At 40.0% G+C, this 144,179-nt stretch overlaps 2 protein-coding genes across 2 annotated transcripts in view; one reads left to right on the top strand and one right to left on the bottom strand.

Moving 5' to 3' along the window:
- The window catches only part of LOC308140255 (putative flavin-containing monoamine oxidase A), a gene marked incomplete at both ends in the record, with an annotated part of 87,522 nt that extends 79,313 nt beyond the window's left edge, over nucleotides 1-8,209 (top strand). The window contains one exon of the mRNA XM_080509940.1: nucleotides 8,070-8,209. Coding sequence (XP_080366066.1) covers nucleotides 8,070-8,209 — 140 coding nt within the window. The remainder of the gene's footprint in view (nucleotides 1-8,069) is intronic.
- Nucleotides 8,210-17,562: 9,353 nt separating this feature from the next.
- On the bottom strand, nucleotides 17,563-97,471 carry lrrtm4l1 (leucine rich repeat transmembrane neuronal 4 like 1; the record flags this gene model as incomplete). The annotated part of the gene is made up of 3 exons (XM_080509941.1): nucleotides 17,563-17,628; nucleotides 63,270-64,900; nucleotides 97,399-97,471. The coding sequence occupies 3 exons, from the start codon at nucleotides 97,469-97,471 to the stop codon at nucleotides 17,563-17,565; spliced, it is 1,770 nt and encodes a 589-aa protein (XP_080366067.1).
- Nucleotides 97,472-144,179: the final 46,708 nt, after the last annotated feature.

Genomic DNA, 144,179 nt, shown 5'->3' on the forward strand with positions numbered 1-144,179 from the left:
AGATTTCGTATGAGGTTCAAGAACAATAACCACTAAAACCTACAATAAAGTCCATTAAGATGGAATAAAACAAGATTGCAAAAATTTCAATGTATATACAATTTCAATGGATAGACTGGATGAAACTGGGATGAAAAATAATAAAGGCGACAGCAAATACAAGAAATGTAATGTTTGAGTGGAGCTTCTTTTAAATCCTATGACAGAAGATGGGAGCAATCAGTATTGTGAAAAGAACAGTTGAACATAGGAAAGTAATACTATATTGGCAATGACTGAGCACACAATATCACACAATTATCCTTCAAATGCCTGAACGAACATGATCACTACTGAGAAGTGAGTCACTGTGTACAATCAGCACCGATCGCATAGTGTGCCTCTGAAAGGTTGTCATGAATGTAAGGCCAATCATAATCTAACCAGGCATGTATGGTGTTGTCGTTGTTAGTATTTATATCCTCAAAAAAGAATTTTCTTGGTTAAGCCCTGCTGGCTGTGTCGGTTAACTGGTGGCACCATGATGGCAGACTAGATGTGCGCTCCATAAATGTATGTTCCTGCAGTTACATCATACGTGACCATTATTTAGATTAGATTAGATTAGATTAGAAGCTTTATTGTCATTGTACATGGTACAACGAAATTGCGGCGTAGCTACAATAGACACTCAGTATACAGTGAAACACAGGCAGCCATTCTCACATTCAGCATCGCATTCATCTCAGCATATATACAGAATAACCTAAACATTCACACGCACATTCAGCTCTCATACAGACCCGCTCACACACACCCAGATGAGTGAGAAGTGAGGACATTAGTGCAGTAAGGTAAAAAAAAGTAAAACAAACACAACACACAAAACACGGAGCTACGAGCCGCTACGTCTGCAATTTATTAACCTCATTATTATAGCTCAACCCTCGTGGAACTAAACAGACTTGGAACAAGTCAAGAACAACAACAAAAACATCCTTCAAAGCTTCAGTGACCAGGATTTATTTTATTATGACAAAAGATCACTGTCAACACTCCGACTCAACACGCCTTCATTCTCTGCTCTGGAGCAATTTAGACATTCACAGTAAAAGGGTGATTTATCCCGGTAAGAAGTTAATTTGCTTCATAGTACGGAAATCCCAGAGTTAATCCTGAAGTTACTTTGAAAAGAGAAAATCCTGACTCGTAATATAGGCCTGAGGCTGATTTGTAGCACGATATTTGTTTACATCTACATGCTGTGTTTTACACTGAAGTCACGTTTGTCTACACATGATTTGGAATATTGGGCGTAAAGAACCTGATACCCTGCTGAAGGATCGGTTTGTGACCACTGTTGCTCACCACACACTATCAGATCAGAAGAGGAAGATATTGTGTGATTTGTCTTTTGTGATCATCAAGTGTGTCGTCTCTTGATCGGTGGAGCTTTGAAAAACCCTGTAGTTTGTGCCAGGCTTAAAGCGACTTGATTACCTGTCTCATGTGTTGAGAGCTATACTTTCCAACGTGCAATGAGTCAGGTGTCAGAAACCTGCAGCCCTGACCACAAGCAGAGAAAGAGAGTGAATGGATTTATTTAATTTCATTTATTTCACTTTAATTAATTAGTGCATGAATGACAGAAAAACTGAAAGTCCATAAATCTCTTTCACTAACTAAAAAAAGAAGGACAAAAAACCACAATAAAATATCCTGAAGTACTATTTGCAATTGCCAAATTACTCAATTATTTCAATATGCCTCTCCAGTATGCCATGTCTGACCTTTTATGACCACAGATTCTTTGAATTGCTGAAAGAGTGTTCTGATAATTAGTAGATGACAACATTTTCTGAGGGAACATTGACAATCGATTCTTTTTAATATGGTCATTTGGATCATGGTTGGACTTTTGAAAAGGTGGTAAAGAGTGATGAAGAGTGGGAATGAAGTGGTCTTTAGGTTTAAAAAAAAGAAAAAAAGAAAAAGTGCATCATGAGCACAACCAAAAAGTTAAACCATCTTCAGTTTTGCTCACATTCCAACTGGAACTCACCAGGAACATGTTGACTCAGAGTGACGCAGAGAAACTAATCCATGCATTTGCTACTTCCAGAGTAGACTCTTGTCATTTCTTATTATCTGGATGCTTAAGAAGTATTTAACTTATTCAAAATGCTGCAGCAAGAATACTGGCAGGAACCAATATTAGCTTCTCTTCCTTGGCTTCCTGTTAAAAGAACATTTTGACTTCTATTCTAATTTCAATTTATAATGCTTTTAGCTACCAGGCTCCTTTATATCTTAAAGAGATAGATTTGTTTTTCTTTCCACCATCACTTATGCTTGCTCACGTGGAATTGTGATTTTTCTTTTTTTTCTTTACAGTTTTCTTTACAGCTGTTATGCTTTACTGGGAAAAACATACCATTCCCTATCCTCATGGGGTTTCCCATGTGGCAAAATAGTGGTAGCTTTCAGGTCTGTTAACTTTGTCAATTGCATTATAGTCCAGCTGATGCTATCGGGTCATAAAGGTCATTTGGGCTTCTTTCATATTGTGCCTAATGGCTGGATTCCAGTGTATTATAGAAAAATTATTTTCTGTTTAACAGCCCCTTGCTATATACAGGAAATCCTTAACATTCAGTGAATTCCTGGTTTTCTATTCAGACCAGTCACTTGCACCAAACTCCATTCTCTCAGGAGCTCAGTCATTGTTTCATATGTATTCAGTAATATCATTACTACCTGGACAATGCCCTGCTCTCTTAAACCCTTGAAAAAAGAGCAGATATGAACTCAAGCAATCCCATGGATACCATAAAACTCCAATGCTCGAAACTCCCTTCAAAGTAAATCCCATAAAACATGGGGGGGATGACTTTCAACACTGAAAATATAAGCATTTTAGTGCTGTAGTACAGTGATCTCCAACTTTGATCCTGGAGAGCTCCTCTCCTGCCTGTTTTAGGATTATCTTCAGGTGCAACATCTGAGTGCAATGAGAGGCTCATTACCGGGCTTTGTTAAGAGCTTGGTGATGATGGGCATCAGTGGTCATCAGTTTTAGGGTAGTTGTTGATATTGTTGATGTGTTTGAGTTTGTCTTTCATAGTTACCATAGGTTTTGTTTTTGGCTGTTTATGATGGTTTAACGGTTTACAATGTCTGTATGAGGTTGGGTTGGCTTCCAGTATTTCACAAAGTTATTGAGGTGGCTCAACATTTGTAAGATCATTAAAGTTAATTAAATAAAAATGGTGGACGTCACTGCGCTGATGCGTAGGGTGGTTTTCTCAAATACATTTGTCAAAAAGGCAATGTATGACTTTTGTCGCCGTATCAGAGTATGTTGTGATATCAAATTCACAAATTGGAGGTTTTGTTTTTTTTTCAATATAACAATACCTCCATAAAAATGGAATACAACTACTGAAGGTCTCAATAGTGAGTCCCGCCATTAAAAATAACATTTAATGATGAATTAGTTGGTTAGTTTAATATGTGTGTTTTTGAAGTGAAATACTTTTCTTTTAGAAATCCCTGAGTGTGTGTAGAGATGACATGAACCCATTACCTGTCCCTCATTCCCATCAATGTCATCTAGTTCAATAAAGGATTCAAGTAAGGTTTCAGCAGCTTTGTTTAGTGGCTTAAAATGGGCGAGATGGTGTTGACCTTGGAGGTCATCTGATTGAAGAGTCTTAGTGATTCCACAGAGAGCTCCAGCTATTGAGGTTGCAATACCCGGAATTTGTCGAAACCCTCAAACCGGTCAAAAAGTAATAAAGACTTTTTGTTATGCGAGCTGGCACAGCTCTTGCTGAATAAACGTTTGCTTTTTTTTTGTATCAACTGAATCTAATTCAGTTTTCAAAAAATATTGACTTCCTTTTGTTGTTTCCTCCATTGATTTATTGATAAATACAAAAAAAAGGTTCTTTTATTATTTACTTTGTGGAGTAAATAATATGCAATGTTTTGGCCATATACTTTTTCATGCATATTTTAATATTTCTTGCCTAATTTCAAACTTCTCAGCCCCCCTGAAGAAACTCAGCCCTGATGTGAATTGAGGTAGCACTTAAAGCACTTTGTTATCGAGAAATGCTCCAGACAGTCATTGCTCTGGAGAGCTGCAAGAATGTCACAGCAGGACACACACACACACACACACACACACACACACACACACACACACACACACACACACGCACACACACACACACACACACACACACACACACACACACACACACACACACACACACACACCCCCTTCCAAAGTAAACTAATGGTACAGCATTGCACTGACATTACAGTAGCATGCTGCAGCTCCTAATTGCACCGACAACAGCCTCATCGTTTAGCATGACAACAGCTGGGTGGGTGAGGGTCCGTCCCACTTTGTCTTCTGGCAATTTGCAGTACACGACTGCATCCACGATGACAAGTGTGCCCTATAAATACCTGGATGGGGTGCTCTTTGCGGTCAGAGCGTTAAGTCTGAAATGCTGCTCACGCATTAACTTCAATTATTACCACCTTGCCTAGCAAAATAAATGGACCATAAATTGTGGGCAAAACAAAGCAAATAGATATTTCAGTTGGTATTGAGGTCATATGTTGCAGTCATTATTTCCGGTTAGTGTACAACAACAGCGTGTGATCTGACGTCGCCCGCGGATGCACATTAATGATAGTAAGCTTACTTATATTTAATGCACTCCATGACAATACACATATATAAGTCAGTTTGGAAAATAACACCATTTAGTGCATGTTGACTTTAAATTCTAAAACAGAAGAAAACAGCAGCATCCAACTGGGATTTTGCTGGCCTGGTGGCATTTTTTATCCATGGGTGTCAAAGTCATTTTAGCTGATGAGCCTCATTTATTGATCTTGAATGGACCAGACCAGTGAAAGAATAGCAAATAACAACAATAACTCCAAATGAAAATAGGTTTAATTTCAATATTATGCTATATTCAATTATATTTCTTTGTGACAAGTGCCCCCAAAATGTGTTTTTCATTTGCAGTTCTTAATTTGTGATTGATTTTTCACATCAAAAGATTTCAGAAAAATCACTTGACTTGATTTCACACTGGCTTTTAGAGCTGCCTCCTCTGCTGTGGTAGACCAACGACAACAGGCATTATCCAGGTGGCAGAAGGTCATCAACTTCTTTTGATACTTTAAATGGGATTGATTCTCTTCATGGGCTCACTGATTGTTAAATGTGTGTCTTCTCGCACACGTTAAGTACATTTCCACTGAGGAATGACTGCCAACATGTTTACACACTGCTTCTGCTGATAAAGGTTACTGTGATTTAATTTTACATAAGTTCCGGATCAACAGCGTGAGCACACTGTGCGCCTCTAAAGTGGGGCAGTATTCATGCAACTGCAACAACAGTAGCCTTGTCATTACTTACTTATAAGTTGCCTCAGACAAGAGGACACTCTCAGTAAAAGCAAATGCAAATGTATTTATAGAGCACAATTCTAACACAAGGTGATTCACAGTGCTTTACAAAGAAATACATGAAATACATTAAAGCAAGCAATTAATAATCTTATTCTCAAGCAATTGGGAGTATAAAATACTTCAAAACCTTGTATCTGTTCTATCGAGTCGACTTTACCCTGTATTTTTGGTATTTGGTGATTAAATCACCCATAAACATTACATCCTCTCATCAGAGAACCTCACACATTTCACTGTTCTGGGCACGTTCACAAACAACGGACTCACTCTACGCATCCAACTTAGAAATGTGTAATTTCTACTTGAGTGGAGGAAACGTTTCACTGAATCACTTCAAAAATGAATCCTCGATTAAATGAGGAGAAACAGTTGCAATTGTGTTTATTTCCTCCGTTCAGACATCTCGGATGTCACACATGCATAAGCAGGCCTGTTTTCCTGTGAAAAAGCTGTGTTTCCTACTGCCTTACGAGTCTGCTGTGTGCATATGCACTGAGATGCCAGCAGACATGGCTCTGAAACGGAATGGGAAATAGTTGTTTCATTGATTCATTATGCACAACATGCTCATGAATAAATAAAAGGCAAGTGTTCTACCCCTTTGAACCATTTACTGTGTTTTGCACTCAGGTTATCAGAGAAGGGGTTTTGTACATGTGGCTAAATGCTCTTGTGCCATGAGATTTAGACCATGAGCTCCAGATGTGTTCAACTGAAATGCATTGAGGGACCGGGGTTGCCAGATCTGACAGTTTCAAACCCAAACACGAGATAAAACTCTCTCAACTCAGTGAAAAGCAACTCAAATCACAACCTCTGTCGGACATTATGTTTAAATTATGACGATATTACATGCGTGATGAAAAAACACACGGCTTCAGCACATAGTATTACATTAATGAAAATAGACTTATCTATCCACAACATACATGATGTCTCTTGAATACAGTAATGTTGAATATAATCACAGTACAGTGAGTCAAAGCTAGATCAGCAAGCAGATACAGGCAAAATAAAAAAAGGGCCTTAGCCCCAGTTTAGCTTGTTGAATGCCTACAACTAATGCTATAGTGTAGTATTATAATATAATAGCACAATATTGTATTTATATATATATATATATATATATATATATATATATATATATATATATATATATATATATATATATATATATATATATATAGCCATACAAGGACTGTTATTTTGTTTTGTATGTAATGTTTTCTGAACCCGTCCAATGGTGGGAAGAGTGGCCAACCTTTCTATCACTTCCTCAATTCCGATTTTTTTCCAACCAAATAATGTTCAAAACAAGTTTGAATGAAGAGAATTGAACCCAATCTGGCAACACTGTGCAGCACTCTTCTCAGATTTTGCTCACATTGACTGTCAAACAACTAACTAAGTAGATTTTGGTGTCCAGGTGTGAAAGTTAGAGTCACTAAGGTGTGACATTTATGATTTTATGGTGACTTCTTGGACCCATATTAATGTTAGTTGCAACTTTGTAGGGGAACACAACAGCAAGAGGCCATTTTAGATTCAGTTACATATCTAACTATGTCAAACTGCTTTTTCTATACGGTGTGTAGTTATTTTAATGCATTATAGATGTGTATTGATGTTGCTGGCTGCAGTGGGTCTGTATGTTGACAGAACGTAAGCCTAATATAATTATTCCCCCGTATGAGTGGCTTTAAGTCAATAAAATATATGGCATGTATGAATTGATGGAGTCAGCTGCTTTCAGATAATCTATTATCACTTCCAGCTCAAAACATTACTCAACATTTTAAGCTTTTTTCCTTGATATCTTGAATTCATCTCAACTTCAGTTCACCACTTTTACTTTACTGCTCCAAAGTAAAAGTAATAAACTGTAAAAAAAAACACACACACACAAAAAAAAACTGTAATAATGCCAAACCCTTAAGCTCGTTCCTTGGTACCGATGGCCATCTGGCATCAGTCAATGCGTTGCGACTTTTCATAAAAAGAGACTTTTTGCTCCGAGGCCTGAATTGCAGGTTTTAATATCCGTAAGATGATAATTATCGGGGTGCTGGCGTGTCTTAGTGTGCTGCTGCGTATCAGGTGGATTATCCGGTATAGATTTATCTGTTCCACTTCAAGATGCTATAGATAGTGTTTTTCCCAGCAGTGGGTGGAGATGTTTTGTTCTGGAGGAGGCTACTTGGATTCAGTGACGGTGCTTGTCGTCCAAGGACTCTACTGTATATCCTAGGTTTATAAGGCTCAAAGCCACCAAATGCCAGACCCTGAACATAGCCACCATTCATCTGAATACATCCATTTAATACGCTCATTGAGACACTTCATTCCATTTTCTAATTTCCTGCCAGCTGCTGATATGTTAATTGTGGACTTGCTTTAAGAATACAACGTCGAAGGAGGCGTTGATTTATGTCATGGTGGCTCGCGAAGCCACCAGCAGTTGAGCTCTGGAAGAGGGTGCAGATGTTGCAAACGGATGCTGGCAGGCCTCGCAGGCTGCATTCCCGCATGAGCAGAGAGGAAACATATCCTTAGCATCTAAAACACACTATGCTTAACCTCTCTAGAGATTAAAAAGATGAAAAGGAAAAAAAGAAGAAGAAAGGAACGACCAGCAGTCGGCGATGATGGCATCCGAGATGATCTCAACGAGAACCCTACCGTCCCCTCAGCGAAGAGCAGATGGCTGAAGCAGATGATCTGTTGAGCGCCACTCCTGGTGTGGGTTTGTGAGAGCAGCAGTGTGACTGTTTTGAAATAACTAGTGCTTACATAAAAGACTCACCATTCTTTGGCAGACGGATTTCAGCAGTTCTGCTTCGAAATCACACCCACCGAGCAGCCGCTAACTGCTCCAGCAGCGGCAACAAAGCCACCCTGGGAGTTGCACTCCCCAGACGGAGATTATGTGATGTTTGGAGCAACAAGGAGTCGTTCCTCGAGCGATTCTGAATAAAAGTTAAGACTGCAATGTCAAGTCAAATTAACATGCCTTATATAAAGAAGAGTCCTTTGTGAGTCAGCGGCTGTGAGGCTTGGCCAAGTTATTAGTGGCACACTTGTTTGAGGTGAAGACTGGCAGGAGAAACCTGAGAATCAAAAGAGTTATTTTGCTGTTACCTTCAACACATTCGCTAGTGAGAAGAAGAAAAAAAATCACTCGATGCATGAAATGATGCACATACGTACATCAAGGTTCAACAGGGTTGCTGATTGTTTTCTTGATGCAGATGGTGTATGTGGATCTTCTCTGGGAGTTGCTCATTTATGTTCTGCTGCAGTTTTGTGGTTTCATATCTTGTGATCTTTGCTGTAATACTTCAGAAGTTCTGACCATCTCTTATCCTAATCGGTAAGCCTCAGTCTGATTTGTAGCCTTTCTAAACCTTCCATATTATCTGACTTGGCATGTCTGTACGTCGTGGTCTTTCAGGAGCTTTTACACACTTTAAACCGCCCTACACTGCGCAATGACAGATCAAGATGATGTTTAAATGTTCTGTTGTTTAGGCTGAAATGGGAGTGACTTGATGAAGCTTACATCAATGTAGTCTGCTTATAGTTTAACATCTCCTTCCTGGGGCCTTTCTGTGCGAGTGTCAGACTGCCAACTGTTTGGACTCAGGTCAACGGGGAGCCTGAGAGCCATGAATTATGCATGGTGTCTGCTCTCAGGCATACAGCCCTTTCTGTGCTGCCACCACAAATGCAGCATCGGAGAGGGAGACGGAGTAATGGAGATCATAGAGAGCAGTGACGGATAGGACAGATACGCAGGCAAGGAAAAGGAGCAAGGCTTCGAAACGCAGTACCACAAGATGTCCAACACCAATGACAGAGAGGGAGAGAAAAAAATACAAGATGAGACATATAAAGGCAAGGTTCCCACAAATGATAAAAGCTGTTTTTTTACGCAACACTATATAGGCCTCATCATATGACTTCTTTCATTATCACTTCATCCATCAAGAGCTAGCCTTAAACTTAAAGTTTGAAACTTGACTTACCTCCTATATTTATACAAAGGTTGAGTCCTACCATACCACGTTGTTGAAGACTGAGAATATTCACAATTGTTTAACACGACGAGTGATTATTTGTAATGATGAAGACAATCTATATCCATCTCACTGTCCACTCATGTCCCAATAGCTACATAATCATCCTGATATGATTGTTTGTGGTGAGCGAAATACAGGTCTTGAATTAGTTTTCATTTATCTGGGTATAACGAGTATATAAGTAAACATATTTTAGCTGTATTATTCTATGTTGTGGGGTTTTTTTTTTTTTTTATCTTGGTGTTATCTTGCTTAAATGTCACTGCATCATAGACAGCATAGTGAAAGGCGTTGTCATTTCTCGCTCAGTCGGTGGAGTGGGAGGTTAGCGGTTGGATCTTCATCTCACACTGTCCATATGTTGAATTGTCCTTGGGCAAGACACTGAATCCCAAATTACTCCCAATGGATGTTGAACACATTGCATGGCAGCCTTCACCATTAGTGTTTGAGTGTGTGTGGTCATGAATGGGAGAATGTAGAAAATGTGTAAAACACTTTGAGATTGAAAAGTGAAAAATTAAATTGCATAAGTGAAGTCCAATGACATGAAGATATTATACCTATGATAGCCACTTCCTTTCTCTCACTACTTGAGTATGACTGTTTGTTTCCTATGCTGGGAATTGGCCTTATATCTGGTTCACTTGGTCTTGATGCTCCTGAAGGCAATATAATCTCAACTTCCGATATATTTGGAGGTGATTTAATGTCTCCAAATCCTTCAAAGTGTCGACTTCTTGGTTATCTTTGGTGTGTTCTGTGCATCTCAAAATCACATACACCATTCTCACACGAATACAAACAATCATACTCCATTCCTTTGAATTTTATTTAACATGAATATTTTGGTCTTGATATGTTTTGTCCACTCAGCTTTTGTAACAGTCCTGAACCAGGTGATGTGAAGCCAAGGACTGCTTCCTCTCTAAATGCTTTATTTCTAACTTTTAATCATGAACAGATCTTAAGGAGCCTCCTTTTTGGTTAGTATAATGGTCTTAAATAGGGATTCTCTGATGCCATTTAAAAAAAAATACTCATACAAGAACAAAGACTAGCCTTTGGCTACTTTCCGATACTGAATACTAATACAAGTGCTTTCTGTATGCAACAAGGCATAATTAACACTCCATATGCAAACAATGTGTGAAGGCTCCACATTGCTATAAACTACCTCCACACAGCCCTTGCTTCAATGATATGTGCACCTCCAACAGCCTTACAGCCCATGTTAAGAAAGTCCTCTTTATTTTGTCATTCCTTGCCTTCAAACTTGTATTGCAATGGCCTGGTGGCAGCAAGAAGAGAAAGCAAGTAATTGGGATTGCTCGGCTGTTGCAGGATCTCAACCCTCAACTTGCATCGGCGCAAGTAACAGTGAGAAAAGGTGCGAAGAGCACTGGGTGAGCAGGTCTTGAAGGCACAGGTGTAAAAGTTTAAGAAGTCTGAAGCCTCTCAGCCATTGGAGATAGTGAAGATGCATAGTAGTCTTCAATATGATACTGACCTGATTGACTAGGAGCGCTGCTGTGAGAGCGACCCCAAGGTAATAAAACTATCAGCTCTCTCCACCTGCTGTCTCCTGCATAAGTCCACAGTGAGTCATTGAATCATGCTGTTCTCCCGGCACCATGTCTCCGAGTGAGCAACCTCTGAACTGGAGGCCTTTTCGTTGCCGTGGGAGATCAGCTCGATAACTGTCGTGTCAATATAATAACAGGTGTTGATTGACTCAACACAAAGCCTCGGGAGTACCCATTGTTTACGGAGTGTGGAAGGATGCTTTGCTTCCTGTGTGAACAACTTGTTCTATGCCAGACATGAAGTAGTGGATCCACCTGAGCTCAATGATTTATAGATTAGAGTCGCTCAGCTTAGTGATCAGCTCAGAGAGCACTGTGTTGGTCATTTGCAAACAGGGTCTTCACGTAATTTCCCTCCAGGTGGGAGACATTCTGCTGGAGAAGGACTGCGATGGAGTCCTTGGAGGCTATTCCTGTGCAGTGTACAAAGTGCTGTAATTCGAAGGTGGCAGGTAGAGATGATATGGTGTTAGTGGAGAAATCAATCCCGCTGCACCCGCCACTCCTGTGGCTTTTTGAGCAAGGATCATTAACATGATTCACTGTGGTGTTCCCAGAAAGGAACAACTGGAAAAAAAAACATCTGTTCCCTACCACAGTGGTTCCCAACCTCTTTCTTGAGGGACCAACATTGTTACCAATTTAAACTTAATTACAGTTGAATTCACTTTCTCTTTAGTCCAACATGCTGCCCTTTTTCTTCCGTTGCTTACTATGCTAACTTATCTTTGTGTTAACTGCAGATACGATGTTCTCATACAATGCGCCCAAATGCTCACAAGGCTTTAAAAGACTTAGATTTTATATAATAATTCACTTTTAATGTAAACTTTGTAGTTTTGTGATATAAATGAGAACACATACAAAAAAGTCACACCCCTTACAATAAAGAGAGCTTGTCAAATCAGTGTTCTACTATATTAGTGGTGAACATACGGGTGTAAAATGCCAATTGTTTTCCAACTGAAGCTTTACAAATTTGACAGCCTTAACATTGATTTTTCAAAATATTCCAAATTGTGCGACATAAAGTGTACAACTTGAAACATGCTTCAAGCATGTGTAATTTGACACCAGATCCATTGCCTTGAGGTCCACTGACTATGGCTGGAGCAAACAGTCCCCCTGGTAGTCCAAATCAACAATAAGGTTTAAAAGTATAAAATATATTTCAAATTGATCAGATAGAAAAAAGAAAAACTTCATCATATTTCACCTTTTTGCCTGTTTGAATGTCGGTAAATGTACCATCTCCATGTCGTAGCATTGGTAAAACAAAACAATAGAGCACTTTTCTTCTAACTAGAGCACTCATCGATTGAACTCGAGCATAATTGGAAAACTAATCAATGGCTAAATTTACTTGTTAGCTGCTAATCGATTCTCCATCTCGCCCGTCTCCGCAGGTTCCCTGTCGGTCTCTACAGCCTGCTGTCAATACAGCAAAGATGATTGATTAGACATTCATTCCAGTGCAGACCCCGTGCAGCGTCGGGCTCCACAGACATTTATTAATATTTTCACTTCCCAAACAAAAATTAGACTTTGAGAAAAAGTCAACTTTGCGGGATGGAAAACAATAGTGTCCCTGTACTCCAACTCTGGTCCATGCTTTTACCGATTTTGGACACACAAGAAACTGCTGACACGGATGATGGCATCACAAATTAAAGACAAACTGTAGAAATAAAAGGTGGGACACATTATAAAGATGTCACACATTTGTATCTGTGTTCTATCACAATAACTCTTTAGTAAGTAAGTGTTCATATCAGCAGCAGTGCTTGTGCCACTCAGCCTTGATGACAGATTACTTTTACTTGATGAATAGATACATCTAAAATGAAATTGATCAGTATTTGAGAAATTGCAAACAACGCTTTCCCATGATATAAATTATGAATTTAATGCAGATGTGTCAAACACAAAGTCCGTGGACCAAAAACAACAACAGAGACTCGAGCTGACATATTGATGAAGCTGCCATGGAAGTTGACTATACAATGTTGCTTTCAAACCACAGCCTCTGTTGAGATTGTAGTAATTTTGTATAGTAATTGCTTAGTGAAGACATTTTCATCACCTATACTCTGTGGAATTACGCAGGGCGGAAAACAAGCCAGGTCTGCCACTGATGTGAAGCATGGGTTTATAAATCTCATATTACCTTGACATTTGTCATTCTCAGGCTTTGTGTGTGCACAAACCTTGAAGTCACATCCGAAGCACAACTTGGCACAATGAAATGAGACTTCAGGTTTGACATGATTCACACCATTTTAAGGGGATTTTCATTCTGAGACAAGAAAACCTTGTTTCAGGTATTGTGAACAGTGCATGAACTCTTTTGCGAGCATTGTTACCAGCACATACACGTTTTCCCAGCATATTTTCAAACCACTTGGTCGTGGTTTTATTCCATTTTTTTTTCAGTCTGTCCAAAACTCTCAACCTTGACATATTCCATGTGCTGCTGGCTTTATTAACTCCACTTAGCTCAAAGTTGTGCTGCAAACTTCCAATAAAAAAAAACATTTTCACCAGGGGCTCAAGGTGGAGTTTTGGTTGAATCTGTTGTGTTCACTATTTTCTTCAGCCAATTTTATTGGTAACTGGGTATAATGGGCAATGATCTGCATGGCTATATACAGTACAATCAGGAGAAGAGGCAAGCTTGCTCAACGATCGTAACGAATCGGCCCTTTAAAACACATGGGCGGGGAGGAGGAGCGAGAGTGAGATAAAGGAGCAGAAGACTGGCTAAAAATGTCAGAATATGTGGAAGAAACTCAGTGTTGAGTGAAATGTGGGCACCCAACCGAGAGGAAGGAGAGATAGGTAGGAGGATGTGAAAATACCACAGGGAGCGCTGGACAGATTGGCCATCTGGACCTTTGAGGTGACAGCTTGACATGTTTCATGTGCGGCACACTTGAAAAAAGTTCACGAGGAAGCCCCCCCCCCCTTGAGATATGCAACATATTGCACAGGAAGCGCAATTAGAAGCTGGCTGGTGGTGGGAGTGTCGCCGTGAACGGTTGAACAGAGATCAATGTTCTGCTCTCTAGTTTAATGAGGCTAATGTTGATGTGACAGCCTTCTCACAGGAAATCTACAGAGAATAGGCTGGAATCCAGCAGGTGCGAACAGCCACATGGAATTCTTTGTGCTTTACAAGGGTTCACACTTAGTGATGTGGCAACTTGTAGTGTTTTCAGATGACATTTGTTCATTTCCAAAGATTTGGGTTTCAAATGTACTTGATTAGTTTTAGAAAGACATCTCATTCATGGGTATAGTCACTCACCTCAGGGAGAAAGTGTAGTCTTGAATAAAACCACACAACTTCAGAATAGTTAGCTATCAACTCTACAACCCTTCCAATGGCCTAACCATATGTTTTAGGTCCAATAAAGCAGATAGTAATTCTGTGGGCTTAAATGTTTTTACCATTTCACAACCTTAAATAAAACACTGTTCAAGATAAAATAAGTAAAATAAGTAGCCACGAAAACTACACGATTAGTTTGGAGGTCAGTATAATCTTTTACCATTTTCTGTCAAGTTTATCTCAGGAAAAAGTTTTTACTGGCTTTTTTATTCTTCTTTAAATCAAAATATCTCAGCATGAACATCACCCTGGTAGCTTTAGGAAACAGAAATGGTTTGAGTTGAAATTGCAAAGTATCAAATAAATCCAACCAAGATATGGACTGATATATTTGGGAGGCCAGCACTGTATACTTTTAAGGTTAGACTTAAGACTTTTTTTTTATTTCACAAAGCTTACAGTTAGAGCTGATTCTAGACACCATGTACAATTTTTCTAGTGAAGCTGCAATAGGTTTAGTCTGCTGGGAAAACTACACTGAGCTTCTTTTAGTCTGTGCTCTCCCTCTCTCTCTCGCTCTCTCTCTCTCTCTCTCTCTCACACACACACACACACTCTCTCACACACACTTACTCTGTCTGCTCTCTGTACCTTCCTGCAGGGTCTCCGCCAGTAGAACTGGAAGTTCATGATCTGAGCTTCCTAAGCAAGCGTTTTAATGCCTCAAGCCACTCGGGTAGCTTGAGGCATTAAATTGCTTGCTTAGGTTTAGGTAAATATATTTTTTCCATCAAACAATATGGTTGAATTTAACCAGCAAAATTGAAATGCTTTAGTCACCAGACCTACCTGCTTGGGCTTTGGAATAGAGATGGTAAAAATGATCAAACCTGGACGTACTTGACATCTACTGGGATCCATAAAATGTTCTTCGCAATGTTGTTCCCGTGACAACATTTCAAGTGAAAATGCATTGGGGTTATTTTTTGTTTCAGAAAAGTTTTGCATTTACACAGCAACGTTTTGAAAACAATTGCCATGTACACAGAAAGGTCAGAAACCCTGAGTGAGCAAGTTGCTGCTGATTATTGTTCTCAAAAAGTTCCTCCTTGGAAGCCATTTTCAAAAAGTCCCATTTTCAGTAGCTCCAAGCACCACTGTCCTGTAAACGGACACTCAAAATGCAATGAAAGTTTTGCCTTTTCACATGAAAACGTTGTCAACTTAATCGGTTGCTTCTTCCACAAACACACAATAGTTCACATGCACAAACTGCAAGAACACAATGTGATTAATGAATATTTTAATTTGACCAATTCATATTGCTCACCAATAAAGTCATTATTTTCATTATAAAACATACTGTTGAAAGTGAACAAAGAATACAGCTGCATACTAAATATCAACAAATTCAAGGGAGGAATGGGTGGATGGGGTGGGGACGGGGTGGTGTTGGTGGGGGGAGGGGGGGTCAGGGAGTAGGGGGAAGCAGAAATGCACAATAGAAAATTATCTTCGTTCCAGTGTAGAAAGATCATGTCTGAAGGTCCAAACAAACAATTCACGACGAACTCGGAGGGGTGTCTTGGATTTAATTCTAGGAACTTAAAATGAATGGACCACAAGCACACGCAGAACCACACACAGCAACATCTGCCCGGAGGCCAGATAGTTTTCAGGAAAGTGAAGCATGTATGTCACGAAATTCATACCATATAAATGCAGTGCTCAGAGTCATCTTCCAGACAAAGTCTTCCTGATGAAGGCTGCCGCCGCCAGGTCGTTTGTTCACAAAGACGTACACATCACGCACATGAAGAAAACAAAACGGTGGAGAGTCGACTCGGTATCGGAGCACTGCGGCGACGTGAGGGGAGTTGAGGCTTCTTTTTGATTTTACGTGGGCTTCACCCGTAGGAGCAAACCCCAGCTCTGTTATAAGCCATGTTTAGGAGAGCCAAAAAACAAAAGAACGATCCATTGATTTTTGGCTCTTTGGTATTTGGTGTTGAAAAATGGCATAAACACATATTTATAAAGTACAACATTAACATCATAATCGTCAGAAAAATTACATTTTATCCATCTTTTTTTCCCCCTCTTTTGCTTCTGATTGCCCCTTTTTGCCCTCCAAATCAAACTGCATCTTCCAGTTTTGATTGCAATTAAAAAGAACTTAGAAAAACAAACCAAAAAAACCAAAAACATAAAAATAAACCTCAAACAAACAAATCACCAGACGCCACTGGCTGGGGTGTAGCTTGATTTCTTCCATTATTCTTTCATATTATTTTTTTTCCACAAGCTTCAAACAGTACAACAGCTGCTGACCTGATGAATCTTCTTGCCCGACTGGTGCACTGAAACTCAGTGACATAATTTGTCTCTGCTCCAGTGAGGCACATCGACACCACAGTAGCCTTTAGTCTTTCTGTTAAAAAAGATGGCAGAAAGATGCTTCATATAGAATCAAATTAGGCAAAACCACATTTATTTCACATGGCTGTGTCAGCAGAGCAGTCCCAGCTACGTGTTCAGTGAACTCTCAATGTCTCAATGCTCAGTTTACACTTTTTTTTTTTTTTTTTAAGCTTCTTGATTTTGTACAATGCCTGGTAGTCCTCATGGAGACCATAAGCTGTTTACAGTCTGTACAGTGAGCTCCCTCGTCGCCGAGAACCATCCATGAGGTTATCACGAGTCTTCCGCCACAAAAGGCTTTGCTGCTAACGTACGCAAAGACCACATGTCCATCAACAGGCAGTGTCAATGTTTGTGATGAAGCGTGATGGTATGCAGCAAAGCTAATGACCAAGGACCAAGAAAATAAAGACCAGAAGGAAAAATACATTATAAAATGTTTTGAATAAAAAGAAGGGGGGGGGGGGGGGGGGGGGGGGAAGCCAGGATTATATCTTCCTCCTCATCTTGGTCCGCGGTTGCCTTTGTTAGCATAGAGTATCAATGCGATGTATCCTTGAATTATGAAAGTGGGATCCTGATGGGTTCTCTGCATATCGGTCTCTCGCTCCTTGCGCCATTGCGTTGCGCTGCAGCGTCCAAAGCATTTCCTTGTTGAGGGTTAATGGATGGTAGGCACATCTCCGAGCCAGGCACCAGGCAGGGGGCGTGGACACGTGTAGTCACTCTGCAAGCGAAAAGAAGAGGAGAAAAAGAAATACACCATAAAGTTAAAGCCATTTAACAGCTGGTCGGCAGCAGTTACAGAGGTGGTGGTTACAATGTGAAGTTAATTACAGTGCCCAGTGATTTGATAAGAGTACAATGGGGCTGTGACAGTGCCAGCAAAGCAAATTACGGTAAGCAATTAAGCAGATGATGAAATCCCTTGTGCTCAGATAGCTAAGAAGGCCGAAGTGGAGTGACTCCCCCAATGTCTTGCCGCGATGAAAAGAAAAGAGCAGCGCGCAGAAGTATTGAATGTAAAAATGTTAATTAAAGCAGGAATAATCAAATAAAGACATTCAATTAACCTGCCTGTCATAAACTGCCCATGTATTGTTTGCCGCAATTGAAAATTCAATTGGCCTGGAGTATAGCACTTATGAGTGTACAAACAATGGTGGGAATGCAAATTGTAAACACTTCAGTGTTTCCATTTACATACATTTTGTGCAATGGTCTCCAATCCTTCACCCCGCCAACCAAGAATGCAATTACGGAAAGCTATGTGGCCTTTCAAACGTCTCTGACTCCCTCAAAGATTACAGTGAAGCCAAACTCAAGTAGCAATATACAATCTTCCTGGAAATGGAAAAAGCAGGACTCATCTAAAAAGCAAAGATCAGGTTTTCAGATCTTGGTTCTGATGTTTTGTAATTTGGATACATAGAAAGCACAATGGAAATGGCAGAAACATGGAAAACAATACATCTTTCATGTTGGGTTACGAGTGGGGGCTGTTGGTAGTTTTTGTCATGAAAAGTTTCACCTTTCAGCTGTTGTCAAAAAGTTGCATTTTCTGTCGGCTCCTCGAAAAGCAATAAAGGTTTCCCGTTTTCGTTTGAAAACATTGTGTAAAATAGGGATGAGGCCGATTTGATCCAGTATTGGTATCAGGTTCCAATACTAACATAATTCATGGACCTATTCATGGCCCTAAATAATTCAGTCTCGGTCTTGTTTGAACAATGTACCAATCTTTTAGGGAACTTATTTAAAGATTTCTTTAAGAATTGAAGAATTCAGATGTCGTTATGAGTATGAATCTGTCTTACAAAGTCCAGGTGATTGAAGAGTTCTGTGCCTATAAAGAATCGTTCAAAGAGATTGAACATTTTGTCATCTATGCACTATCACACAGTATATTTGATTCCCAAGTGAAAACAAATTAGGGATCATTGCAAGACCTTTAAATGCCATCTATTTCCCACAGGTCAAGTCGCACTTGTCAAGGTGGTTTGTTCAAATTAGTGAGGGATTTTGACATTTCGCTCCCATTCATGAGCCACATGCTCTGAAGTCATCTGCACACTGAAAGAGGCTGAGGCCCACTCAGCGCTCTCATCCAACTTTGCCTCGGAGCATTTGTGCTCTGAAACCCTCTACTTTGTGACTTAACCTTTCTAAAAGAGCCAATTTGCAACTCGGCTACAGGTAAATCCACATTGCCTTAATAACACAAATGCTTGAGAGTTTCTGCCAGCCTAAGCAATTTCTAAAGCTTTCTTGAATCTGCTGCAAATTATCCCAGCTCAACTTTTCTGCTGCTCCAGCCGAGATTGTTGTCAGTGTGAAGCAGATCTCTGTGACGCGGGGCTCAGAAGAGTGTGCCCTGAGCAGAACTTTGATTTAAACGTAATCAAACAGGATGACAAGTCTTCACATAACTCTTTATCTCGCTCTCAGGTGGATGTGAGTGACGCAGAGACGATTTCACAAATTGTCATCCCTGAGACAATGTCGACAGAGCTCACAAACAGAAAAGACTCACGGCAAAGTCACCAGCTGTTCACCGAACACCTGCAACAGGCATAACGACGCTCAACTGCACAAGCTTCTGCATGGACAGACAGAAGAAAATAAGAAAAAGAACATGTAGAGAAAACGGTAATCTCTACTTAGATAATCTTGAAACCCAGTGGTGTAGTCCAGGGTATCTACGACGCATATCGACTTATTTTTCAGAAAGCATCACGTAAATCCACTTTCAAATCCCCCTGCATGCACCACTCAGCTACGGCCAGATTACCTGTTTTTTTTCTTCTCTAGGATGAAAAAGCCATGACCTGCCCTACTCTGCCTCTAATTGGCTAGTACTCGCTGTATTCACTGATTTGATTGGTTAATGCCGATGTTCACCATACAGCATGAGGGCTGACGAGCCAATCAGAGGCAGAGTAAGGCGTGTCATTACAAGCTAAAATACTGCTAAGCAATAAATTATTTCAAAATTATGTGACAATGAACGGACACATTTTTAGTACATAGAATAGTCTTACATACCACTGTTTTACATAAGAAAAAGTGTTTAATGAGTTGCTTTTACACTAACAATAGATGCAATCGTAACAATAAGCTTTAAATGAAATCAATATCAAAATTGCAACCCTCCTAACTTATTGAATCAAGATTTATTTTAAAAGATAAGAAGGCATCTACCTGAAACTTAAATGTAAAACAACGAGGGCTCGTTGGTGATGGGATTTGCCCGTTGAGGTATGGGTTGAAATCTGGGCTATATGAAGTTTATGTGTACGTTCTCCATATGTGTGTGTATTTTCTCCAGGTGCTACAGCGCCTGTCAACAAACATGTTTGTTATGTTACTTGCTGTGTGAACACATGGTACAAAAACATATGTACCATATTTAGATGTGCTCTCAACTGGTTGTGTAATTGTTCTAAATGGCTGTGGAGTTGAGTTCATTGAGGTGATTTACTGTACGTATTTATTCTTTCTGGTTCCCTCTTTGTTTGCTCAAGCCACTGTTCCACTGAGAGGAGCGACATAACACCGTGCCGACGTTTCAATAAAACCAGTTAACAAATCAACCATTGTGCGTAAAGCGATGCATGGAAACAACAATGGAGGGTTTACAGCTGATGAAATAATTAAATATTGTGGGCAAGTAGAGAGTTCCTCCTGCCCCACGACGCTCCGTGACAGAAAGTGCCGTGGATCCGCGCCTTAAGTAGGACAGTGTGCTGCCGTTGAGGTTAAAACTTTCCTTTACAGGCAAAGAGATGATCTCTCTGTGTTTACCTCGTGATAGACTGGTAGCCTTTCTTGAGTGTTCTTAGTCTTTTGTCCAATGTTCATTGATTCACTGAGCTTTTGTGACTAAAACTGGATAAATGGGAGGTTCGATTAGATAGATGAATAATAGCTAACCTGATGTGAAGAAGGCAAAAACTAAATGTGATTTAAAGACTGGATGGGGTTATAGGGTGAAGGTGGTAATGGAAGAATGATGCAAATGTTTGGCTTCTTAAAAAAGTGGAGCCAAAACATCAACCAGGATCTCTAACCTTCGTTGTCGTCCCAATCAGAGTAAGCGTTTGGTTTGAATGTGAAAGCCTTACAAGTAATCTGATCTCCAGTGTTATTCAATCACTCTACAGCATTCAGAATAGGAATACTGTATATAAAAACAAACGAATAGGAATATAGGGTGAACCGAGGTGGGATTGTTGAAAACAAATCAAATCAAATGGGCAGTTTGATGGCAAAATACATACTGCATGGTGCAATATTTTGAAGGAAAAAGAATCCCTTATGCTGACAGCACTTTTTATCCAAATACTTGCAAATGAACAACTAATGATGCAGTTTAGAAAAGAAACCGGATCTGTTGCTCTATATTTTAAAATAGATTGTTTTCTTTTTGTCCACAATGAGCTCAGACATGTTTGAAGCAAAGCAGGGTGCAGAGTTTTATTAAAAGAACACCTCTCCTACTGTTCAGCACGGGGGTGGATCGATCATACTTTGCAGGAAGCTGCACGGGGAACTTCTTGGCAGTATAGAAAAGAATACACCCAATTAAATATCAGCAACTTTTGGAAGCAACATTCCAAAGTACTGATAAAATACACAGTGTTGCAGAACTAAGGAAACAACATTGCAGCCCTTTAAAAGGTTCTAAATTTTAAACCCTCTTTGCACGACAAAATGTCCGTCTTCACGCCACGACCGAAGTAAATAGTTCTTCTGCACATTTATTACAAAAACAACCAACTCTTGGCCCTACTTGAAAACTAAATTATTTTCAAGATTTCTGCCATTCCGGTGTAAATGTATATCATTTCCAAAACAATATCCATGTCAATACAAAACTAGGATTTAGTGAGTCAGGTTATAGATAGATAGATAGATAGATAGATAGATAGATAGATAGATAGATAGATAGATAGATAGATAGATAGATAGATAGATAGATAGATAGATAGATAGATAGATAGATAGATAGATAGATAGATAGATAGATAGATAGATAGATAGATAGATAGATAGATAGATAGATAGATAGATAGATAGATAGATAGATAGATAGATCGATCGATCGATCGATCGATCGATCGATCGATCGATAGATAGATAGATAGATAGATAGATAGATAGATAGATAGATAGATAGATAGATAGATAGATGACTAGGAACACCCTAATATGTCATGCGACTGTATAAACCATATTGTCTTTTCTACTTGCTTTTATTCAGCTTATTTCTTTTCTTTCTTCTAGTGGTTTGTAAAATCAGACTTGTTCCAGCACGTGGTCAAAAAGCAGCCACAAGACCACTTTTTGAAAATCATTCTGGTCACATCTCTTACATCTATATTCAAGAGCGGCTACTCACACGTCCTGCTGAGAGATGGCAGGAGTGCTTTGCTTGTAAGACGGTGGCCACAGGACCTGTGTGGCTGATTATATCATATGTCATGTGAAAGGAAAAAAAAAAGCCTGCAATTGTATATGATAACAGAAATTTTAACCAATTGGCCTGCTTCATTTCTCTCTTTTTTCTTAGTCTTGTAATTGTAGTAATGTAAGATGCAGGTTTTCCAGTACTGATTTGCTTTTTGGTTTTGTTTTGGTTTCAATGACACCGACAACTTGTAGAACTCATTATGCTTCTTCAGCACAATTTTCTCGAACTGTTGGGATGACTGAAGAGAATTGTAATACACACACTTCCGTTCACACCTCTCCTAGCACTTGCACTGTGAACAGTCATTAAGCTGTTTGATGGCACTCGGCCACAAGTTGGAGATAATACGGTGTACATTTTCATGCACTGAATGACTAAGCTTGTTATTGTTCCGAGACTCCAGAAGTCCCAGTTACTTTGACTGCAGGAAGGAGGAGCAACTGACCATTCAAAATCTGCTCTAAAATCATTGGCGTTAAACAAAAAGACCTAGAGTCCCTATGGAAGGAGAGGGCTCTAAAGAAGGCTAAATGTATCTTGGGTCAGCCCCTCCATCCTCTGTCCTCAGAGTTTTCACTCATGCCTTCTGGACGCCGTTTTTATGTACCCTTTCGGAAAACAAATTGTTTTTCCAACTCTTTTGTCCCCTCTGTCACTGTACTGTTAAATTCTGAAGGGAGTGTGTTTAATTAACATAGACCGTATTGTAACGGGTCCTCTTAAATTCAATTATTGTCCGTTCTGTTGGAAGTGACACACAGTGAGTGTTTGTGATGTGTTAGTGCAATGTTCTGCTTTAAGATTGGCTACAAATGAATTGCCCTTTGGGACCAATACAGTTTTCTGAATCTGAATCTGAATCTGAATTAGCTGCTTTGATTTTGACGAGAAAGATGCGCTTACACTGTGATGAATAACTTATGTCGCAGGCTTCACTTCTGCAGGCGCTTGTTCAGAAGGGGAACTTTACTGCTGTTTTTTGGAGCTGTTTTCCAGAAGAACTGGACTTCACAACATGGAAATGTTTTTTACCGATCTGAGTGATTATCTTCCTTCACCTGCCTCTTAACTACTGCTGCTCGTTCTTCCTGTTTAAAGCTACCTCAGCTTTAAGCCAAACATGTGCGCGACGACAAGCTGGCGACTGCCCAGAATAAACTTGTCAAACTTTGCGGTCAGAGGTCTTTCCCACGCACCAGTGCAGACTATTTCACTGCAAGTGTAGCTGTTAGTTATTCACTGTCGAAGATCAGCAAATGGGCCTTAAGGAATCACCTTTGCCATGAAACACAACTTCTTGGACACATTCAAACTGACTGCCAGTGTTCATGTCTACGGACGAGGCAAATGTCGAGAAGGTTTTGTTTCCTCCAACTTCACAATTTACATTTCCTGCCAACCCTGCTATCTGCTGATGGTTGTTTGAGAGAAGAGCTCGTTTCGCCACTCTGAGAGGACTTGGCTGATGCAACAGCGCCGTCATCATGCGTTCACGGGGGACGGCCGTGACGTGAGCTGTGTCTGAGTGGAGACTTCCTCTAAGGGAGTGAAAACCTGATGGGAACTGGCCTGTCCACTGAAATTATCTACATTTCTGTTTGCAATGTTAACAGTGCAACATCAATGACTTTATTTTTTATTTTTTTGGTTCCATGCCAAATTACCCAGAAGTTGGTGAAGCACATACCAACTGAACAACATTTGAATCGCTGAAGATGACATGGTTACAAAATATTCTTCCTATACCTTTTCTATATTTCGTGATATTTGATGAAAATTACAACTCATCCATCGTGAACAGTTGTGGAAAATGCTAATGTCAAAATCACATACAATAAGTAAATTACAATTGAAATTGTAATTGTTTTCTCTTCTATAAATACTTGTTGTGATTATAATTGCAGAACAAAGGCCCTTTATTATCGAAATCCTTTATGTAATCACTGATAAATTGAATGCTCACATAGATTGTGATTTATTTTTGAAAAATTAAACCATGAGAGACCAATAAAGGCGTGTTTGCTCAGTTTCTCCGTGGACTGAGTGAATAGAGCATCGTGTCCTTACAAGTACATGATGAAATGTGATACTATGGACTTTGAGTTGTTGGAAGAAGTTATCAAATATACTGGAAATGCAAATGCAAATAGACTTGCCAAGTTTTGGTGAGCACCCTTGGAAGCCGATTTCCACCTTTTTTTTTTCCAAACGTGTCACAACCAAGCAAAGTTACAAGCATCTTACGTAACCCATCATGTTGTAAATAAAGGCTCCCTTACATGACAAACATTCAAGTGAAAACCCATGGTTTTTGCATTTTAACTTCAGAAAGGTTGACACAATTAGCTTTCACGTGTTTGCACCTGATTTTAAACCAGTGAATGTCTAAACATGTGCAAACCTTTTGCAGCCGAACTAACGTATTGTATATGACTATTTTCTAGTCAATGTGAACCGAATAAAGCACATCTTTATTCTAGATTTGCCATTCAAATAAGAAAGTGTTGTTTATTTCACTTAGTAACCTAGGATTCATGTTCAAAGTGTGAAATTTAGAGTAATAAAAACATATTAATACAAATGTTTTAAAATTACATATTCTATTTGAGAACTAGGTTGCACGCATCACATGCGTAAACTTGTGTAGAAGTAATTAACAGTAATTTTAATTACAGTGGATGCAAAAAACAACTTCTCGCATAAATGTTGGAACAGAAGTTATCATGTCAATTGTTAATATGAACATACATATCAATTTCCTTGGTGAAATCAGCACATTTGTCCAGAAATAAGAATTTATATCATGTGATAAAAGCATACATGTGAGTGTTAGTTTTTCCATGTTTGAAACAAACAGAACTTTATTTATGAATGTATGCAATGGATGCATTACTGTCAAAACAGGTTCAAAAAGTAAATTATATGTGAGTTGCCTGACATGTTAAAGTTCTAATTAGTTAGTGCTCATGTTAAACCATGTGTGATCCACCTCATGACACAATAATCTATTATCTGAGGTGCTTCAATTTGACACCTTTTAAGCTTCTTGCTCAGAAAACCCACACAGAAGTAACTTCAAGAGAGGACGTGAGGAGGTCATGATGTGCAAAGATAGAACCTTGACTACTGTTGTCATTAAAATGATGAGGATCTGTGAGAAAATCTCTCAGAAATCAATGATCCTCTCTTTACAAAAGAAGTGACATTTTCATCTCTTCTGCTCGGGTGATTTTCAACAGCAACCTGGACTGAAAGCTGCATAATTATTAGTGCTTGTCTGTTCCAGGTTAATTTTTGATCTGTTCAAGAACATGGGTCGCATGTCGAGAAGTGTTCGAACTTTCATCCACCCGCTCCAACGTCTTAATGCACTTTTTAATTAGGATCCTGATTGGCATGGTGCAAACATGATGTAATTAGATTGCCCTCAGTCAAGACAGCTGGAAGTAAGGCAGACGTATGTCTGACATTCTCATAGGCTTCCCTTTTACTTCACTCAGTGCTCCAATTACCCCGTTCTATTTCCCCACCCTGGCCGTGTGAAGCTAAACCCCTTCTCACGTTCCCCCCAAAGACTTAATAAAAAAAAGAAGGAAAAAAGAAAAGGCGAGGCAATACGAAATGAAGCGGTCGTGTCAATTCTTTGTGGAGACTAAAGTTAATGTGTGTGGGAAACACCAAATGAAGTGAAATTATTAACATAACAAGGTGCGTGTGTGAATCAGCTGCTCTTTTGTGTTGGTGTGCAGAGGTCCTATAATCAATGCACGCAATACCAACAAAGGACGGACAAATTAACGTGCCACAAATGGCCTTTTTTTGCACAAAAGAAGAAGAAAAAACGATTACACAAGGAACAGTCTTTGTGGAGAATTAATGCTTTTTTAAGCTTTTGATCTCTACCGCGTAGATAGCTACTTTTAACATACTTTTCAGCTCAAGCACAATCTTATTCTTAAATACCAGGGACATTTATTTTTCTGTTTTTTCTTTTTTCTTTGCTATTAATATGTCTTAGTGACTTAGTTCTGTTTGAATATGGTTGTTGGAAAGTTGTTAAAAGCATGGCATAGGCTCGATGGAAGCATCTCTCAGTGCTGGTCCGGACTAATTGGGATCCTGCCTTTGATAGCAAGACGGAGTTCAGTAGAAATAAAAGGTAAAACGATTTACTCTCTGCTAATGACTTGACAAAATCCATCAATTAAAGGCTTTTAATTTTGTCTTCAGTGAGGTCACACCAGACAGGCCCAGATATTAGCGTAACGTATTAATGATGCACAACATGTATCATGGGAAAAGAGTATTAACCTAATTGTCTTTGTAATGCGACTTGAGGCTCTCTGAGCTTTTCTCACAAACATCTGGCAGGATTAGCAAATGACACAGCAGCATTCAGTTTCTTGGATTCTTCCTTTCCATTTAATTTTTTACACACACCCGCACGCACGCACACACGCACGTATGCACACACACACGCACACACACACACCCTAGGGTTTACCTGAAAAGCCATGCTGCTATGGTGGGTTTGTAAAAAGGTGCATAATGCAACAGTTGTGTTTATGTTTTTTTTGACATTTCGTTGTATTTTGTATTTGAAGTCTTCATTAAAATTGTCTTTATGTTGAGGTAATAGTCATTTTTCAGCGTAAATGCTTAATTTTCATCTTGTACACTCTGCGTCCCAACTTAATATAATGTAAGGCTCTATGTGGCCCCTGATATGAAGCCAAAAGGTGTTGCCCCTCACTCTGCTCTATGGATTGCGTTAAAATGTTACAGCGACAGCATCTTTTCCAGTGGCAATCAGTGAATGACAGACCAAACAAAGATGCATCATTACATCACCTGTAGGTACAATGTGCATGTAACTGCCAGATGTGCAAGCTGAATCATTTAAATAAGCTGCAGCCTTTTTTGCTCACACCCACCAATTTTCTTTAAAAGCCATGGGAAGCTCCATTGCAATAATGCTTACCGTATGTGGGGTGCCGTTTAACTAAACCTAAGTGGGTTTACCCTTTCCTCCCTCCCTCCCTGCTTCGCACAAAACAAACCTTTCAGTTTCATAGTCGCGGGGATATAAACTGACCTACATCTAAGTGTGCCAGCAGGAGCGAGCTGCTCTCACATTATTCCAAGTCGAGAAGAGAGTGATTTTTCTGCATGTGTGCATTAAGCGAGACATGCAAACCGAGGTCTAAAGGTAAGAGCTCAAAGATCTCCCCCGAGGAAATCTGATTCCTGTGAATTCTGGCTGGGAGCAAGCTGAGCACATCCCCGATGAAATGCTGCAGCGTATGCGCACGTGTCCGTAAGTGCATGCACATGCATGTTTATCTGCGCCTGAGCGTTATGATTTATGAAAGCTATGATTCATGGAGGTGATGGATGACCATATTAAAGGCAGCACTTCTTTTTTTTTTTTTTGCCTCTCCTCCAACTCTCTCTGCATATATCATGTGATAAACTATAAATTCAGTTTCACATGTCTGGAACAAAAAAAAAAAAAGGGGGGAGAGCAATAATTTGTTATTCTTGTTAGGATGCATGTAGCATCTGCAGAATAATGACCACACAGAGATGTTTTGCAAGCGTAATGGACAATGCGACCACATCGTCATCCATTACCTATAATATCCATTACTAATGATTCCCTTTGCCAACTAACTGCCATGTCATTTAATTGAAATGTCTACAAGTACAACAGGACATTTGTCTTTTGCAAATATGTTAAAAATAGTCTTAATTGAATAGATTGGGTGTCATGAAATATCCATCCATCAAGATTCATGCCAGTTAGCACAAGAGCAAATCCCAGTGGATGCTGAGTTAAAGAATATACCCTCCACAGGTTGTCAGTCCTCCGCAGAACTAGGAAACACAGAAGTTCTTCCACAGGTTTGCAGAGATGAGCTTGCCAGAGAAACGCAGCTTAGAAGTTAACATGACCCCACTTAGTATTACGTGGGAGTGCCAAACAGTTTACCAAATATAGTTAACCCACACAGAAGTCTAAGCAGAAATGCCTCCCTGAGATAACAACCCATCTATGCTCTCTTTGCACACGTAAAGTGGTACGTGCGTTTCAAACCTTGTCATGCGTCACTGTTTGCTACACATCCACGAGCTCTCCGGACATGAATCATATTACTCAAGTAATGAACAGAATGCAGACAGAAGGCGTCATCTTTATCCCTCTACATGTTTAGCGAGTATAAATGGGTCTGATTATGAGTCGTCTCATTGTGAGGTTGCAGTGCCAACAGCTGTCTAACAGGGGCGTCCCTGTGCAAACATCCACACACTGTCTGTTGTCTTTATTCGATCAGGGGTTTAAGGGATCCAGAGTCTGTCCTGACCAACAAGTGTCGAGTTTATCACAGGGCCAATAAACAGAGACATACAACCACACAAAGTAACACACCTATCTCTGCTATGAGGTGAGAGGTCTCCACTGCTACACTAAGTCAGATTTATGCTAAACTTGTTTTGAGATTATCCAAAGGCCTAAAACATACTTTCAACAAAGCTTTTGGGAAAGTTCGTATTGCAGTTTGAAACCTCACGTGGTTTCTGTCTTAATTTTTTATTTTTTTTTATTACATATTAGGTTAGAGTTTATGTGATTACCTGGACTCTAGCATTGGAGCACGTGCAGTATGTGGTTTAGTCTACCAGTCGACAAAATGGCCTTCCCTGAAAGAAATGCTGTCTGCCTGGAAGCATATGTGGCTCCAACATCCGTAAATATTATTTGGCATTCTCAGAGCACTCACAGATATGCAAATCACTCAGGCCCGGTGTACTAATGAAACCCCATACCGTCCGAGATGGTGGATTCAAACTTTTTTCATTCACAACGCACGTAATGTAACACCTTGGGCCAAAATACGGTTGCATCTTTCATGATATTTGTTTTCACTGGATGCAATGAAGAACTACAGTGCACCAGGAGCGTTTCAGAAAAGTTGTGTTTTCCCTCATTTTCAAGGAGGGGGAGCCGAAGCGTTTTCAGTGACTCTGAGCACTGCTATCATGCAAACAGACACAAAAACTCTACAAAACTTCTCAGCTTTCTCTTGAAAATGTTGGTGTGTAAACGGGGCTTAAAAATGGCCACAATGTTTTAAGTTTGGGTCATTCTCTATCTCTGTGTTTGACCTGTTCAGGTTGTGTCTTTTACTTTTATTCATAGTCATCTGGCATTGGCTCCAGAAGCAAAGAAAGAAAGAAAGAAAGAAAGAAAGAAAGAAAGAAAGAAAGAAAGAAAGAAAGAAAGAAAGAAAGAAAGAAAGAAAGAAAGAAAGAAAGAAAGAAAGAAAGAAAGAAAGAAAGAAAGAAAGAAAGAAAGAAAGTCAGGGTATGGATATTTGCAACTGAAATTTGGAATGTAAAAAATATTTTATAGAGCAGGAAAATATAAATCCAAAACTATTCCCATATTTTCTGGACGATTAAACCACTACTTTTTTCACATGATTCAAACCCTGCAGCTTCTACAATGACGCAGCTAATTTTTATGGGTTAATGGGCTTCACGTTGCCAGATTCTATGTAGATTCATGCTGTTTTGAGCCTCTGCTTTTCTAAAACTTGCCCTAATATAAATGCCTAGAAAAATGGAACATAATAATTGCCTATAATATAAATATTTCTGCTCTTTGTGACCTTGACTTCTGCTGCTTTCCATGGTCCTGACCTGCATTCAGGCGCATTGCGTCAAGCCGTCCTGCTGGACTCTGTGGCTGAGAAATATTCCTCCTCAGAATCACAATCAGCAAACAATCGCTAAAATACTTTGTTAATAATAATTTGTTGATAAAGATAAAACCCTTGGTGATTGTGTATTTCTCTCTCTTGACGCGCAGATTTTTAGGAATTGATGAAAATATGAGCAATTCCCGTATTCCTCTATCCCTGCAGTGACTTTCCTGCCCTGTCACATTGTGGACACATGTGGCTTATAGTCAAGTGTGGCCTATATATTTACTTTTTCTTTCTTTTTAAATTTTGCCGGTGCAGCTTATATTCAGGTGCACTCGATAGTCCGGAAAATATGGGACTCAAAATTGCATTTATTGCTTCATTATTGTCCTATTTAATATAGTTTTTATCTGGCCATTCAGGTTTTTCTTCCCAAACCATTTTTCATTTTAATACATTCTTTCTGTCAGTCTCTATTGTATTTTTGTTTACTTGTTTCACTATTGACATTTTTATTTAAAACACTAAGAAAAAAACCTGTCATCCATCATTTGCTTGCATTTTATTTAAATGTCTCTGCCTCACTCACTTCCAAACAAAACGATAAATAGACCAACTGACTCTTTTCCATTAAAGTCAGAGAGGTGAGAAGCTGGATGTGAGTTGGGGAAACCTCCAGAGTTTCTAAGGAGTGTGGAAGAGGAACTTGTGGAGCTAGGAGAACGCCAAAAATAACTAAATACATTTAGGAAACAAGCTCAAAAAGCAGCATCCTGCAACTGCCAACATTCACTCATAACTCAGTAAAAAACAAGTCCAAATCCCAATTCCAAATGACTTTGTTTTCAGTTTTATCATTCAGTGTGTTGCCTAAGGTCCATTGCCAGTTCAAAATGTGACTATAATTATCGTTCTTATGCCTTAATTGTTTTCTGGGATACTGGCCTGCAGCTTCAACTCTTAAGACCATTGTGGCTCAGCTGAACATCAAAGGGCTGATGGTAGCTAGACGGTGTGATGGGGCCAAGATTACAAGTTCTGACCAGTTCTGAAATACTTTGAAAAGGTTTCATCACAGAGAAATTCAGCGATTATCTACTCTGAAATCGAGAATGCACCCAAGAGTGTGGGAATAAAGTAAAGCATTGCATCATAAACAACAGGATATTGGGAGGTTCTATCCACCTGAGATATGCATCACCTCACAGTGCCTTGCTTGACATGCATGGCCTCACCTCGCTCTGCCTCCACAACTCGCTTCTGTTATCACCAACTGAGTAAGGCTCACTTGGGCACTCTGTCTTTCTTTCACACTCTTGAACTTGTGGGCTTTTGCTGTTTCGTTCGGATATGTGCAGGCGAAGACGTGTCAGCCTCAGCAAAATTGGTCACACCTTCCACTGCGTTTTTCTCTACAGCTGTCATTCAGGCCTGTAGGACACGCATGCAAATATCACTGCTGTCAGATTAGCAACGTGTTCATAAAAATCCAGCTTCGTATCAATCAATACATTGAATACAATCTTTGCGTCAAACGAATGAGGTATTAAAAAAAAAAAAAAATCTCAAAAGTTTTCTGTTCTCATACCCAAGATGAGCCTGCTCATTTCTGTCTGAGCAGCTGACGTGTGGTGGAGCACAGCTTGAGGTCGATCATCGTGTTTGCCGATGATGACGTACATACAGATCAGGGTCACTAGGAGGAAGGAGTCTCTGGGCAAGGCAAGGGAGAGTGGTGTGAATCCGACAACCTCCCACTGAACCTCGGCAAATCCAAACGGATGAACTCATCATTGGTGCGGAAACTGCTCTGCTCAGAACAATAGTGACCCAGCGGAGAGCAGTGAGATCTGTTCTCCCCACTCAGTGGTGCAAAGAGGATCAGAACACGCTCCAAGCTAGCGGGATTCTGAGGAAACCTCCACCTGCCGTGCACATTTGAATGTGCGCTCGTGCCTCAGCATACTTTCATTGTTTAGTTAGTTTTAAAGGTTGGATCACGCAGCGTTTGTATTTTTGCATGTGTTATTATTCTTTTCAAGTTTCATTTGCTCGCGTGTCACATTATGTGTCCCTGTTCAGAGAACAAAGAAATAGTACATTAATGGCTATTAGTATTTTTCACAAATAACCATTCTATACAGTCAGATGTCTCAGATTTAAACATTTTATGCAGTATGTTTGTGATTTGTGTCCATCAGAAAACAAAGATTAATGATTTCAAAGATGAACATTTCTAGTTTTGTAAAATTTTTTACAAGATGCGATCTTTGTTCAACAAAACAGCCATGCCTCATAACCCATAATGACATAGTCAGAAATATATATTTTCAAATGTGAAATAATTTTTAATTAAGCATCGACATCTCCACTCTACAAAATTAGAATTAGAAAAAGCTGTTTAGAACTACAAACCTGAAAACATTTGCTAAAAAAGTACATTTGATTAGAACTGTGTAAAACCAAAGTGATCCAATGTTCTCTATGATGGAATCAAAAAATTACAAATGTTTCAAGGGATGCTATCACAGAAGAGTCTCAAAGTTTTCCTCCAAATACAAGGAAAATTATGATAATGAACACAAAAATGCCTCAAATGTCACATAAATCGTGTTGCTTCCAGCCGCACCTATAATGGTTATTTTATTCTCTTTGCTAAAGTGATCTCAATACTAGATTTGGGGCAGGCATAGTAGAACAGTATGGAAGCTGAATTAAAGATAGATTCAGAGAAACGTGGATTTTTTCCCCCCTCTCTTGGCATGTCATATATGTTCTTGACAGATTTGACTGTGTTATTAATCAGTCACATAAGATTGCCAAAAGGGATCCCCCGCCGCAGAGAAAGATGCCCCCTTTTTTATTTTTCTCCACCCTTATTTTAAGCATAAGAATGTGATCCATTTTTCTTCCACATCCATCAGTTTGCTCCTTTATCAGCTGTCACCGATTCCCACACTGAAACTCTAAAAACCTATCAAACACAAAGCCTGACGAACATTCATTAAACTGCCGTGAACACACAGCGTCAGTGTGAGCTGTCTCGTCTTACAAACGCATTATTTATGCAGTTTCAATGCAGGGACGATCCAGGGCTGTCACTCAAATCGATGGAGGCAGTCAGATCAGTGGAGCTACAAGTTAATTTTGCACTCTGAGCTGAGAAGAAGGTGCACTCCTTTGAGACAATTGACATTTTTCCACTCATAATCTTTGTATTATCTATGCACAAAAATAACTTTCACATGGTTGTCTCATAAACCACAGACACTTCTTTGAAGAAAAAAAAATAATGATGTCACATTTTTTATTCATGACTTAACGTCATACAAACTGTGGAAAACAAAACAATCAAGTCAAAATCTGGTGGAAACATGGTTTTCGTGTAAAACAGCCTTATTTCTGGCAAGACTACTTGCTCAGTTTTTGAAGGTACTCCAAGGTGCAGGTAGGTCAATCCAAGCATCTGGGAGAACTCGTCACAGCTCTTCTGTGGATTTAGGCACTCGCAGTGAATCCTCTCTCCGCATGCCACTCGAAACCATGATGTCTAGATCAGGCCCCTATGGAGGCTATGCCATCTGTTCCAGAACATATTGTTACGCTTGTCTCTCAGGAGAGCTCTTGGTTTGCAAATCCCAAAATGCACAAATAGCCCTGTAATGCAGAAATACTATATGGTGCCTCCCTTGTATTAGATAATGGATGAGAGGCAGCTATACATCAATCAGGACAGAGGATCCCGCATGACACCTCAAGTGCTGATGTACTTTGTACCAATAGGATTCAGATACCACTGGACACATCCAGAGGTTTGTGCAGTCAAACACAGTACTGTGAATATAGATCAATCACCCCCTTACTACTTGACAACACAGGACTTCTGAAGGTGTCCAGAGATATCTGGCACCGAGACATAGAAAGCACATCCATCAGGTTGGAAAAACTGCCATCTGTTCTTTTCACACAAGTCAGAGTTTCTTGGTCGGACTGAAATCTAGACAATTTGCATGATTTTTCAACACCTTTGTCATGGTGCGGAAACCATTCCTAAACCAACTCACGTTTGCCAGTCTGACTTATCTTCGTCTTCTAGACTGCTGTTGTGATTCACTGTATATGGATTGCAGCAATTTTTAAATAAGGAGTAAATGGCAAAGTAATGCCAGCGTTCATGCCAAGACTTAAGGTTTACCCTTTAGAGCACTACTCCAACCATCACATTGCTTCTGCCAACACATTCTTCTTAAAGTGCATCCTGCTGCCAAATATGATGATCAAATAGATGACAAAAGTGTCCAACTACCCCTAACAAACACACTCACCTGCCAACAGCAAGTGCAAGAATGATTAATGGGAACAAACCACATTTTCCAGGGATCCATAATGCTCACATTCATTGCAAATTACTTTTGGTTAATGTCTACGATGCTTCATGCTTTATGCCCATGAATGCCGTGCCATGTAGTGCAGCAACGAATGATCGCCACGGTTGTCTGTTCCGGGCCAAGAAGTCCATCGCACCGAGTAGTGTTGATGTTTTTGTAACAATTGTGTTTTAAGGAGGTTTATTGTTAATTCTGTGTCCAAACCCCAACCTGGAGGGCTTGTTGATCCCATTTCGTCAGGGTCCTACCCTTTGACCTCTCAGGCATGGGTTATCTTAGCAGGAGGAAAACCTCCCACCAGCGCAGCTCTAGTTGTCACTGATGTCACTGGTGTTGAAGAGGGCTTCAGCACCAGTGAATAACCAACCACTGCAGATCAGTAAAATCTTCCAAGGCCTGCCTGTTCAGAGATGACCTTACCAAATCCCTTGACATTTCTTCCCTTCGCTTCCCTTCACCTGTGAGAGTCTAATGTTGTGGTTAATTGGAATGTTATAACTCTCTGCACTTAGGCAAAGCCCACCATCGATGGTTGGATGCAGCAACCATCAATCCACATCCATAATGAGATGGACTTGCTCTGAGTAAACCTTGAGCTGAAGAAAACATTCTTGCCCATCATAGTAAATATTATTATATTATGCAGGCCCTTCGTGCACCACACCACCACAAAGACAAGCATCTATGTTTAAATCAAAATCTCCCTGTTTTCCCACACATCTTCCAACCCAGCAGCACAGAGGTTCTACTTTGGTCATGATGGCTCCCTGCAGATCCTCATCTCAGCTCAGGACCAACTCTCCGCTCTGCAGCCGACACAGCTTCTGCAACTTGTTTTTTTTAACGTTTATTTCATGTGTATGCACTTCTATTTCATAAATCAGAAAAACCCTGGGCTTCTTGCCTATACGTGGGGAAAGCAATGCTGAGTAACATCAATGTGTGTTTTTTATTATTATTACCTAAATTTCTTACTTTTTCCATTTTTTAAGTTTGACTGATTTAATATTTGGTAATGGCCTGCTGCATGATATATAGTTATAAAATGGAAGAAGGAGTAATCGAGGTGAGAAAAATTCAACCTAAATTACAGTTGTGCTTTATTTCTGTGGTCAGAGATGCTTCAATTAATCAACTTCATTATAATTATTTTCCAAACATGAATAAGTCATTAAGGAAGTGCAGCTGGGGACTCAAGAGGCTGGGCTACAATTTCTGTGATGTAGTACAGAAATGTGCAGCAGCAAATCCTTTTGGCCGGTGATCCAAAATATTTCCAAAAAACGTCTATATTTGAATTTACATGCATATTTTGGACACTGACTTATTAATAACCTCCGCATGGAACCTGAATTTGCTCTCATCAACTTAATGAAATTCCACTCAGGCCCGATTTGATACAATCCAAAGCATTTTAATAAGATTTATTGTGAAAGAGACATTGTAAATATTTTTACTATTCAATTATGTAATGCGGACAGTATTTTGGCCAATGATTAGAGAAGCATGGTTTGGCATTGGAAAGACAGAAGATGCAAATAAAACTCATTTCCTAAAAACCTAGTGGTGATATAAAACTCATTTTGGGTGATACATTCATTTTAATTTGATTTGGATAGATATCTATGGTAGCCCTGAAGTGCAAGTGAAGTGTTGTGGTAACACGTGTTGTGTTAAGTGATTTTTTGATGTGTCTTTTAACTTGCAGTTGTGTTTTCTTTAACTTGCAGTTGTGTTTTTCCAATTTGTTAATGTGTATTTTGATTTGCAGTTGTGTTTTTCAACTTGAGGTTGTGTTTTTTAATTTGTTGTTGTGGTTTGCACTTCAAGGCCACCATAGATATCTGTGGGCTTTTTATCTTATTGAGGATACAAGAGAAATAAGTTAAATTAAATAAAGCTCTCTGAACCGACTGCTGTTCATCGATGAGGCCACACTGCGGTGGGTTATACACCACAGATGCAACAGATTCGGTAATTGACTTTGACCAGGCTTGGAGCGTGTGGTGCGCCGTTTGGCCAGAGCTACAATCGAGTCTAAATAATGTGGTGTTCTCCAGGCTCTGCGCTTCAGTTTGAAAGGGAATGAGAAATGATATAAAAAAGAAACAATTGGATGCTGTGACTATATCGTCATTTCTGGATTTATTCCATTCAATTGACTGTTATCGGTGCATCACTACTCTCTCTCTCTCTCTCTCTCTATATATATATATATATATATATATATATATATATATATATATATATATACATACTGTATATAGATTTTATGCTGTTATGAACTAGCGTTAGCGAATAATACAGTCTATCCCCTGAATGATAAAAAAAATAACCCAACAAATTGTGGAATAGAAAGTCCTGTGGTCACAGTGCAACAGCTCTAAAGTACCAATATGATGATCAGTAACAAATAATGAGAAGTAGGGGTGCCACAAATATGACCTGTGGCCAAAACCTGCCCTCTGGTTTGTTTGCTAGTATTTATTTGCTATTTCAGTATGAGGAGCAGTCATAGAAATAATTTTTTTTAAAATTATGTTTGCGGTAGGAAAATAGCAGACAGTGAGGGTGACTTTGGAAAAACATACATCCTGAAGGCTGCAGAAACTGTGTCCAAGTGGCCGAATCCACTGAAAACGCAGCTTTTTGAAAATGCTCCAACTCCAGTTCCATGTAAACGGAGGAAAAACTGCTCCATGCTTGTAGTGAATAAATCTTCTGCTTATGTGCGAATAGATGGACAGTAACAACAATGGCGGCCTCGAGAGTGTCATGACTCCCAGCCCATATGGGACTCAGTAGTTTTGTAGTTGAGGAATCCAACTTGTCCGTCCATCCACATGAATGCCCGTGTACTCGTCATTGTTAATACTGTATATATGTAGCGTATTGTTCTCGGTGTGCATGTGCTTGTGGCTTCATTTCAAAAACATAAACAGCACCCACTACTGGCCCTAAATGAAAACGATATTTTCTAACCCTAACCCAAACCCTTTAAACAGACATCAAAACTTTTCTCAAACAAAAACGATGTGGTTTCAGTTGGAACATTGGTGTGCTTTCGACAGAATGGTTTTCAAATCTTTTGGCAGATGTGGACTCATTAGTTCCATTTTAAGTTACTAAAACGTTTCAAGAGAAAATATGCAATAAATTCTGAAATAGCTTTGGAATATTTCACTGTAGACTTTTTATTTACTTTCTTTGTAAATTTCAATATGTTCGAGTTTCCATTTCTGGTTGTTTCTTCATTATGGTGCTGACATTTTCCTGGTCAGGATCATAATGAGCTGTATGTCACTATGAAATAAGGCAAGTCTCATTGAAATAAATCTTATAGGCACAATCTTCGGATCCACAGCAAGTCCCTTGGTCGTTGTAAGAAAATACTAGTTGACACTCATCCGGGCAAAAGAGAAAACAGGTAATAAGCAGATGCAGGGATTCTGCTGCCCTCGCTGGGCCCGAGCTCATTAAAGGCAGATAAATGTGAAGAGGAAAACGACGCTGAAGCACGATGTGAATCCCTATTTGCAATTCTTTTTTGGGCTGAGGAGGAGAGGGACCATCCAGGTCGTCATTAGCACACAGTTCACAAGCGAAGGGATGCATGGAGGCGACTGATTACTTTGGCCTCAAGCTCATTGTACATAAACGAATAGAGACTGGTGAAAGGTCCTGGGTGACTTGCAGAATTACAGGTTTGGGGTTTTGGTGTGATATATATTTCTGTCCAAGCAGCTTTTGCTTAATTTCATCAAGACAACGCCTGGCTGCATGTTTTGCAACAACATAGCTTCATAATTTGTTTGTATTCTCTGAAGTATTGTTCATTAAATACAGCCTTGTGTGTTTCTTGGGATTTCAGAAAATGCTTAAACTTGATTAAAATTGCTTTTGAAAATGAAGTCAAACAAATGCTTTTTTTTTCAGTATTCAGGAAAAATACTCCTTTGCCATCCTTGACTACAACGGACAGTTTGTGTTATTCTCAGTAATGCACCACCAGGCTTTCACTACAGCACGTCGTCACTACAGCTTGTCTTTAGTCTGGTTTTCAGCGAGTGGAATGAAGCTCGATCAGAGTAGAATTGGGTGACTGACCTGACGAGTCCAGAATTTGTACGTTTTTTTTGTCCTTGAAATCCTTTTTTAGAGGCCTGTTCAGAGCAATTGGTCAACTGAATGATGAAATGCAGTCCTACAAATGTTCAGGCACTTGGGTGGATGTGTGTGCGCACGCACACACACACACACACACACACACACACACACACACACACACACACACACACACACACACACACACACACACACACACACACACGCACACACACACACTGAGTGAAATTCTCAACAAATGCCAGTATGCCACTTCCATTAACTGCCACATATAGTCCAAGTCATGACAGAGCCACCACTTTATTTGACAGACGAGGTGGCACAGTGTGCAGTGGGCAATGCGATTTAGTATTTTTCCTCAACACTTTTTTGGCTGGACTTCAGCAGATGGTCTAAATTTTCCACAGGACTCTGGGTGATTGGATGAATGATGTTGTGTTGTAACGTTTGGATGCTCAACTCAGCAACTGTCTAATCCCATCTATGGGGAAACTGTACTCACAAAATGTTGCTTTTACAAGAGATGAGTACAAAGTGAATCAAAGCTACTTTCAAAAGATGAAATCGTTGAATATGATTCACAAAAAACTGTGCTTCTTTTTAGGGAATGATGGCCCTCGTGGAAATTATATGTGGTTTGTAAAAAAAAAAGAGAGAAAAGAATGAAACTGAAAGACATTAAACAGCTTTTTGTGTGGACTGTCCTTAACATCTATATTTGAATACGATATGTGCTGTCTGTTTTTATCTATATCTAAGCCACCAAAGTTAATCCAGTATACGAGGGGAAAATATAAGTGAAGTCTACTATGAATTCCAGAAAAGCTTAAAATGAAAGAGATCAATGAAGGTGGGATTGATGTAAAGGAATACTATTCAATGGTCTACAAGTAATAACTTGTCATATAAAGAGTTGTTTCATGGAATACTAATGTTTTAACTGATGCGATAATTGGTATACATGGACCATAAATATAAAGCTATAGTACTATTAAATAGAGCTCAATTGATTGTCCTCGAGAAAAATGTCCAGTCAGTCTCAACAATGTAAAAACAGCTAAACTGAGATATTACTGTGGAAAATGGAATTTAGCTGAGTCTTATTCTTGCTCTTTATCCTAACAATAATATATACATTTTAGCTGCTTCATATATATATTTGTAAGTTCTTATAGAGCAGGGCTGTCAAACACATGTCATTTCAGGGGCCACATGCAGGCCAATTTCAATTTGAGTGGACTGGACCGGTAAAATAATCATAGTCATCCAGGTTCGGTCCTTGTATTCCCGGAGCAGGAGTCTGGTTCGCATTGCCGGCAGTAAGTCGGACCTGTTCCCTGTGCACGTTGGCCTCCGGCAGGGGTGTCCTTTATCACTGGTTCTGTTCATCATATATATGGACAGAATTTCTAGGCACAGCCGGGGGCCGGAGGGGGTCCGGTTTGGGGACCACAGAATCTCATCTCTGCTATTTGCGGATGATGTGGTTCTGTTGGCCCCATCAAGCCTGGATCTCCAGCGTGCACTGACACGGTTCGCAGCCGAGTGTGAAGCAGCTGGGATGAAGATCAGCACCTCTAAATCCGAGGCCATGGTTCTCGACCGGAAAAAGGTGGCTTGCCCCCTCCAGGTCGGTGGAGTGCCCTTGTCCCAAGTGGAGGAGTTTAAGTATCTTGGGGTCTTGTTCACGAGTGGGGGAAAGATGGAGCGTGAGATCGACAGGCGGATCGGTGCAGCGTCTGCAGTTATGCGGACGTTGTATCGGTCCGTCGTGGTGAAGAAGGAGCTGAGCCAAAAAGCGAAGCTCTCGATTTACCGGTCGATCTTCGTTTCTACCCTCACCTATGGTCATGAACTATGGGTCATGACCGAAAGAACGAGATCCCGGATACAAGCGGCTGAAATGAGCTTCCTCCGTAGGGTGGCTGGGCGTACCCTTAGAGATAGGGTGAGGAGCTCAGTCACCAGGGAGGAGCTCGGAGTAGAGCCGCTGCTCCTCCACATCGAGAGGAGCCAGCTGAGGTGGCTCGGGCATCTATTTCGGATGCCCCCCGGACGCCTCCCCAGGGAGGTGTTCCGGGCATGTCCCTCCGGTAGGAGGCCTCGGGGCAGACCCAGGACACGCTGGAGGGACTATGTCTCTCGGCTGGCCTGGGAACGCCTTGGGGTGCCACCGGAGGAGCTGGAGGAAGTGTCTGGGGCGAGGGAAGTCTGGGCAACTCTGCTCAGACTGCTGCCTCCGCGACCCGGCCCCGGATAAAGCGGTAGCCAATGGATGGATGGATGGATCCAGGTTTTTCTTTGTTGCGTATACCTGATGTAAATATCTATAGGTTTTCACAAAGCCAAACACTTACTACCGTAAATGGCATCGATCTAAACATACAGCCAATGTTAATTAAATATTCCGATGCAAAATCTAGTCAAATGTCCAAAAACCTTCTCCTGTTACATTATGGATGTTTTTACAAACTAACCATCACGACAAGGTTTTGAGGCGAATTTGATAGAAATGAGGTAGCTGACTTTCATATCAGCATCACCAATATCTCAGCTCGGGACTCAGTGTTGTTTGTGTCCAAATATCTTGAAAATGTAAAAACACAAACAAAAAGCAACATGTTTTCTTGAAAATGTGCAAACATTTGTTTTAGCCGGATTAAAGCCTCTTGCAGGCTGATTGTGGCCCACAGGCCATATGTTTGATAGTATACATTAAAAACTTTTATGCTTCGTTGGCTTCAATCTTAAAAATATCAGAATAAATGCAAGTGAACTCCTGATTGGAGTTTATTTACATTTTTAAACACAATCTCCTCAAGGTGTTAGTCATTGATCCCATTTAGTATTCAGTCACTTCATGTTTGTTTGTTCCATGAGATGCTGCAGTTGTGGCAGACACATGCATGCTGCTGGGTGAAGTATAAAGAAACCCATCTTTGCTTCATTGCCCACACAACACAATTGAAATAACTCTTCTATTGGGCCCGAAATGTCACGTTTCTACCCATTCACATCACTTTTCTGTCAACAGGCTGCTTCTACTTATCTCATTTATGTAATCCACTCTGGAGAGAGAGAGAGAAAGAAAGAGAGAGAGAGAGAGAGAAATCTATTTTCTCACAAATTGTGTTTAAGGCATTTGCATATGAAAACAATGGCACAGATTATATAAAATTACAGGAGACCAGGTTCAGATGCCTGGTGCATCGTTCAGTTGTATTCTGGTACTTGTTGGAAAAAAATGTCAGTGTCACTCGCACACTTTCCCTCCTCCAAGCCTAAAGCAACCCTGAATCTGTGATCAAAAGCCAGCGTGTCTAAATATTTCTACAGTCCAAGAAACTGAAAGAGTTCATACCTGCTAACAATATCTTCCCCTTTCAAACAGGTTTCACGAAATAAACATGACAACTATAGTGGCTGTAAGGTTCAGTCAATCAGCGACGCCATGGAGATTTATGCAGCTCTTTTGATTCTCTGGATTATGCATTATTGAAGCAAAGACATATGAGTGAAGACGTGTAAGAACAAACACTTTGCTCGTCTGAAAACTAACAAATATGAGGGGGTACCCCAGGGATCAGTCTTAGAACCACTTATTTTTACAAACTTTTACATGACTGTGATACACTCCTGCATTTACGAACAACCGAAATCCTTGGTGGCTACAACTTGTACGACTCGCCTTTAATGCACTGTGTTTTGAACGTAACAAAATCAATGGTGTATTTTCAAAAACAAATCTGCTCCAACTCCTATCTCTCACAGCATTCTCAAAGCACAGCAACCAAGTGTGTATTTCCGCAAAGGTACATTCAGATATCATGGACTGTATCTAATAACTCTCTCACTTTGCTTTCAGTAGCTGCTGAAATTAGGTTTTTATTCAAGACACAAGTGTTGCTTCCCACTTGAGGCAAAAGAGACTTTTTGCCCACACCTTTAGTTTGACGGCGGACAACAGCGATGTTATACATACTCAAGTCTTCGCAACATGTACACTTTACTTGATACTGTCCACAGAGTAGCACTAAGGTTTATTAGGAATTTTAAAACTGTGGCTTGACATTGCTTTTTGGATGTCTATAAAGTTAGCCACCAACAGATTCACGTTTACAGGCCTATTCTTGGACCTCTTTCATCGTCAAACATGAGGCCCGTGGGCCTAAACCGGCCTGCAAGGGGCTCCAATCTGGCCAAACTACCAAGCAAATTGTAAACATTTCAAACCATTGATTTTAAAAAAAAAAACAGAACTCTTAAAAGGGTAGCAAACACGACAAAACACTGAGACCCGAGCTGAGATCTTGGTGATGCTGCCATGAAAGATGGCTACTTCGTTGCTATCAAACTGTCCTCAAAGCTATGCTGTCAGAATGAGTTTATAAAAACATGCATAATGCAACAGATATAGGAGAATTTTTTGGGGACATTTCACTGTATTTTGCAACCTAAAGTAGCATTAAAATTTGCCTTATGTTGATAAGAAAGATAAGAAGGATTTCTGTAAATATAGACATTTTCTTCACAGTAAAAATGTACATCAAAAGGCTATTATGGCACGATTTTATTGGTCCGGTGTACTGAAGATGAAATTGGGCCGTGAACTCCCTCAAAATGCAAACTTAAAAAAAGATTTGTTGTAATCTTGGTAAATTACTTGAATCTTCAAGAGTTGGCCTGGCTTGCTGCATTTGAACTAATTCTATATTAGGCACTCACATTATGTTGCTTTGACTCTGAGTCCTGATGAGAGTATTTGGATTAAGATGAACTGATATCCAGTCTGTCAAACAGCATTAACTTATTTCCAGGACATGACCAAGTCCAGTTGAGCTGTTTCAGTTTCTTTGAGACGCTTTCGACATGGACAAATGTAACAATGCATAGACATAACTGAAACACTATACGTCATGGTCATCTTCAAACAGTTCTTTTTCTATTGTATACATAAATAAATGCAGGTTTAGCCGGTTGCTGACTTTTCTGAGCAAATGAATTAATCTTTACTTTGAATGTACAAATATAAAAAGAAAGAATGAAAAAGAAACATTTAGATGAATAAAACAAAACAAGAAAAAGGAGTAGGAAGCTTTAATCTTAGCTTTGAGAATAAAAAGTTTTGCGTAACTGTGACGACCAAACAACATGATCTCTAATTAGTTTCTTGGCTTGAAGAAGAGGATGTGACATCATAGAATTAGCATAATACAAAAGAGTCTGCCTCTTCCTGAGTAGGCCTGCCATGAAAAGCTGCATATTTACATGCAAATACAACAGGGCTCTGGCTCTACACTCCCATTAATCCCACAAAATACAAATTTGTATTTTGACTACTTGGCCTTTAGTTTCTAGCTGTGCACGGGGAATTCAAAATTAAATTCACGTCGTTTGCTCGGCGTGATTCATCTATTAGCTTAATCTCTGACATTATTCTGTCAGGTGGGAGCACCTGAAAAGCCATTTTCTATGTTTAATGTCTTTAGACACAATTGAGCACCACAAGGCATGTCATTGTTGTCTTTCAGTCCTTGAAATCTTTATGCAAATGCTGTCCCAATTCATCGACGCCTCTCTGACATGATAGGACTTGATACCAAAGAACTGCCAAAGAGCTGCCGGAGATATCTTTTTCATCTCCCTGCCTTTTCTGCTGGAGTAGCTGTTGACACTTGCCAGAGGGTGCAATGGTGCAATTAGAGCTCCAACTGCTGGCGACACTGTCGCGTTCAGCATTTAATAAATGGCAGGCGTAATGTGACATTTATAGGGAAATTGTATGCAAATGATGGTGGGATCCAACACGTGCTACCTTGAACTTCTTCAACACACTGTTGTGAAAAATACTAGAAGGGATAGCGAATTCTTCTAAATCAGTTTATGATGATGGTGATGTGCGTAAAGAAAAGATATAAAGTAAGGATGTCAAGCATAAGGCCTATGGGCCAAAACTAGTCCACAAACTTTGAAGTTAGTTTTAAAAGGTTATAATGGCACTATTTCACCAGTCCGACCCACTCAAGATGACATGCCAGTGAACTCAAATGAGTTTGACACCCCTGATGTAAATGCAGGTCTTTCATATGCCACATTTTGTGGGTGCAGAAATACATTGACTCATTGTACTTTGATTTCTTTAATGCAACACAAGGTTAAAGAGGCATTTAGAGTTTATGGGCCGTAAAGTACATGGTGATTAACCTCTGCATGGTTTATCAAGTCATTAGTTTGTACAAGAGCCAACGAGGAAGGAGGGTAATTACAAATATGTGATTGAAGGAAACCAATTTGAACCTGATTGATTTTCTTTTTAGGGGGATTTTGGGGGATTATCTGGCAATTTAAGCTGTGATTTACTTTAGATTTTATGTCTTTGTGTTTAAAATGTATCTGTATATATATGTGTGTGTGTGTGTGTGTGTTATTGTATAACAACGATGATGATGATGATGATAATAGTAATAATAATAATCATAATCTCTATTGTCATCATCATCATTATATCAAGACGTGAACCAGAACTGTAGATTAAACTAATAATTAATTAACCTCTATTCATTCCATACATACAGCATGCGACCCATACTTCTAACCAATATACAACCATATATGTCTTTTTTCATAAATCAATTATAAAAATGTTCATGTCTGTCTTAAAAAGACAATATATTCTGATAATCTGATACCCACTGATACCCATTTTTTTCTCATTAACACAACCAGCTATTTTGCTTTAGTAGTCATTTATTGCTTTTTCATGTTCAAAGTTATCCTGGGAACAGTTAAGATGTTTGAAAATGTTCAAACGCCATAAAAGGTTTGTCATTGTTTTCTCCTTTGTCATCTCAGTTTATTATTTTACGTTGAAGACACCCATACTTGCCAAACTGAATTTGTTCCTCAGCCAGGTTACAAATTGTTTTAGGTCTCGGTCGTTTATATCTACAGTGTCTTGTCTTAATCAAAGCGGCACATCTGCTCACAATCTTAATCATGTTTCCTATACTAGCACTTACTGTGTACTGTAAATTTATCAGCAGTACATGAAACCTGAGTGGCTTGTGACACAATAGAAATATCACACATTTGTGATTGTAAGACCTCCATTTTAAATTTTTCATAACCGGGTTTAAATAGTTCATTGGCACCTTTTCAGCACATAAATGTTGTGACTTGGCACTGTACAAAGATAAAAATGGGATTGATACCAAAATGAAGACAACATGGTTTTAATTAGTCATAACCTGCCTTCCATGTGTGTAAGTGGTTTGTTAATTCTTTATAAGCCAATACATAAATATGTTATGGTGTGATTTTTCATGCACTATAAAACTGGTGAGAGATTTGCTGCCATGCCGTGTAAACGGGGCCTAATTAAGGTTACATTAGGTGCAGTAAAGCTAGATTTCAACGAATGTACAAACAACCTAGTAGTTTTAAAATCAACTTCTCCCCTTATCCTACACTGGATGACACACTTTGCAGCGAGTAGATGTAACACTTTCAGTTGTGCAAATGTTATATACGGTACTGTTCTAATATACTACACTCAAGAGAGAGTGAATAATGGAAAGTGATTGAGTGTCTTTGTAGCTCTGAGTCGTTTGACGGGGTTCAAACGAGTCGCAGGAAAATGTTTGGGCAGAGACTTTCTGTATAGATGCAAATATTTAGCAACCGATGATGAGAAAATGCTTTTTAAAAATATTTTTCAGTAGGATAGTTTTGAATAAACGAACAAAAAATGTGATCATAGACATTTTATCTGATCACACGTATGGATTATAAGTACAAGTGGCAGCTGCGTATTTAGGAATTCCTCATTTTATGTGGCTTAAAAACAAGAATGTATTGTGGTCTAAGACGTAAATGTTTTTGTTGATCATATTTTAGCTGTTATTTGCACAGATGAACTGAATAAAACCCATAATCCACCAGATGGCTGAAATATTCAATATTCTTCCTTCGTTTTCTTCAATGTAATAATGCATTAATGCAGCCGTGATAAATGAGCAGGATAGAGCAGCAACTTTCACGACAGACGCGGGCCTCTATATCTGTGGTTGCAGCCTCGATCTGGCTAATGAAGAATATACCTATGGGGAACCATTAGGAAATAAGTTATATCCACAACCGTCTCTGCTCATCACCACACTTTAATAATTAAAATGTATAAAGAGGAAACAGCCTGTGCCCTGTAAAATTATGATGTATATGGGGAAAAAAAACCTCAACATACTTCAGATATGGGATATTTTTAGTTACAGAAAAAGAAAACACTGACTTTTACTGAATGTCAAGGAAAGAAAAGGGCATACTATATGCATGCTCACTAATAAAACTTCCTGAAAAAGTGTCTGTACAAAGTAGGTCGGTAATGTAACTGGGTTAGCAAAGACTCGTACAATTTTAGAAGTTTTAAGTGCAAATATATTCTCTAAATCTGAACTTGCTTGATACTTGAAAATTAAAAAAAAAAATAATAATAACTGAAAGGGCTCCACCTGATCATCCTTGGACCACTAAATAATAACCTCTGCAGACTTTAACACAAGACCATAATAGTCAAAGTTCTGAAACTACATAAAATCTGACTTCTCAATATCCTTCATCTTCAGAGGGGAAGAATAAAGCGTTTAATGATTTCTATGCGCACCTCTCCATTGTTTCAAGGCCCATGAAGTACAGTACGTCTGGCAGAGACAGCTGCGGCTCAATCTCTCACAATTATAGGAGGCTGCTCTTTGCTGCAAGCCCTTTTTTCAGGAACTGCAGATACCTCGCTCCACATAACGGCTTCCAGTCAGTCTCCACCTGATTGAACATTAGCCACCAACCTCTCACTGGTATAAATAGCGCCTCAAAACGCAATTTGGTTTTCTTGGTCCCTCTTTTTCTCACAGCTGATTTCCTGCGGCATGTACTTCCCCACGTTGCTGAAACTCGGTTGGCTCACAGTTGGCAATAAAACCGCAAACGAGAAGTCAAAGGTGCTACAAGGGAAGTTTTAATATGACAAATGGGTTGATGGGCGTGGACGCTCCCCTCCCCGTAGGAACGGCTCACTATAGGAAGCCAACTAATGACTGTTCTACATCACCCCGAAGGCCACCAACGATGCTTTCAAAGGGTTCATTTGAGTGGGTGCAGGACAATTTGCTGTATTATAATGAAGGAGAATACATGGTTGTGCCATGCAAGTCATTGTAAATTTAGCATTCACAGATCAACTTCTTGGATCTTTTCTTACTCTACAGAAGTCTGATAATAACAGTTCTTGTTTGATGCAGTTATAATGGTGTCTAAGCAGAAAGAAAATGCTGGGCAGATGGCTCTCAAACAAGGATTTATGATCACAGATCCACAGACATTTTTTTTAATGAACTTAATTATGGGTCTATGCCTCTATAAGAGCTATTTCTTGCACAGATATAGATGTATTCAAACACCCACAAGAAGAAAATTATAGTTTGCCAAAAGCTACTCAGCCAGGTCCGCCACTGGCCAGAAGCCATGTTGTAGAGACATCAAACATGTGGAGGAAAGTGCTCTGGTCGGATGAGACTACAATGGTACTTTTTGATGAAATGCAAAATGCTATGTGTGGTGGAAAAGGAGGACTGCACGTCACCCTGAACACAGCACCCCCCACTGTGAAACATGGTGGTGGAAGCATCATGCTGTGAAGATGCTTTTCTTCAGGAGGGACAGGAAGGCTGCTCAGACTTGAAGGGAGATGGCTGGAGCCAAATATAGAGCAGCCATGGAAGAACACTTAAGAGTCTGAAAAAAACTTGAGACTGGAGCAGAGAATCACCTTCTCGAAATATACAGAGCTACACTGGAAATGTTTTGATCAAAGCATGCTCATGTGTCAGAATGGCCCAAAGTAAAAAACGTAATTTGATAAAAAATCTGACATGACTTGAAAATTGCTGTTCACAGACACTCACCATCTCATCTGACTGATCTTGAGATATTTTGCAAAGAATTTCAGTCACAGGGTGTGGGAAAACTGGTAGAGACCTGCCCCAAAAGACTTGCAGCTGTGATTATAGCCAAAGGTGAATCTACAAAGTTTTTCTGTGATTATGATTGTTCTTATTAGTAATTCATTTCAGCCGTGAAAAATATGCGCAGGCACATATGCACACAGATGCGCCTATATCAATATGTACTTTTGCAACTGTATACATGAGTCTAAATGGTTTAACAGCCAGGGGCTTAAGGTGATGACAATTGAGTTTATTCAGTATTAAATCAAGCAAATGAAATCAACAGAAAAGACAACCAGAAACTATTTAAGCTTGGCAATTCGGCCAAACCATGTGCTTCGGTGTTCCACTTTTTAACTCAGCTCCAGAGACAAAGAAAAATGTACCAGAGAATAAGGGCTGCATTAGCCTCACATTCACGTGGAGTAGAAGAGAATACAATAGCTGCGATGTTCCAGTGTGATTCGGCCAATGTGCATCGCACTCTTCAGAGAGCACAGGCTCCTATCATTACAATAGGATCTTATCAAGCAGTTCCACCTCCTACATAGCTGAGTGACCCATTATTAGCAACATATAGAAACATGCAGTTTATGGCCAAGGTGTGATGACGTTAGAGACATACAGTAACCTGTATAACAGCTTGTCATATATTTATAAACACATTATGAATAGATGCCCAAGTTAGTTGAATTCAACACAACAGGACTGAAGACATTCCTCTTGGCTTTTTCCATAAGCAGTGTTCAAGATCTTTTTCAATTTTTGGGGGCAAAATGTTCCTTAGACAACTTGAAGGATTTTCATGACATTTGGACATTTCCATTTTCCTCAGGATAATCGCTGGTTGTTTTCTTTCCCCCCCCTAAATATCTCTAGTTTCATCATAAGATCTACTTGTTTAATGCTTGGTTGGTCACCAAGCCACATGTAGAGAGACCTAAATTCTCAAGTTCCCTTTCATTTTTATGATTGTGTTATTTGAGTGGCATCTAGTGCTTTAAATGGACGTTGTTAGGATCGCAAATGACTGTGGTGTTTGAGTCAATGTATGGCTAAACTTTTTACAATCTGTCTCACAGTTCAACTTTCTCCTTGAAGCTTTAATTCTATTACACTCCTCACTATTTCTTCAAGGAGAAATGCGGAGTGGTTAACGCCTCAGTAATAATTAGCTGCAGTGACCATAAGAGCAGCTAACACAAGCTGGGATGGCTCCTTGTGTAGACTGGTGATTGTCGAATCGAACAAGGACACACGAATCTCATCATTACAGTAATCAGTGTAAACCAGGGGTGAGCAATCTTGGTCCTTGAGGGCCGCAGTCTTGCACGTTTTAGATGTTTCCCTGCTCAAACACACCTGTTATCATGATGAGGCTCTGCAGAAAGCTTGACAAGGAGCCACTAATTGCTGTCAGCTGTATTGATGTGAGGAGACATCTAAAGCATGCAGGGCTGCGCCCTCGAGGACCCCAGGATTGCCCACCCCTGGTGTAAACGGATGTTGGTTTCTAAATGTGTTTTCACTTGAAATGCTGTCAGAGCCTAAGGTGCAGAATTAGAAAAATACAGAGAGTGTGTACCTTATCTGTGGATATTTATCATGTTAAAATTGCTCGAACACTAGTTTTATAATCAAAACAAAATGATAACCTCCTTTCGTACAATGTCATTCTGAGGACATTTGCAAAACGTTTGTTTTTAATCCAAAGTTCTATCATTCAGGATGTCCTGATGGCCTCTGGGTTTAATATGTTGAACATTAACGCACAGAAGAACACAGTAGCAGACTGGCTGAGGACCTTTATTTCACACCATTCATCATGTTTAGCAGCCTCGTCATCACCGATAAATTTCCACTCCAAACTGTCACATTCATGAAGCTTGAAAACTTCCCACAATTTGTTAATTATTCTTCTTGCAGTTCACTAATTGATTCACAACAATGCGTCATGCATCTACCACGTCATATGTGCACTTTGCATGAGAGCATGTGGGCAAATGTGTTGTTCCTTTTAATTACACCGAGTCTTCGATGCTGCTATTTCCATTTTCTGTCTGCACATTTCAGTTTGTGCTACGTATGTGTGCGCCGGCTCTGCAGTTATTAAAGAAAGCAGTTTGATGTTTGTGTGTTTTCGACAAAACAACTGAAGGTGGGCGGGTTGACGCTACTGTTGTATGAAGATGAAGTATACAGCGGCTGCCAAAAGCCCGCAGTAAGAGGAAAAACAGGGGGGCAGGTAGCAAGATTATAAATTCAATTTAGGGCAAAAGAGGGGGTTGATCCTTTATATAATGTGTCACTGAGCTGCGCTACAGAATATAAGACACAGACACATAGATCTATATTCTTCCAGAAATCTGTTGTACAATCTCCTCTCTCTGTGTTTCTGTTGTGATATCCAGTAAAACAGAAGATCCCTATTTGTCTTAGCTGCAGGGGCAAAACTGAGCTCCAGATGCTGCTAATAATACTCCACTCAGTGGGGTTTGGGCTGAGCGTGTATGACTACATTTCTGCATGTGAGATAAGGAGGAGCGCCTGGGGTAAAGCGCCACGTTTACAACATTTCAGTACATGCATCATCATTCAGCACAGCCGCACCGGGAGCTCTTTTGAGGATGACCCGGCAATCGAGGGAAGAGGGCATGAAATTGCCCCTCTGAGATTGTTAAGAGGTTGTTGCAGCGAAGGAGTGGAAATACTTCCCACTGAGGGCTCTGCCGGGCGTTGTCGTCCAAAGTCTGTTTCAACCAATCATGTTTTTTTTTTCTTCCGTTTTTTTAATTTTTAATTTTAGATCCTTCAACCAGGAAAATACTCGGGTCAAAAAAGCGAGAGGCATACATCTCACCCTCATTAGCCTCCACGCACCACCATTAACAGCGCTTCAGTTACCGGATGACAGAAACAGCATGATCCGGCTCCCTCTGCAGTGCGAGACACTGGGAGTTTAAAACTCAACATAAAACAGATACTGAAGGTTTTCTATTGACCAGAACACCCTCTTAATAATTCAATCTTTTAAAACTCTATCCCGTCTGATCACTGAAATGATGAATTGAATAATTTACAACCTGGGAGGATTTCATAATGCAGATATTAAAAGCTGTTTCAGTGCCTGCGAGGGATTTTTTTGGCAGCAAGGAATGAGGGGGGAAAGAGTGAAAGAAACCAGATGACTTCACTGGCTTGTGGAGTGTGAGTGAGGCTTACTGTATATTCATTGAGATCTTTCTCTGTAGTGCATGCCTGCTTGCACTTAAGCTCTTAATGGTTCCTTAAAACTGATGAGGTAAAGGGGAGAGGGAGCGGAAAATGAAAGTGTTCTTCTAAATGGTTTTTGGAGGAACGCCTGTCAAGTGGAACAGGGCTGGAGGGGGAAATTAGCCAGGGGACATGCAAAGTGAGCACTCGGGCTGGCTGTGTGACATCCTTCTCTCCTCAAAGCTGGATGGCGGGGAAGGGTGTGATGGGGGGGAAAGGGCAAAATATCTCCCAAATGCAGGGAGCGCTTGAGGAAAGACCTGAGTGAGACGGTGAATCAAATATCTTTACCTTTTTTTTCCCGAGACTTATGAAAGACAATCAAACCTCACTTACCTAATGCTGATTTCTAGCACTGTTTATGCCAGGCAAGCACTTTATATCCACAAGTTTCACATGCTGTTACTGAATTTTAATCCACTGTATTTTGCTGAATGATGAAAACAGTGGTGGGTGGTTTTTGTCAGGTTAGAATTACACAGTTGTAAATAGTGGAAAACTGTAACGATGTTTAGTGGCACATTATAGCCAGTAGCAGTTACTTTGGGTGAGCTGGGCCTATACTGTGTATTTCTGTCTCACCTTGTCCTCCAATGATGGTGTGGGTGTCAACTGACAAGCCTCCATTGACCCACAACGGCAAGACAAGTCATACCTTTGTGAAAATGTTGCATTGGCATATAAAACACTGACACAATGGATGTATTGATACCAATGCCAGCGTCCGCACTGCTCTATGTGGACTGTAGATGCTGGAGCCTTCCCGGGTCTAGGGGGGGCCGCCCGGGCCTGATGGCCTTGGGTCCCGGGGTGTCGCTGCAGGCTTCTCCACTGCTGCTGTTGTTGCTTGTTGTCTACCATCATTTATCTAACTGTCAAAACCATGTACTTCTGTAGTATCTTCGAGTAGCTAAAGGTTTATACTCTGGTGGTAGCATGACATCCCGAACTGAAATATTAAGACATTCAGGCCAAAAGTTGAGAGCATTGATTCAATGCATATCTGTTAAAATAGTTTCACAGTTTAGTTGCTTGATTGGCTAACAGTCAAACACTTTTCCACTGTGAAGAAACTCCCAATTAGTTTTGAATGCGACAGAAAAATTAATTAGAGTAAACACTTGATTGATGATTCACTGACAGTATCTCTGAACAGGTGACAGTGGTGTCATACGTCTCGGTAACACGCGTTGATGAAACTGTGGGAACTTATGACAGTGTTTTGGTTTGGGATCGGGAGCCTTGTGATATGTGTGACAGCTCAACAGTGTACTTTCATGTCAGCATTTCAGCCTGACAGGAGGAGCTGCTTCATGACGGCAGCGGACTACTAATTGAAAAAAAAAAAAATGAGGAGCTTCACTGTTTAAATGAGGGATTTACAGGGCTGTTAGCCATATACAGTATATATACAGAGGAACTTATCAACTAACAACAATGGGGAGTTTTAAACCACTCAAGCCTTGATTTACTAAGACACTATAAAAAGCATTTTAAATTGCGTCAAACAAATAAGATTGTGCAGTCCCATTTTGTGGGTGTTCAACTAAGAATAACACCAGAAGTGACAAATGCAGTGTTTTGCTTCCATTAGGACGTTTACGCAAGCTCCTGGAAATGGCATCTTTGAAACGTTTTACTGTTTGAGTTCACCATGGAGTGATTGGACAGGATGATGACTCAACATCGGCACAAAATTAATTCTGATGCCATGGATGTGTTGGTGGAGGAAGTTATAAAACATATGAGATCATTACTGCAAATTAATCTGTATTTTCCAAATGACTGCAATGGGAAAGCAAAGAGGCAAAAGAGTTCGAGACCATTTCCACGACAACAGGTGAAACCCTGTCGTTATAGTTTCAGAAATGTTTCATGTTTATATGGCAAAGTTTTGAAAACGATGTTTTGTTTACACAGCAATGGCAGGAATGCTAAAAACAATGTTGGAGCAGCATTTCTGTCATCTATGGAGTCTGAGTGGATTCGAAAAGTTGCATTTTTGATGGCTTTGACTACTCCTGTCATGCAAATAGACTCCCACAATGTAATGAAAGGCTGCAAGACCTGAGACGTGGAACAACACGAACATTTTGTTATAATAAAGCAGAATAAAAGTTGCATAGAGCCAGGTAAAGAAATGCATCTCACTAAAACAGCAGGATTTTGTTAAAAATGAACATAAACAACATAAATCCCATAGAGGCACACTTACTGGTCAATGAAGTTAATGGAGGTAATAAACCATATTGGACCATATTCTTATACAAAACTGACACAAAGCAGTCATGATTGGTTAGGTAGTAGTGAGAATATTGATTTAGAATTTATTTTTCTCCTCTCATTTCTTACAAATACTTTAATATTGATTCTGTTTACTGGTTTTCAGACAGAAGTATTGCATTCTTGCTTTTTAAGATATAAAATGACCTTTACTTGCAAAGGTCATTATATATTACATATTCCACGTGGCATGTAAAATGCTTTGAAATAGATCAGTAACTTTCAAAGTGTTTGTTTTCTTCTAGTCAAAGCTAGAGAACAATATCAGGGCCTAGGAAAGTATTTTATGGCACCATGTTTGTTTTTCCTTCTAACATTTGAGAGGATATTATGAAATAAAGTAAAAGAAGAGAACATTTATGTTCAAACTGAAAAGTATGCTTTATGAGTGTGAGTAAGCTAAAACAATAATCTTCAACAAATATAATGTATGTTAAACGTAGAAAATTAACTTTGAGAACTATGCTTTTACATTTTGTATTGTGTTTTTCCTCAGTCAAATACCAGGGAAACTAAGTATCATCATTAATCTATGTGGGGGAAAGAAACTGAAACGTAGTATTTTCTCCTAATTCATCAAGCGAGAACGACACCAGGGTGGCTAGAAGACACCAGAACTGCGATACATACTGTGTGTGAGGTATTCATGTGTGACTCGATGTGTGGAGCATTGGTGCAGCTCCATCTGGAGGAACATCCCCTGCATTCTTGGCTGAAGAATAAACACTAACACCACCAACGTGAAGGGTATATACTGTATCAAAGAGATTAATCCTCCATTTCAACAATACTGTAACAAGCTGTAGATTAAAAGTTGTCCTCATTGTTTGAAACTTGTCACTTTTTGTTTCTCTCGCCGAAAGGAACATTGGTAATTTCTATGGATAACTGAAAAATGTAGCTCTTACACATTGTTTTCCACATTCACACTGTAATTACTATTTTAATCTAAAAACAATGCATCATTAGTCACACGAGATACAATGTAGGCTTATGCGTGCTGTATAGTCTCCATTTTAATTACTTGGCTGTATTAGCAGTGGATTTTCAACGGTTTGTAGTCATTTTGGGACTTTTTCCCCTCCAAAAGATATTTCAGCTGATATAATATCTCATGACTTTTATTTTCAATGGGTACAGTATGAAATGATTGCGAATGGATATTGCTGATTCCAGCAAAACTCTCTGGATAGCTGTAGCTAGCCTCAACTGAAACAGAAGTCTCCTCATTGTACGATAAAATATGAATTTATAAGGGTGAATTAAACTTTTTCCTGCAAAAAAAAAAAAAAAAAAAACCAACCTTCTGGACCGCAGTGAAACATACAGCAAACCGTCTCCCGTTGGGCTTCAACACCATTGCATGCCAGCATTTACAATACCTCACTGAATTGTAGCCACAGCAGGGTACAGTGCCGCGCTGGCTTTTGTTGCTACACGTTCGGTTCCGTGGGGACTGCTGGTGCTGCACAGAGGCGTAATGAAAGCCAGAGCCAGCTGTGCCGACCAGCGAGATGGCACTTTCATCAAACTAAACCGGGCTGACGCCAGCTTCTCAATTATTAAACACCTGAAATAAGCAACAGAGTAGAACACCCCCCTGCTTCCTAAACAAACTACTGCAGATGCCCGTCAGGGATGTTGAAAGTGTGAGGGGAGGGGGTTGTTTTTGAGATGATGAGAGTTGGGTTACGGTTATGTAGAGGGGGACAACATAATAGCTCTGTTAGCTCCAGAAATGTCAATTTAGCTTTGTAGTAAATTGTATTTAAGCTTTTAACAGGTCACAATCTGAATACAAATCTAATAATTCATTTTAAACTGATGATTGGGGGTGGGGTTCCACAAACACCCCTTCCCTTTTTTATGAGATGGAAGCCATCAGTTACTCTGTTTTATTATTCAAATTATTTGCTTTTCCATTATTGGCAGAGCATTGCTCTTTTTTGCAGTTAACTGAAGAGTGCGAAAAGGTTTCGCTGAAACAAACAAACCGTTTCTATGTATCTTTTATAGCCAATCCCAGCAAACACCTCCAATCCATCAAACACAGGGTATCCACTTTGAAACACTCATATTCACATTCACCAATGGGTGATTTTAAAATCCCTAATTTATCTCAAAATAGGGATTCACCAATTCCGATAATGGTATCGGGTCGGATACGACTCGACATACAACCTGACATGTATTATGTGACGTCATGCATCATCAACAGCAGGTAGAGCAGAGGGGAAAGTCAATTTCCACGCTTTGGAGATTCTTTACAATAAATGAGATTGACAAATATAAGACAGACTGTTAATTATGTCCTGCCAAAATATCAAGATCATTTAGTTTACTACTCTATGGAACCAGGAGGAATTTACTTTGAGTTGTCCTACATGCTACATACTAAAGAGTTTCGGGGCTCACACACCAGTGATGCTACAGTATATGCTACACACGGTAACAGCGTGTGATTAATTAGCTCAGTCCCTCAGTCTATATAGTTCTCAGTATGCAGAGCATCTTGTGCTCACTGTAGACTCAGTGGAAGACTGGAGCCTTCGAGGCTATTGGAGGAGCGCTTAGCGTCAACGCAGAGGGTACATGGAGATGGTTCATGGCAACGCATAGCCTTCATGTATCGTTTGTGTGTAGAGTATAAGTTAGGTTAAAAGGCATTTCATAAGTACTTGTATTGGTACTCTGTATCAGCAAGTAACTAAAATGTTAGTATTCGTACTTGTCCTTTAAAAAGGGGTACCGGTGTACCTCTGTAGCTCAAATGCATGCTTCTTGAGAGCTTTAGAAAAGCTATGAACTGACAGGAAAAACATGCAAGGACTTAAACCATGACATTCTCATTATGAAACATGAGGGCAAACCACTACATCACAACCAGGATGTCAAAGGTTGAATCACTTAACATTTTTCTTGAATTACTATTCAAATAAAATGACATTTGGATGTATATTTTTATGAAAGGAAATACGAGAGAAGAAAACACACATGAAGAGTCACATCAGCGCTGACTTTAGTAATAACAATAAAGCGGATGTTAAATCGGCAACATTAAAAAAAAAAGTCTTGAGAAAGGCTTCCAGTTCTGAACCAGCCAATAAAATATCAGTCCATCGTTGATTTTGTATTCTTCTCATACAGTGATAAGAAAAATAAGACATTTCTAACTTTGTTGTGGCATTACTTCTACCAACAAGAAATTCCTAACGTTTACGGAGCGGTGAAATGCAGCCATGAGGACTCTCCTGAGAGTTGCATTAATTCATGGTATGTGGCTGTGCAAAGCATTGAATTCCTCCGTGGCAATAAAGGGACGTTATCTCACAGATGCCTGAGAAACACCATCTCATGTTTTACAAGTTGGAGCATTGCACGCAATTCGCACAGGGGCCAACGGTGCACAACTCCTCTGAAATGTTGTCACTACTATGGCTGAGAAAAAAAATTATAGTGCCTGTAACTGCCACTGACATGCATGTTGCATGTCATGTTTTTCTACTTTTATGCTCAATCTGGCCTCCCACTGGACATCAGGTCGACTAACAGATGGACCAACCATCAATGCTTTTCATCTTCAACCGCAATATAGAGAATACATTCCTCAGGTACACATTTCTATTAGAATATTATGAGAAATTAAAGCAAAGCGTTCACTCACAAGTAGCCCATCTTTTGTAAAGATGGGCTATCATTATTATGGTGTAATCACATTATGCAACCATAAAATTGACTGAAGTGAGACAAACTGAATGCATTATCTCATTAGACTAAAAAAAAAAACTTTTTTGAGAAACTCTTCATGTGGGGATATTATTAGCAACTAGAAACAATGTGCTAAATTAAAATAAATGACAATACTGTTGTATAATGGCAAGGGCTGCATCTTAATACCATTATAGGGCAGTTGATTTAAAAGATCTCCACTGAGGATGCATCCTAATGTGATTCAAGCTCTGTGAGGGGTGGGTTCATCCTGCTTCATTTTGAAAAACAAATTGATTTCTTTATGATTATAACTGCTAATAGCTGTTAATGTGAAATCAGAAACATCAGCCTCAGTTTTTGTTTTATTTTATTTCAGTTGTTTAATGTGCCTGTCTATATATAGGCACATTACTAGCGTCAGGCTTACTTTTATTGTTTTTATTGCGGGGTTTTTAACCACAGGAATTGTGGTGCGTTTGGAGCTCAATAACATTTCTTAAATATTCGGCAAACTGTTTGGGCAAAAAAATGTCCTATTGATATTTTGAGATGAGAAAACACACAAAAATCATCCCTCTTTGTATAAGACTTCAGTATACTTTAAGTTAAGAGACCTATTTTTAATCGTAAAATGTTTGTACGTTGTTCCACCATTCTGGTGTGAAGCAGCTTTATCCTATCTCCAACCAATTTTAAACTGTGAGCCTTTTATTCTAACCCTTTCAGCCAGTTTGGGAGTTTAAAATGGGTGTATTGGATGAGCTACAATGGAGAAGGCACAATATTCTTGTTTGAATATATTTGGACATGAGCTGGAATGGAACTAAACTTATCTTCTTAAGAAATGTAGCGAGGCATCCAAAATTTGGATTTAAAACAAGGATCCTCATCTCTGACAAGGTCCCGTTTTTTTGCATGCAGCAGCAGCAGCCGCAGTTCTGTTTTGTTTTCATTCACAATGCACACTGCTCAGGCAAAAAGTTTGTTTATGGAAAAAAACTTCCAACTCTGTTTTTGATGTCTGGAGAAGAGCCGTCTATCGGTCAGGAATGAACATGCTCAGACATTCCGGTTCTCTGTTTACGAATACGAAAGTATGATTGTTGTGTTTCCAGTAGCGTCTCGATAACAGCAAATGTCTGAGGCGTCTGCTCAATCAAGCAAGTGGCTCATCTCAAAGCAAAAAAAAAAAAAAAAGAGTGTGAAAATGCAAACATAACAAGCTTTTGAATATTTTTTTTAAAGGGTTGGGGTGGATCAAAACTTTCTGCCACTGAGACATACGTTGCAATTGAAAGTGAATAAGTCCCCTAAGAGAATTGCCTGAACGGAGTCAAAACCTCTTTTGGATGAATAGCATCCTAATTGGCTTTAAAGTGTACATGTGTTTCACCCCGTCTATCACCACTGGACTGTACCTTGAAAGAGCTTCTTCACTCACCTAGAAGACTTGCTTGATTAGTCTCGTAAAAGCCTCTGCATACACAAACACTCACCTATATAAGAATATTCCAGAAAGCCACGACTCAGCACACACCTTCTTTCAGCCCCTAATTAGGTCACACCATGCTTCCTTCAGTCACTACCTTGTAGACTTTTTCCACATCAGTACAATCTGCCACAACTATAATAGCAGCTCCATATATTGGAGCTTTTCATGTAAGTAAACATGTCCCATTCCTCCTGTCAGCCTTTCCCTCTGAATACCGGGCACAGGGAACAATGTAGCAAAGTGCCATTGAAGGAGATAGCAGCCATATAGAGCAATTTAACAGTCGATGTGACAAAAAAAGCCAAAACTGCAAGCGCTCCAGTGTCTATATAAAGCAGAAGTCATGACTTACTGAGAATCAATTGCCTTGTTTGACTTACTTTGTATTCACTTGACCCTTGCTGCTAAATTTCACCACGGAGGGAAATATATGCTCTGCCGTACTTAATCAGTTATCCCAGTAGAGTCATTGCACAGTTTGGTTTACTATTACAAATGAGATGCTCCATACAGAGACCGATCCATTACAAAATAATGACTTACTTGTTTAATGTGTATAATTTGGAACAGTTAGATTCCTTGACTCCATAAAACCGCATAATCAAATTAAATTATTGCAAGGAGCCCTCGCTGTTCGCACAAAACACATCTCCCACTGGTTGGAAGTTGCAACTTTGTTTCTCACTTTCCCTTCATTGATGTTGTGTTACTTAATACAAAATTATAGTGCGGCATAGGGATGTGCCTATACTGGTACCAATATGCAGTATCGGGTCCAATACTGCATAGGGTACTCATATTCGTAAAAGATCGCGGCTACAATGCAGCAAGTATCACGTGTTGCTATCTATTAGCAACATCAAAGGGGACGAGCAATATCAGCACTTGGAGACTCTTAAATATCATGACAATGACAAAAGGGAAGCCTGATTGTAAATTATGTTCTGCCAAAATATCAAGATTTGGACAAAACCAGCAGAGTTAACCCAATGTCGCTTAGAGGATCCAGGAGGATTTTACTTTATATTTTTAATTATTTGTATCAGTACTTGTACTTGTACTCGTCCTTTAAAAAAGTGGTATTGGTGCATCCATATCATTGAACTTAAAACAAAATATTAAAAAGTGCTAAGATCCAGTACAGTTAAGATGATAGTTTTCAAAACTCAAATCATTGTTGAAGCGAGATCATGTTCTTTAATGACTGATTAATTAAATCTTTCATCTCTTTGTGCTTTCAATAATTTTGTTTAAAAAAAAAAAAAAAGTACTTAGGCGTGTTTCAATTATTTTTTTAAACTGGTCTGACTCCATTTTTGAGATTGCAATTAGCCTCGTTTTTAAACATGCCTCTTATCACGGCAGAGTGATCCACATTTGAGCCGCATCACAAGCTTCGGGATTACAGTCCTGCCTCACCTCTGTGAAAATGACCATAAATCTCCCCAAGTGTGAAGCATGCACCAAGACAGACTCGCACAGAAGGGCAGTGGCAAGGCCTCCAAACATACAGTGCAGATCACAGATCTTCAACAGTCACGGTGGAGCCAAAACAACTTCCACATTTGAACACGTGTATGTGATGAATGAACATCTTTCATGATGGTGACCACTATGTCAAAAAGTGAGGAGGGGAACTATGTCTGGCTAGAGTTTGTCTGTAATAAACAGAATAAGTCATGACCTTTTTAAAGTAGTTGGTGACAAAGCCCTTACTTGCAATCACAGGAATCTTGTGGATTTGGCACATTTCCTCGAGGACTACAGCATTCAAAGTCTTTCAGCTTGCGATGCTCTGTTGATATTTGTCCAGTTTTCAGGTCCATCCACCAAACTTAATGGCATCAAGGTCTGATTTTGGCCTAAATGTTTGTTTTTTCAGTTTGCAAGTTGGAAGATTTTTACTGTAGTCCTCTTCTCATGCTGTTTACTTTTACCATTTGCCTGAGAAACACTCCTTATAATCCCGCCTCCATGGTTGGCCTGGGCAGATGGGGTTCTTGGAGTTGGATACTTCTTTGAATGTAAATGGTCATCTCACCACTCAACTGATCAGTGAAAGCTTCCTACTTGGAATAGGTTATGTCAAATGCTAGTCAAGCTTATATATGATGAGGAATCATCCTCAGTGGTGTCCATGGAGACCAGCCGTGTATAGCACGAGTGCGCTGGAGTCTCTGCATCTGTGTGTTTGTACCAGAATTGCTCAGCATCATCAGGGTGGCCTTGGTTGATCCTTGGATGCAATCTGACCCCTCATTCCACCGTCCTTGCTAGGGCAGGCGTAGGGTGATGTTTATTCACAGCACTGAAATCCGTGTTCCTTGTTTGGCAGAAGCCATATGCCATTCCTGAACTTTCCTGAGCAGTCTTCACTACATGTTCACATATATATGAGTCTGTAAAGACGTTGACGCTAAAAGCAACTCTGCTGATTGGCAGAGGCATACAACCATACGGTTGCAATGCCAGTCTTTGGACTGTGGCTCCTGGCACTTGAAAACACATCAATATGGCTTTTTATCCTTCCAATCTTGATAACAGTCACAGTATAGGATTCTAATGTGTAGTTTCTCACTAATTTCTTGAGTTTCTTTAAAGTTGCATTTGACTAGGTACTCGTCGAACTCAAACATCAGCTCGTGGATTCAATTTTGATTATTATTCCTTATCTTACCATGGGGGGGTGTCAACACTGTTTAGTTTTATTCAAATGCCTAATTTGTAGGCTCTGCATAGAGTTTTGGTGGCTTGTTCTTGTCAATAAGGTGTGTTGGTATAGGGACACATTGAAAACTTGCTGTGGCCAGGAGTTTGAAAACACTTCAAGGACCATTTGGTATTACACAAGGATTATATATTTTTTGTTGCCGTTTTGTTTTTTTTTAATCAAAATGTATAAATGATTGGAAGCTGCTAAAAATTATGTTCATAACGCCTTTATAAAAATGGTAAAATAGTATCCTTATCGCTATCTTTTTGGCAAATTTACTCCAGTTAATAAATTCATATTTATAATAATAATAATAATAATAATAATAATAATAATAATAATGACATTTGAGCCAAGCTATGAAAGAATTGCCAATCTATGATGCATTGACATTTTCCCTAACTACCTTTATTTTGTAGTGTGATTGCATTATCAATAGTTAGGGCCAATGCTCTCCATAGACTTCCACTGCTTTGCATAAATCACAAAAAAAAGTATTGTACTAAAAGCCTAATGAAAGACAAAGCCTTGCTTTAATATAAAATATTAACTTCAAGAAAAATAAACAATTTTGGCAACCAATATTACCATAAACATAAAATCCCATAAACACACAAACCACACCAATCCTCAAAACATACAACACACAAAACAAATTTTTTGACAGCACCTGAGCCATGCAATGCTAATGTGGAGCATATGTCTACAAATTGGTCAGATGGTGTCCAATTATTCGTTGTCTCTTGAAATCAACATACCATGAAGAACATTTTCAAAAGTGTGGCTTCAAAAAAGGAAGTTTATATAGCAAATAATATGAAGATAAAAACCAAGTGGAAAAACGTAATCAAAGTCACACTCAATTAATTTTAACATGATGAAGCGCAGAGCTCTTCATCATGTTATTGTGGTATTGCGGCTGTTTGGATTCATGTTTTAGATTATTTCTTTTGGATGACATTAGTTATTATCTATTTTCCACTTCAGGGTTCGATTCTAAAGTAAAAGGGAGAATAATTGGAGACATCTAACGTTTCAAGTCAAGCGTGATGTGAATGAAGAGTCAAGGGTGCTTAACTGTGAGCTAAAGTGTTTCTTTTTGAAGGTTTTCACAGGGTATATTTGATAAAGGATTTACCTCTCTGTTGAGCCTTGTATTTTGATTTTGAGTTTGTATTTTTTGGCTGATGCGATGAATCATACCTCACACTCCCTGGAGCCAGAAATTGTGCAAGTGCAGGAACCAGTGCCATTGCCTAGCACCTCCAATGCTTCTGGTGTTGCAGCAGGGTTGTAACTCATGTAATATTCTTGGAGCTGGGAGCTGAGGTTCTGTTCTGGTTCGGGACTCTTTTTGCGACGCTTCCGTCCCACCATGGATCGCTGCTGCAGCAATCTTGTTGCACCTGGGTAGCGCCGCCACAGCACATAGATAATTGTCAAGATTAGGGACATGGTGAAGAAAAGCGCCACGCTGCCCACCACCACTTTGTGTAGAGTCATGTGCTCCATCTCTGGAGGTGGTATGTGAGTGGGTCGAGGCCGAGTCACTGAGTCTCTAGGATCTTTGCTCACATGCCCCGGAAATGTCGGATTGGGAATGGGTCGAGGCCTGAATGGTGGGAGAGGATCGTAGGTGCTTGTTGGTGGCATAGGTGGAGAGCCGCTCGTAGGGGCAAAGGTTGGTTCAACAGTTGCTTCAGAAATGAGCTCTGACATTGGTGAAGGAGTCTCTGTCAAAACGTAATCAGTTTCCTCGCAAATACCGTGACTTCTTGTGGCTTCCATTATTTTTTCTCCCTGGAGATACTTTGGGCTGCTGCATATCATAGTGGTGTCTTTACTTCCCCGAAAATTCCTCAACCAGGCTACAAGCGGACAAATGCCAGTCCCACAGTCCCACATGTTGCCAGCAAGGCTTATGGAGGTCAGAGAGATCCATGCTGACACTGCCTCCTGAGACACATTGGACAGCCTGTTGGATTCCAGGTTTAGGACTTGTAGGTTGGGCAAGCAGTGAAACACAGCCGGGTCCAGTGTCTGTATTTCATTTCCAGACAGGTCAAGCTTTTGAAGTGTATACCAATTCCAAGGAAGGCCCTGGTTGACCACCCTGATGCGATTCCACTGCAGATAGAGGGATCTCAGATTGGCCAAACGTGGAAATAGAAAAAAGTTGATCCGTGAGAACTGGTTATGCTCCAGGTGCAACTCCATCAACCTCTGTAGCCCGAGAAAGGTGGTGCGGGTAAGAGCCTTGATTCGATTGTAGCCCAAATCCAGAAATTCCAAACTTCGGCATTCCAGAAAAGCTCGGATTGGGATATTGGAGAGACCGTTTGAACGCAGGTGAAGGTTTTGTAATTTTCGTAAGCCATGAAATTGACCTGGCTGCAGAATTTCCAATTTGTTGTAGGACAAGTCCAGGCTACGAAGATTTGGAATTCCATGGAAGGTCGAATTGTGGAGCGACGTTATCCTGTTGGAGCTCATTATTAGCTCTTTGAGCCTGCGGACCCCTTGGAATGCTCGACTGTCGACAGCCGAAATCTGATTGTGATCCAAGTATATCCACAGGAGCTGGCTGAGGTGAGCAAATTGATACGGTAGCAGGGTGTGTAGTTCATTGTAGCGTAGGGAGAGGCCCTGGCAGCCGACAGTGATGTTTTCAGGGACATCTAAAAATCCAGCCGTGTCGCAATGGACTGTTTTTCCTTCACATCTACAGCTGTTGGGACAGGTCCGCTCACCAAAGCTGAATAACAAGGGAGCCCGCAGGAGGAGGAGCAAAGGAAAGAGGAGGTGCACCAGTCGTCCATCACAGAACAATGGACCTGCAAGAGAATATAAAAAAAACTGTGAGCAATACAAATCAAGAAAATAGTTTAAGAAAAATTGCCTAAAATGGAGTTGCAGCCACAGACATCACAAAATACAGATATTTGCAAAGTGAACACAACTCTTCTGTAAATTTGATATCAAACTGAATGCAAACAGAATAGTTTCACATCTGCTTCAGTGTATAATAGTACCAGTCCTCTCCATATACATGAAGAATTATCGAAGATGAGAAAATCTCGAAACTCTGAAAAACATCATGACATCTTCACGCATGCAGTGACAAAGCCCTAATCTGATATCTGTTATAATAAGGTACGAATGGCATGTCATCATCCCCTCACAAAGTACAGCTGACTTTCTTTCCTCATTTGTGCTCATAATAGTGAAGAACAAACTGTATGTTCATGGTAATGGGAACACAATGTGAACAACTGGCATGTTTTCGAATGACTCCTTCACTGATAATGGAACAGTAACTCTGTCCTAAAAATTGTCTAAGATACTCTTCAATATGTCTGTGGATTTTATCCCGTTTTCATCCTTAATATCCACCAGGTCAGAGCACAACTTTCTGCTAAAGTACACTTACTGGCAGGGCCGCCATTCTTAAGCACTTTGTTGTTTCGAACAGGAATTTTTCAATATGGATGAATTCTATTCATCTATTCTGATAAAGCTTCAAGGATACTCATGGCTTAATTGAAAAGCAGCTAAGATTTGTCAGATAATGTGAAATTACTGATTTCACGAGATTAGCTGAAGCCTCTCTCATTCAGTTTTGAAGATTTTCAGTCATTTGCAATAACCCACAACCTCCACATTGAAAAAAGGGAAAACTAGCACTTGTAGCTGAAAGTCTTCAAGAAAATTAAAGAAAAAACCCTTTACAGTGAGACAAGATCAATTTTTATCCTGCGTTACAGCATTGTCAGCACTTTTTCTAGTAAAGGGTTATGCATTAAAAAAAACAAAAAACTGATCAACTAATGGGACACACTGAGGGCTTAATCTGAAACAGCCTATACATTCATGAATATGGAATCTCGAACACGTCCCTCAGATCACTGAAAAGACTGGGAGAACACTTAGAGAAGGTAAATTTAACATGTTAATCTAAAATAGTCAATGTGATTCACGACTGGACTCTTTTTGGACCAATGCTTCCATTGCTATTACTATTGATGACTGTGACTAAAATAATATCCTCAGGTTTTCATGATGAACTTGATTATGAGATATTAAGATATCTTCTCTGTTGAAGTTGTTGTTTTTTTTGTCTAATTCAGAGTTAATTGATATGTTTGATAACTTCCTCCACCAGTTCCACTCCATATTGTTGTTTGTGGGAGCTCAGTGTTCCAGCAGGGCCTTCCATGGTTTTTAAAAAACAATCTATTGTGTGAACAAGGTACCGTAATTTCTGGACTGGATAAGCTGCTATGTTTTTCACATGCTTTGAATCCTGTGGCTTATACAATGAGGTGGCTAATTTATGGATTTTTACGCCATATTCTACATCCGTATGGAGATACATGCTGTTTTGAGTACATCTGCTTTTCCAAATCTTGGCCTAAAAGGGATATTTCTGCTCTTTGTGACCTCGTCTTCTGCTGCTTTCCATGGGCTTCTTTGCAGCAGGTGGATGGCAAACACACACACAGCAGCGCTGTGTACAGGAATTTCCAGCACTATGAAAGAAAGACTTGTGGGAATTGGTGAATATATGAACAATCCCCGTATTCAAGCAGTGAAATTCCTGCTCTGTTACAATGCGGACACCTGTGGCTTATGGTGAAGTGTGGCCTATATATGTACTTTTTATTTCTTTTTAAATTTTGCGGATGCGGCTTATATTCAGGTGTGCTCAATAGTCTGGGGAATACGGTGCTTAGCCCCTTAGGAATTCAGGCACTGCCATTATGCTTTGCCGTTTCCTTATTAAAGGTATTTACAAATTTCAGTACACAGAAATGGCATGATTATAGCTGCATTGATATTAAAAGATATGGAAAGAGCAGTGTGGTGGTCACCCTCTAAGCTACTTTTGTTAAAAGATCGCTCTGCCAAAATTTGAGAAGCAAGCCCCATTGACACAATAGATTTTAAAGACTTAAATCTGGCCAACATCATCAGGAATTATGATTTCCACCGGAGTGTGTGATATCTCCTGTAAAAATGCTGGCATAGCAATCCCTGCAAGCCACCAGTACATTGAAGGTCAGCTTTCAGAGTAGAGTAATATGTAATTGCTGCCACGGGCAACTTCAAATGGCTGTAGTACTTACAAGACAGAACCAGCCAACTAATCTGGTAAAAGCATGTATCATGAAAACCGAGACCCTATTTCACAATATTGTGAAAGACTAGAGCTTTGTTCCTTGTCTTTTATTCTAAACCTAACAATTATTTGTGTAGTTTGACCCTAACCAAATGACTACTCCACAATGTAACGTGTAGTTTTGTTATTACGCTGAATACCAGCGACCACTGACAAAAACAAAACTATGAAGATACTGTTTTGCTGAAAAAACATTTCTCTAATATGCGGAAGACATGGTCATTTATGAGAAGGACCCCACCATCAACTTGCCATTGTACCAAGCATGTAGAAAAATTCTTCAACATGATAGATTCATTATAACACCTCAAACTATATCATGATATAGTGATATTCTGTCGGAAAAGAAAACATAAAAAGGAAAATGGTAACACCATCCCACTAATATCTTATTCAACATAACAAGGAACGTGAAATGACTTATTATGACTAATATTTCACTGTCATCATCAAACATTCAGCATCTGTGTTTCGTGAAACAGAAAAGTCTGTTACTATTGCCAAAGAAAAAAATGCTTTCTGACATTTAGGCACCATTTAAATTATGTTTTCAAGTGAAATTGGTAACCTTTTGTTACATTTTGGGTGTCTGTTTACAAGTCAATTGGGGTTGGGAGCCACTGAGGACACAACTTTTTGAAAACGCTCTGACTCATCCTGACAGGAAGACAAACCAAGCTTTCTCCCATTTGTATATTTCTATATACACACACATGCACACACACACCCGCACGCACACAGACACACAGTTTTAAGGATTTGAGATTTGAGACTTTCATCATGTGTCACTGGTGACTGACAATAAAGTATTTAGTACTTCGTTCAAATGCTATTTTTTTTAATAGTAAAATAAACAATGCTCTCTTCAGTCTTTACTCTCCATAACAAATTAACCTTAATTAACCTTGCGTGCATAGAACGTATTTCCAGATATAAATATCTGGAAATATAAACAATTTTATCATTTGTGCAGGAGTTTTGCCAAGTGCCAAGGCTGCACCTGGACACAAGTCTGGGATAATGCAGCGAGTCAGCTGTAGAACTGAGGCAAAAGTATGAAATATTGTTGACTGTGACTATCAGTCAATCTGATGTGAAAACCTTCAAATTTTATTTGACAGCCAGTTTCTCAACCTCACAGGCTTGTTTGATTTTGCGTTCCTCAACTCCAGTAAAAAGCCAACAAGTTAAAAGATGTGTCGCCAGCTTAATGCATTGTGACTACACTATATGTCAAGGGACATATCCTTGACTTAGGGCTCTGTTCGGGTCGCACGTTGAGTGATGCTGCGAATAAGGACATTTATATCTCTCAACAAAGGAAGCTTTCAATGTATTATTACCTCTTTTCAGGCTCTTCAGTTGTCTGCTCTCATTTTATTGTTAGTTTTGTCGCCCCAGTTTTGCCTTTTAAAATCGCAGAAATATGCTACTGATTAATCTATTGTGAGATTTTATACCACATTAGTATTACAATGACATTACTGTAAAAAAAAGCTTACTTCCCCTGTTTGTGTTTTTGTTCTTGCTAATGTTATTTTCTTCATTGCATCACCTGAATGCTAAAACTTTCTTAATGAACACATACTTTTAATTAGCCTCATCATACAATGGTTTATAATATGGCAAAAATGTATATTAACTGAACATCCATCCTCTCATCATTTATACCATTTTATAAAAGACAGATAACCGTAGACACATTCACACTTCAGAGTAACTACTTACTCTCTACTTTGTACTTTCAGCTTTCTTTTAAAGAACATGTTACAATTTTAGTTGCAAACTTAAATTTAAGATTAAGTAACAAATCCTGTTTTTCCCAAAGTGCTCGTGAATGTCTTGCAGCATGTTTGCCACTTATTGACTATGGTGATGTTCTTTATATGAATGCTTCCTCAAAATAGCTGCAGCCTTTGGGCACAGTATATCATTGTAAATTAAGATTTGTGACTCGTGGTAGTTGTCTCACTCAGCAGCTGAGTGGCTTTCACTCAGTGTGAGGAGCAATACTCCCTGGATGCAACATTAGTGTCCAAGGCTCTTCTTGGCTTGGTTCCCTCCTACTTATGTACTGCTCTCCAGAGGACCAGCAGCCATTACTCCCTATGCTCCAGTGACATTTTTCTTCTGCATGTTCCTTGGGTTTGTACTGAATCGGGAGAGTGAGCTTTTAGTTTCTTTGCCCCCTCTGCTTGGAACACCCTCTAAATACAATATTTAGAGGGTAAATATCCAAATTCTATATTATGCATCAAAGAGTGAGGTTCGATTAATTAGTGTTTGTGTTTTTTAAGTTTGTTTAGAGTGAACTTTAATATTTATTATTAGCTATTGCACTTGAGTCCAATCTGTTTTACAGATCTGTTTTATCTTTTAAACTTGTCTGCAGTTATATTTATCATTTTAACTTTTGTATACTGTTAAATGTGTTAGGTGTGTTTGGCATGTGTGCTGCGGACCTCTTGGCCAGGCCATGCTTGCTGAGATCTCAATCTCAACGGGTTCATTTTCCTGGTTAAATGAATTTTAGTATTTCAACATAAAACGAATTTTAATGAAGCCTTCTGGTGCAAAATACAGTGAAATGTCCCCACAAAAAACTTAATCTATAGCTTTTGCGTTATACTTGTTTTTACAAACTCAGCCTGACAACATTGCTTTGATGCTGGTTTGATAGCCATCTTTCATGGCAGGATAACCTCAGCTCAGCTCGTATGTCAGTTGTGTACGTTCATTTTTGTTTTTGAAATTCATAAAAAAAAAAAAAATTTAATCTATGTTTTCTTTTAACATTTGAACAATTTGCTTGGTGGTTTGGTGAGTCAGATTGAATTCTCTTACGGGATGATTCTGGCTTTATTTTTGCCACCCCTGACCTAACCACACACACTGAAAAGAGAACTTAAAATAATAGCTCAACATTGACTTGATAGTCATACTTGCACTCGAAAACAACTGCTCGACATGACATTTGTCATTGACCTCCCTCGTGAAATACAAAATTTTATTTAATAAAACAGTCCTTTTGAAGCGGTCAATTTTGAAGAAAATATCCTTTCTTTGCACAAATGTCCTCGCTCCTCAAGGTCCTGCACTAACAGCGGCTCTTATAAAGAGAGAAACACGAACGCTGACGGAACGCTCAAAACGTTCAGACTTGCTTTGCACATGCACCAGGAGTTGCTTTTTGACTTTGGGACAAGGTTTTCAAAAATGACAGCAAGTGGTTGACATGAATACCAAACCAGAAATGAATAATTTTACTGCAGGGAGGTGCAGTATTTGAAGACTTTGTTATCACTTGACAGAACATTGTGGATATACAGATATATAAATTTGCATATCATCGACATTGTAATCACCTTTAATATATTGACGCTAATAAGAAATTAAGTAATTGAACAACATAATGACTGTTAATCAATGGTGCATCTCTGTCACTTTAATATTCAGTAAAGTTCCATGGCAGATGTAGCTGGTGCAGAGTGAATCCTGAAGAAAACCAAGGCAGAAAAATAAAGGAAGAAAATCCCTCCATTGTGTGGCATATGGTATGCAGAAAACACAGATATGCATCATTATTTCACAACTTGGGGGTTGTTGCACAGCACTTTGACAATTTCATGCTAAAATGGGTAGCAAACATGCATGGTGCTGCAGGATCTGCTGTAGAATCAGACTGTCACTGTGCTCGACAGTCAAGGCTGTCGCCTGACTTTCACTTGTTGAAATTGACAGCATGCCATGGAATGAATTTCTGTATGTGCAAAAATATGTTTTCATAGGGGTACACTATCTTTCTTTGTCTGTCAGCAAGGTGCCACATTAAGATCCTGCGATAAAAAGCACTATTGAGCTAAGATTATTTACTCAATCATTTACTGCAAAGACAGGAATGCAGTATGTGCAAAGACCTAGTAGCAGGTGTAACAGCAGTTGGAGAGACTGTGTGCTGAAGCAAATCATTGTGGAATCTAAAGGGCTTTGTTTCAATGACAATTACATAGTGAGTGCTATGAGGCACTCGCCTTCCTCCTCAGAAGCTCTACACATTACTACCGATGCATTGTTGAGTGAGGAATGTAAAAACATCAAGCCACTGTTGATCCACATGTGAAAAGACAAACTTTTGTCCAACGCTAAGCCTGGTTTACACCTGGTAAGAGGCTTTGTGAGTGTAAACAGTCATCCAAGTGTACTGCATTCAAAAAAGTATGGTTTATCCTTTTCCTACATGATCGACAGATGTTAGAGAACAATAAACCTTCTGGCAACTTAACCGCGTTGACCCTCATTCAATTAAGCAACTGAGAGCTATTGAAAGCAAGTTAGAATTTTGATACAATTTTGTGCAAACGTCCCTCCAATTCTGAAAAAAAAAAAAAAAAACAAAGAAAAAAAACAGGGATTATTTTTTTCGTCAAGGAAAAGTTAATTCCGAATGAGAACAACAACATATATCTGTCACAGACAACAAAAATGACCCTCACATCACAGAGAGTTGGATTTTTCTTAGTTTGATTCTTATGTTCTTCCTGTGCATGTAATGTATTCTGGAGACTCGGTTTTACTCAAACAATCGAAAAACGCTCACTCTGTGTTTCTGAATGGACCATAGATGTGTATGTGTGCATGTGTGCATGCATCCTGTCTTTGACCCAGACCATTTTCCACTGGGTACTAGGACTGAGGAACCCAGGTGCTCGTCAAGGAGCTTAAAAAAGGTTCCTTTGGTTTATCGTATTGAAAATGGCTTCATTGAGAAAAGACTCAAAATGAGCCGAGCCCTCAAAGCAAGATGAATGCTACAAATGTGTATTGATTAAAGCGGAAAGGAGATTAATGAAAAAAATGCTATATCCAGGTCAGTTATGCAGAGCAGAGGCCACCTCCAGTGTTTCTGGATGTTTCAAAAGTGGTAAAGGGCAAAGGTGACTCCCCCATCACTAAATTTAGGCTGCATTTCCACGGTTTTCAAGTGTCTATTTACACAATAGTAGTGCTCCGAGATACTAAATACACAACTATTGGGAAATACTGGGCGGGATGGGAGGGTTTAGCTGTGAGCACTGGTACTAAGGGTCCCCCGGTACAGTAAAAACTTAAGTGTCCCCTGAAGGCAGGTGTCCTCTCTTCGGAGGGACGGGTCACCAGGATAAACTGCAGGACCAGTTGATATTGAATGAACCAAACACCAAATATGTTATGGTTATTTAAAAGCACAAAACTGAACCAATACAAAAATATGAGAGAGAGACAGCGAGAGAGTGTAGAACAATTTGACCCTGATTACAAAAAAAAAATTATAATTGTTTGTAAAGTGGACTTTGCTGATCAGGTCTTCCATTTTCAGAGTCAAAGGTCTGTTATGCCATGAATGTCTCTGTCCTTGTTGAAGAGGAATACATGTACACTAATAAATACTGAACACTGGATTTAAATGAGATATTTGGGCTGTACCTTTTGAATCAGTAGAAAGGTTGATGAGAATATACATTTTTGAATGAACTGTCCTTCCATTTATCATACATGAAATAAAGCTCTCTATCATAAAAAGCTGATTAATAAAAGAACACCTTATTGGTCAATTCATACTCTCAACAGTCACTGATTATACAACTGTGAAAGAGTATTGAGAGACAAGATTAAAATAAAATAAAAAAATAACTGGATGTCATTCCTTGGAAAGACTTCACTGGTGACAGAATTGGTAAAAACTAAATGTTTGAAGCTAAACTGAAAAAACTGAACATGCTTGCCAAGCAAGTCATGATCACAAAATGAGAGGAATCGAGTCTGGTACCATCAGTCCGCGCAGGAATAATTCTGTAATCAATTGACATCTTCAGAGTTTGAGAAGCTATTTAGCAGTCTCAGCATGAGATTATCTGTGCATAAACTGCATTTCAAGAAGCATCCAGTTTACAGCTTTCTAACAAAACCCCACTGGCTTAAACAAGCTCACAAACACTAAACTTTGTGTCTGACCCCATTAGGAAATAACAAATGAAGACACTGTTTCATGAATGAAGGGTTTCACAGATTTGCCAGAAGGGCAAGTAAAGAGTGGCAGACATGCGATGTGAGAGTGTGCGTGTGTGTGGGAGTGTGGGTGTGTGTGTGTGTGAGTGTGTCTGTGGGGGCTGGGGGGGGGGGGGGGTAGCAGAAGGATGGGAGGGTGATAAATGAAGTCTATGATAGTGAGAGCATGAGAGCGAGTGCAGATACACGCAAAGTGAAAATGTGTGCTATAAATAAATCCCTTGAGTCCTCCGAGGCAATAGATGCACCGCCACTTCCATCACCTCCAATAACGACTCGGTGCACTCGCTGAGCATCCGTGACGCTATACGCAGCCATCAGTTTTCCATAAATGATAATCCCGCTGGAGCATTTAAAAAGGTCTGCTGTGGAACCCTGAGGCACACCTCACTCTGTCGTACCACTGAGACCTTTGGAGTTTTCTTATGCATGGACCCCTATAAAAAAAAAAGAGAGAAATGGAAGTTGTGCAGACTTTCTTTAGATGGGTTAAATCTCTTGGCTGCGCGGCCACAATCAGCTCTGTAATCAGCTCACATTGGTCCAGCATGGATTTCTGTGTGGACAGAACAGTAATAAAAAGTGGCTGCCCATGTGTGCACTGGCTTCCCGTGGGAGGTATTCGGAGGAAAGAATGAGGCGAGACATTTACTGAGCACAGATTGATTAACCGATCACTAAATGTGGTGTTTCACAAAGGCATCACTTGGGTGTGGAGGCAGGCAGTACCGCTTATGAAGGTACACTGCAGAAAAGTGGAAATCATTGTCAACTTAAATTGAATGCATGTCTGTCCAGGTGTCATCATTAACGTGTGTGTGTGTGTGTGTTTTTTTTTTTTTTTTTTTTTGGGGGGGGGGGGGGGGGGGGGTATTTATGATACAACCAATTAAGTTTGTGGCACAACTATAAATAAAACACAGCAAGCCCATGTAGGCTTTGCTATTGAATCCATTCCTCCTCAGAACAGATTTGATCTATGTGGTAAGCCACACACATCTGTTTGCCTGGCTCTTTCCTCCTCGTAAAGCATGGCCGATCAGAGCCAGAGGGGGGTTTGGGGAGATCTCATATCTTACAGTAGTTAAATCCGAAGATTTGAACAACACCTGCATAATACAGCAAAAAAACCACCGCAAGTGGCATGCATGCAATTATCGCAAAACTAAAGCTTTTTGGGTCTCAAGAGTGCTCCCTTCACTCATTTCAGAGTAAAATTTTAGGAGTGGTAAAAGGAGTTTGTTTGATTTGGAAGAGTGCAGCCAGAAAGTGACTTCACTTCAGGCAATTTATCCATGTCTATAACTTCTTCCTGCTGCGACAGAAGCCACAAATGGCGCTACTTCTTTTTTACGTATGCAGTCGCACTCCAGAAGACCTATTAAACAAAGTTTGTGATGAAAGTTATGACAAAATATATTCATATATTCAATGTGGACCATTTTTTATAATGAAAACAAAAAATGTGGATGAAATTCACAGCAGTGACTAATAAGGCTGCAATATGAGAAACTTCAGAACGACCATACACCGTAGCTTTACCGTTAATTTCTGCACCATGGCAAATTTAATAAATCTGGCACAGGACCCACGGAAATCATGCCCTGTTACGTTTGTCCATCCTATCTCCCTGCATTGTCTCACGTCCCTCCGGTTTTGTCCACGGTGGCTGCTGTGGCTACCGGGAACATAGTGTAAACCCACCTTAACAACCATGTCTTTGGATGGAGAGAAGAAGCAAAATGGCATTGATAAAAACCTAAAAAGGAGAACATGCAAGCGAGACTATTTCAAATGTACCATCAGCACTGGGGCGCACGCGTGATTTGGTCACATTTGTGCACTTAAAAAAAAAAAAAAACTTGGATATGAGAAGAATTGTTGCCGGGTGACATAAATACATTGTTAGATTTAGGCACCCATTCTCCTTGCTTCTGTTTGGACACCATACTGAGGTACTTGTGTTAATCACTTCAGCTGCATTACATTATTGATGCACAATCTTTTGAAAATGTAGAAAATATACTTCATATGGGATTCACGCACCGTCGTCCTGTCCCATCTTGCACCTTGTTTCCAGCCTCCCCACATTTCTGCCGTCATAATTACTACAGCCACTAGACACTAACATAAATCTTGCCTTTTGGCTCCAGTAGCCGTACTTGGGGCCCAACTGCTACAAATCTGCTGGGCTGCTAAGAGCTGACAGCCATTTAGTTGGCCTGAAAATGTTGGATTTCGCTTGGTAAGCTGAGGTAAGGTCATTATTATAATACAGTGAGCAAATGTTTGATCAAATGTCATGGGTGTAACTTTGCTTTGAGCCAGCCACCTTTTGTTTTGCTTTCATAAGAAATGAGCAAGCTCCGGGATAAACGTCGGCAGTCAACAATCTAAATCTACTTCTCGTCAGTCTCTCAGGAAATATCTGTACATTTTGCAATGCTTTCTCCCTTTTGGCTAAAAACTTGAAAGTGAAGGAGTGAATGAATCCTGTTTAACAATGATTTACTGCTCTGCAGTTTTGAAGACAGGTAGTTACCAGCCTGTGGTGTTGCTGCACAACAGACTGACATGGACACTGCGTGCAAGGAGTAAACACAGAAGCCTTTTCCACTAACCTCTGTGATAGATGACAATGACACCTTTAACCAGAGGAAATGTGCTCAGTAAAAACCGACAGCTTGGATGTTCTCAGAAGGCAGGGCAACCACCAGCCGTCGTCTTGTTAAAATAATTGCCTAAGTCGTTTTTCAGGAAACACAAAACACTACCGAAGTCACACTCTTGACATAGGCCAGTATACTAAAGGTGTATAATCACATGATCTGTTTAACTGAGGGTGTTGGCGATATTACCAGAGGTGGGCAGCATCATAATGAAAAAACCTGTTGAAAATGTGTTTCAAGTAAAAAAAAAAAAAAGCCATCAATCCAGCTAAATTGATATACGTAGTGAATGATATCAGTGAAATAACATTTTGGCAGTACTGCATTGCAAACTGATCAAAGTCATGCAGGTACTGATTGAATACGATTGCTAAGGTTTTTTCCCCCCCCATTTACAGGATGACATTTCAAGTGAGAACACATTTGAAAAGGATGTTGGTTTACACAGATATGGCAGAAAGGCTGAAAACTGTGGTTTTCATGTTGGGCTACTAGTGGGTGCTGTCTTTTGTTTTTTTTAATAAACCGCACACACTTGCACAGATAACAATATGTTATAATCATCAACAATGGTGAATACCAACATTTGTATGGAAAGACAACCAAGTTGAATTGCTATTACAGTGACTTGCAACTATAAAACGACCAAGTCCCAGGAGAATATGGACTGGGGGTCATTACACTTTGGTTGCCACTATTGTTGTTATTGTCCAAATACTCATGACTGTGTACAAGAACTACTTGCTATGATTGCGTTTTCATCCATTTATATCGCATTATCAGAAAGTTCCACCTTGGGAGTCATTTTCAAAAAGTTCCATTATCAATGGTTAAAACTTGTTTGTTTACACGTAAACACTGTTGTGTAAATGTGAGCTTAGCAGCTTTATCATGGATGACAAGACTTGAAGAGCTGCTGTCTCTCCTTCCACTTCTGAGTTGAAGTATCTTCATTAGTCCAAGCTGTAATTTAACTCTTACGTATTTATCAAACTCCAATGTAATGATGGAGTTTAATGTGTTTCATCATCACAAATGCTCAACATTAATGTTTGTCCTGTGTAACTGTGATGTAGTGTAAAATATTATAAAAAAATATAAAACATATTATCTGAGCTTCCTGTAAGCCAGCTATGTGTACTTTATATCAGCTGTTTTGTTGCTTCCACTTTCAAAGTCATACCTTCATCAAAGAGTTCTTTCAAAAAAGTACAGAATTCTAAAGCATTTCCCTGCTAAATGGTGTAACTTCAGCTCAACTGAATGGAGTGAATTAATCATTACACTGACCAACAGAGTGCTGACAGCTCAGCTAATGTGTCACACTGACACTACAATAAGAGACTGATGGAGACAAGAAATGAACAGAAATGGAATATTTTCCAAGTAACTACCTACATTTTATTTGCATTTACAAGCAATCCCTGCAGTACCTTCTAAAAACACAACTTGCTACCAGCATCAATTGTCCAGTAACTTGCACAACGCTGGCTATTACAATGTTTGCAACAGCCAAACCTTAATTATGACTCTGATCGATGGTGTAATCCTTATGAGTATTACATCGTACACTTAAGCCTGTACGACCGGGCTCTCTGTGAAGCACAAGATGTATAGTAGTGACTTCAATCTAACGGGAGCAGATTGCCATCTCTGTTATTGCACTCCTAGCAAAGGACGCCTAAACACAATCTGTGTCTGATAAAGCCACAATTGCCGACAATAAATATCAATTAAAAAAGCAGGTTCAGCACTCAGGCGTCCCGGGGGCTCAACAATTTCCCCGACTCTCAGTAGTTTGTTGAAGTTAAGCCCAAACACAAGCAGTAAATGTCAACCAAAATGGGTGTTGTGAATGCAGAAAGCAGGAAAAGTTGTGAGAAAATCTCCTAAAATGCCTCTTCTTTCCAATTACCTCACCTGGGGTCGCATTCCAATGGAAACCTTTCTGAAATTACATAAAAGCGATGCAGCTTTCACCCCTCCACCCCCACCGCAGTGCCATCGCTACTGCAACCACCCCCCCCCCAACTCTCTCTCTCTCTTTCCCTCTCTCCCACCGTCCCTCAGGACTGAGTGGGCTCTGGCAGGCCCGCCAGAGTCAGCTGTCGTCTTCCTTTGGCGGCACGACAAGTTGATATTTCATTTGAATGCGCAGCGCTCTGAGCACTGATGCAGAGGCTATTACCCAGAGTGCCCAAGTGGGTTGGCCAACGGTGCTAAGGCCGTACGCCGGGGCACTTCAAAGAAATGAAATGTGTGCGAGAAAACAAAATATATCTACCATTTCTTATTAAATGTTCTACAGTAGCACAGGTTAGACACATTTAACGGAAGAGTGCACCATGGCAGCTTTTAAAACTTTTTTACATTAGAAGATATATTGCATCAAGTTTCATTGGTTGTTTACTCTGGAGAGTGCAAGGCATCATCATTGTGTAGCACCGCTTCTCACTAAAAATACATACATCACATATTCACATGATATACAACACATAAATGTCGGGGTCTGGCCTGATTAAAAAAACACGAGAGAAGAATCATGACCGATTGGCGGGAGATCAGTAAATCAATATTACATATGATGTTATGTATTTTGCCCAAGTTGGGGGCTCATATGAAGACATACTCGCCTTCCCTTCCCCTGATTCCTTTCCTCTCTGACATGGGTCCCAAGGGTTTTTAAAGTGGGTGATGTGCAATCCAGCTTAGGCAAGCAATTTTGACAGGGTACTACCGCATGTGTGATATTACATTATTGAGTGTGTTCGCTCAGATTTAAGGCACATAAAATTTTAAATACTTTAAGGGCACAGAGGTACATGACATATTACTTGTCACGAGGAGCTATCACGCAACATTAATTAATTGGACACACTGGCATTACAATATTGAAATGAAGTACCTTTTACATACTTAAAAGTCATTATTTTACACCAATTAATCTGACAATTGGAGTTAGCTGTAATTTAAACTTACTGCAAAGGTATCGAACTGTATAAAACAGCTTATTTATGATAAAAGCTTCTTTTAATACCCATAATGCACATACATGCAGAGATAGGAGGGGCCGCCAGTCCTAAATACACGCTAAATTGAACATAAGGGACAGTGATGTATGTGAATGTGGAGTTAAGCTGGTTAATATCAGAGCAGTAATGGCAAAATTAAGCTTAAATGGGGCAGTATCCATTAAATTGGAAATGAAATGGGCGGTCGGTTTTGTTAGCTCAGTTATTCTGTCTGGATTTGTGGGGGGAGTAGTGAGCGAAGCGACCTACTCGAGCAGAACGGCGAAAGAGAGGGATAAATGCAGGCAGAGCTGGTCCCACCGGAGCCTTAATAGGAGAAACAAGGAGGCCTGAAGTCACATGCAAGAGTTTGGGCAAACTGAAAAGGAGGCTAAGTACAAGTGTTGCAGAAAAGAGCCTCCTTTCAAAAGTTAATGCCCTTTCATGTTGTTGTCTTAGAAAAATGACTTTGAAGACAGATGACTTTTTTTTCTATTTAGAGCCGGTTAGTGCACAGTACATGTACGGCACTAATGCACAAACACTCCTAAACTCCTAAAGCTCCCTGCAGCTCCGGTGGGAGATCTGGGAGTGGAGGTGGTGGTCTGCCCTGCAGAGGTTCGTGTTCATCTAAAAGGTTTTTTGGGTCCAGACTTCCACATCTTGCCTTAACTGCCACTTCTTAATGACATTTCAAAGGATAGAAACTGCAAGCTGGGAGCACTTTGATAATTTATTATAGCTTTTCCTTTTCTTTGTCAGCATCAATTACCTTTATTTCCAGGTCTTCATTCAGTTGCTTTGTAGCCGCTGGTTGTTGAGAGTTACCACGAGGTTGGAGCAGCAGGAACATTTATCAAACTCGGGAACCATCTGCTGGCACTTAGTAATGGCAATCCTTAGCATGGTTTCTGAGTCCTGAGGTATCAATTGAGGCTTAATGCCTTGATGTAGGGCATGACATCGAAAGTAACAGGGTTTTAACGTTTAAAGAAAAGGTCCACTTGTGCTTTAGAAATTAAACAGCAAGTGCAATGAGCCAAGGCCTCTGCATGCATCTATAAAATGGTTTATTTAACTGAGGCAATGAGGTACGGTGACAATAAAAATGCAAGGCTGGGCATTGTATTTGATTTTGAATATTATAAAGGAAAGGATGCAATCAATGTAGTTTCATAAAGTCATTCCAAACGCAACTGGATGAACTAAATGGCGATATGATTAATCATCATGTCGTGCTCCAATGGTATGGATACAATTTGTTAAGGTATCAGTTAAATGCTCTCAGATCAACAGGATTGCCAACATCTGCTCTTTTCCTTTATGCAATGTTCACAGATAATCCTTCATTTGGACTGGACTTATCTATTTAATCAAACCACTCAGGCAAACCTTTACTTTTCCCATAACCCTGCAGCTGGATCACTGCTTTCCCATTGACCACTTTTGAAGGGACCACCACACAATAGCTATTGTTTTAGAGATGACAATTTGGTCTTTTTCAAAAACTGTTACTGTCGGTTATTTTTACTTTTCCTCACAGAGCGATAGCCAGTATAATAGTCTTCAGTGGACATGATTATATGACTTGATAAACTTTGGGAACCAAACCTAGTGTTGTAGTCAAGGCCATGTGACCAGAACATCCCAAGACCACAACAAGTCCAAAACTTTAAGGAGCCAACACCGAATCAAGACTATGGCCAGAGCATTCCAAGACCAAGACTTGAAAGTGCCTAGACTGAATCAAAACCAAAACCTTGAAATTGGGTTCTTGAGTACTGCAACACTAACAAAACCTTTTAAACATGTTCTAATATCTGGCACAGTTACAGACAGTCTTGGTCCTTGATTAACCCCCATATTCCTTCCAACAACATTGCTTTACTTGTTTTCTGTGATTCTTTGGTGCAGAAGTTGAAGTAGGAGGCATGCCAGGAAATTGTCTAAATCATACCAGACTTCACAGTGTGCAAACAGACCTTTCCCTGCTTGATATTTGCCAGAAAGTAGACATTTAAATCACCTAAGACTAGGAGGAGAAGACAGAAGTCATTTCCTTTGTTAGCTAGGTTGACACGAGCAGCCTCTGGGTGTAAGGGACCGCTGCAGGGGGAAAGCAGCAAGTTCAACATAACCTAAAAGCCCACGGAAAATAATAGAATTTGGAGAGGCTGCAAGGAGAGAGCAACAGGGATTAAGAGAGGGTGGGACCAACTTCTGAAGGCCTGTTTGACAGATAGAGACGAGGGAGGTAGTGGACGTGTGTGACACAGAGCATGCTGCTATAAACTTTGCTGAAAGCAACAGGGCCAGCTCTCATGCTTTTGGTGTGAAATGCTCACTTGTTCAGAAACTGTCTGACACAATGGCAGAATTAATTACATGTAAACAAAAAAAGGTCATGGTTAAAAGCCACACAAGGAATGTAGAAAATAATAATAATCACACAATGATTCATGGTCCTTTAATCATGTTCTTTCTATCACCTCCATAGTATACAACTTTACTGGATGAAAACATGAGTCTGGAACATGTGAGAGTAATTATAAAGCCCACGCAATAAAGGTAATCTGGCATTTTTAATGAAACTTTAAGGAGCTGAAGCTCAGTGTCTTGTGTGCAGCTGTTTGTTAGAGTCCCTCCTCGGAGTTTAATAAATACCTGCCGCCTCACAGCAGCAGCATTCATATACGTGCCTCCAGACCCAGTAGTGAGCATTCACGCACATGGCAAAACAGCTGCATCTTCACTAATTGCTCATAATTATAAATTATCCCCCAACACTTCGGCAGGATCAGTCAAGATCTGACAGCAAATAATCCCGTGTGATTTCCCAGCATTCACCGAGGCATGCTTTACAACACGCTTCCTATAAAGCGTAGTCTGATCTTTCTGAAGATAATCATTATACCACTGTTAGTGAAAGTCTGGTACGTTCATTAAATATTTTGCCTGTCATGTCAGTATCATTATTATTAGTTTTTTTTTTTTTTACCCTCTTCATCCTCCAAATAAGAAGCAGGGAAGTTATTGTGCGCATGGATGCTTCCTGTAATTACCTATAGATTATAGCTTCTCTAATCATTAAAGTAGCTTCCAAAATATGACAGCAAGCAGCCATAGGACAAATACAAATGTATTACATTGCGCAGCGAGTTGCTGTAGTGAGATGGATTATCATTACATGGGAAATTTTGTGTTTCTCGTCGGACAATTTAGGTTGATCTTGTGTTGTAGAACATTTTTCCCTTTGCCAGGAAACAGCAATTCTTCTCTTGGCCTATAAAAAGGGTTAGTCATTCAAATTACAACAAACAAATGTTAAAACTTAAACGTGCTCCCGCTCCCAGGAGTGCTTTATTATTAATGTAAGCCCTGCGGCAACAAATGTTGTGGTGGCCCTTTGGCTCATGCCCGCTGACGGGACATGTTGTGCATTTCGGGGGAGGCGGCTGTTTCACTGATCAATCACAGCACTCAGACTGCCGAGGGGGATCAGTTCCCTTCTGTTCCACAATCAGACCAGTTTCCCTTGGCTCGAGTTGTGGTCGTCACTATTATGCCCTTCACTGATCACGTGTTATGCATTTGCTCTTAAAAATGTAAAATCCTTTCTTCCCCAACAGCGAATTTGGAGTGAAACACAGTAACATCTATCACTGCCTACCAGCTTACATCCATAAACGCAGCACCCGCAGCATGATGGAGAAGATGGGAAATACTAACAGTGCTAATGTAATTATAGACATACATTTGAGCTAAATTGGGCTTTTAAATCATCACAATTTACATATTTATTAGTAATATTAGCATTTCTGCCGGTTTCTATTTCTACAGTGTTTTAATATGTATGACAACTACAGGCAATGGTAATATCAACAACAGTTAGGACCTTCTAGTAACAGAAATGGGAAAGACAAAAGCCTCGTCTTTAGCCAAGCTCATATTTTAATGTGCTCTCCAACTATTAGCAGAAATTTAACAGCCGCTTACTAACAGGTCAAAGCTGGGCCCAGCAGGGGTGGCACAGAAGATCAGGCCAATCCTCCACTCCACTCCTGACTCTCTCACCCACAACTACACAGTTGATCACGATTGTATCCAGAATACATTTGAAGTCAAAAGATTTACTCCTCAATCTCCACATTTGAAGTTTACTGTGGGATTGAAAATATAGTTTGGGAGCTGCACATCCTATCGCATTATCAATATCTGCTAAAGACTGACCGAACAGAGCGAAATGAGCTCACAGAGCGAAACCCCGCATCAGTGCGTGTGTCGCTGTAAGACAAAGTCACGTGACCGATATAGAGGCTTGTGACTGAGGCAGATCTTTTGCAATCTCTTCCGTTCAAGCCACTGTGACCTGGAGCCCCCCCCAAAAAAAGAAGTTTCTGCCGTGTGGGACCATACTGGGCTTATTTTGGCAAATAAAGCATTTGTTTTTATTCCCTCGTGCCATCCTATTCCTCACAGTTTCCCCTTGATCTATCAGAACTAAAAGCCATTCAAAGTAACTCTTAAAGAAATCAACTGTTCAAATCCCTACACTTGCACCAGTCATACACAAATCTTAGCAAATCATAACATACTTCAGAGCAAGCACCTTAGCCAAAGAGAAGCTAGGAGGTAACAGGTAGGGCAAAACCACAGTGAAACTTATCAAAACCAACATTGGAACTAACTCGTTGGAACAGCACATATCAAATCCTGGCAAGGCTGAAGGATGAGAAGGAGCCAGTGTGTGTGTGTGTGTGTGTGTGTGTGTGTGTGTGCATGCGTGCGTGTGTGTGTCTCTGTTGTCCCATTAAAAACAGATAGAACTCCCCTCACAGCTGATGAGTTTACCACCATAAGACAAATACTTTTTGTGATTCAAGCTACAGTGGAGCTTTCTGAGGAGAAGAGAATTTCACACTCAAAGTGTAATGCGTTGAATTGTCATACACAGTGAGCAATACATAAAATGTATTTTTTTTCATAACATTTATGTATTAAAAAAAACTATGCTCCAAAGTCAAGTACATAAGCAACATCACATTCACTACACTTCCCCTTTGATTTTCCAACTGCATAATTTAAACATATCAAACATATTCTAATCTTAAATAAATATATATACAATGTAGAATACTATAACTTAAATCATATTGAATATACTACCTCATTGAATCAGAATGTCTTGGTTTCCTGCAATAATTTTTTTAATCCAGCAGGTGTCAGTATTGAGGGACACGGTGACACATGACCGACAAATCATCAATACAGTTTGGGCAACGTACCGCAATGCTTCACGAGGCCTCATCGACCCGTCACTACATGTCTCCATGCACTGTAAATGCATGCCATCTTTGTCAACATATCGACCAAATCGTATGCAGCTCTACTGTACAAGACTGTGTTGACAATGGATTATAGTTCATACCAACAGGCCAGAAGTCAGAAGCACAAAAACCGAAGAAAATGATAAAGTCAAGAAAATTCTCTGCTTTTGGAAAGGTGCAACCAAAAGAAAAAGCAACGGAAAGTAAAGGTGATAAAGTGTGTGTTCAAATGTAGTCCAAGACAAGAAAGTGCAGTATTATATATTTATTCATAAGTGATGCTGCAATCACTTGAGTCTAATGTCGCGTCATTTAAAGCAGTGATTCCCAACCGGGGGTACACGGACCCCTAGGGGTACGCGAGGGTATTGCAGGGGGTACGCAGAAAGATTATAAATTACCCTACAGTATCCACACACAAAAAAAAAAAAATTATACTATATTATATTGTATTATATCATGAATTTTAGTAAGGCCATAGGTTTATTTTCCATGAGTAGCAGTTCGTCCACAGTGATTGTAACACTACAATGCACATAATATGAAAAGACTATAAAGTGGCGCGCTTTAAAAAAAAAAAAAAAAGGTTCACGTTCTTGCTGCGGGCGCGCACGATTCGCGAAGCTAGCTAACTCTAGCTGCATACCGACTGTAAACATGGATGCATGGCTAGGCAGGAGTAAACGTCCAGCTACCGCTACTGCTACCGTCGCCTCGGACGCAGGCACAGGGGAGCCCAGTGAAAAAAGGAATTATGAAAGACTTATGAAAGACAAGCAAGTGCAAGTGTCTCATTAAAAGGTATGTTTTTACACTCACAATAATTGTTTTATTTAAATGAGCAGTTGGATAGATAGAAAGACAAAGGGTTAAATATAAGTACACATTAAGGCGAATAATCACACACGAGAGAGGGGGTACTTTTCACATGGAAACCAGCTCAAGGGGTACACTGGTCAAAAAAGGTTGGGAACCACTGATTTAAAGCACAAGTTATAACATTAATATCTAATTTCCACAATGACGTTTCAAGTGAGAAAGTATCATTTTTGTGTTTTCATTTCAGAAAAGTTCTGGGTTTACATTGCAAATCTTCTGAAAATGATCTGTTTCCATGGAAACAGCAGAGAGTTGGTGCTGTTGTTTGTTTTGCAATGAAACCACACACATGAGAGCAGAGAACAATATTCTATCAACATTAACACTAACGAGTACACAGACATCTGTGTGGACAGATGACCAAGTTCGATTGCTATTACAGTGACTGTGAACGATAAAACTTCCAAGTCCCAGGAGAATATGGACTGGGAGTCATGACACTCTGGAGGCAAACGTGGTTGTTATTGTCCATCTACTCATGCATGTGCAGAAGAACTATTTACTATGGCCATGGTGTGCAGGAGCAGAAGCAGCATTTCAGAAAAGTTGCATTCCTCCCCTTTGATGCACTCAGGGAGCTTTTATTAAGATCTTAAAAACAAGTGCTAATTTGAAATTTCCAAGTCTTGTAAAAAAATTAAATCACACAGGCCTCAGGTCTATGTTACCGAGACATTGTATGATTTATTTATTTTTCTATTAAGACAGAGTGACTAAATGAAAATGAAGTTGCATAAGTAAATGATTAAAGGTAAAACATTAATCCAAGCACATTTTGTCATTCTGTTGGCAAGCGCCAAGGAAAATACATTCATCTATCTCTATTACCCATCCACAGAGAAGTCATCAATAAACCGCATTGTCCTTTTATGTTAATTTCTCAAGGATTTCTTTGTGCAGCATGTTTTAGATAGACCTTCAAGTTGGCCACAGTAATCTTCTTTTCATAAGCAGCAACTGTGATCATTTTGGAGATAAATAAGTCCGTGAAATAGCTATTTCAAAAAAACAGTGGTAATTGGTGGTTTTGTCCAATCCAACTAAACTGAGCTGTGTGGCGCAGCTGGAAGGACACCAAAATCATGGTGTGTTTCATTTGTTATCAATTGTTAATCAACCATTTGTACTATGGTTATGGCTATAGGTATGCTTACCGGTGTCTCATAGGAAGCTTTGGTGACGTGACAGAAGTCAGAAAACGAGCTGCTGCCTCACAAAGTCACAAAGGTCACCCTCTAGTTGTGGAATGCAGTTGCCAAGGGTGTAAAAATAATTTGCAAAGGAGACCTTTCAAAAGGGTAATTGGTTATTTTGGATGTCAACAGTTTTTACACCAACAGGTTGTCTGTGGCAATGAATGCTGCTCACATTGGGGGGGGGGGGGGGGGGGGGGGGGGTAGCTCTTAATGACAACTATTTGATGGGACTCTGTTCAGAACTTGTTTGAGGAGCTTGGGCCGGCCCACTCTGCTTCAGTACCTACGGTTTATCTGACACGCGGCTGGCCTGATAGAACACATGAATAGAGTCACATGAATATCCATAAACGTACAGCTTTTGCTTGTGAATACTTCTCAGACGAGGGAATAAATAAAACATGACACGTGCTGCCTGAAAACAACAGCTTTGGTACGTAGCAGATGTTGCAGTCCCATTAAAGCTTTAATTATCTGTCATGATGCCGCACCTTTCAAAAAAAGATATGAATCTGCGTGAATAGATAATGTGGTGAACAGGTAATACTTTACCTTCATATCTGTTAGTCTAGTGAGCTTGTAGACTGCTTATCATTAATATCGGTAAGATTTTAATTTGTTGGCCATAATGACATTCAAATTGTGTTGTTTTGTCTCCCTCTAGGTGCACCTTCATAAAAGATGGAATATCTATTCCATTTATAACAATCAAGTAACAGCAGATATGACACATAGTAATTATTTATGTGGTTAGAAATAAGGGAGCAGATTAGGGGTGACAATTTAAGACAGCAACTCTTCATTAAACATTATAAAAGGTAAGATTATAATCGATGGGGATGTTATTAATGCAAGCTAACCAATTAGCCTTGGCTAGACAAGTCTTGTAACACTCTTGAGTCGGCCACACCAGTAAAATAATGACATAATTACCTATAAATTCAGGTCATTTAAATAACCAAGTAAATAATAACTTCTGGTGAAAAATACACTGAAAATTCTGAAAAATGGTAGTTTACTAGCAATGAAGTAACTGTTGTTTTGTGTTGTATTGTAATGTGTTCTGTGTGTTCTGTGTGCTCCTCTTAAGAAACTAGTTTAAAAAATTTATGTTTGGTTTTTTTTTTTTATTTCCATATTTTGCTTGGTGGTTTAGCAGGCCCAATTGGGAGTCTCTTGTGTGCCAGTTTGACACTCCTGATCTAGAGACTTGTCTTTTGTTTTTGATATTCATTCATTCATTCATTCATTCAATCATTCATTCATCTATTTGTTTTAAAACCAATTGAAGCACTCCAGTTAATCACAACTAAGAACATTTTCAAAAATATTTAGCTTAAAATTTTTCACTACAAAATTGTAACTTAACACTGACACATTTAAACAAATGTATATAGTATAATGTATGTATCCATGAATGGAATGTATGTATTCACAATATCTAAAAACACTGCTTATAGTCCTTCCAGCCTTATTGAAATCTCAACAAAGTCCTCAGAGTTGTCGTTGCTGAAACTCTACAGTGGACCAGTCTTTTATCTGAACATTTTTCATTTTCATAGACATTACAACATATTCTCACTGAGGTTCACAACTGGTCTAAATCATTCTGTAATCTGCCTGGTTTGAGATGCGGAGCGAAATATTTTGCATGCTCAAAATCATTGCACAAACCAATAAATGGGATTCAAATCCTGGTTGTCCTTGCCTGTTGTGCCGGGTCTTGAAGTATTGCAGTCTGGATGTGATTAACCCCCTCCAGGATGTCAATATGGCAGACAGAACTAAATGAATGGCATTCTAAATCTGATCACTTGTGGCATTATTATGTGATATTTCTAACAGGAAATGGGAACTGACAAATGTTGAAAGTCTAAGAATAAGAGTCTGATTTGTTTTTAACTACTGCCGATTAACATGAATCACGTTGCGTTTCACAAAATTAACTCCACATGCTTCAGTTCTTTATTTGGGCTTCAAAACAGCCTCTGCAAAAGGAAACCTTGACTGAATATTTTCTTTGAAAAACCATTTACAGAACTGCATCTTCTGGAAACATAATATACTACAGCATTGTTATCATGTATTTGTTGCCATGTTGGTATGAGAGCATATTCTGAGATTGTGCAGTGGAAAAGTATGTGTTCCCCCATGTGAATAGTTGGGTTTTTTTTTCTGTCCTTTGTTACTTACTTCATTGGCCAATGAATGCTTTTCCCCACACTGTACCACAATTGATCTAACTGTCACCATATGCGCAATGACCTGCAGCATGTGATTCTCAGAAATGACGAACACAATTGAAGAAACTGCGAAAGAGCGAGGTCACACGGAATGATTCCCCACCATAACAGAGAAATTCTTTATTGTCACTCTTAAAACACGTTAAAACACAGTGTTAGCAGTGAAATGTCTTGATAATGTGATGTTATCTCATTAAAGGTCTTCATTCTACTATTCTTAATCTTTTCAAATCCATAGACATCATGGCAGCTCATGCAAGAAGCACAGGGAGCCTCAAATGTCTTCCAGTGATGTCAGAGGAGTTGCCACTTTCAAGTTTCTTGTGTTAAAAGAAAACCTGAATCTTGTGCAAGTCATCAACATTCGCGCTCTTACGTGAAGTTGGAATGTGTGCTCATCAGTTAGTACACTCTTATGTTTGGGTTTTTAATCTGGTGCAGCATACTGTAGGGAAAAAAAAATCTTAACAGTGACAAGAATATAAACTTGCATGAGCCCCAATGTGTATAATGTCACCTAGCTTCTGCAGCATCTAACCCAACCAGTCAGACACTTTGCACCCAATAAATCAGCCGTATCGCCAACAGTTTACAACCACTGCGCTTAACATCTGGAAGGACGACGTCCAAAAAGAAAAAAAAAGGACAGCTGAGACTATCTTAATCATAAAATATGACACGTACCAGGACGCTGCCTTTGAGACGGACACACGTTGTTGGTTTGCAAAACTGTGCTGAGAGGCCGAGAGCTTTGCTGATCAATACAAGCACTGATGTCAAAAGATCAGCACAAGCTGAGCTGCATAATCTTGGCCACTGTAAAGCCAGCCTGCAATAAAAAGTGAAGGAAGCGCACATCACAGACAATGCATAGTTGTGTCGCTTATGGCAACAACAAAAGGAAGTAAAGGCAAGCTGCTCTAACCTTGAGAAATCTGCTATGGAATAATAGCGATAAATTTTTTTAGAAGTGTATCTTTGACGTATTGAATTTGGACTTGTATTCACTTGTGGAGATAATAAATGAATCCCTCTTTTGTATTTGTGAGCAAACCTTTCAAAACAATAACACTCCTTGGCACAGATGCTTCACAATTTTTTATTCACTTCCACAAATGGAGCAGAACAAATGGAAACACTAAACTGGTATGTATTTTATTAAATATCTCTCCTATTTTGAATATTTATTCTCACATTGTGTGTTGTTTGTGAGATAATTTTTCCTTTCTACTATTCTTTTTTTTAATTTCCTCTGTGTCCCTGCAGGGAGGTATGTACTTTACACAAAGACGGCATTGGTTATTTTGTTTAAAGGCCTCGAAAACCTCATTTCTGAATCAGCTTCTTAGTGTAACGGATGGACGCCGACATGGATTGCCCTTTTGTTTTTGTTATTTTCTGCAGTAGTTAGGATAGTTGAGGTTCCTTAACAGAATATACCAATACCAGTATCGAGTTTCGGGTCCAATACTGCATGAGGTGCTCCACAATACAACCCGCGGAGTACTACGTGACATCATAGCCATCGCACATTGTTCACATATTAAGTACAAGTTTGTCTTTATTGCATTTAATGAGTACCTGAATTGATACTCAGCAAAAAGTTCGTACTCATACTTATACTCATCCCCTAAATAAGTGGTATGGGTATCCCTAGCTTTTTATCTATGATACAGACCAGGAGCCTCATTTCTAAAACATTGCGTAGGATTCCTACTAAAAATGTACAGTTGCTGAATATGGCGTGCGCCCCCCAAAAATTGGGATCGGTAAAACTGTGCATACACACATGTGCATGCACTTTCCATTTAAAGATCACAATCCACCTGGAAGGTTCTGCAGTTCAACACGCCCACTTTCTACCATAAATGGTCAATGCAAAGTGCTTCGTCAATATTTCTGCATCTCAATCGTCCTGTTGATTGCCGGCATTTGATGCTAAATCCTGATAGAAACGACAAAGAATAGAAATTATTTTTATTTTTTTTAAATCTATTTTTTTCTTTCAGATTTTCACCATCTGTTTGGTGGTTCGGTGGCCAGATCCGAGTCGCTTGCAGGCCTCTTTTTGGCCCACAGGCCTTATGTCTGAAACACGCTGGTCTAACACATACCATAAATGGTCACATGGTTTGGGGGCCGATGATTTTGCAGTCCAAGTCAACACCTCATGTTTCTCAAATTATTCATGAAACATTTTGGTTTTGTCCTACCGAAACAGCCCACTGCCACCAGGGAATAGCATTTCCACAAAATGATGCACACTGTCTGCAACAATGCATCAGTAGATGGTATATGTCAATGTGACTTCCATATTAATGACAGGACTCAAAGTTTCCCCATCAGAACATTTTCCAAAGCATCACACTGCCTCTGCTTGCTTGCTTGGTTTCCAAGGTACATCCTGGTACCATGTATTCCCCAGGTAAACCATACATATGAACCCAGTCCTCATGTAAAAAGGGGGAAAAAAAATGAAGATCCTTCTATTGTTGTGTGGTACAGTTGTGATGCTCATGTGCCATTGTCACCATGCAGAGTAGTCATACAAAAACACTGTGATGCACAGGGTATTCTGACACCTTCCAATCATTTCCAGCATTAATTAATCTTGTAAACTGAGCTTCGGTCACCTCGTAGGACACCCATTAGAAATTAGGTGCCACATTTCAAGGGGCTGTCCTTCAATAAATTCAGACTTGTTAGATGAGGCTACCCGCTCTAACCTTCACTTCCCACATGCATCAGAGAGCCTCGGCCACCCATGACCCTGTCATGACTCAGTCCCTTTCCTTCCTTGGATCAGTTTTGAGAGATAATGACTCCTGCACACCAGTAAAACCAAACATGAGCTGCAGGTCTGGAGACGTTCTGATCGAGTCATCTAGCCATCACAATGTGGCCCTTGTCAAACTCATTGAATTATTTATGCTTGCTCATTACTTCTGCTTCTTGTGCAAGCACGAAGAGAATAACTTTATTTGATGCCGAACATACCTTCCCCACTAACAGGTGCCCTGAAAAAGGAGATCAACATTCTCATTCCCCTGATCCTTGAATTACTGCCACTGTACAGAACCACAATCTAATTAGCTCGGTAACACGCGTGCCAAATTTGAATGAACTAGCTCAAAGCACTTGAGAGATTTCATGCTGATGAGAATGTGGAAGGTCACAGTGACCTTGATTTTTGACCTTTGGCCACCCAAAATCCCATTAGTTTGTCTATGAGAGCGACTGAATGTGCTTGCAATCAAGATGAGGGGCAACGCCATGCTGCAGTGGTCAGCATGACAGCCTGGTTTTCTTCACAAAAGGAACATGCTTATTGAGGAATTTGGAGGCCAGAGGCATGTGTGGAGGTGATTGTACTTCTAAATGGAGGACACGTGATGAACTCGTGACCTATCTCGACTGTGAGATGCACTTTGGACAATGTTAGCTGGCATAATCTCCAGTCCACCTTGCAGATATAGGAATAAATGTTTTACATAGAATTTCTAGACAACTTGTATATACAACTTGGGGACAATAGGGGTTTGGGGGGGGGCTAAAGGGGCAAGACAGGTGGCAGGTCCATCACAAGTAAAAAATAGAAAAACAGAGAGACACACACACCTATGGTCAATTAGAGTGACCTGGAATGTTCTCCTTTAAGGGACTCCCTTCCAAAAAAAAAAAAAAAAATCCAAAGGGAGGAACTGCAATTCCACAATGAAAGTCCCAAAAGCCTGGAGCCGAATCCAGGAGTCCTCAACCTGTGGCACCAAGCACTACTGTACTGAGCAGCACTGACAAATACAATTCCTTGTAAATATGACATACCAACTTGAAGACACCGGTCGTTACGGTAAAGGTATCTTTCTAATTCATCACTGGTACTCTAGATCAGTGTTTTTCAACCTGTTTTGAGCCAAGGCACACTTTTTTCTTTGGAAAAATCTCGAGGCACACCACCACACGAAAATGTTAAAATGTGAAACTCTGTAGCCTCTATTAACAATATAAAGTCATTCTCATCAATGCTTTATCAACAGGAATCAAATAATACAGAAAAAAGTATTTCCCAATTAATTTTTTTTATTTTTACTCACTCGGTGTGAAACCTGGACCTGATGGATGAACACAGAGCTGATATCCTGGTTAGATTCTTCCTTTTCAAAAACTTCTCCATCACTGTCACTGACACAGTACTTTGATACAAGATGGGAGCAGCAGGTGGTGGAGATTAACCAGACTGACGTCTGTTAAGGTTCGATTTCACCGGCAACGTTCTGTGCTGCCATCTATTGGCGAAGAGTATTGTAGCGATCACGGAGTTGGTTGCCGCAGGGCATGATGGGAGTTCAGGTTATGTGTTGCCGGAGGTTATTGAGGGTTATTGTTGGGGTTGTTCTGTGTGTTGATTTGTGCTTGTGTTGTGTTTTGTTCCTCGGTTCAGATAGTTAATTATTTCGTCTAGTTTGGTTTGTTGGATGTTGGTGTGCAACCATAAGTGAGAAATGTGTTGTGTGGAGTGTCATCCTATTATGAAGTTCCGGTTGCGTGTGTTCATGTCAAAATAAAAGCCTCTGGTATTCAGCTGGCAGTATAGAATCTCGACTCAGAGCAATTCTTAGGCAGCGCTCGCCACAGTATTTATACCTGATTACTCTGCACACGGCTCTCACAGCTGACAGCGGCTGTGAGACCAAATGTTTTTTTAGACAAAATGTGAAATTGAATAATTTCCCACGGCACACCTGACTATATCTCGCGGAACACTACTGTGCCACGGCACAGTGGTTGAAAAACTGCTGCAGATAACACCAATGTTACCGAGAACAGGACCTCTTTCATGTACTTGCCAGGAGAACTAAAAGGTAATTTAAGAAAGTCAGCTGTGTTTGGCCCGGTATACAAAACAACATCTTCAAGTGAAAACGCAAAACTTTCATTGCCGTTTGGGTGTCTCTTTACATGGAAATAAATGAATAAATAAATAAATAAATAGTTCTTCTGCACATGTACGAGTAGATGGACAGTAACAACAATGGCGGCATTCAAAGTGTCAGGACTCCCAGTCCATATTCTCCTGGGATATGGTGGTTTTATAGTTGCGAGTTACTCAAAACAGCAATCGAACTTAGTCATCCGTCCATACAAATGTCTGCACAAATGTAAATGTTTATAGTATGCTGGTCTCCGTGTGCATATGTGTTGTTTTCATTAAAAACCACCCACTTGTTGCCAACAAGAAAACAACATTGTTTTCAGTGTTTCAGCTGTTTTCTGTAAATGGAGATCGTTTTCAAAATGTTGCCATATAAATATGAACCTTTTTTGAAATAAAGACGTAAAAAACTTTGCGTTTTCACTTGAATTGTGTGTAAATTGGGCCGAAATGATGACCGGTGGCCCAGTGATCAGGACACAGAGACAGCGACCCTGCAACTCTTCAACTGTTTCCACTTACAACAAAAATGGTATAAAGAAGCATTGGGGATCGTAGCCATCTTTCAAGTCAAAATCACTGTCCAACACAATATCAAACATAGAGCTATTAAAGAAACATTCTTTCTAATGCTCAATTTCCAACACTACTGAGAAGTCTGTTTCTCTTGTGTCAGTGTAGGTTCATTTTTAACTATGACAAAGCTCCATCGAGCGATTTCTGCAGCAGATTCGCAACAGATCGGAAAGCATGCTGTCATTGTCATTTGGGGAGGCATTAATAAATTATCTTTGCTGCTGTTCAGGCTGTCATACTTGCAAATAAAGCCAAAATATTTCAAAGGCTAGCGGAAGTGAGGTGATAAAACCATGACAACCAAAAGCAGGCTGGAGTGCACCTCAGTGATATCAAACGTACGGCGCGCTATCTCCAGCCTCTTGTTGCAGGGTCGTTTTTCTTTGTGTGAGCTCGGCTCAGCATCCCCACTGCCAGACTTTGTTCTCACTCCTGCACCTTTTCCCCATATTTCACCGTGCCAGTTCAACGTGCACACTCATTGTTTGGGAGAAGTCATTCACAAGTCGAGTCCACTTCAGGAAAACACAAAGCGAACAAGAAGAAAACAGACGTGGAAAAGAAGTCGCCATTTCAAAATGTTCCAACACGGCACAAAATAAAAAAGAAGAAAAATCCACCCCGAATCAATGACCTGGAGGTAGATTGAAAGAGGTTGATGTGATACGTCGTGTTATGACGGTTTGATGGCGTGAGTGGGTAGAAGTACAGCAAATATTACCGAACTCACAGCAGAAATGGCTGATGGGGACTTTCAGTCAGACTCAGAATGAGGAAACGTTCCTCACGCTGACAGAATAATCCTTATTGATGGCTTCAGCTACTTTAAAAGGAGCCACAGCCAATTGGACTGTTCAAGGTTAGTTAGTTTTTTCTTCTCCTCTTGCTTTCTTTTCATGTCTATTATTCGTTTCTCGAGTGCCTCTGGAAGAATCAAAGTGAAACTGATCAATTCAACAGCATTAAGTTGCATTAGGACTTTAATCTAAAGACAGACTGACCTTGTCTTTGTCATCAAGGTATTTACTTGTTCTTTGATCTACTTAATCTTAGCCAGTATTGTCATAATAATGAATTTCTAAAGTGGAGAAATGAGATCTCATCCACATATTGGTCGTAAAGCTGCAGGGGAAGTTAATGGTCGTGTGCCAGGGGTGTCCCATTAAAACCGAAGCAGCAGTTGCTTGAATTATTTGCACATCGATGACCATGACTGCATCGGATGGAAGAAGCACATCTACACAGGTAACTATCTGCCTTCTCTTCTTTCTTTTTTTTGTCAAAGAGATCCAGCTTAGGTTTTCTGCAAAAGTGCTTGGCGGACTAATTAGTGTCTCCCGTCTGCTCGAGGAAACTGATGGATTATTGAACAAATGGAACGTTATTTGAGCCTAATTGCCCTGTTGCTCTCGCCTAAGCAGTTCAACTGCATACATCAAGACGGGCGTGCTCGGACAGGCTGGGGAGGGGGGCGGGGGGTTGGGGGTGATCGGGCCCTGCTTCTTACAGCATCACCTTCCCTCTGCAACCCCTTTTTGCTTTGGTCCGCCTTTAAAAAAAAAAAATGCCTCCCTGGTTTGCTTGTTGTTGTAGAGGAGAGCTGAATATAAATTCCACAGCTTGGACTGCTGAGAAGGTGATTTGCATTCTTTGCTGTAAGGTTGTTAGTCAAAGTCCATGCCTCCTTAAGAGGTATTAATCAAAAAAAAAAAAATGTATTCCACCATTTTGAATATAGCTGGTGCATATTCATCAAAACAATGTACAAATTCCTATTAAGAGCTGATTTTGGAAGTTATCCTATATGCATGAACTGGACTTATCAATACAAAAACAAAATATGTATTACACCAATGTTTGGCAGTCATTTGGGCAGGAACCTGATTCATGCATACTTCGGAGTTACTAATCAAAAATATATGTGATGTAACACTGTTATCGACTCATTTTCTCTTTTTTTTTAAAAAGTAATCAGACACATGCAGGTTTGTTATTATAGAAAAAGTCATGACTATTTTCCCATCACTCTGAATTTAAAACATATCAAAATCCAATCTGAAGGACAGCGTGAACATCCTCAAGGTGTCAAGTCGCCTGTGAAATGTAGGGGTGTGTTATAAAGGTCTTTTTGTCATTGTGTCATTGTGTCATTGCGTAAGGGGGAATAATTATTCAGAAATAAGGGGGTTCAATTAGAAAAGCAGATCCTTTCAGAAAATAAAATGTAAGCACTTATTTTGGGCTTAACATTGTGATGACACAATTAAAACGTAGCAATACGTGCTCATCATCCGTACTACGCTTCTCATTACTTGGGAAAACGCCACCATTCTGTACAGATGTGTGGGCTTGCTCGCCTCTCAGCTCAGATTGGACTTTTTTATACTGTTTTTTCTTTCATTGGAGGGGGGGGTGAATCACAGAGCATCCACAGAAATCCAACAAGTAAGGAATGAATCACACTGTGGCGCAAAGAGTGGATTCCTCTGCGCCACACGTGTCTCGTTCAACGTAAGCGTGCACGTTTAGGTATATGTGAATAACATGTCCTTCAGCGGTTCAACAACTGAAAGTTGCGCGGGGAGCAGAGATGCGTCGTGGCACAGACTGAAAATACGCACCACAGGCGAAGAAAAAAAGAGAGGGAATAAAATATGCGATTGCAGCTGATGAGCGCAAAAGTGTTGGTTTGTGATCCGGAGCGCCGAGTTTTGAGGTTTGGTGAAGCATCCACAGTCACTAAAATGGAGGAGGTGATAGGCAGTGTGGGATGAGATTGTAGGTGCCCAGTGCTGTCAAGAGAAGAGGGGAGGATGAGGAGGTTGAGGCGGAGGAGGAGGAGGAGGAGGAGGAAGGAGGGATGGAGTCAAAACATGTCATAGCTTTAGACGGGGGTGAGATAGAAAAAAAAACAGGGGGAAACACACGAGGAGGCTAATCTCATCATATTTAAGCTATTTAAGGTCAGCTCTTTCGACTATGACAATAAAGTTGTCATTGCGGCTTCGGTGGAAAAGGACAGAAAATAATGCTGTCACTGAGCTGACAGCCAATTCAACGCGACACCAAGAAGAGGTGAGAATATTCCTGTATCCCTCACTCCTCCAAAAACTCAAATATTTGTGCATTTTGTTCTCATTTCGGTGAACTTAAATGACATCAAGATTTTACGCGCAAATATTGCAGATTCGGAGAAGCGCAAATGGCAAAAAAGTGGAGACGCCAGCTTGCTGCGTATGAACACCGAAATATTTAGAGGAGGAAATATTCTCACCATGCACACACTCGGAGATGGCTCCAATAATGGTCTCAAAATGAGAATTGACACAATCCACCGACTTACCCATGTTGGCTCATCAGTCCGTTCCCCCTCCGTCCGTCCTCCGTAGCGCAATCCGCCGCGCAAGATCACGACTTCCTCCGTGTCGCCTTTTTTTTTTCTTCCCCCACCCCCCCACCCCCCAATACCTGAAGAGCCGCGGAGCTCTTTGCGCCTCTCTCACACCGCGGTTGACTCACCTGCCTTCATTCTAAATAAACACACAAGATGAGGCAGATACAGAAGTTGCGTCTCGCTCACGGCGCGCTCTTAAAGTTTGCGTCCATGCTCCTTGACGCAGGGCAACTTTCCAGTCCAGGCGGAGCCATCAATCCCTCTCCAAGTTCGAAGTAAAGAAGGAAAATGATGATGATGATGATGGTGATGATGATGAGGTGGTGGTCCCTTCCTCCAACCCTGATGAAACCGCAGCACAGATGTCCTCAATGGAAGAAGAAGAAAAAACGAGTCACAAGCTGTAAAAGTTTGGAGATGAAAACGAGCCGGAGTCGAGGAGATTGAGGTGGAGGTGGAGGTGGAGGGGGTGGGTGGGCGGCTGTCACCGGCGGGAGGTATGGGTCCTCTGCGCAAACATCCAGCGGAGCGGCGGCGAGGAGATCACAGGCAGACACGGGCTCTGTCTGTCGGAGCTCCAGTGCGGCGCAGCGTCGAGCAGGTCCGGCGTGTGCGCGCAAGTGGGGGACGTGTGTGCGCGCGCGCGTTGGCAGGCCAACATGTGGGGGGGAGACAGAGAGAGAGAGAGAGAGAGAGAGAGAGAGAGAGAGAGAGAGAGAGAGAGAGAGAGAGAGAGAGAGAGAGAGAGAGAGAGAGAGAGAGAGAGCGAGCCCAATGCAGTGTTTAACAGCTGCAGACAGATATTGCCAAATATAAGATTTGCCTTTTCTTCTCTTGTTGATCTGCCTCTTCCATCTCCATCACCACCAACACAAGCACACAGCAGCGCGGGAGGAACTTCCCCCCCAACATGGGTCTATTATGCAGGTGTTGTGGAGGATATGCTGAGGGCTATATGTGGTCATCATTATCGCATGAGTGGGTAGCCTGCCCGATCCCACCTCATGTTGCATAATTATTGCGGAGAGGAAGATTGAACGACGAGAGCACGGAGACTGCTGAGCAGGCTTCCCCATGTCCATTTGAAAAATACTTTTGTAGATAAGTTTTTCTTTGTCGTTGTATAAGCCCCCTCAAAAATCTGTTCCAAGCTCTCAAATGTGTGTTTTGATATTATAAGCATGATTAGAATTAAGTCTAATCATGCCTTTGAGCAATAACAAAACTCCTACTGCTGTGACATCTTTCTCTGGAATTCAAATGTCTCACTGATATTGCCACATCATAACAATTTCAAATATTTGATTTAGTACGACCTAATCACTTCATATTGTGACAGTTTCTTGGGCTTGTGTGAGTAGTGCTCCAACAGGTGCTTATTTTATTAAAGATGATTCATCCACAAAAGTTGGGAGAAGAAAGAAAAGAAGACTAGGACTTATAAAAATCTTCCCATTATACGAAATCACTCCAGTCTAACTCGACTTTACATTTGAAGTTGGATAACATTCTGACATTGAAAGTCTTCAACATGACACATTTTTAGTTCGTTTTTGCTTGAAATGAAATTGTTTTGAAGTCCGCTTCTATTTTGGCCAAATGGTTGAATCATTCACTGTGATTCCTTTCATTCAATTGTCTGTTCAATTACAGACAGGCTGTTAACCAGATGGCACAGCACTTAAAATTGAATCCACTTCGTTGAAAGTTTCCCATTTTGTATGAAAAAGTAACTTCTTCAACATTTGTAATTATTTGTCTTTCATCTCTACAGCTACTCTGCCCATAATGAGTATACTTCTGCATTGCCTCTCTGGTACCTTGCAATCATTTTTGTTTCCTTCCATAACTCTTGCATGCCCTCTCAACAGGTTTGCATTTCCCCCCCAAAAAAATCTTTCTTTCAACAATTTGCACTCTGTTGCAATACTTTCAGGTCCCTTTGCAATTATCCCTGTCGTCATTTGTAATACTTTTATGCAACAAGTCCTCTCTTAATATGCATGTGTTCCCTTATGAGTTTTTTGCATGTTATTGTCACAAACCTTCACATAATCTTCATCTTCCAATGCCTTTCACGATGCTTTTTCAATCACAATGGCAGTTTTTTTCCCCAGTTCCTTTACATTATTTTTTACTGTGTCACAATGCTGCGCGTTACTACAACAAAACAAATTACCTTCTAGTCTGTTGTGGTTCTTTTTAACATGAGTTTGCTTTACCCAGTAATAGACATTTAACAGAGTATGTATGAAGCTATGCAACAAGAGCTTCTGTTAGCCCCTGTATACCCAACAGTGTTTTCAACTTAAAATGTAAACCTTGCCTTGCATTTTAGGTGTCTGTTTATATGTCAAATGTGCTCTGAGCCACTTAAAATGGATCTTTTTAAAAATGGCTCCCAAGTGGGAACCTTTTGAAAATGTTCCATCTCTGTATCAACAGGGTGAACCAAGATTTTTAAAAACGCTACAACCGTGTCTCAGTGGAAAGGCTGTGCTTGTGAACCACGGCTGCAGTAAAGTTCCAAAAACATGCACTGTGGGTCTCTGAGCAAAACCCTTGACCCTCATTAACGATTGGTCAATTCAGTGAATACATTTTCTTAAATTAATGTTCATAGTGTATTGTTTACATTGCCATGCAATTCATGTTCCTCACAGTGATGATGATCCTCCTCAACCTGGCTAGTCAAAGAGAACACTGTGCAGACACTATTGCAAGGAATGATGACACTGCACTTCATAGGATGTGTTCAGCACACAAAAATCCTTTTTTTTTTTTTTTAAGGCTCATCTTCAGAAGTGTCCCACAGCTGGTGGCGAGCACAGCTGCAGCTGCTCCGCCTGGCTGTGGCAGGTGAATCTCTGGCTGGATTCACTCATCGTTCCGATTGCTGCTGGGGTTTTCGAGCTGTGGCGCCGCACACACGGCCCGCCGTTGCTACCAAAGCTGGTAACACTTTAATGACAGCACCAGAATGGAAATCATCAACGCTCAAACAATGTAGCCCCCCACGTAGTCAGTTACAGCCATTAAAAATGAATATGTCACAACTAAAGCCAGAGCTACAGCTACAGCTCCGGTCACAGTCACAGTGACAGCTGTGTCATCCCAAGGCTGCGGCTGTAATCAAAGCTCCAGTCTGACTGAGCTGCGGTCAGCCAGGGAACTGAACCAGCTGCTTCAGTTCTCCTCCTAAATGCCACGGTTCAAACTTGCGCCTGATAAGACGCGGCTGAGTGTGCACTGTAGTGACGGCCAGCAGTGATGCAGGCTCTGATACTGTATTGCGCCACAACTCTACCAATGAAAATACTCATACAAAGAAAGAAAAAAAAAACCACTTTATTAAATTCTTTCCTTGACCTTTCAGGGTCTCCGTATGGAAAACATACAGCATAACATAAAAGGAAGTGATCCGTACAAACGGTTATCACTTTGTTTCCGCTGCAGTAACTGACTCTGTGTGGCCAAATTAACAGAGGCACCACAATCTTCTGTGGGTCAAAGCTGCTTTGAATGTCAGACCTTGCTCCCTTTCTTTGAGCCAGTCAAACACCAACAATAGGATCTCTTTATTTATGAGTGGAATTCACCTAACAAGCTGACCTTGTCTTGTTGAGGATTCCCTTCAGGTTCAACCTTTCAGCGCTTTACATACTATGCAGTTTATAAAGCAGGACACAGGAGAGTAAGAGTGACAGAAGCCATAAAATTCATTTAACAAGCACAAAGAGCAAGCAGCCTGTTAAGGAGGGTCGGCGTCGGGATCCTTTCGCCTGCAGTCGCAGGAAGGGGGAGCTGTAAATCAGTAGGACTTTGAAGATCTGTCTACCTCCTCCTCCCTCCTTGATCACAGCGAAGGCCTTGGCTCTGGAAGAGTGGAGGGTCGAGGAACCATAAAGCAGTGGTGTCAGCAGAGAGATTCGGAGAGGAGGAGGAGGTAAACCGCCTTGATCGAGGGGAGTAATGATAACACATTGGGAAGACGGGTCCTGGCAGATGGAGGTGAGCAGGAAGGCCTTTCATTAGTTAATGCTTCACATGAGTGTGTGTAAGTGCTGCAGCTGCTTCGCCCCAAAGGTTTACTGTGACCTCTGGTGGCCGCTGCAATCACCACGGGAGCAAAGGAGAAAATGTCATGCGAGTGTAAAGAGCAATAATGGACACTTCTCAATTACAAGATTGTTCTCTTGGGAGATGGAAAGATTAAACAAGAGCTGTGACCAAACAATAACTACCCACAGATGCTTTGTTTTCTTCATTACACGATCAGATATATGAAAAAAAAAAAACATCAGTGACTAATTGATAAAACACAGAGAAAGCAGGATGTAATGGTGAATAAAAAGGATGAAAAGTAAGTACATGTTTTGTTTTTTATAAAAAAATAAATAAAATAAAAGCATTGTAAGAGGTGTGTTTCTTCTATAAATCAGAAATTTCATGTTGCATTATCTGGGTCTGTTTTGTGACAAAAATTCAATGACATGGTTGTATTATTTTGGTCTTGCATTGTTGCATATTGCTTTCTCCATTGAGGGCCCGTTTATACAAGATTTTCAAGTAAAAACTGAAAACCTTCCGTAACGTTAGAAGACAATGGTGCAAGAACCACTAAAAATACAACTTATGAAAATGGCTCCCAATGTGAAACTATTCAAAAAAAGCTTAGACTTTGTAAATGAGGTAAAATGCAACCTTTTGAAAATGATTCCACTCTATCTCCATGGATGTGACATTGTTTTCAGCATTGTGGAAACATGAAACCTTTCTGAAAAAGTTGCTGTGTAAACGGGACCTGAGAATAAAAAAATGACAAAATAAATAATAATAAAACCCACAATAAATGCTTTTGAATTGCGTCGAAAAGCTAAAGTTGCTGCATGAGATCATTAAAAAAAATTATACTTCATCACATCTTTGGGCATATGGACATCATTCTCAACAGACATTTTTACAGTTGCCCCATGTATTCAAAATGCTGACCTTTAGTGTGTCCTTTCAAGAGAGAAAGTTGTTGTCATTGTGAATGAGTGAGCATAGTTGTGGTGTGTTGTGGTGCTGTGATCCGGCATGGCCACTGGGATGTTTCTAGTTCTGTATAAATGTGGGGTTGCAAGGCATGATTAGTCATTGTACTGTCTGAGCACGGCAAAGGTCGAACATCGCAGAGGGGAAAAAAGACAGAGGTCACCTCACCTATACTCTATGAAATTTCTACATTGAGGAATGAAGTGCAAAAGCGAAGCCATTGAATATAGACAGAGAAGGCAGCTCCATATGGAAAGACTCCGATCTGAAGCAATATAGTGGTAGAGCCTGTAAGACATCCACAGTTCAGGATAGATTCATCCAGATCACCAGTCGCAGTAACTGACACTGAAATCTGGTATCTGGTTAATGCATGGTTTTATATAAGCTGCTTTGAATGAGGTTGCACCTGTCAGGAAACATCTCCTGGGATGAGTCATCCACAACAAGAGGATGATCTGTGATGGCGAGTACAAGACATCTGTAATTATTTGAAGAAAACTTGTTCTTTGGTCGGACAGACAAATCAAATTGTGCCTCTCAGAGGAAACATGTGTTATACTATTAAAGGTTTGGGATGGTTTCAGCCAAAATATATAAAGGTTGGAAGTGGTCATGTGACTGTGGGTTTGTTTTGGAGGTAACATACTAGATATCAAGTAAAAATTTAAGAACTTTATTTGAAGACCCTAAAAGACAAGTCATCCTCTCTGGAAGTTGGTTGCAGCTTTTGCTTCCACCTGCATAATACACCAAACCATCTCGGGATCAACTACAGCTGGAGTTTAGCTAAATAAATTCAGTCCCCCGTCATAGTGCTTGGTTTTTATCCCCCAAGACCATAATTGTTTAACTGTTTTTCATAAGATTTGATTGTAAATGGTACATTCTGATGCATAGCCTGCACCTTTCATCACTATTTTCCACGAACAACATTCAACATATAAATTAAATTCTGTTCTTAAGCTCTGTCATGCACTTGAAAAATGAATAGTTGCATGCTCCACTAATGATTCAAAGAAATCATGCTGGGGAAAAAGCATATCCCTGATCCTCTTATCTTTCCCACTGCTGTGCCATTCTCGCAAGCTACTTGCACTCGTCCAGGGGAAGCTCACCCCAACACTTAGAAAACCACCATTTCATAACAATATGGGCCTGATTTGTTAAGATCCTGCATGAACTGTGCTCAGATGTACTAAAGATAACACTATGAGTGGCATCATGCACACACAAAACTGTTCAAATAGGGGTCTGTGGGCTTTGGACTGTGTTTGGAGAACAATCAGCTGGAAATTGTATCTCGTCCATGTTAATTTACATGCAGGCATCATGGAGTGATCATCTGGAGGAAACTAGAAATCTAATGAAAAAAAAAAAATCTGAAATCTGAGGGCCAGTCACAAAATTTGAGGTACAAAACAAAATAAATTCTTATCATGGTGATCCAGTTATAGTCAGGCCAGCATATTGACCTATCAGTAGCATAGAGTCCACCCAGTATTTTCTCCGGATGACATATTTCATATTCATGGAGGCAAACGATAGTTTGTCAGTTAGACAGTGTAGGTCACCTTCCACAATATGTGTGAGCAATATCACACCTGTTTGTATCTGTTTTTGTACAAACTTTTACTAGATCACGCTTCATGTACAGTATTTTGGCATCAGCTAGTGGCTATTCAAAAGCTTTGCTTTCCAAATGATCCAGACAATACAGAGTCCACAAGGACTAAGTCAGATTTGGAAACCTCGGTAACAATGGACAGCTTTGGGGATTTCTACAGGAGGATTGATAAACGATTGGTGTTGGTTGATTTTAACAAATGCAGGAAACTCGATTGCAATTCTCTTTGAGGTTAATTAAGGTTTAGTTTCATGACTTTTAAACCCCGTTCACACATTTTCAAGTGAAAATGGAAACCTTTATTGTTTACATGACGATGACAGTACTCGGAGCCACTGAAAATGCAACTTTCTCAAAAACAGCTCCCAAGGTGGAACTTTCTTTTCAATGCTATGACTCCATCTCCATGGAAACCGGGGGAAACGCAACAGCACATAGGCACCATAACTGTTATGAATATTTCTGACGACAACAGCAATGTTTGCCTCCAGAGTGTCATAGTCGTTATTCTCCTGGGCAAGTCCTACCAATCCAACATTGTCATCTATCCATACAAACGACTGTATACTCGTCATTGTTAATGTTTATAGTGTATTGTTCTCTGCACGTGTGTGTGTGGTTTCATTATAAAAACAACCAACAAGGCCAGCTCGCTACATAGTTTGCAATGTTTTTGTCATTTTCATGTAAATTAACATTGCTTTCTAAAAATTGCAGTGTAAACGCAATTTTTCTGAAGAAAAACACAAAAACGATGCCTTTTCTCTTGAAATGTTGCCATGGAAACAGGTCATTAGACAGATTTCAAAGGCATTTTTTAAGAATATTTCAGAAGTTTTAAAATTCCATTTAGTTTCTAAAGTTCAGGTGCCTCCTTGATTAGATCAGTATTTAGAAGAATAACAATGTGTATGTTAATAACTGAATGAGAAGATAAACAAGACCAAATAAAATATTTTAATCATAAATAGTGATGTTATATCTCCTATTTATGCCGACTCGGCCCCGCTCCGCCACGTACTGTGCAGTGGAACAGCGGCTTTAAAGAGTAAATTGTTATCGCCAAACTCACACTCAAAGCTATGAAAGTACTAGCGACATGTTTTAGCGACATTTATTGTCCATTTTGACTGAATTACATGATTGTTTCATTTGCTTTTAATTAAAACATAACATTTTAAAATCTTTGCAGAATCTTAAAAAAAACCCAACAAAATGTAGTCCCCCATCTGACTTATAATTAATCAGAGAACGGATAGCGACAGACTTTGTTTTGCTTGCGGTTGCTACAGCCTTGCACTATTTCCACCGGGCCTTCAAAACGGGTGAAAGAATCTTTGCGTGAGAAAACTTGATACAAATGAAACTTTAATGGTGCAGCAGCTCAAAAAGTACTTTGAGACTCCGCAAGTGTGTGTGTGAGGCAGAATCACATTTTCTGATACAACTCCAGTCGGGACTCCACATGACGCTGGCTGAACTCTCCTCTCCAAATGTGTGAAGCTGCTCCATGTGTCACATTTGTCACAATACTTTAAATAATGGGCTGGGAACAGTTGTGGTGGCTAATAAAAAGGCAAGGCGATGGGGTTTCTCTTCTGATTTGCTTGTGTGTTTCTTTGAAGATTGAAGATGGCATCAAATTTCCAAATATTTTGGTGTGTGGTTGTCTTTTTTATTTTTCTTCTTCCTTTTTTTTGATATGATTAGGATAAGGATCTGTGCGTGAGTCTGTTGCTGAACGAGCGGCGAGTTTTAAGCCAGTGGAAACTTTCTTGTCATATCTGGGACAACAAAATCTTCTTCTGTGAATAACAAATGTTTAAATGTCTCAACTCGGCTGCCATCTTTTTTTTTTTTTTAAAACATCACTCAGGATAATTTCAGGATGGTAATGGTTTAGCCTGTGTGTCAACATTTTGAAGAGCACAAGCAGGGAAATTCAGGTTTTTGGCATATCTTCAATTGGACATTTAGAACAGATTAGTGGTGTAAACTTGGTTTTGGTGTCTTTTTCTTTTTTTGTGAAAAAAACCACAAACAAATGCAGATTGTGTGACATATAGCACGTGAGTATTTTTTAGCTCAGATGGAGCGGAGTTCGATCAAATAGCACTGCTCTCTGAAGCGTCAGACAGACACCAGCTCTTGGTTGCCAAGCCTCACAAAAAGCAAAAGCTTACAATTTTCCACCAACACTCAACAGTGGGGGGGGGGACCCCTTTGTCGGAGGCGCCCTGAAGATAAGAGCGTCAGGCGCTCAGCCACCCAGACACAGCGTGATCGCCGACATGCCCTCGTGTTCATCAAGCAGTTGACTCGCTTGGGGTGTATTTATAGTCCCACTGTCCCACCTTTTGATTGAGCACAGCTGGTTCATATCAGTTTCCTGCAGAAATGCAGGAAATCAATAACTGAGGGAGAAGTGAAAAGCAGAGGTTGTTAAGGAGCGGCTGCTGTAAAAAGAGAGAGAGAGAGAGAGAGAGAGAGAGAGAGAGAGAGAGAGAGAGAGAGAGAGAGAGATTAAAACACTTCATTCATGAGATGAAATTAAGTGAGAAATCTTTGATGAATTACATCCAGGCCTGTGCAACAAAAGGTTACGCTGTTGCCTTTTTTTTTTTTTTTTTTTTTTTAAGCAAAATGCCCATTTGTGTATGATTTCAGGTTCATGAAGCACAGTGGTTGAGCTTTATTTCACTGGGGAATCATTTAAGAGAATTAAATCCTCGAAAGAAAGACAGCCGCTATAGCTTAGCAGTGGCTGTGCAAGCAAAGTGGTTTAAGTATAGAAACTTGGAGGAAGTATTATATCAACCTCTGGAGCATTAACGTGTTACCGGTGGACTTAATTAGGCTATAGACGTTCAAATGAAATGTGTCAGTCTTAAGTGTTCAAAATTTTAATTCCAGGAAAGAAAAAATAGGAATGGGGGACACATGTGGCCCATTGTATGTGGACAAACAACACACAAAATGGGTTAATTGTCTCTGTATGGAACTGCGCTAACAACAGAGGCTCAGCCATTCGACCGAAGCAAAGGACTCAACCAGGAAACTGCACTGTCCTAATAAAACTGCAAACTTCCTCATAAACGTTGTTCATTACTTCACTACATGATGGGCCGACAGCATTTTGTGTTCAGTCAGTAATCCTGCGACTGGCACTCTCAATTTTTACCCTTCGATTAGTTTGTTGTAAAAACTGGGCAATAGCATTGTGACTTCGAGGCAGAGACTTGGACATCATTTTTCTGAAAAACCATACCAAATAAAATGAAGTCAAACACCAAATCGACAGCCACACCAATGAGAAAACATTAAATCTCGGCCCAAGCAACATTTTGAAGCCAAACTCCGAGGCAGGGAACTATGAAGCTGCTCAGCCACATGTGTTTTTAGTGTTCTTTCCAATGTCTATTTTTGTGCTCTTTTAGTCTGTTTCTTCTGTGTTTAAACTTCACTTATATTTTCACGATGGTGCTGCTGAAGGGCTCATGAACCCAAAAGTCCAACAAGCATCATTTTAGCTTGACATGACTATTCCTACTTATCTCGAGACGGGTTGGCTGGTGAAGATTGGTGAGAAATAGGGAGCTAAGTAGGGAGACTTAAGAAACACTCAATTGTAAAATTTCAAAGTGTTATTGTTTTTATTTTCAACATTGTATGTGGAGTGATGATGAACATGTTTTCACTAAGGGTCATTTGGAGGGAGACCAATGGATCATAACTTCCATCGTAACCTCCAACTTCCAACCTATAATTGAGGCTTCTTAATCTGATGACAGAATACTGCAGAGCAGCCCGGTCTGCTTATTCAACCATCCCCACAATGATGAAATTAGTGAGTGTATTCATTATGAGAAGGGATGTGTTAATGGGAGCTAATGGAGAATTGGCAGCTACACCTGCTTTTATTAACTTTGATTGGAGAGGAAAAGGTATTCATGAATTATTGCAACGCTCAGCCAACTATTTTCCTCCCCAGTCTTCATGCTTCTGTTCTGGCTGATGTTCAAAATGATGTTTTCTAACAGGTTTGCTAATCATCACTTCATTGAATCCTTAATGGGGCAGTTAACCACTTCTTGCTCCATAGTGTTTCTTTAAAAATAACCCTTATAAAGTTGCATAAAACGTGACTTTATAGTATCATGTAGTGATTCCACATGGCTGAATGATGAAAACCTTTTGAAGATATGCAATGAAAATTTTAGCCGTTTTTTTTTTCCTCCAAACTAAGTTATGTCATTTTGGTCAGTTTGACACTTTTTATGACATTTTTATTCATTTTAAATAATATTTAGTTGTGTATTTTTTTCTTGAAGATCAAAAAGTCCCAAACATGAACGAGTGTTATGGTGCCAGATCCAAGCCAAACGGTTTGTTAATTGGAAAATATTTTTTTTAAAGTGATTGGAAAACAATATTTTGAAACTGAATGTTCAAGGTTTGAGCTTCAATTTTGAAAAAACAAACAAAAAAACCCCACTGTATTCAAAATAAAAATAAGTGTATGAAATGTTTTTTTCACCTTACATATAATTTGAATTCAGCTCTGGAGTTCTTTTGATAAAATCCTTTATTTTCTTGAACTGCATCTTAAACCATTAGCAGGTTTCACGTTCCCTTGTGGTTTCTGCATCATTGTTGCCTTCGAGCTTCAACTACAAAATAATCTTTCATCCTTTTTCCACCTTGCCCCTATGATTTTCTTATTCAGATTTGGCAGGAAAAAAAGGGAAAGCAGACTGAGGAAACAGATTTATCATATATGTTCATGCACTAAAAGCAAACATGTCTCCATCCTGTATTTGTGATTATATATTTTCTTTAAAAAAATACAAAAAAAACAACTGATGGCACTGTCAATATTGTTTTTGCTCACTTATCTCCCTCGCTTCATTAGAACTCTGACAGTTATGATATGTAATTCTCTTCTCTCAAATTTCTGTTGTTTTCTTGTTTATTGTGTTGTTTTTCTCTGTAATCAGCAGTTTTGTATCTCCTTGTCTCATTATATTGGAATATTAGTAAACAAAATCACTGATGTGTGTCCGCTGTGTGTTTTCTATCATGAGATGAGATAACTTAATTAATTTAAACCTTCCCTACAGTTTGCTTTTCTTCCCTATTTTAGAATGAAGTGAAATTTCAAACATGCCTTGGACAAGTGGCAACATCAAAGGCGTCAAACATATTTTAGTTCAAGGGCAAATTTAATCTTGAATGAGCCAAACCAGTAAAATAGTGCCATAATGACATTTAAACTTAACTTTTAAAGTTGTTCAACATGAAGGCAATTTGAATGAAACCTTCTAGTGCAAACAAACTTCTCCTATCGCTGTTGTATTACGGATGTTTTTACAAACTCAATCTGACAACTTGGCTTTGAGGCTCTCATGGTTGAATCGCTGATGTCTCAGCTCGCCGTCTCAGTGTTGTGCTGTGACTGCTACTCTTGAAAAATTTGAGGGGGGAAAAAAAAAATCTATGTTTTCTTTACAATTTTGACAATTTGCTTGGTGGTTTGGCTGGACTGAACCCTCTCGTAGGAAGGTTTTGGCCCATTGGCCTCAAGTCGACACCCATCATCTCGTCTCTATTAATTGCTTTAGGCATCACAGCCCCAATGACATGCTTCATATCTGATGCATATGGTCCGATAACATTTTCAATCGAGAATAACCTAAATGATGGACTCATTTCATCCTCATTCATGTGTGTACAAAGCTGGAGAGGAAGCTATGTGGCTCTGCTGCTGGATGTACTCTCTCTGACATGCTCGTCATTAAACATTCATTCAGCCAGAACAGGGATGTCACACAAGACACCAGATTTACGACCTGTGAGTGGCCTCACTGTGAGCTACAGACAAATCTACCTGGCAGCAGTGGGCTTAATCGGCATTGTGGAAAATCATCGGTGTGTGTGTTTGGTTGTAATTGGTGGTCGTTGATGTGACATCCAGAGATTTAACAGTATCAAAATACACATGTGTAAAATGATTAACCAACAAGTTGAACACAACTGCTATAATAGAGCCGAGTTCACAACAAGCCAGAATGACCCAAGAGTGACAAAGCAAACTACTCAGCTATTTTCACTTTATCTGTGGAAAAAAAAAGTTTTATAAAACAGTTTTATTAGGAAATACCACATCCCTACAATATTTTAACTTGTGACATTCTCACTACGAGGCAACGGCCCAAAACCACTGCTCCACTGTGCAGCCTGCATTTCTGAGTTTATGAGAAATGTCCCACCTTCTCAGTGGGAAGTCCTGAGTTTGATTGCATTCTGATGTATTTTTAACACTTCCCATTTACTCATGATTGCAGAGAAGTAAGGAAAGCGCACGGCTCCAAAAGCAAATCTGTTTGCACCTTTCGGTTTGAAAAACCACGAGCAAAGCAAACAAGTCAAATCCATATCTCCTCTTTTTTTCACTAAGACTTTGCTTCACATCAGAGAGCCACACCACAAGTGCGACTCCACCATTTGATCCAACGCACTTGATTTGTTATCAGGCGTCTGCAGAGCGCGATGAGGAATCACTCATTTGAATCAGGTGTGCTGGAACAAAACAAAGCTTACGAAATGCAGAACAGTCTCCAACAACCAAGTTTGCAGAACACAGGTAAAAATTCAAAAGCAACTTGTCTGAGAGAAGCAATGCCAAGAGGAGATCTATGGATTGTACAGACTAATGGGGACAGATGTGTTGTGACCATTTTCAAACAATTATTAAATTTGTACTTTCAAAATTTGTTTTACACTTTCTTTGAAGTCACAATCTGTGACATCAGTGTAGCCTCAATGTGAGTCCACTTGACTCTTGACTTTAATAAAATGTTTTATGTAAATGTATTATATTAATGTATATAGTGTCATATAAGCCCATATGGAACATGTGTGCCTGACACGTAAGTAAAAAATATCCATTCATTGCAAAATATTGACATCACAAAGCCTTTTCCACAACGTTAAAATCAGCACTGACATATTTTCCAGAGTTATTGAATTCATACAGATTCATTATTTTCTTTGAATAAAATATCAGTGTCTCAAGCCTTTCATCTTGTTTGTGTAGTTGATCTTCGCTGAAGTTGGCAAGGTCGCCAGTTCTTCCAAAACACGTCAGCCACATTGTCTTTGTCGCTGTTCTCAGATTATGTAACGAGCTGCTCGTAGCGCCATGTGGCATGCTGCTTTATTAGATCTGCCTATCAGTGGCGTTCAATTATGGCCCTCAAGATGCAGAGTCCCGCTGATTTTCTATAATTACCTTTGTCTAAAGTCAGACTCTTATTCAAAGGCAGATATTAAGGAGGGAAAGAAGGGATATGAAGTTTTAACAATTCAAATATTTCTGTTTGTGAGTTTATCCATCATATGTATCCATTAAAGCACAATACAGGGTTTTTGTGGACAGTTCAAAGTATCCAGGGTAAATGGATCTATGACTTGTATCAATATATCCTTGAGTTGACGCAGCCCACCAGAACAGACTTGCAGCTGATTCCTATGGTTCTTGGGGGCGACCTGATGTCCGCGGACACTGTTGGTAACCCCTGGCGTAAACAGACACCCAACACACAACGGAACTTTTCCATTTTCATTTGAAAACGTTGTCTAAGCTTGTCTTCAGTTTGTGTCGATGATGATGATAATAATGATGTCATTTCACCAAATTGTTTGTTTATTCTGTCTAATTGATGTCGTATAATTGTATCTAAATTGTTTCCACACGTGAACTGTCAATTTTCCAAAAATTTAATTAATAATTTAAAATAATCCTCAAGCATGGCTTAGCATGGTTTACGGGTCCACATATCCAAGGACGAAAGCAATTAGCTTATTTTTGACTGTGACCTTAAACTGCCGTTTGTTTTACCATTGAAAAGCATTTCCAACCGCCTGCAGAAAATGTCATGAATCTTGACACCAACTGCAAGGACAAGTTGAGCTGAGGCAAAAATCAATAGTAGCTCATATCAAAGATTATTGAAGTGATATCAGGGGGCGGTTGTCTCAATCCACATTTTGTCTTGTATGAATTTGCTCATGGGACACAGGCTGAAACACAGGAGGAAGGAAGAAAATGCTCCGTAAGATAGATGCTCCTATAAATGTAGATTTCTATATCAGTGGTTCAATCAGAAGTACCATCTAAGGAATCATGGCATTGAAAACGTGTATTATTTCAGTCAAGCTAAGTATGTCATTTAGTTGGAAATACAAGCTGCTGAGCCTCAAGGCCTAATTTGTTCCTTAACTCGACTAAATGGAGCATGTTAAATTTGACAGGAATTGTAAACAAGCATATCAATTATTCAAAATTATAAGCAGGGGTCAATCAGGCAGATAAGGTCACATTACCATAATAAGCCACCAGTCATTCTCTCCAGAATTTTCATCAATACACAACCCCGGGGCCAAAAATATTTCTTCATGCACGATCTCCACTCGGTGTGTAATGTCATTTGTCAAAGCAAACATATGGACAGAAATGTGAGCACGGCTCAGTGAGCTCTGAATCATGACCGGGAGGAACGGCGATATTATGCATCTCCTACTACACGTACTTCTGGCAACTTCAGGTTACCTTTGGAAGGATATTTCCCCCCCCCCTACAATAAATAACATATAAACAAACAAAAAAGACAATTGCATTACAAATAGCATATACTTCATTAGAACCTAAACAACTAAGTCAAACACCTCAAATCTTCAGAGAGACGGGTGTTTCTCACAAAGTAGCTCTGTGCTGACCTCACTGTCGTAACAGGGTGGACCAGTAAATACATTGATAATCCACTTGATTATCTTTTATAGAAGGCTATCAAACACATTTTAGTTCACTGGCCCAGTTTCATCTTGAGAGGGCCGGACTGGTAAAATAGAGCCGTAAAAACCTTTAAATTTAACTGATATAATTTCTTTCTTTTTTTTGTGGCACAGTGATGTGATGAAAATATCGAGATTTTTGCAAAAACCAAACTCTTAAAAATTACTACAATCAACATAAAGCCCATTTCAATTAAACCTTCTGGTGCAAAATACAGTGAAATATTCCCAAAACCTCTCACATAGGTGTTTTCATTATGCATGTTTTTACAAACTCACCCTGAAAGCATGGCTTTGAGGTATATTTTTAGAATTTGCTTGCAACGAGATATCCATCTTCCATGACAGCATCACTGATATCTCAGCTCGAGTCTCGCAGTGTTTTGTTATGTCCGCTACTCTTAAGAAATTTGTCCCCCCAAAAAATGTGTGTTTTATTTTAATTTTTCACAAATTGTTGGCGATTTGGCAGGCTGGTTTATAGTTCCTTGCGGGCTGGTTTTGGCCCACAGGCCTTGTGTTTCACACCCGTGATCTATGATGTTTATCTCAATTCAATCAAACTTACATTATGCTATGAAAGACCAAGGAGAATATGGACTGGGAGTCACTGGGAGCCACTCTGGAGGCCCACCATCCTTCTTATTGTCCATCTCCTCAAGCATGTGCAGTAGAACTATTTACTACAGCATGCGCAATAGCAGGGTGTCAGAAAAGCTGAGCTTTTCCCATTTCCTTTTTTTTTTTTTTTTTTTTTAATTATTATTTTTAAATACTTTACAGTCATTCCAATTTGCTGTTATAGAGAAAATAGAAAAGCCCAACATATCCACATGAGCAAGCAGGGGTGTTTGCGACTGTGGAAAGGAAAAACTCCCTCAACAAGGAGAAACCTTTGCAGAAACCAGACTCAGAGGTGGCGGCATTCTGCGGATCAGTTGGGGTTAAAGGATAGAGGAGAGGAGAGGAGAGGAGAGACAGAGAAAGGCTTGGTGAAACAAAATAAATACAAAAAATACAAAATACAAAATACATACAATACCCTTGTTAGTGCTACATACATTTTTTTTTTTTTGATAATACATTAACCACAGTGATCTAAATATTTTCCAACTGCCATGAGATTAAGACCAGCCTGAGCAACAACAGAGCAAAAGACCTAAATAATGACAACAATTATAACAAAAGCAAAAACAAAAAGGACATAGAACAAAAATAAATAAATAAATAAATAAAACAAATAAACAAACACAACAACAACAAAAGCAAACAACAACTTGGTTTTGATAATTAACAGAACAATCTCGTCAATGAGGAGTGGAAGTGTGTGTGTGTGTGTGTGTGGTTTGTCCTCTGGATGTGAATGGAACTGTTGTGGGGGGGCCGCAGCACCACCCCGGAGCCCAAGGCCACCAGGGCCGGACGCCGCCACTCCGGCACCCAGCGACCCACCGGATCCAGGGAGGCCCCGACAAACCCCCCCCCCGGAGAGCCACGCCCCAACCCGGAAGGCACCAGATGGAGCGCGCAGAGAGGACCCCCCCCAGGCCAGAGGGGCCCACAGGAGAAGGATAAAGGGCGCAGAGCCCCGGGCCCCGACCGAGCCGCCAAGCCGGGACCGGCCAGTGCAGCGCCCCCAGGCCACGCGGGCAGGGAGCCCCCCCGGCCCCGACAGCGGAGCCCGCCGCACCCCCGGGGGCCATCCCCCCACCACCCCCCCAACCCCGGCGGGACAGAGAAGGCCCCAGCCGCCGAGCCCCAGACCAGCCCCCCCCCAACCAGGAAGAGCGAAGGCCCAGCCAGGCCCGGCCGGAGGACAGCCACCCCCCCCCCCCCCCCCCCCCCCCTTTCCCCCCTTTTCCCATTTCCAATGAGACCGAGTCAGAGCGTCTCATAAACAAAACAACAAAAGTCTTCAGTTTTCACTTGAAAACACACTGTACACCACCACAATCACTGCTGGTCATTGTCAAAAACAAATGAAACATGATAAAAATCTGTTCACACACTTTGTTTACATTGAGCATATATGGCTTCTTAGACATAAAACCGTTACCACTAACCCACAAAGCTGTGTTGGAAGTCAGTTTTCATGGTATTTCAGATAATGTGTTTTTCGAGCTTAAATGTATATTGCTTGTGCTGTCTCTCTTGCAACTTACGGTGACATACGATGAAGTGTACCTTCAGCTTTTTTTAACCGCTTTGTGGCGCTTCAAGTTGCTGTAAACATCTATAGGAGCAGTGTGCGACGTCAAGCCGTGCATTTGCTGGGAAAAAAGTGTTTTGCAATTTCAAGTGGTGTCCTTGAGATAATGTTTTGCTGTGATTGTTGATGCAGAAACGTACATGCGGATTGAGTAAAAATAATGGCCTCGTTTTGTTCCACTTACCTCCAACTATAACTTTAAGGATCATGAAAACCTAGAAACCTTGAAGATGCCAATGTGTGCAGATCAGAGATGTGAATACAATTGCCTATACTCACAGGCTAGTCCGAAACACCAAAATGGCATTTTTTTCTTTTTTTTACTCGTGGGGTTCATTTAGAACTTGGTGGAAAACACTGAACAGCTCAAACTGTGACAGAAAATTAAACTAACCCCCCGTCAGAACAAGTGAACAAAGAAAGAAACCGAATGCAAATGCTTCCACACAGGTGCACAGCATGCTACAATTAAGTAATTAACATCCAATCATGTTTCGGAGCATTTAGGAGCGGGATCACTTGATGCTGATTTTGTATCCAGATGACAAGAGGAAATGATCTGAGGGTGTGTTCACGCTTGGTGAATTCAATTTCATACAAAAAGAAATTGGATGCTTTTGCTCTGTTAGCGGCGGTTCATTTGTGGAACCGGGCAAATGGTGCACAATGAATGAAAAAAAAAAAAACAACAAAAAACTGGAGAGAGACGTGTCTTGGCCTTCTACCAAACAAACTAGCGATGATCGATTAAAGTGGGAACGCAACCAAAGTCGCGTGAAAGGAATCAGATAAAGGGCAGGCACTTTGATCTTTTCTTTCTTGGAGTACGTATTCAAAACCCTGCTGTCGCTCCTGTTTTGTAGAACAACCCGAATTTCCAGCTGGTGAGTGCATTAACCCAGCACGAAGCATCATCGTGGTAGGTATGGAAGTTAGAGTCAGAGGCCCGAGGTTATTCCGTCCTGCTGAGGCGAGTCAACTTGGCCAGCAGTAATAAACAATGAGATGACAGACCTCTCATGTGTGTTGACACAGAAAGCAGAGTAGCAGCTGCAGCGGGGGCTTCATCTACTGGGGGTCTTTAGCAGTGTCGGGCATAGGTCACACGATGGGTGTTTCAAGGCCTGTACACAATAAATGTCGTTTTCCATGTAAATAAAGCACAACTGGCATGAATCCTTCTGCTACTTCAGTGTCCTTGGCATCTCACGTTGCATTTGTTTGCTTGGAATGATAATGATAATATTGTATTCAACAGAATGGGGAAGGAAGGATGCAAAGTGTTGTGATGAAAGAAATGCAGTGTGAGGCTGCACAGTATGTGTTTGGATGGACACATTTTTTGAGATGTCTCTACGTTCGAGCAAAAACGTCGAGACACAAATTGCTAAAACAAGAACACATTGTCGTTGGGGGGGGGGGGGGTGTTCAGCCTCAACTAGGTAACTGCATGCCCCAAAACCAATGTTGCCACAGTTACTTTAAAAAACTAATCCGATTACTGATTACTAGTTACACCTTTAAAAAAGTAACTTGCAAAAATTACAACAAAAATTACAACCGGTTTTGCCAAAAACTCTGCTGAACCCTACCTCCTGCACCTGCTGATACATATTTATCCTTGGACCTTTATTCTTTGTTGTATCTATATCTGACTCGTGGCTTTATTATCACATTTTTACTATTACTGGTATTTATTTACCCAGAGATGTAGTTGTAGTCTGTTGTTCCACTATGTCTTGCGCTGCCTGCTCTATGCGACTTCATTTAACCCCTCCCGGACAAATAAAGTCTTTCATTGATTGATTGATTGATTTCAAAAGTGGGAGCTTATTGCAATGTCAAGGTTTATTGATGACATGGTTTGTTCCAATTCTTTTCTGTTACCTGAATGCACCGTTAGAGCAAGTTGGTCTGTGATTGGCTGAGAGTGGAGAAGGGGCGGGTGTTTGGTGGAGAACGGAGGAGCGGTTGATTCTGTTTAATAATAAAGCGGCTTTGGAGACAAGAAACTTATTATTGGACGCTACAATAGTAACACACAGTGACTTGGATAATTAACTTTAATCTGATCACTGGTTTGGAAATAGTAACGTATTAGATTACTAGTTACTGAAAAAAGAGGTCATCTTTTTGAACGCATTACCAGCATCACTGCCCAAAACAATACCAACAGCTTCAGAGACACACAAGGTTGTTTTTTTTAACAAAATTTACTGCCTGTTGACATGGCGTTTTGAAACTTTGATAGCGTTTTGGGGGTTTGTTTACATGACAACAGTGTTTGGAGCCACTGACAATGCAACTTTTGGAAAATGGCTCAGTGGGTGGAACACGACATTTTCACTTACGTTGTCACATAAACGTCAGTCTTTAGTCTCACCCAATGTTCAACTCAAGGTTATCAAACTACACAGAGAGTATTATTATATGATGAAGGATCAAAAAATAGAAAAAAAAAAATTCCACACCAGTCACCTCATTATCAAGGATAATGGGAAGATCAAAGCTAAACTTACATTCAGTCTGAGGTTTCCTATAGACAAAGGTATTGTCATGGCTTTGTCTATAGGCGGCTGCTCTTGGCACATCAGAGCTGACAGGCTGTGTGTCTTTTTCTTTGATCTGCTCATGAAAGAAGTTGTGGTGACGGCAGAAGGCCCTTTCCGCTCATGGTGGGGATGCAGCACAAAACCCTCTCATTTCAAAGGTGAGTGCTCATGTAAAGGTGCAATGGTGCATGAACTCGAGGTAAAAAAGATATAGAAAAATTGATAAGGTCAAATAATTCACCCCTTACATTTCTGATAATTCGTAACTGTGTGTGTGTGAGGTTGACTGAAGGACTATATAGGCTTGAATGCTTGGAAGTCATATTAGTTTGAAAAGGTAGCCGTGATATGCTCAGGTAGGGTGATGAAAAATCTTCTAAGTCATTAAATTATTCTACTGATATGCTCTAAATTATATATTTTTTAGAATTAATATTCTATTTCTATCTAAATTATATTATAACAATAAACCTAGATTTAGATATTAGAATAAATAGCGATCCAGTTTAAAATGCAGTAAAAGAAAAAGACTAGAGTTAAATACAGCTATTTGTGATAGAATGAGTTAATTTCAATACACTATGATGCAATTTATAACTCAGCTTAAACCATGTCTCATCCTACTCCCCGAGGAAGTTGGCGAGGGACTACGTTTCAAATAAGTTTTGCACTGATGGGTAATTGTGAAATGGAACGATATCAGATCCATTATAATAGAGCTTGGATTGACTTTTTAAAGAGTCATTGTCAATTTTTGTGAAACAAGTAAGAAACAATTATAATTCTATAACCATTTCCCTGATTGCATATTATGTAAACCCTCCTGCATTGAGCCGTCTTTCCCGTGTTGGTTTAATTTAGAATGTCATCCTGATGGGTCACATTATTTATTTTCACTTTAGCTACTGTAATCTAGGACATGCTCTTTGTGAATCACCAACATTTTAACCTGTGTTCACTTTATCAATAGGCATATTTTCTTTTGTTTGTTTTTGGCCAGTGTGTTAGTTTCAAGTGTGTGTGTGTGTGTGTGTGTGTGTGTGTGTGTGTGTGTGTGTGTGTGTGTGTGTGTGTGTGTGTGTGTGTGTGTGTGTGTGTGCATTTCTCTTTGTTGTGCACAAATCGGTAAATATAATACAATACAAGATGTATAGGTGCATGTATGCATTTTTGGATTTAGTTATTTATGCTAACACAGAAGCTCATTTTGAACATGACTGAGTAACAAATGATATCCAAGGAGCTGTATTTTTATATGAAAAGTTAAATATGAATCAACAACATGAAATGTAGGTAGAAGAGAAATGACGGTGCAAATGATTGTTCATCAAATTAGATGACCTGGAAAGTAATATAAATATATAAATATTCAAAAAAGTCTATTTCTACAGCTTCATATAGCATATTTCTGTGCACATGTTTGATGGGAAAAGGGTAGTTTGGGTCTGGGTCTCAGTTTGGGTTGTGTCTGCTACAGTGAGGAAATATGTTAAATTTACTTGACATTTTAAAACAATACAGTCTAAATATTGATTGGAGGAATACCTTAAGCAAACATTGTGTTTAATGCCTACAGTTAAGTTTCCAAGCCTTGGAGAATTAATGCAAAAGTACACTAAAACATTTGTGTTTAGCACATGGTGGCTCAGTGCCTTACTGGGATTTTCCCTTTAATTTGCCACTTGTCTTTTATATCCCAACACTCCCATTGCTGCGGGGCAAAACAAGACAGTGAACCAGCCGCCTGCTGGTCGTGTCTTCCAGCGGGCTTCACCCAGACGAGCGGGTCAGATCACAAGAGGCGGCGCTGACGGATGGTCCAGCAGATGTTGTTCACCTTTAGGACGAGGAACATGTAATGGACTCAAAAGCTGAGGAACGTGCTCTGCTAACTGGGGACTTGCACCACGCTTCAGGCCATGGGTTATCAGTTACATTTGTGCTCCAATTGCCTGTGTCCTTGAATATAATCAGTTATATACACATAAAGCGCTCCTCGTTTGTCTTGCCTGCAGCAGGGATGGGGAAACTACAGGGTACCTTTTTAATTTGCAGGGGCAAACAAAATCATACATGAGGTTATTGAACTCGTATGTCCTTACCTGCAAGGCTACAAGTACAAGAACAGTTTGCTTAGCAAGACTGAAATATCTTTGAGAAGGGACACTTAAAGAAGTACAAAAAAATGTCATTGTGGTAATATTCCTTCATACTTGAACAAAACTGGTAACCCACAGTTTCAATCTCAAATTGGCATCGCTCTTGAACTATTTCTAGTTTATGTGTAATATTCAACAATGATGATAGAAATAAACGACACCTTTCACCTTATATCTAAATCCATTACAAGCAGTCATTAAAAACAAACACTTTCTAATACTAATAATGAAGCATCTATTTTTTTTAGTTGTCTCATGATTCTTGTGCAATCTGTCACACCTAATTCAAGTTTACCTCCTCTCGACTTTGCGTTTCTGTTTCTGTGTTCAGAATAGTTCAGTGATTTATTTCTAGCTGTCACTGTGTTCTTTTTGTTGTGGCTTGTGTGACGATCTTGTCGGAGAAATTTGATTCAGATTGAGCTTTCTGAGACTGGGCGGTACGTTTCACCCCCGTATGATATGACAGTCCTGAAATTTCATGGCGCCCTCTAGAAATTCAAAGCACTCCTTGCCAGCCAGAAAAAAAGCAATCCTAATACATAACGGAAGCTCCATGTTTCACAGTAGGTATGGCACATCGACTTTCAGAGTTTCTTTTTTTTCATCCAAGAACTCAGATCTGAAGTGACTTGCCAGAAAGCTCCAGGTTCATGTGATGTGTTCAAAACACATTCTCCCAGCAGTATTGTGACTTCTCGATATGCATTTTTGCAAATTCTAGTCTGGCTTTTTCTTGAAGGAGTTTAATCCTCCTGGGTTTTTCTCAATAGAGTCCACTGTCACTCAAAAAGTGCCAGATGGTGCGATGAGACATTTTGACCTTGAGATTTACCTAATATTATTTGCATTGTTTTTTGGGTTGGTTTTTTTGTAGTTTTTTGTCCTATTCTGACACCAACATTAGGTTTAATCTAACATTTAGTATATTATTGTGGTTGTATCCATTTATTGGCTTCAGCTCCATCGACCTCAATGTCAATGCCATCAGTATCCTTGATTGTAACCGTCTTTAGAGCATTTATTAATTCCAATGTTCCTTTTTCCACATTTGTAGGACTGCACTCGATGCCAAGAGGACTATTGAGTAATGTTTCATGAAGGCTGACTATTTAAAATGGTACAAATAATACCGTGCAAAACTTTTTTTTTCCCAAGGAGATCTAGCTATTTAATTTAATTTAATATAAGAATATTGGGCTTTCTGTTTATATATGTAGGCTAAGCAAATGTGAAAGAAGTAAAATTCCTTTTTTCAATTCCTCACATGGCTCCTCCAAAACCTGGGAATATAGTAGGAGAAGCAACATAATGTGGAATACTGCGGAGTGAATTCACCCCCCAATAAAGGACAGGATAGAATCACAATTGAACGACAAAAGAAGTACTTACTTGTTCTTTTGTGGGTTGTAAGAGGGGACAGGAGTGTATGCCATCTGACAGATGGCAGTCCACAAGTAAGGGGCACATAAGTGCGGGTTTAAATATGGCTGTTTGGGGTTGAGCATAAAAACTACAATCGATATCACAGAGAGTGAGAGAGGCTATAATAAAAATAATATTTATATACCCTCTACAGTCAGTACAAATTCACAGCTGAAAACAAATATATGCTCGCTGGCTTCAAGGTGTGGTACACCCAGTTAGACCCCGTTGAGTGAACATCTCTCATGCAAAGCCAGATTAACACTTCACAGAGGCCTGGGCAGCAACATTCAAGTACCCACCCAGTGTGACAGAAAGGTCTTGCTTGGCCTCATTGTGTATCAGTTGGGTGGTTTACTACACCTGCTCAGGCAACAAGCCATAGGCTGGTTTGTTTTGTTTTTTTTACATAACGAAAGGGACATTTTGACTGTACTAATGACTCATTACAGGTACTGTGTCCTGTTGCCCATATGGTTAAACTGGCCTTGGTTAGCTGCACAAACTGTAAAATGTGTTTGTTTTCACCAAAACATCATCAGGCTGGTCTTGTAGATTTGTTCGATGCATCATCTTGGGATGTAAACAGAGATCCAAAACCCAATGCAAGTCTTTTCTACTTTAAAATGTTAATCATCATTAAACACGATGCTGGATAATCTGCTACATCTGCTTTTTGTGTCTCCTCTAGACTCTTGAAAGTGTTTATTTCCTAATTTAATCTAATTTTGACAACCCTAAAGCAGACAAAGCCTTGGGCCAGCCTGTGACTTCAATGTAGTCACAACGTTGCCTATTTAAACAAGATTATCCAAATCCCAGTGCCCTGCAAACCATGCTAGTCTTGATTGTGTTCAGTAAATTACAAAAAGTCCAAGAAATAAAATCAAAAACTATTAAACAGGTAAAACTCGTCACAATTGAACGTTTAAATTTCTCTTCATTATTTTGCAACAGATGGACAAACATCTAAAAAGCAACTGCTTATTTAACAACTCATTGTGATTTTGACAGTTTGATATGACAAACACCACTAGTGGCTTGCCAAAGCTTTTAGCAATTTCAGTTTTAATGATCACTTTCAGCATACATCTGAATGAACTTTTTGACGTAACCATCTTGTTTTGCGTTACTGTTGCTTTGTCAGGAATCGGTGAATCTCTGCAACCAAAATGATTTGCATGAAAGGTGCCATGTGAATAAAGTTTGATTGATTGCTTGCATAAAAACAAAAGATAGAAAAAAAAATTACAATGTTCACTCAGTGCTTCTACATTCTTTAGGTTTCTGAAGCAATTCCTTTTTTTTTTTTCTTTTTCTTTTATAAAGAGAAACTCAAGGACTTCTTTTTCAACAAACTGATAAAAAAAAATGGGGGTGGGGGGACCTGTAGCTTGGTGTACTTTATTTGGAGCTGAAGATGAAGTTTCACTTTTTCAATTTGTACAATTTCATACCAGTTAATCTTAATAGAATCTTCAAGCGCGTGCGTGTCTGGAAGCGGGTGTGCGAAACACGGAGAAGGACAAAGAGAAAAGAGGCAGCTTCTCATCAATCGAGCAGACAGTCATCAATGTTCATTTGTATGGCTCTCCTGTGGCAAACAGCCGGGAGACGGCTTGAGCTATAACACAAACACACTGGAAAAGAAAGGCTGCGATTGCTGTCGGTGAGTGATTTAGATTAACCTGTTCATTATTTGTATGGACAAAGCATTGCAGTGTTCAATGAAAGGAATGACTCGGCATGGGTACAAAATAATAAGAGTACAAAAACCTGACATTTATTCAAGGACATGCGTGATCGGAGTCACTCTGCGTTGTGGTGCATGCATACAAAAGGAAGCCTGACTTACGGCTGCTTCTCATTTTGCTCAGTTTAGTCTGCCTCGAAGTGGGTGTCCAGCTCATGATGTAAAGGCATAAGCTGCAGATTTGGTTGCTAGGTTGCAGAGGCATGAACACAGAGAAGGGAAGCAGAAACAAAGAGAGCAGCAGCAAAGAATCACGAAAGTAGTGTTATTTTTCCTCATGCTGCACACACACACACACACACACACACACACACACACACACACACACACACACACACACACACACACACACACACACACACACACACACACACACACACACACACACACACACACACACACACACACACACACACACACACACACACACACACACTATTCCACATTACAGCAATTGTTAAGGTGGTGTGTTACCCCGAATGCCTCTTTTCTCTTAGTTTTATACCTAAATACATTACAGTTCGTTAAGAAACTTAGAATAGTGTCGCTCCCTTGGGAATTAGTTATTGGTGCATTGTAATGCAGAGTTTTCTCACTCTAAAGCCTGGAGTAGCTGTGCCCAGTAACTTTAATGTCACCCACATCACTTGAGCAGGTGGTTATCAGGGTTCTGCAGAGCTTGATAATTCATTTGGATCAGGTATGTTTGGAGGAAAGAACTATCGAAAACAAGCAGTGCGTGACTCCCTCAGGACCCGGGCTGAGACACTCTAATGTGATCTGATGTGATCCAACATTGCAATCCTGTGAGAAGTTCAACCTCTTCAAAGATAATTGTGACAGTGGTGTCAAATGGATTGATGTACCTGCATGTTGGTCAGCGATGAACTGCTCCGTCACACTGAGTGGTGCCACTTTATATTTTGGCTCGAACATTATTACCACATGAGGACAGATGAATAGATAAACATTTCATCGCTTGTCATTGTATCACAACCAACCACTTCAAGCTCATTAATAAGCCAAAAAGTGGTTGGCTGTATAGATGCATAATCGGTAAACTATACAGAGGCATATGAGCAGACTGACTACAATATGGTGCAATTGTTTGCAGTCCATGGCTTATTTTTTTTGTACAATCCAATTGGGTAATTTCAGAAAATGAAGACAAATGAAGACATGGCTCGCTGGAAGAGTGGACTGGACTGAAAAAAAGATCTGAAAGAAAAACAATCCTAGAGATCACAGAAACTAACGCAGAGACACTTGAAAGAAATGGAACACACAGAAGAAACCACAGCAACCAGGTGAAGACAATCACACACTCACAGGTACAGGTGAAACACGTCACAACACAAGGAGAGGAATTTAAGGAGCCTGCGGCCATGTTTATACGTCCCCGGGTTTATACCAAAACAGATAATTCCCCTTCTATATTTACAAAAAAATACTACTATGAGCCTGTCAAAACCTGTAGGGGGCAGTGTAATGAGAAGCATGGAGCCATCATAGCCAATCAGAATACTGGAAATAAAAACGTCATGAATTGTGATGTAAATCTTCGCCTACCCCCCTTTATATGCAACCAGATACACAGTTTTTCTAAATCTCCACTGTTTATAGCATATTGTTCCCATGTGTGTGCCTTCATGACAAAAACAACCAACAGCACCAACTTGTGGCTTGGCATGCTAACTACATCGTTTTCAGCATTCCTGCAGTTGAGCGTAAACGGACTTCGTTTTCAGAAACGTTGCCACGTGAATATGAAACTTCTCGGAAACATTTTTGCATGAAACTTGGACCACTTCACCATGTTCCAGACGAAGAAAATGGTGAGGCAATAACTTTTGAACTCAAATTTATTCCTCAAAGTTTCAATGAAGAGAAGAAGAAGTGTATTTTTAATATACACAGATTTAATGAACTCAATAGCAAAATACTGTAAACTTCTTTTGATACACGATTTCTTCTGAAAACATGTTTTACCCTGATTGTATTACCTTGTTGATTACTGCGTGCGTTGCTGGAATCTTATGTTCAGCTTTGGGTCTTAGAGTTGTGTTTCATCAGCTCGTCACTTACACAGTGTGATCAACTGTGGACAAAGACACAAAGCTGTGAGTTTTTAATTCTTTTCTGTTTTTTTCTTTTTTAATATCAGATTAATGTCTTCCGTGTGATCTTACCAGAATGGATCACCTTGCAGGCTACTTTTGAGTCTATGAGCTGTATGTTTGATAGTCTCGTAGGGAAAATCTTACAATGCTGACTTTGTTACGATACAGAACATATAATTTATGTCTCCAAGCTAAGGCTCCGTTTACATGGGACTGTGCTTGAAGCCACTGTAAAGAGTGCACGTGTATGTGTACTTATGGTCTGGCATGCTAACTGCATCCTTTTTCTGCATTTCTGCCGTTTCTGTGTAAACGGACATAGTTTTTTTTTTTAATGTTGCATTTTCACTTGAAATGTTGTATCAATTGGGCCAAATAAGTCAAGATACCTGAGCAGTAAATAGATCAATCAGATGACTAATTATTGTTTTAACAGTTGATGTTTTGGTTGACCTCCATTCACACAAAAGTAAAAATTTTGAATAATTAATGTAACATGTTTTCAGTTTAGTAAAGATGTACCATGTATTTGACACATTATCTCTGGTACTAAAGTGAAGACTGCAAAAAAATAATACAACCTTCGGAGCTACAATATCGTCAATAAGTAAATGTTACCTGTTGAAAGAAACCAGAACTGTCGTTTAACTCTGCATGATAATGATGAGAAAACTACAGCGAGGACAGGGAGAAATACAAAGCAGAAAATCAAGCAGAATGAAAGCAGGGTTTTTTTTTTACAAGATGTTTGGAACAACTTTCCTGTCAAACCACCTAAAATCTCAGGCAGTGAATTTAGTCTGTTATCTCCTCAGTTACTGCAGTTTGCATGATGCGATCTGATGAAATTTAAAAGAAAAAAAAATGATAACATTTTTTTTTTAAAGGCTTCTTTCTTTTATGTGTGCCAGCTGCTGACAGGCTAAACATTTATGTATATAACCTCTGTCTGCAATCAACAAACAGGTCTGCAGGGTGTCTGCAGGCAGGAACCACACTGTTCCCCCATGCCTGCATCGCTTCAGCCTCCTCACTGTATGTCAGCACCTCAGCTTTGTCAGTACAGGGCAAGAACACACTGTGAGGCTGAATGCTCCCACAGTTCAAAGTGTGGTTTCAACTGCACTCATCCCTTTTCTTTTTCTTAATGGAGTTTCGTATAATTATCCAAGGCAGCCATTAACAGAAGAATGGAGGGCCTGCCTCTGGAATTACAGGTAGAAGTAGGAGGTGGGGATAAATGCTGCAGTGCCTTCGGGCTTTACGTGGGCCCATGTGTGGATAAACCTCATCGATTTTTGTGCACAAGCTCCCACCAGACTACTGCGGAGTCTCACATGATTGGCGGCTTGCTTTGAATAATGGGGAACAGCAGCTCGGATGTTTCGTTTAATTTAATGAGGTGCGACATTCAGAAACAATTAAAGGATAAGCACACCGATCATATGCTGATCAACCACAACATTGTGACCAGTGACAGGTGAAGTGAATGGCACTGATTGTCTCTTTACACTGGAAGGTGTCAGAGAGAGGGAAATATTAGGCAGCAAGCGAACATTTTGGTCCTGAAGGCTGCTGTGATGGAAGGAAGAAAAATGTTCCAGTGTACTGATGTGAGCGACTGCGACAGGAGCCACATTGTGAAGACTTGACAAGTGGGTCAAGCCATCTTTAAAACTGTGGTTTTTCTTACTGTGTCACCAATCTGAAGGAGTCGCTACCTTCCTGGTGTGTCACAGAAATAAGAAGCACTGAACCAACGAAAGTGTTATGGTGACTAAGCCTCATTGATGAGCAAGGGGAGTGAATAGTGGCCCATGTGGGGTGAACTCACTCCAAGAAAAACCTTCTGTTTCATACGTTGCAAAGTCAATGCCGGTTTATGTAAAAAGTCCACACTGGTCAGCAATATTTACGACCAAAAAATCTTCAATACATACATGAACGAGGCCTTGGAGTCGTGGCGTAGTCTCATGAAGAAGGATGTCTTTCACATCATGCTAGCAGTACGTATCATTTACCTGGGAGAAAAAAAATGTCACCAGGATGCATTGAGGAAATAGTAAGTTGTAAAAGTCACTTGAAAATGTTGCCATGTAAACATCACACCTGTTTGCATTGAAGCTCATCCCTTGGGTTTCTTAGGAGCCTGGCAATGATATTTTAATTAGATTTAGGTGTGTTGGAGCAGGGAGAGAGCTAAAACATACAGGACAGGTGCTTTCCAGGGCTGGAGTTGGAGACTTGATTCAAGGTTTACCAGGGAGGGGGACCCGAGGTCATCCATGTTTGCTCACTCGAGTTCACCATGGTACACAAACTCACTTATGTGGCAGTGGAGTTGCACATGGTGATGGACTACACATATCGGAGCAATACAGTAAATCTATCTGACAAGAGAAGTAAAACCCATTAAATACAGTAGACTCAGTGTGCATTAATTTTTGTGACTGTCAGAAGCAATCCTTGGTGCATTGCGTTGGTACATGTCAGGTCTCTTGCCGAGTCTCCATAAAGTGTTTGTGCGTGTCTTGCCTGTCTTCGTCCTTCTGGTTTTATTTTGTTACACACCTGTCTCATCTCTGTTGTTGTACACTTGTCCTTCCCTTCGGCTCCCCTCCATGTGTCTAATCATCCCAATGTGTCACCAGTGATTTCCCTCTCCCCTGTGTTTTTAAACTCCTGTTCCCCTTGTTTCTGTGACAGATCGTCTTTGTACCTTTTGTCAAGACATCCCACATCTCTCATGCTTTCCCTCATGTTTCCCTTTGCTTGTTCTTCTATGCTTTTGTACACTTCGCCTGTTTTTGAATTACAGTTTTTGGAGTGCCCTTTTGATACCGCTGCCTGTTTCTTAAGATAAATTCTGTTTAACCACCGATTACACAGAGTCTGCTTTTGGTTTCACCCGGGCCTGTGACTGTACATCAATTTCCAATATTTCTGAGCACAATATCAAGTTTGCGTCTGTCTCTAGGTAGGTCCAATAAGACTGGGGATATTGAGTATCAGATCTTTCCTGAAGATGTCAAAATGTGTCTCTACTTGTCCAAGAAAACTATCACATGACAGTTCTTAAAATAGATCTCGGACACTGATTATTTTACATGTTCTGTATGTTTGTAAACCTGCTGCATATTGTTTGCCTGTCACAGACCATAAAGGAGGTATTCGGCTTTTCTCAGAGGTAAACTCGCAGGTTCCAGAAAAAACGGGCTAAGAAATAGTGTTATAGTCGAGCAAGAAGCCTACAAAACCATAAGAGGATGTCATGATCAAGAGGAAACGCTTCTGTTAAAGGTTTGTTTGGATTTCCCACAGCTAACATGCTGACTTATTCACTTTTCTTCTTGTACCATTGTTTACTCCCATAATAGAGGTGTCCCTCCTTTGCTGCTGTCATCAAACATGTTCCACAGTTCTTCACAGAACACTTGCCCCTTCGTTCTCATTTTTAACTGCATAGTTTTCACAGTCAAGCCACGTTTTGTTCACACCAGCTAATTTCACTGTCATGCCATTTTTTCACCTTGTATCCAACGGGGCACGCACCACTTGCAGAAAGTGTAACGTGACGGGTGACATGACCCAGAGTCCAGCTCAATAATCTGGGTCAGAGAGCTTTTCATTTATTTATTTATATATAGATATTTTTTTCCCACCATGGGTGAAGCTGTGAATGTTTTGCAGGAACAGCTAAGCGAAACACGCATGGGTGATATTTTTCAAGCCTACAAATTACCATCAGGGGTGCAGGATGTTGTCACCCCAATTTTTCAATCTAGCAGGTTATTTGCTCAGGCTACAGATGCAAACAAGCCCTGCCACAGTTTATCTGAATTACATTAAGTGGCTCCACATAAGATCTGATGCTGGATTGTTTTGATGTGTATTGCGTGAGTAATGAAGCACGACACCGACGTTTTCTGTGGGTGAACTTGAAAGACCGACTGAGGAGGAGACACTCAACGACACACTTGTATTATTCAGGCAAGAAGGTGGTTGTACTTGATGAGAAAGGAGCCAATGTTTTTGGACAGAAAAGGGCAGGACTGAATGACTAATGGGAAAAAATAAGTGTGGGAGATTTTTAATGCAGCTTTGTCTCGGATTCTGCAAAGAAAAATAGCTCTCGTCTGTTACTCACTGCAACAGTCGCTGAGCCCTGAACTGGAGCTGCAGGAACTATTAGGACGGGGAAAGAAAACCTGCTTTCTTATTATTCTGTCCAGTCTGGTGGTCTAAGAGGCTTAAAATGTGTATATTTCTTTCCAGTGTGGTTGGTTTTCTATATGATGATAAAAGATGAAAAGCTCAGTTTCCACCACACAAAATGTGCAGGAATGGAGTGGTATGGTCCGGTACGTTTCGGGTTCCATTTGGTATTTTCCAGAAATAACCGCTCGAAAGGTTGACGCATTTCCATTACCCTTCCGTTGGGGTACTCAGGAGAACAGAATGAGTCCAGTTTTGAAGGGTCGTTTACTGATTGGTGAGTAATTTACTACATGCCCTCAACATTTTAATATGTCGACTGTATGAATCCTCTGTTGTTAACATATTCAGCTTTACACAGATTTTTTTTTTTTTGTGCTACTTTCATGTTTATCCTGAAAGAGCAGACGTGAGGCATGAATGGAGAATGGGAATTTGGAGCAGACGCTACGGTCGTAACCAATGCACTACCGAGTCCACTCGTCGTGTCACGGACTGCTCCACTGCGTGGGCCGCTGCGTGCTGCTCCAAGCCATGATATCTGTCCTGGCATTGCATCCGCGATCTCTGCTCCAACGCGGAAATAACAGCTGTCATATACAGTGGCGTGACACTGGCTCCGACCGGCTTTGTGACACCGGAGTGCTCTCGGAACCAACATGGAAGTTGCGGCTGCCACATTGCTGGGGATGCCGTAGCGTCGCGTCTCGTGCCATAGCACCGGCCGGTGTTCGCTCCATCGCAACCAACACAGAAGTTGCAGCTGCAGCTCTGTGGCTGCAAACAAAAGTTAACTAAACAACTAGTGCAAAACAGAGGATGTAAACGACAACAGAGGATTCATAAGGTCGACACCTGCCGACCCAGCTGAGGTTACTTGTTGCAACGTCACATATCTGTGGAGCTCACAACCCGTCTGCATTTTAATCTTTCTGCGGAGGAAACACGCACCAGATTGGGCTCTGGTTACGTTTTGCCTTACTGCTCTGTAACACTCTGCTCCATCCCTGCACTTTTTGTGCAGTGGAAAAGTGGCTTAAGTGTAGTGCAATTTTGGCATTGCTAGTTTCTAAACTGGATGTTATCGGTTTTTGAAATGCATGAACTCATGAGAAGCAGCAACAAAAAAAAATAGCTGCAGAAGAGTTAAACCACCAACATACACCCAGGAGCAGACAACTCCTTTATAGTCCAACGGAGGACTTCTGAATGCTGCTGATGTATCACATGTACCATGCCTACAGCCTAACATTATGGATACTACAAGTCTAACATGACAGGTCAGGATTAAAGAGGTTCTCCACCTCCATTAAACAATAGTTTTGCAAAACAGTCACAGAGATGCTTTTTAAGTGGAGACAACTGCTCAGCATTACATATTGCTAACGCTGATGGTGAATCATGACTGCAGCTTGATTTGTCACAAATCCTGGGTGGACCCAAAAGCAGACTCACAAATAAAGTTCCATAAAATCAAAGTTCATTCTCCGGTTGAGCAGGGGTGGCCAACCAGTCAGAGACCAAGAGCCACAAATATTGCGGGGGTATTACAAAAGATACATCATACAAACTCTCTCACTCAAACACAAAATGACATAAAGTGAAAATACATACACAATATATGATACGACTCCATATAGAATTACAAACATTTGGCAACTGTTGGCAACCAGTGGATTTACAGCATTAAAAGGAATAATTTCATCCCCTAAGCTCACACAACTTTGCAGGGACCATCTGAAAATTGCAAAACTGCTACAACAGCGAAGACAGATATTTCAAACAATACATCACGATCAAACCAAGCGTTGTAGTGTGATCAAGTGAAGGCTGCAGTGATTTCCGTGAGTCACGTTATTAAATATTTTTTTGGTATCCGTCTCTGATATTGCAGCGGTTTGCAATTTGCAGACAGTCCCTGCACACTGTTACACACACACTTGCTCATAGAGTTGTTTCTGTTGCTCCAAAGACGATTACTTTTGACAAAAAGTACCTTGTACCATATTGGCTACCTCACACCGAGTTATTAATGCCAGAACTTTAACTATCTGCTCCATGTGGTGCATCTGAAGTGTTGTTCTCCCCTTGTTATCGTGTGCAGGCAAGTTATGTGTTAAACTGTGTGACAATGTGAGTGAGGGGGCTGTTGTAGTCATGGTGCTGTGCTCGAGTGATGCTTCTAGGTACTAGTCAAGAAGATCTGAACTCCAAATTTTGCACGAGAACTATTTATAGCTTGAAGAGCTGCGCTCCAATGATTTCAGTTAATGGATCTAAGAGCTGACAAAGAGCCACATGTGGCTTGCGAGCCTGAGTTGGCCACCCCTGGTCTTGAGTTTATGCTAATGGTGAAGACCAAACTGGTGAGCAATTGCTGAGGGAGTCTGAGATTTGTTCTTTGTGGTCCCAAAGTGGGACGTATGGTCAGTGATTGTAGGAAACACAAAGATCTGGAGATTTACTTTGGTGACAGAATTTAATCGTAAATCTGCCAGACAAGGTAGATTAATAGTTTGGTTTAGTGTATTTATACAAGAATTTTGCTCTATGAAAGAATTTGGCAGTTTTACTTTTTGTACTTAACAAAAGAAGCTAAATTCCAAGTATTAATTCCCGGGTTTTATTTTCCTCCTACCCCTACGAAGGAATGGGAGAAGAGACGTCAGTCTTCCGCTCTGACTGGAGACCCAGAAAGGGTAAAGTCAAACTTCAATATTTGTTTTAATGCATTTCATTTAATTTCTTTTAATGCTTGAATGCATTTCTTTTATTCATATATTTATGACTTTGTAAAGTTTTACTGTATTTCTTTGTAAAGCACTGATGTTTGAATGGTGCTTTATAAATAAATGTGACTTGCCTAGAGGGTAATCCACAGCACCAGCCATAAAAACCAAAACATATTCCAACAAGCCATGAAACATGGCAACAGGATAACTCTAGCAGTCTGGTACAAGACAAACTCATACAGACAACAGCGGGAGAGAGGTTTAAATACCCTGGGAAGGGGAGGACACAGGTGAAACTCATCGTGACAGAGATTGGAGCACAGAGGGAGAAGGCAATAGGATAATTGGAAATACGAGGGGAGGCACACAGGAGCCGACACAGGCACAGAGACCTGACAGTTTTAACAAAAACTCAAGGCTACATTTACAACGCAGGTCTTGATGCTCAATTCTGATGTTTTCCTGGGATCCGCTTCCTCCTGCACTTATCCGTGACGCCAGTCACACACATGTCAATGACGAAGCAGTCTCATGTAGAAATATATCCGAACTGGTACCACGTACGAACCAGGCATGGGTTTGGTGTGAAAAAATCGAAATAGGAACTTTTACACAGCCGAAAACAGAATTAATAAAACTGGCTACAGTCCATATTCTCCTGGGACTTGATAGTTTTATAGTTGAAAGTCACCATTTGTTGTCAGCCCATGTACATACTCATCATTATTACAATTAAAACAACATCGCATACTGTTGGACTAACATGAAAACTGCATGATTTCAGCATTTCCGTGTGTACGGACATTGTTTTCAAAATGCTGCTGTGTAACATGAACCCTTTCTGAAATGAAAACGCAAAAGCGATGTGTTTTCACTTGAAACATCATTGCATAAAAGATCATTGGAATTATTAAACTAAATTGCACCGAGATGAGCACGAGTGTGTGTGGTGATCTGTATCTGAAGATCTGTTCAGGGTGTAACCTGTCCTCTCCCATAGAAGCTGAGATTGACTCCAGTGCCCTGAACAGGGTGAAGCGATAGAAGACCTACAAACAGACAGACAGACAGACAGGCAGATTATGAGCTATTGTTTCCTGGGGATTTACTGAAAAGACTACGCTGGATTCACAACACAACCATGCTTTCTTAAAGGTTACAGTGCTTCATGATGCTTCCAATGTCTTTACATCTTTCCTGTTTTGACAGATTTCCCATAAAAAAGTCCGTAAAATTTAAAAAGAAAAAGTAATATGACCACATTAATTTTGTTGGGTTTTTCTCTTTTCTCTGTTAAAAACACCTAGAGATGAGTGTGTTGTATTTGGTGTTATATAAATAAAATTGAATCGAATTTAATCAAATTAATACTTCCATCACAACCATCAGAAGCTTATAATCAACATGGCTTGATACATGGGAGTAAATCTCTTTTATCAAGACCCAGAAGAAGGCAGACAATAATAACTACGATGGTGATTGCAAAAGGCAGCACTAACATGACCAAAAGGCAGAATTAGTGGCAGCATTGCAGTGTGACGCCAGTGAACATAAGACAGCACACAACCCCATTTTGAAGACTCCTGCCATTTGTTATTCATTTCTAATTCCGCCTACAGCTATAGGTTGAGTATAAATCAGCCTTCAGGGCACAGTAAAACAAGTGTACATGTTATGGAAAGCATTGACTCAACAACTGAACAGAAAGCTGCATTTGACATATTTAACAGCAGCTTGGAGAAAGTGGTTAAGTCAAGCAGATCAAAAAGGTCAAAAAAGTTTCACAAGGTGTCTGGTCACAGATGTGGAAGGGAAATTAACTACAAATCCTCAATTTATAATTGCTAAGCCCACCTCAACCTCAGGCCGCATCAGAAGACTCTCACGTGGCTCAGCAGAAGAAGAACTGGATCATCGCTCCTAACACTTATTTTCACAAGAGCATCACAATTGCATTGAATTTGGATTCTGGAGTCCCACAGTGTGGACAAAGAGCAGACAGTCCCCCAATTCAAGCTGCTCAGTGTGGAGTGTCCTCAGTCAGTGATGGTTTGGCCTGCCAGGTCATCTGCTGCTACTCCAGTGTGTTTATCAAGTCCAAGATCAGTGTCTCCGATTTTAGAGCACTTCACGCTGCCGTTGTTTACAAGCTTTATCGAAATGCCAAAATGTCTATTTCCAACACTTGTCCACGGAGCTAAAACACCTCAAAACTGCTCTTCTGTCCATGGTATTACTGAGCTGTGATTGAATTGGGATGAACTGACTGGCATGACCTGAACCCTGCTGACAATCTCCAGGGCTAAAATACAAAGTCAATGAATGCTAGTATCAATGCAAAGAAACTGAGTTCTTGACTTTTATGAACTGTAAACTACATCATTGATACCCGACGTAGTAAGTTTCATATTCATTCGAGCTTGAGAAATACATTTTTTCAGCCAATCCAATTTAAAAAAAACCATTCTATGGATCTTGTCTGATTCTTTATTCCCAAGATGGACAATATTTAAGAGCTAGACTACCATTATATCTCATTTTCAAAATTAAATTACACATTTTATTTGAAGCCAACAGTGCCTCGCTGTCAAATCGTAGAGGGCTTAAGGATAACACAAATCAAATGATGTGAGTCCTTGAGTGTGGATACAGGGATTCTGCAGCAGTGTATCCACTGAGGCACTCATAAACAGAGTGGGAACATGTAAGCAGAGGGGCAGGCGAGATCTGAACTGCAGGAAATCTTGGCAGATCGAAATAGCTGATCACAGATTTCAAATTTGATTTCAAATTTCAAATCTCAGATTTGAGTTCTCTATCTGGGGATCCTCTATCTGGAAAAACTCACGTTCATTGCACTTGCACACACTTTCAACATGCGAGTGAGTAAGGACACCGTACATGAACAGTACGTACAAGTACGGACTCCATAGGATAACATGGCAATTGCATGGAGATCTCATGTTGTAAGCACCTACAACTCACTTTCCACTTGTCCAACATATGATGCACACAACCGCCAGGTGTGGCGTGCAGGCCACATATTTACACCTTGCATTGACGTACTCCTTCCCTGCTCTTGCCACTCCCTTCCCACGTTTTCAGAAAAACGTGGCAGCCGTGGCCTCCCCCAAAAAATGTATGGCCTAAAGACATGCAGGGTGGGTTGTGACCGTTGTGTACCGCCTTACATGAGTGAATCTGTTGCGTCACTTGAGGCATCCATCTGAGTCCTCGTTTTGGAGTCGAACAATACTGATGAGAAGCCCAACTCCTTGAACTGACTCAAGGGTTTTTGAGTCAGTGGAGCGTCATGTATTCATAGTAAAATGATGAAACACTTCTTTTTTTTTTTTTTTTTTTCTTAAAAGAAATACATTTTTAAATACATTACAGTCATTCCAATTTGCTTTTATAGAGAAAATAGAAAAGCCCAACATATCCACATGAGCAAGCAGGTGTGTTTGCGACTGTGGAAAGGAAAAACTCGACCAACAAGGAGAAACCTTTGCAGAAACCAAACTCGGAGGTGGCGGCATTCTGCGGACCGGTTGGGGTGAAAGGATAGAGGAGAGGAGAGAAAAGGAAAGACAGAGAAAGACTTGGTGGGGAGATGCATACAATACCCTTGTTAGTGCTACATACATTTTTTCTTTTTTCTTTTTAATAATACAGTAATCACAGTGATCTAAATATTTTCCAACTGCCATGAGATGAAAACACTTCTGAGGAAGATAAACAATAAGTAAAGACTACTTTTTAGTGACCCTGGTCTCTTTATTCAAGATTATCTGTGTTGTTTCTGAGGTTTATTTGAACAAGGAAATAAATTAAATAAATGATTAAACTGAATAAATACCCGGCAACCAGATATACAGTATAGATATTAATATATACATTTGTTTTTCCTCCAACATTCTGATTTTCTTTTTTTACTATTATCAATAAATAATGTGATGTTCATAGGGCAGAACTAATTGTAGGGGATTACATTTAACACAATACATGCTACAGTTCTATTTTAACATATTTGTTGTGTATTTATTCATGTATTTAATCATGTATTCATTTCTACAAGCTTTGTGAAACAAACAATGTGTTTTTTTTTCTCCGCCGTCACTCAGAAACTTTCTGAGCGCAGCACCGCTGCAGACTTTCAGATGAGGGAGGGGTAGAGGACTCACTGCTCACGAGGTGAATGGAGCATCTCAGCTTACTCCATACTGTAAGTGCTGAACGATTCAGTGGAGTTGAAAGACTCTTTCAAATTTCGAGCTGACTTGGGCATTCGAGCTGAACTACACCTACGAGCTGACTCGAGCGAGCGAGCTGAAGGCCTCATGTGACTTTAAGGAGCCATCAGCTGCCTCGCCCAGCAGCCTACAATGTTCGAGGCACGGCTAATATCGCTATTATTAGCTGTAACAAGAATGACTCAGTGAACGAATTAATGAATGTGATGACTCATGAGTCACTGTTCAGTAAATCGACTCGCAGGTTTAGAATTTGATTCGTTCAAGCTTCGTTCATCACAACCGAATAAGGTCAATAGCTGCTGCATTATGCATATTTTTACAAGGTCATTCTGACAGCCGAGCTTTGAGGCTGGATTGATACAACAAGGTTTCTAGCATTCATGCCAGCATCACGGATGTCTCAGCTCAAGCCTCAGTGTTGTGTTGTGTCCGCTACTCTGAAGAAATATCTTTTTATAACAACCTATGTTTTCCTTCCAATTTTTACATTTTGCTTATTGGCCGTAATGGAGCCTTTTTTTTTTGCAGCCCATTTTCTGGCTTATGTTTGACACCCCATGTCTAATAATAACGGATTGGATTCATATATCTAAAATCTAAAACACGAAAAGTACACACAGGAAAACACAAGGAAAGGGCTGGGGTCATGAAGACAAAGCAACAATGACAATTGAGCACAGAGCCATGAAGGAGCGGGGTTTAAATACATGAGAAGAGGGAAGTTACAGGTGAGACTTGTGTCATTGTATTAATTTTGTTGAAGGTACAGAGAAACACTCTTCCAAACACTTCAAACGAAGCTTACATTCCCTATTAGTGGCTGAACAATCCAACACTTGGTGAATTCTGATTTACTATGACTTGAAAAGCCACATTGGATTATCAGGAAACTGTTGCTATAAACGCTGAACTGCTACAAGCCAGATATTTATCACTATGGTAACTTTTCTGAATCCTCCTGCTTAGAACCAAAATTCAGAGGGATGATGTGGCCCTGCCTTGACAACAAAAAGTGAAAGCAGGCATTTATTTAATGCCGTTAATGCATGACAGCTTCTGGGGATCCAGAATAACGTCACTATTTATCTTCAGCGTTGCTGTCAGGAGGACAGTTATTTCAGGAAAAATGGCGCTTCTCCTCCAGCAAACAGGAGTTTAATAACATAATAAAAGAGTATTAGCAGTTGTAGTCGGAGAAAGACAGAGAGGCAGCAGCTTTGCATCCATTCAGATATTTTCAGGTTGTAGCTCTTTTGCACACGCTCAGTTGATGAACAATAACAGCAATGTCGGCGTCCAGAGTGTCATGACTCCCAGTCCATTTTCTCCTGGGACTAACTCTGTCGTCTGTCCATGCAAATGTCTGTGTACTCGCCATGACACCAACTTGTGGCTTTGCATGCTAAATACATTGCTTCCATGTGAATGGACAACATTTCCAAAATGTTGTCGTGTAAACACAAAACTATTCTGGAAAGCAAATGAGAAAGCGACTAAAAATGTGTAAACTAGTCCTCAACAACCAGAGTGACTGTGTCATTATATTTACTGTATTTCTTATCAGAGTTAAAGTCTGGATTTTACTTTTCCTTTAAAAACTTTACATGAACAAGTTTACTTTTATAAAGTATTTTATTTGATTTATTTTTTTTATTCTTGATGGGCATAACTGTAACCCTAAACTGTGTAAGCAGGTGCCCATGTCTCTGTTCTACTCCTGCTCATGCACAATAAATCTACTGGCTGAAAGTTTATAAATAAAGTCACCTTGCCCCTAATTATTCTGATCGGTTAATTATTCTGATTATTCAGTTATTATATATAGTAATTCGGTTAAGAACTTTTTTGTGCCACACACTCTGATGGTCAGTCCACAGGCGCTGAACTGACCTCACTTGTTTCAGCGCTATCCTACATCGGGAGAATGTTGTTTTTGACATAACAAATTCATCAAGAAAAAAAAACAACCTTTAACAACAGTTAAATCACTTGGAAAAGCAGCCTTTACTTCTTGTAGGATTTGGCTTTTCACAAGAGTGTGACTGTTCAGAAACTGGAACACCACTTTGGCTATCTTTGATCATTTTCTCATACCAAAAAACAAAAAAAACAAAAGTCGAGTTTTGTTTAAGGGAGCAAAATAATTGTTTCTTATGCCTAATGTTGTCAGTGCAACACGTTGGAAGCGTGCACTTACAGACCACCAGATTGTGTTCGACCCTCATTATTGCAGAGGGCCAACGCCACAGCGGGAGTGGACTCCTGTGTAGGAGGGCCCCTCTGTCTAGTTCATTTCCTTCTCGCCTGTTGGCCGCAACTAATCTCAGAACATCTTTATTGTGCTTTTGTCGACTGATGTCATCTCACAGCATCTTCACGGTCCGTGTGACATTTCTGGGGCAACTAAACAATAGAACTAAAATCCTTGATAAATATATTGATGCAGTAATCTCCCTTATGGACACAAAGTGATATAATAAGATTATCAATAAACAACCATACAGTTAGGAACTATTTTGCCAGCTGTTATTCTTGTCCTCCATGTTTTTACAATCCAAACAGTGGTCAATGTAGCATGCAGGCATGACAAGGTGAATCTGATTTGAATTGAGGCATTGCAGCTCTGCTTACGAGTTTTACCTGTGTATATGTGGGTTCTTAGGGATTCTATTTCCTCCCACTGTCCTGCAAATGCATTTGCGTCTAATTGATGACAAACCACACGTGAGAATTTGTATGACCATCTGTGTTTTCCTTGTTAGGGATTGGTGACCTGTACTGGATGTAACCAGCCTTCGTGTGTTGCGAGCTGAGGTCAACTCTCATGGACCGTCAGTTGGATAAAATTGTACAGGAGAAGGATGGATGGGAGCAGATATGATCTTTCTGAATGATCAGAAAGTTAGAAAGGTGCAGATGTTATCAATGCATGTTCATACAGAATTAAATAAATAAATTCACACATTAAATGTACTTACTAAATTGAAAAAAAAAAAAAAAAAAAAAAAGCCTGGACTTTGAGTCATCAGTATATGATTTAATACACATGACATCACTAGAGATACAGTCAGACACTTGGAAGTTCAGCATAGAAGCAGTGAGCCATTTCTCTTGGAACCGAAAGGTTTTTTTTTTATTTCAGCAAGTACATTTTATAAAAGATTTTGTGACACAGTGGGAGAGTTCCAACAAAATATTAGCGAGCTAGCATCTATAAAAAAGTAGTCAGCTGGTAATTGATCTGCAGGACACATTAATGTTATTGGATTAGGAGGGAAGTTGAAGTGGAAAGTGTGTAATATGTTAATGTTGGTTACTGGTAATATTTTTTTCTAAATGTTTCTTACATGCTTAATTTCAGAAACTTCTACCTGGTGTACATAAAAATGCTTTAAAGTGAAGAAGGCAAACCTTTGTTGTCTCTTTACACAATGGTGCTCAGAGCACAAGCCTAAGGAACAGCTCCCAAGGTGGAACCTCTTGAAAAACACACTAACTGACCCATCTCCATCTAAAAGGTGGAAAACACCATTAAAAAAACAAAAGTTACTCCAGCACACACGCATGTTAAATAGTTCTTCTGCACATGCACGAGTAGATTGGAAAATAACAGTGACTCCCATTCCATTCTTCAGGGACTAGATAGTTTGGTTTTTTTTGTTGTTGTGAGAGTCACCTGTAAAAACAATCTCACTTCGTTGTCTTCCCATACAAAGATCTGTGCACTCGTTCTTATTATTGTCTATAGCTATTGTTTTCTGCATCGAAGTGTGTGCGTGTGTTAACGGACAATGTTTTCAAAGCGGTGTTGTGTGAATGTAAAACTTTTCTGAAATGAAATGAAAAATGATGCGTTGTCGTGTCAACTAAGGTACACAATACCTTTCACTCCAGCATGTTTCTCGCCACTGAATCTGAGATAACAATCCTCATTACCCACTACACTCTGCTTCAACGCTTGAATGATTGATCGAGGATACATGACCTTTTCTCTTCCCGTTTTTGTGCATTTTTGAGAGTCAAGAAGGCATTTCCGTTGTTATACTTTGGATCAGTTTTTCTTTTCTTCATTATATTTGTCACCTCTGTTTCTACTTTTCCCAGGTTACAGTTCGTCTTTAATCTGAATGTGCTACACTGGCATGGAGCATTATTAACAGAGAAAGAAACACACACACACACACACACACACACACACACACACACACACACACACACACACACACACACACACACACACACACACACACACACACACACACACACACACAATTTGTATGCTGTTCTTTTCCTGGCTGTGGTTCTATTTCAAGCAGCTTTGACTTCATTGTTTTTGGTGTTGTTGCGAGAACAGATATTGTAGAGACCCCCAAAGGATGTCAGCTACGCCACATGAAAACATAAACACAGAATTCTTTGCATATCTCTGAGAAGTGGGAGGAAATGTAAATGGAGGGAGAGGAAAAGATGCTACAGATGCAGAGTTTTTTTTCTTTAATTCTCAAGCTGTGATGCAGATTTTTGATGCTGATGGTTGAGTGCTTCTTCATGAAGGAACAAGTGGCCATTGGTTTCCCTGGCTAACATGAGGACCCCATGCTGAAATGAAATAATATTAAACACAGAAGAGGAAGAACTCATGTTAAGTTTCTACTCGTGGCATTTCTACTTCTGTCTTATGAACACAATACGGCCCCCCACCTCATGTCGGTGTGCATTAACACACATTATGAGTCTCTGACCTTTAAAGTAGCACTCAGAGAAGGAGCAATTTTAGTTGTTTTTTTTTGTCTCTCTCTCTCTTTTTTTTTTTTTTTTACTGCTACTGCTGAATTCCCAAACGAACACAGAAAGCCACTTCAGAAGTGCAAAGATGTGACCCGAACCTCTCTTCTCCTCACTGGTACCATTAAATCTGTGTCCGTTCCACTTCCATACAGGTGCTCACCTGGAGACGCCTCCACTTGAGCTGACCCCTCGTTTTCCCCTCATCTCATTAATTTTGATGGGAATTAAAAGTGGATGAGTCAAGAATTAAATGGAAGCCAGCAAACAGTAATTAAGTTTGCCAGTGAGCAAGTAATTGAGCGAAAGCCCACATTCCAGCTCATGGTCATGGGGAAAAAAACAAACAAAAAGTCTATTCCTCCTAAGGTGATTGTGAAAAATGGGATTTTTGGACCTTCCAGCGGGTTCAGTGATTATATGGTGATTAACTCTGGATAGAATTTGTTTTCCACACTTCAGTGTCTTGCCCTAGGGCAAACGGACAGGTGGAGGTAGGAATCCAACTGTTGTTGACCATGGGATTGGAGTACAACTCTCTACAGTTTATTACAGCTTGAGATCGGTAATGTGATAGATTATGTTGATTACAAAGAGCAATTCAGTTCATGCTGAGATGAAAATCAGGTTGATGGATGGTCTACACTCAAGTTTATCAAGCAGTTCAAGTATTGTATTAAAAGAAATGTCAACCTTGATTTCAAATATCAGTAATTTAATGTCACAAACTCGATCATTGTTCATACATTTATTCCTACAGAGAACAAGGTAATAGTCCCACATGACTCCAATCTGTGATTTCAATATGAAAAACACATTGCATGTAGATACGATTTCAATTGTGATAACTGTGGGAGGTATAGTATGTTTTTGAATGTGTGAAAAATGAAAGGAGAAATGAGCAACTTCAATACAGCATGTTTTAGTAAAGCTTAATGACATTTCCCAGTGGGCTGATAAAAATAACAGTATACTGTAATCAGCTTGGTGAGATAACATACTGTAATTTCTGTTAACAAGGCGAGAGACTTCAAGCTTGTGAGTTATTAATAAATTAGATGATTTCACAACATGATGCCAGATCAAGCATTTCATCTGTGAACAGGCCAATATTCAAATGAACTCATTTCAGTCAAACCACAGATTATTTTCAGTGGATACAAATGTGAGCAAGGCTTCACCATGTTCCCACAACAAATTTAGAACTGCTAAGTTATTCTATCTTATGCAAGTTCATGATTCTCCCTCCATTCATACGATGTTTCAAGTGAAAATGCATCATTTTGCATTTTCATTTCAGAGAAGTTTCAAGTTGAAAAGGCAACATTTTTAAAACGATGTCTGTTTACATGGAACTAAAAGAAACTCTAAAAACAATGTGATTTATAGGATGGGACAATAGTGGGTGTTTGTTTTTGTCATGAAACCACACGCACACATGCACGCAGAGAATTGTCGTGTAACCAGACAAACCAAACTCAAACATTTTGTGTTTCACGTTATAGATGCGACGTCGTTCAAGACACCTGAGTTTCATCAGAGACTAATTATTAGACTAATTACAAGCGTGAGGACTTAAAGGTGGAGCACAAAGAAGAAGGGAGGGCTGTGTGGCCTGGGGGGGGGCAGACGACAGGCGCAGTGAAGAACAGCTGTGGCACTATGGCTGTGGCACTATAGAAGGGACTGCATGGCCTTAAAGACAGCATCCGAGCATGATAAAGGAGATCTGGTTGACCTGGGATGGCAGCAGCTCTACGAAGTGGACTTGGCTGCTGGGGAGGCGAAAGCAGTGTTGTGTGTATGTCGTTGTTTTGGTTTTGGGCTCATATAATGGTGAGAAGAGAAACTGTGGCCACGCCTTTGGGCCCTGAAAACCCAGGGAAACAAGGATCTCCTGCTGCACACTTGAAAATATTGTTATGTTAATGCAGTCTCAGTTAATTCAGGCCACATATACACATACCCAGGCATTTGAAAAAACACCAATATTGCTCTGCGTTTGGGCTGCACAATTCCACATAAACGCAGCTACGTCTCTGAGGCAAGGGTGGGAAGCTTTACAGAGTTGTGTCGTGAAACACCCTATTGGGGAGCTGAATTCTCTTACCTTATAACTTTGTTTATTTATTATTTATTGCATTTGTGTGTTTATGGCATGTTCCATTTTACATATCTAATAGTTTTCCGGTTTTAACATGATTCCTACCCAGGCTTAGATTTGTGATGGTTTTAATTGAAGTGCCTGGGTTTTACGTTGTTTGAGCGGGAAACAGTCCCATTTGGCAACCCTGGTGCCATCCAGTTTTAAATGTATTGTGAATGCTAACACAACAAAATCGGACACCAGCAAAAAATAAGAATTGAGCATCAAGACCTGTAGTGTGAACATTGCCAATGTCACACTTATGACAACACATATGACATTTGTCACATGTGACAACAAGGACCAGAATACCGTTTGTAAACCACATGGAGCAAAAATCCCTGGGGAAAACTCCACCAGCTTGAAACAACATTGACAGACTACTCATCCAGAAATACATGTGAAGGTAAGCACACACACTGAGGTTATTTTATCAGATAAACAACCGTGTTTCAGCTAAACTTTGAATAAAATAGAAGCTAAAGGAAACTACCTCTGGACTGTTGTGATTGACATTGATATTCAATGTGCTCAAATACATATGATGAGAGAGAGAGAGAGTTACAAAAAAATATATTTTCTTCCTCCTTTATTCACTGTCGCAAATACTGATAAGCTCGGATGACAAAGACGACCATCGGCTGAGTGTAACTAGGTAGTGGTTGTAAAGTGTTATAAATGGTGTAGAAAGGTGCAATAACATCTGTAAAGGTGTATAATTTAACCAAGACTGTAATATATGTGAGATTATCTTTTGTGAAAATGCCATGAACATGTATTTGATATTCAAAA

Source organism: Blennius ocellaris (assembly GCF_963422515.1).
Source record: "Blennius ocellaris genome assembly, chromosome: 15".
Classification (NCBI taxonomy): Eukaryota; Metazoa; Chordata; class Actinopteri; order Blenniiformes; family Blenniidae; genus Blennius; species Blennius ocellaris.